The following is a 115509-nucleotide window of genomic DNA, read 5'->3' as shown; positions in this document are numbered from 1 at the left end:
TGCGCACCCGGGGGGAAGCGTGCACGCACGCACCCCGACACGCGTGTGCACGGGGACAGGCCCGTGCCCGCGGCCCCGGCGTTGTGCACCGGGCCCAACCCCGTGGGCACGGCACGATGCCTGCGACAGGCTCTGCGCCCACGTCGCTGCGCCCGGCCCGGCGACCGCTGCGCCCGCTGCGCCTCCCTCCCCGCCTGCAGCGGTCTCCGTGGCAACGCTGCCGATTTATCAATGGAGACGACTGCGGGAAAAACGCTCCCGGGGAGGCGGGGAGGGAGAGGAGGGGTTTGGCCGGGGACGCGGCGGGGGACAGACGGCCGCCGCGGGGGGCCGTGGGAGGCCGGCGGGCAGGAGGGGGCTGTGCGCGTTTGCAGGGCCCACGCACGGGCGCGCACGCCCGGAGGGTGCGGCGTGCACACACACACACACACACACACACACACGTGCAAGACGGCGCAGGCCCTGCGTGCGCTCGCTGCAGGAGGCTGTTTGCACAGACCGGACACCTGGTGCGGCCCCCCCCCCCCCCCCCCGGCGCCTGCCCGCGCCGAGCCCCGGCGCCCGGCCCCCTCCCGGCTCTGCCGGGGCCTCCCGGCTCCCAGCACCTGCCTGCGCCAGGGCGGCCAGGGGCGTTTGCTGGAGAGCCGCGGCCAGGCAAAGATAAAGGGTTCGCACCCGCCTGCGCAGCCAGGGCACCCGCCCTGCCCCGGCGTCCCGGAAACGGTGCAGCACCGGGCTGCAAACGGGGGGGTGTGGGGAGCCCAAATGGGCTGCAAACGGGGGGCTTGGGGTGCCCAAATGGGCTGCAAATGGGGGGGCTCAGGGAGCCCGACCCAGCTGCAAACGGGGGCTCGGGGAGCCCAGCTCTTCCACACGCACCTTCCCCCCCCCCGGTTGTCCCCGCTCCCCGCTGCCCCTCGCCCTGCTCAGCACCGGGGGCTGTCGGGGGGCTCCGTGCTGCACCCCAGGGTGCAGTTGGGGGATGGGGGAGAGCGTTTCTTGAGCCGCAGGCCCCATGGTGCAGCCAGGGAGCCGGGGTGCCGGGAGAGGGTCCTTTCGGGAGGCGAAGCCGCTCCCAGGGCTCCCCTGCCCTCTGCAGCAGCAGCACGCTGGGTCCTATCCCGGCTCCGGAGGGGGAAAGGGGCCAGGGCACAGGAATGGGGAGCGGGACGCCTGGCGAGGGGCGGCCGAGAGGGGTGACGGTGCTGCACGGGGCCAGGGCTCCGGCCGCCCCGGCGGGGAGGAAGCGCTGTCCGGTGACAAGCGCGCCGGGCGGTGAGTCAGGCCGCCGGGGTCTATTCCTGGTCCGCCGCTGACTCAGCGCGCGGCTCCGGGCGGGATGCGCCGAGCCGGCCCTGGCCCTGCCGTGGGGACGCGGCGCGGGGGAACGGCGCAGGGCAGCACCGCGGCACCGGCCGCCCCGAGCCGGGCTGGCGCGAGGGCAGGTTCGGCGGGGCGGGCGCTGGCGGCCACCTCCTGCAGCCGCCCCCCGAAGCGCGCCGGGGCTCAGCGCCTTCACGCGCGAGCACCCAGATAACCCCCGCAGGAGCGCCAGGCTCTCGGTGCCGAAGGCGCAGCCCGTGCACGCACGAGTGCCCCATCAGTGCCTGCGCGGGCCCGGTTAATTCGGGCGCAATCTGCTCATGCGTGAGCACGCTGTCAGCGCACAGTGGCTTCGCGCAGGAACGCGCCGTCCTTGGTGCCCGAGCACAGCACCAGCGCCCACGGGCACGTGGCTCCTGCATGGGGGTGCACGGAGCCCCCAACCGCGCCAGGCAACGCATGCACACGACTGCTTCGCTGTGCACATCGGGGCACCGGCACACGTGTCCCGCGAGCCCGAGCCGCGCTGGGAGAGAGGGTGCCGGGGGGGGCCGGCAGCCCGCACGGGGCAGCGCATGGGGCAGAAGCCGTCGCGCGCGACCCAGCCTCCCGCGCCGGGGCGCAACCCGCGGCGAGAGCACGGCCAGCAGCGGCGGTCGCCTGCAGCTCAGCCCTGGGAGGGGGGGAGGTGTTTACTTAAGGGTTTGTTCAGTTCTCTTTGTTTCCTTTTTCCTCAATACCCAAATCAGTGATCAGAAGTTTGTGTTAATTGGCAATAAATTAAATTAAGTAAAAACTCCCTGAGCCAAGGCGGTTCTGCCACCAACAGCTGGTGCCTCCGCGGTTCCCGCAAGCCTGGCGCCTGGGGTCCCCGCGGCCTGCAGCCCCTGCGGGCGCACGCGGGAGCGAGGCGCCCCGAGGCCCCGGGGATGGGCCCGCTGCCCACGCAGCGCCCCGGCAGGGCCGGGCCGGGCCGGGCCGGGCCCCGCCGCCGCTGCCAGGAAGGGCTGCAGCGAGGAGCCGGGGACGGCGGGTTCGCACCAGCTCAGCACTTTCGCAGCCCTCACGGCGTGCTTAGTCACACGCGGCTCAGCACACGCCTGCTCGCACACACACACACACGCGCGCGCGCACACGCGGCCACGGCCGGGCCCCCCGCCAAGCCACAGCACACGCACGGGCGAGCAGCAGGGAAAAGGAGGAGGAAAATCCCCCAGGCAGCAGGTGACCCTGTTTCCAGCCTCACCACCCACCGCTCCCAGCACCACCGAGCTGCAGAAGGGCCCGAAGAAAGCTCCTCTGGGCTGAGAACGGACAGAGTTCAGTGCAGAGATGGGATCTGCAAGTCAGGGGCTCTGACTGCATCTCGGTGAGTGCAAGAGCAGGACAAACAGCCGCCAGACAGGTCGGACTGTGCTGGGCGCAGCCGGCTGATGGCTCCCCGTGGAGCAGCCTGGCCCTCGCCTGGCTCCGGCGCTCCTGGTGTCTGAGCCAGGTGCCCCGTCCTGCCCCGTGGCCACCCCAGCCGGGCCCGGGCGCACGGAGAGGGCGAGGGCAGGCGTGGGGGACCCAGCGCCGCTCCCAGGCCCGCGTCCAGCTGAGTTCGGCTCCTCATCACCATCCTGCCGGACGCGGAGCCAGAAGCGGTGCCGGGCTGGGAAAGGCGCCCTGGGAGCCCAGCCGTGTTTTTCCCTCCCCGTCCACCAGCCCAGGAAAGATCGCGGCTGTGCCCGGAAACTTGCTGACTTGTGAAAAACAGAGGCTGGAAATAAAAGCTCATCCCGAGGCACGGGGAGAGCGTGCGCAGCCGGGCCGGCGGCCACCCGGGCGCGGGCTGCTGGCTGGTGCGGGCAGCCGCTGCACCGTCGTGCTCCGGCGCTTCATTAATCGCGGCTGGGATCAGCTATCCCGTCGCTGCCCGGGATCGATGCGGGGCCTCTAATTACCCGAGGCGGCAGCTTCCCCGCCGCAAAACGCCGGCCAGGGGCCGCTTCTTCCCTGCACCGCCTGCTCCCGCCGGGCGCTCCGGCCGCGGCGCTGGGCAGCCCGGCGATGCCGAGCACCTCCAGGGCCTTCTCCCCCGGCTCTGCAAAGCCGGGAGGGGTTTGGGCTGGGTTGCTGCCGGCAAAGCCAGGGGCCGGAGCAGGGCAGCCCGGCGGGAGGCAGGGGCCCGGCTGCCCGCGGCCGCGCCGGGCGCCCATGACGCAGAGCCGCTCTCGAGGCTTTTTCCCAGGGCCGCGCTACCTGGGCGCCGAGCCCGTGGGAGGATTTTCTGTTTTGCTCTCACACCTCCACTGCTTTTCCCCCGAGCAGCATCCAGCAAAGCCTCGCGCCTCTTCAGCGCCACTGCCGAGAAACCCGAAACGTCCCCGCGCTGGGGGGGGAAGGGGGGGGGGGAATGCGCGTCGGCGCAGTGACGCGAGAGCTGCCGTCGCCTCCCGGCTGGGCTGCGCAGGCCACCGCCAGCCGCGGCCCCAGCGCGCTGCCCACGCATGTGCACCCGTGTGCGTGCACAGCCAGGCGTGTGCATCTGTGTGCGTGCACGGCCAGGCCTGCACACCTGTGTGCGTGCATGACCATGTGTGTGCACTCGTGTGTGTGCATGGCCAGGCGTGTGCACCCGTGTGCGTGCACAGCCACATGCATGCACCCGTGTGTGCACGGCCACGTGTGTGCACCTGTGTGCGTGTGCACCCATGTGTGTGCATGGCCACATGTGCACCCGTGTGCATGCACAGCCACACATGTGCACCTGTGTGCGTGCACGGCCACACGTGCACCCATGTGCATGCATGGCCACGCGCGTGCACCCGTGTGCGTGCACGGCCACACATGCAGCGACACCTCTGCAGCTTCGGCTGCTCCCACGGTGGCCGCTGGCCGGTCTGGGGGCTCAAGGCCGGGGCCGAGGGGAGGCTGCCAGCGCGGCCCTGGGGAGCGTGATGGCAGCACGGCTTCGCACGCGCTCGCCTGTTTGTTTGTGTTACAGATGAGTCACTGGCAGCCCGTGGTGTGTGCGGGGCCGCGCGGCTCCCCCCAGCTCCCCCCCTGCCTGCCGCTGACTCACCCGGCTCCGGGGGGCTCGACGCTGGCCTGGCCCGCGCCACGACGGCAAAGGTGGCAGCACCCTGGGGAGCCAAGAGGTCGGCGAGGGGCAGAGTTAAGGGGATTTGCCCGAGCTCCCCTGGCACAAGCTGGGCAAGGTGCAGGGCAAGGCAGCAATCTGCAGCCGGCAGCGCGGGGGCTGCGGGCACCGTGGGACCGGGCGACCTGCGGGGCACGGGGCCAGTGGAGAGCTCAGCAGGAAAGGGCGCCGGAGGGCAGGGCCGGGTGGCGGCGAGTCATTGTGAAAGTAGTGCTGGCGCGCGGGGCCTGGGAACGGGCAGCCGCCCCGCGCCGTGCCGTGCCGTGCCGTGCCGCACCACCCCGTGCCGGGCAGCGCCTCCGCCTGCCGCCGCGCAGCGCCTGGGCCCAACTGGGGCTGGAAGCAGGAATGTGCCGGGTGCCCGGACGCCGGCTCTGGACAGGGTGCCGGAGCCGGCTGTGCTAGGGTGGCTGGGCACTGCTGGCCAGGCCCCATGGGTGCACACGGTCCGGAGAGCGTCCTGCGCCCAGCGCTGCACTCGGCTGCTGTGCACAGGCGAACTCGCGGCGAGGCTCCGCGCGGAGCTGGATGAGCCCAGCGCCTCCGGCAGTGCCCAGCCGCACAGGACGGCTCGAGCCCGCGGCATTCCGGCCGGGAGCGCAGGCCAGTGCCCAGCACCGCTGCCTGGAGGCAGCACGCCGCATTCACCGGGGCCATGCGCAGCCCGGCACCACCCGACCGCTCCCGGGAAACGTGCCCGAGCCTGAAGCCGGTGCCCGTGCCGCCTGAGTCACCGCGTGTGCGAGGCCACCGCGGCCGGCCAGTGTGTGGGTCCCGCTCCTCACGTGCACCTGCCCCGGCGCGGCCGACCCGAAGCCCCCGGGCACCCGCACCTCTGCCCCGCGGCCCGGGGGCCACGCTGCCCCCACGCACGCTGCCGGCCCCCGCTTTGCGCCAGCGGGCAGGGGGCTCCGCGCGGCTCGGTGCCGCGGCTCCACGTGGCTGCGCGGTGGCAGGGGAGGGCTGGCGCGCCGAGGGGGATGGGGAGCGGCAGGAATCCAGGACTGAGTCACCGCTTCCTCTGCTCGCCCGTGAGTCATTCCCCAGCAAAGCGGAGACGCAGGGGCCAGGCGTGCAGAGGCCGCCGCCGCGAAGGTGATGTGCGCACGGCTGCATGTGAGGGCAACCCCTCGGCATACGCGCGCGCCCCGCCGGATGCTCGCACGGGCCCCAGCCGGAGCGTGCGCACACGCGCTGCCCGGCCGCGCAGCCCGCAGCAGGGTGCACGCAGGGACAGGCGTGTTGGCTGCTCGTGTGTGGCCCCACACGCATGAAAAAGCCCCAGCACATGTGTGCATACGCACACGCCTGCTCCCGCCTTCCTGCGCCCTGAGCCCTTGCCAGACCCAAACTGCAAGGCAGCACCTGTGTGCAAAGCGCACGAACACGGAGCCGTGCAAGCAGCCACGCAGGGCCCCTCACGCCAGGGCGCCCTTACCTGGCACACGCGTGTACCTGACACCGGGCTCAAACCCGCCTGCGCGGGGCAGGACAGCAGCGCGCCAGGCCCCGAGACAACAAGCAGCAGCTTCTCCTGAACCCAACGACCTCGGCTCTTTGCTCCAGTGTCCTGGGAAGGAAGGAAGAGGCCATCAGGAAGCTCTGCCCGGCACCAGCTTGCCCCGTGCTCATGCTGCAGCCCCAAGCGTCCCGCCACCACAGCACCTGCACGGCCGGTGCCCTCCCGAGGACGTTGTGCCCTGGTGCACGTCCCTCCTCGCCACCCAGCTGGACCCTGGACCTGGCAGGCAAACAGTCAGAGCCGTGCATGAGCTATCAGCCTGCTGAGGGCTGCACACACGAAATCCAGACATGCACAAGCACGTATCTCCGTGGGTGCATACGTGTGCACACGTATGTGCATGATCTGCACCAATCTTTACGTACAGGAATGGGGGATATTGCTCTGCCGCCTGCGTGGGGGTGGGCAGGCAGATGCCTCCTCTCACACACATGCACACACACAAGCTTTTCACACCTCTCACACCCGCAGCTGCCAGGCTCCTCCCGGCGCTCACTGCCCTCCCTGTGGTGGAGCAGGGACCCGCACCAGCGCTTGCCCGTGGCCGGTTTCCCTGCAGGGGCTCGCCTGGCTCGCTCCCCGGGCAGCCCGCGGCGGTAGTCTCGGCTCGGTGCCTCCGGGGGCTGGGAGCGCCGCCGCCGCAGGCGTGTAACCGGGTGAACCCTTCGCGGCCAGGCCCTGCCTGATTGAAACCATCCAGGCCTGGCAAGCGCAGCGCAGGGCTCCTGCCACAGCCCTGGGTGGGGGCCACCGTCGCCGACGTGGCAGCCACCGCGGCTGGGGGGGCAGGGACAGCTGCTGGGCATCACCACCAGCCCTCGGGCACTGCCTCCCGCGCCTGTGCCAGGCTCGGCCCTGGCACCCGGACCCCCGTGCAGCCCCGCCGTGGGGCTGCTGAGCCTGCAGGGGGCTCGGGAGGAGCCGCCGGGCCCTGCACACGCTGGGGCGCCCCGGGGCCCTGCAGCCAGGCGGACGCGGGGGAGCCCCCGGGCGCACGGCCCCGCAGCCGGGTACTCGGCGGTGCTCGGCGCTGCAGGCGCAGCCGGGGGCAGCGGCGGGGGCGCGGGGGGGGCGCAGCCTCCTGCTCCCCGCGCTGCCAGCGCCGCGGGAGCCGGGGCGGTCGCCACGGCAACGGGCCTCCCTCGCGCCGCCGTGAATGAATGGGCCGGGCGCGCGCGCGGCGGGCGGCGGGATCCATGAATGAATGAGCGCACGGCGCCGAGCGGGCCCCGGGGGGCGGCGCGGAAAGCTCGGCGCGGATCATCGCGGAGCGGAGCGGAGCTCGGGGCCCGGCCGCACTGCACCGCCTGCCTGCGCGCCCCACGCGCAGCCACCCCGCTGCGTGTCCTCTGGCCCACCCACGCGTGTCCGCCCGTGCACCCCTGCCCTCGCTGCCCGCCCCCTCGGAGAGGTGTCGGGCACCCGGCGACGGGGGCGAAGGCCTCGTGCGTGCAAAGCTGCAATCCCGCTCCGATGCCCAGCGATCCGGGCCGAGGTTTGGCTCCGGCCCGTGCTGCGAAACGGAGCGGAGCGGGGGGCTCCCGTTCACCCGGCGGGCGGCAAAACCCGGCCCAGATTTCCAGGGTGGAGGGGACTTGCGAGTGCGGGCGCGGAGGGGGAGGAGGAGGACGGGACTCGACCCAGGGTCCCGGAGGCAGCAGGGCTGCGGTTGGCACCGCACCCGCACCGCGAGGGGTGTGCCCCATACACGGCCGCCCCTGGCCAGCCTCGCTGCAACGCCGGCCCCTTCCCTGGGCTGCTCCCCAAAAAGCCCTGTTGCAGGGGTGGTGCACTGGGGTGGATCCTCGCTCGCAGCCCTGCGTTGCGTGGGGTGGTCACCCTGCTCAAGCCCCTGCACCACGCAGGGCCCATCACGCCCCCCATCCACCCCAGCAGGAGCTCCCCGTTTCCCCATGGGATCCCTTTACGCCTGGGCTAGACGCCTCCAAGGCCAAAGCCCCCCCCCCCCCCCCCCAGCCCTGAAAGCGGCCCCTGCCCTGCCCCGAGCCAGCTCGGCCCCTCCGCCCCAATAACGCCCGGCGGTTCCCAGCAGACAGGATGGAGGGTGGGTGGCACCGCCTTATCTTCCCAGCAGGGCCCGGGTCAGCCCTGGCTGTCATCGGCCCCGGGACAGCCCGTTCCCAGCACAGGCCTCGAAGGAAACTGCATTGCAACACGAGGCTGGCTCCCGCGCGGGGAGGGGGCATTCCTGGGCTGCCTGGGGGCTGAGTCACCGTCTGGCTACGTCAGGGCCGCGGCCACGCACACGCGGGGACACACACAGCGATATGCCAAGGCCACACACGAGATGTGCACGTGCTGCAAAACACGCAGGGACACGCAGAAATACACACAACGTGGCCATGGCCACGCATGCAGAGACACGCACGTGCAGCGGCACATGCAGGGATGCACACAGCACCAGCATGGCCATGCACGCAGCGGCACACGCAGGCACGTGCTGCGATAGCGGCAGCACGGCTGCAGCCATGCGTGCAGAGACACGCAGCGACACATGCAGCCCTGCACAGACATGACCACGTGGAGACACGCTCACAGCCCATGTGTGCACACGTGCACACACACGCAGGGTGCCGCCGGGGGACGGGGACGTGCCCCTGGATCGCCTGGTGTGGCTGCCACAGAGCTGGGGACAGAGATCCTGCAGAGTGCAGGGACTGCACGGCCACCGCCACGGCCCTGCCGGCTGCAGGCTGGGACCCAGCAGATGCCTCCGCGCAGGCAGAGCCAGGCATCGGGGGGCACCGGCTTCGTGGGGCTGCCGCAAGCAGCACGGCCAGCAGCCCTCGCTTTGCTGCCGGGGTGGCCGTGCCGGCACAGGGCCCGTGCGGGCGCTCGGGGCGCCGCAGCCCCCAGGATGTGGGGAGGGCGCGGGAAGGACGGGCGGCCGTCGCCCTGCCGCCGGGGCTGCTCGGCTCGCGGGCTGCGTCACCGCGGCGCTGACGCATCGCTACCTGTGGGTCCCGCGTGCTATATATAGCCCGGCGCGCATGCCCCATCTGCTCGCCGAAAGCGGTGCTGGCAGCGCAGCGGGGGCCCTGCCGACCCCGAGGCGGCCCCGCGCCCCCCACATCCCCCGTGCCCCCAGGCCAGCAGGCCGAGCGGCGGCGAGGACGCAGGTGGCCCCGCGCCAGCCCCGTAAAGCGGCGAGGCTGCCGAGGCGGCCGGGGAGTGCGCAGCGCGGTGGCACCGTGCCTCCTGGCAGGGCCCCGCTGGCAGGGCCGCCGCGGACGTCACCCGGGATCCGCGTGGCCCTCGTAAACACGCTGACGCACCGCGCGCCCTCCGGCCTGCCGCCTCCCCGTGCCAGCCCTGCCGCGGCACGCCAGTGCCTGGGATGTTGCCCGGCCCGGGGACGCGGTGTGCCGTCCCCAATGTGCCGTCCCCAGGGCTGACCTGGCCACGGCAGGGCCCTGCACAGTGCACCCGGCAGGGAAGGGGCTGGAGGGGGCAGACCGTCTGCACCGGTGTCGCTGGGGGCATCCAGGCACCCGTGCTCAGCGCCCTCCCGCCAGCGCCCTGGCTCTGCCCGGTGCAGGGTGCGGTACGTCGAGGAGGGGGGAGCGCATGCCCAGGACTCCCGGGTCCCTCCTGCTCGCCTCTCGCCCGGCGGGGACCTGCCACTACCCTGCCACCTCCCACTGCCGCCGGCCCCGGGCTGGGCAGACGGGGACGGGGACGGGGGGGGGCGAGCCCGTGTCCCCCTGTTCTGCAACGCCCCTGCAGCGGACGTCTTCGGATGGTCCCTGAGCGCGGTGCATGGCGGCTTGGGGGTGCCTCTACTGGCCCCTTCCCGAGGGCGGGCGGCCGGACCTGGCTCCCTGCACGGCTCCTGCCTGCAGCTCCGGCCCCACGGCAGCCCGGCACGGGAGGCCACCGAGGAGGAGGAGGAGGAAGAGGAGGAGGAGGAGGGCTTGTGGCCGTCCCCCGGGACCAGCCGGGCAGGCTGCCCCGGCTCCGCGGCCCCCGTGATCTCACCGCCCAGGCACGCGGGTGGGCTGCGCCGGCCGGCCAGGCCATGGGGGCCGGGGCGGGCGAGGAGGGGACCCCACGGCCCCGGCGCGGCGGGGAGGGTGCGCACGCGACACCCACGCAGGCACAGCCATGCTCACGCACGCGTGCAGGCGCCCCCGTGGTGCAGTGCTCTGCCGCCTCGGCTTGCGCGGGTGCACGCAGCATGGCGAGCGGGGCGCGAGCCCTCGTCGCACACGCGTGTGCGGGCAGCGTCTCCCGCAGGCCCAAGCGCCCGTGCACGCCGCGCACCAGCATGCACCCGTGTGCATGTGCACCCTGGCTGCATGCACGCGCAGCCGATGCCCGCGTGCAGGGGCCCCCGGGCCGCACGGTTTGCACGCAGGCGGGGGCGCGGGGGCGGCTGGGGGCGGCGTGGGGCTGGGCTGCGACGGGACGGAGGCCGCCGGCCGCCCGGGGGGGTGGGGTGAGACATTCCTTGCGGCGCTTGTTGTTTTATCTGGTTCAAAGTCAGTTCCTGGAATGTTTTTAATTCCAGGATCCCGGCCCTGCGCCGGCAGCGCCCGCCCTGGCCAGCCCGTCGCCGCCGCCCCTCGTGCAGGAGCCGCGCGGCGCTGTGCCGGAGTGGGGCCACGTCCCCCGCGTGGGGAGCCACGGAGGGGGCCACGCGCGGCCCTGGCCCCTCGCAAGGCTTCTGCACCCGGGCTCGGAGCTGTCCGAGCGCCAGGGCCCTCCGGGACGCCCAGGGCCAGCGGGGCTGGGGGTGCCCACGGGTGGCGCAGCCCTCGCAGGTGCCGGGTGCCAGGCGGTGGGGCTGGGTCCACCCCCGCGGCGCGGCGGCTGCCTGCGCTCGCCGGCAGACGCCGTGTTCCCGGCTCCTGCCAGGGACACACCGGCAGCGCCATCGCCCACCCGGCGTCTGGCAGAGCCGCGCCAGCACCGTCTCGCCAGCAGCCAGCGCCGGGGCCGCGGGAGCCGGCCGGGGGAGGGGGGGGGCTGCTCCCCGGGCACATAATTGCCCCCCGTGCGGGGCAGGAAAGCAGAAAGCACCCGGGGGCTGCCGGCAGGGCCGCAGGTGCTGGCGCAGGCTGGAGCCGGGGCGGTGGAGGCAGGGGGTGAGCGTGTGCCCCGCTGCTGCACGCTCACCCGCATGCACCGCGGGGCCGTGCACAGCCGCACCGGCCCCCACCGTGTGCCCCGGCCCCCGCGAGCCCTCGCCCTGGCGCCTGCAGCAGAGCCTGGCGCGGCGGCAGCTGCCGTCAGCACCAAGCGGCCCCGGGGCCGTGTCGTGCCAGGCATCGAGGGTGCTGCGGGGCCACGGGTGTGCCGGGCCGGCCGGGGAAGCGGCGCGGGTTTCGCCCACCATGGGTGTTTCCGGACGCACCCTGCGGCGCGGGGGCCGGGCGAAGGCGCCGGGCCCGACCCGCGGCACCGCGAGGTGGGGGAGCCTCGCTGCACCGGAGCGTCCCGCCGCGGCACCCGCCCCCGGGTCAGGGTCACCCCGCGCGGCGCAGGGCTTTATGACTGAAGGCAAATATTTGCCCCGGCTGCACAGGCCCCGCCGGGGCGTCTGCCCTGCTCGCTGGGCTGGGGCGTCTCGGGGGCCCCCGCGCGCCCGGGGGAGCTGCCGCCGCGCGGCGCCCTGGTGCGAGCCCAGCTGGCACCCGCGTGCACGTACGGTTCTGCCGGGCCCGGCACACGCAGCCCCCGCGCAGCCCTCGCGCCTGGCCGTGCACACGGCGACCCCCCTACTCCCTGCCCCCGGCAGGCACCGCAGCAAAGGAGCCGTGCCGGCGCTGCGCCATCGCTCCGTACCGGCAGGACGGGGCTCAGCGCCCGCCCCAGCGCCAGGCGTGCCGGGGCCGGGCGGGGGCAGAGGGCAGCCCGGACGCCTGGGCTCGCCGCGGGGTTCGGGCACGGCCAGGAGGAGGGAGGCGGGATGCCCAGGGCCAGCGTCCAGCTCTGGGGAGGCCGCGAGGGCTCGGGGAGCGCCGGACGCCTGGGCTCGCTGGGAAGCGCCGTTCCCGGCGCGCCCTGCGCCCCGGGGACCCCCCCACTTTATCGCCAGCATCTGCCGGCCCCGGGCGCCGTGATGTCACCCCAGCGGCGCGGCGCGAGGCGGTGCCCCGTGTCCCGGCTTGCCTCCCGCCGCGCCGCAGACACCTCCTGCGGGCGCTCGCCCCGCGCCGGGCCATGCCGCGCCGTGCCGTGCCGTGCCGTGCCGCGCTGCACCGTGCTGTGGGGGGGGGGCCAGACTCGCCCCCAGCATCGCTGCACCCCGGCACAGGGCCCGCAGCACCCACCGGTGCCGCTGCTCCCCAATCACCTGGGACCCCCCAAGCCCCCGGTGAGCCGAGGCCACGGTGAGAGGGCCGGAATTAGGCTGCTCGGGGCCCTGTGGGCGAGAGGCCGTGGGAGCGGGGCTGTTCGCACAAGCGTGCGTGTGCACAGCAGTCCGCACACACGCGTGTGCACGCCAGCGAGCAGGCGGGAGCGTGCCCCCGTGGGCGTGCGTGGCGGCGGCGCGCGTGGGCGGGCGCGCGAGCAAGGCAGGCGTGAGCGTGCACACATGCATGTGTCCGTCCGTGCGTGCCGGGCCGGGCAGCGATTGCCTTAAAAGGCCTCTGCCATTTGCTCCCGGTGCGGCGATCGGCTCCTCTTCCCGTTGCCAAATTTGGCGCGAGCGGCGCGCGGGCCGGGGGTGTCGGGGGGGCGGCCCGGGGCTCGCTCTACCCGAAATGACGTCAAAGCAGGGAGCTGGCAGCGGGACGCCCGGTGCGGCGCATGTCACCGCAGGAACCTGAGCCACTTCCTCTCCCGGCCCCGGCTTCCTCCGGCGCTTGGCCCCGGGGCGCGCGGCCCCGGCCGGCCCTCCCCGGCCCCCCGCAGCCCCACGGCAGCCCAGCCGCCACGGGGCCACCTTCCTGCTTGGGAAGAGCCGTCGGCCCGGCCGGGAAATCCCATTCCCAGGGTCCCCTCGGGGCTGGGCACGGAGCAGCCCCTGGCTTCCTGCTCCCACGCACCGGGTGCGGGGACATGGCTGGCCGGGGACAGCGGGGTGCAGGGGTGTGCACATGGGGTGCAGGGGCACGGCTGATCTGGGTGCAGGGGGGCGTGCGTGGGGTGCAGGGGGATGTGCATGGGGTGCAGAGGGGTGTGCATGGGGTGCAGGGACGTGCATGGGGTGCAGGGACATGGCTGGCCAGGGACGTACCCAGGGTGCAGGGACATGCTGGACAGGGACACTGGCAGCCCCGGAGGGCCGTGGGTCGGGGGAGGCAGAGCTGCCCCTTCCCAACACGGGGTGCCCGTGTGGGGCGCAGGTGCACGGGGGGGGGGTCGTGGCCGGAAGAAGCGCTCCGGCCCGCGGCGGGGAGGAAGCGGCGCAGCGGCCGCCCCCGCAGCCTCCAGCCGCCCGAGCGTCCCGGGGCCGAGCCGCCTGCGTGGGGGCGAAGCGGCCGGTGCTGCCCTGGGCACCTGCCGCGCGACGGGGCCGGCTCCAGCCTGCGGCGTCCCCGAGCGCAGCACCCGCCACCGAGCCGAGCCGAGCCGAGCCGAGCCGAGCCGAGCCACGGCAGCCCCGGTCCCCGGCCCCCGGCCATGCGCTGGCCTTGGTTCGCCTGCCAACTCCAGCTGCAGCCGCCTAAATATTTAGACGGCTCGTCCAGCAGACTCAACACCCGCCCGTGCCCCCGTCCCCGTCCCCCCGCAGCGCCCCGGGCCCCCCCGGTGGGGCTCACGTGCCCGGTGGTGCCCGGCGCGGCGGTGCCGGGCGTGCGAAGGCCGCCGGACCGGTGCGCCCGGCCGCGCGAGCGGGCGGCAGCGTCAGCGCTCGCCACCCCCGGCTTCCTGCCCTCTGCCAGGAAGGAGCGCGGCCCCGCGCCGGGCTGCAGCGCCGCACGCGCGCCCCGGCACGCGCATCCCGCGCCCCGCGGGGCCCTTCCCTGCGGGAGCCGCCGGGGCCGGGGGAAGCCGGGGGGGGGGACGGCGCGTCCCCAGGGCCTTCCCCACCCCGGCACCTTCCCCGGGGCGGGGGAAAGCCGCAGGGAAACGAACCTGCCGCTTCCGCAGGTGGGGAAACCGAGGCAGGGCTGCGGCAGGAGGGAACCAGGCGCCGAGCGCCACCGGCCCCCGCGCCAGGGTCCGGGGCTGGCCTTGCCCGGCGGGAGGAGCAGCCCGCAGCCGCGACGCGGGAGGGCCGGTGTGGCGGGGAGGGCGCAGGCGCCGGCGGCCGGCCCGGCCGGTGCAACCGGCCCGGCTCCTCCGTGGGCCGCAGCAGAGCGCGTCGGCAGGGCTGCGGGATGGGGCCCGCGGGACCGGGCAGCGCCGGAGCGGGTTTGCCTGGTCGGGTGAGCGCCGCAGCCGCGCGGTGCAGGGGTCGGGCAGGTCCCCTGCATGTCCCCGCGGCCGGTGCCGGGGCAGGGTGGGGACGCCGCACCGGGTTCCCAGGCCGGTGGTTCCCAGAACCCGGCCCGGTTCCCCCTTCCTGGGAGGAAGGGGCAAATCCACCGCCTCACCCGCGGCGTGCTCGAGTTTCTCTTCCTCCTGCGCTGCCTCATGGGGCAGGGCGTGGAGACGCTGCGGGCGTGAATGCACACAGATGCGTGCGGGTGTGCACACACCCACGCGTCAACGCCTGTGCAGAGTCGGGCACACGCGTGTGCCTGGCTGTGTGTGTGTGTGCAGGGGGTGTGCATGCACGGCTGTGCGTGTGCATGTGTGCACAGACGTGCACGTGTGTGTGCAGGGCTGCGTGCACATGGGTGTGTGCACAGCAGTGCATGTGTGTGCAGGGTGTGAGCAGGGCTGTGCGTGTGCATGTGTGCGCAGCCATGCATGTGTGTGCAGGGTGTGAGCAGGGCTGTGCGTGTGTGCACAGCCGTGCATGCGTGTGTGCAGGGCTGCGTGCACATGGGTGTGTGCACAGCAGTGCATGTGTGTGTGCAGGGTGTGAGCAGGGCCGCGCGTGCATATGGGGTGGGAACGCCAACCATTTCTTGGCTTCACGCAGTCACAGGGGCCGCTGCCCTGCGAGGTGGCCGTCCTGCTCCGCGGGGCCGACAGCGGCCCCCCCAGCGATGCTCCCACGCACATGCACACGCCGTTCCCAGCCGGGGGCCAGGGACCGCAGGGGCCCGCGGGACGCCTGCACGAGGACGCGCCACGCGGGCCGGCACCGCTGCCCCCAGGACAAGGGGAAAACGTTTAAGGCCCCCCCCAGAAGCAAGAGCCCTCGCCCCCCTCGTGGAGGGGCAGGTGGGCAGGGGGCACAGCGAGGATGGGGAGGCTGCGGCGGGGGTGCGGGGAGCCCGGCCGCCCCCCCCCGCGACGACCACTCACGGCAACGGCAGGCGCGGTTGCATCCAGACTGCCCAAATTTATTTCAAAAATAAAAAATAAAATATTAAAGACCGAAAGCCTCGCTCTCCCCTCCCCGCCCCCCCCCTCCCCGGAACACACAAAAAAGACTTTTACAGACAAAAAACACATCACATGGGTTTTCTATTTGCACAGATCTCCTGACGAAAAAATCAAAGTCGGACAAGAAAAAGGATTTCTACGGCCTATGCAAGACTATGTCAGTATTGGCTCAGTCGGGTAATTAATGTCTATAAATATTAGCCCCACGGCTTGCAGACAGCCATGACCGAGTACTGGGTTTATTTATTCATTTTTTTTAATCTTTTTTTCCTCTTTTTTAAGTTAAAAAAAAAACAACAACAAAACAAAAAAAACTCCAACCGACCAACAGGCGGGCGGGAAAGAACTCAGCGATTCCCAAAGTTGGTCTCTACCGCGGAGGGGAGGACACCCCCTCTTTTCCCTCCGAAAACAAAAATAAAAATACCCCCCAACGAAGCCCCCCAACCACTTTCGCTGCCGCAGCGGGCGCGGGGCCCCCGGCGCGGCGCGGCCCCCTAAAGTGCACGCGGGGCCGGGCCGGGGCGCCGCCGCCCGGCAATGCTACATATAGAAGGGAAGGAAAAGGCAGGGCCCCCGAGCCTCGCCGCCGCGCCGGGGGCCGCCCGCCCGCCCCGGCCTCGTCTTCACAGCCAAAAAAGCAGCTTCGGCCCCGGCGCCGGGTCCCGCCGGGCCGGCCGGCGGCGGCGCCGTGGCCCCCGGCACCGGCGGGAGCAGCGGGTGCCGGGTCCGGTTCCCGCGCTGGGGCCGGTTCCCGCGCTGGGGCCGGTTCCCGCACCTCCCGCCCGGCTCCCCCCCTCCCCGGCTCCCCCGTAAGGGCGGCGCGGGGGGGGGAAAGGCTTCCCCGGGCGCCCCCGACGCCGGGCAGGGCCCAGGAGCACCCCGAGGGCGCAGGAGGCGGCAAACCTAGAGGAGATCTGGCCCATGGAAACAGAAATCATAACACCACCAGGCGAGGCGGCGGGAGCGGGGCCCCGCCGGAGGAGTCCGCGGCCCCGGGCGGCGCCGCCCGGGCGCAGCTCTATGCTACAACGAACTCGGATTTCATGTCCGCCTTGACCTCCGGCTTCCACACCGAGTCCTCGAAGTCCAGGTCCAGGCTGCCTTCGCTCGACACGCTGCTGTTGCTGTTGGTGCGGCTGGACTTGCGGTTGGGCAGCCAGTGGTAGGGGGCCCGGGCGTCCCGGCGCGCCTTCCGGCGCAGCCGCTTCTGCTGCATCAGCAGCTGCAGGCGCTCCACCTTGCAGCGCGTCGCCCGGTTCTCCGTCTGCCGCAGCCGGTCCCCTGCAACGGCAAAGGCGCCCGGTCACTCCCGGCCCCGAGACCCGCGCGCGCACGGACGCCCCAAAGTGCCCCCGCGGAGGGAGCACGGTGCAAACCCCCCCGAAGCGGGATGCCGCGGGAAAGGCCCGGCGCCTGGCTGCGGCCCCGGCTGCACCTCCCCGGTTTAACGGAGCGGCCCCGGCTGCGGCGCCTTGCCCAAACGCCCCGGCGAGGGGAGCGGGGCGCCCGGCCCTGGCCTCCCCCGCGGCACAGCACAGCACGGCACGGCACAGCCCCGCGCGCTCCCGCGGCGTGTGGGAGGACAAGCAAGCAGAGCGCTCCAGACGTGGGCTCCAGCGCCGGGGAAAGAGGAAAAAAGGGATGCCGCTCGGCAGCGAGCGCGGCTGGGAGAGGGGCTGCTGCGCGGCATGGGGGGGACAGGAGCGCGCGCCCCGCTCAGCTACACCTCCTGCCTCGGCTTCCCCCTTGCGTTTCGGGGGCAACCGAGACCCCTCCGACAGCCGGCACCAAGCGCCGCCGCACCATAAGAGCCCACGGGGCCCCGACGGTGCGAAACCCCCATCCGAAACTCGGCGCAGACCTCAGGGTGCCTGCACCCATCCAGCACCCTCTGCTCCCCGGATGCTGTGTCGGGGACCTGAGCTGGCCCCGGCATGGGAACCGGGGACAGAGCCACCCCCGGAGCACCTGTCCCCGAGCCGCGGTGCCGGGCTGGGACCGGCTGGAGGTTTCGGGGGTGTCTCCCCCCCCCCCGCTGGGAATTTCACCCCAGTGCAGAGAGGCCGGGGCGGCGCAGGGCGAGCCCGACCCGGAGCCCGGGAGGACTCGTCACAGCGAGGGGACGCAGGTTTCCCCCCACCAACGCAGCCCTGCGCCAGGCGCAGGTGGCCCGGGACAGCCCCTGCGCCGGGGTCAGCCGTGGCGACGCGCCGGGAGCCCCGGCCACGTCACCGAGCGCCGGCGGGAGCCGGGCACGGAGCCGCCTCCGGGGCCCGGCCGGAGGAAAGGAAGAGAGAAAAACGGAAAGGGGGAGAGACCCCCCCGGCCTCGGCCGGGCCCCGCGCTCCCCCCGGCAACGGCGGTTTCAGTTCTTTTCTCTAAGCAAATCGCGGCGGGGGGGGGTCGGGGCGGGCGCCTCCGGGCGCCTTCCGGCCACGGGGCGCGCAGGTGTGCGGAGCAACCGCCGGGGGGGCCGCGGGAGCCGCCCTCCGCGCCCCGGCGGGGTCCGGCCCCCCCCCCAGGCTGCACCCCGGTGGGGGGGGGGGGGGCGAGCGGGCAGGGGGCACGAGCTGGGGCTCCCCCCTCGCGAGCCGCCGCGGTCGCGCAGGCACAGCCCTGCCGAGGGGCCGCGCGCGGGGACACCGCAGCTGCCGGCCCCGGCCGCGTGCTGCAAGCGGAGCGCTTGGGCTATTTAAAAAGCAATGCTAAAAAAATAATAATAATAAAAATAAAAAAAAAAAACGGTGCGAAGGGGAGGAGGCGCCGGGCTGGGCCGGGGGCCGCGGGCCGGGGTCGCAGGACGGGGCCGGCGCCCCTGCCGAGCCCCGGGGCGCCCGCGGTGGGTGCGGGGCGCTCGCCACGGCTCAGCGCTCTCGCCCTGCCGGGAGACGCTTCCCGCAGCCAGCGTCGCGCTGTCTCCCAGGGCCGTGACGTATCTGGGGCAACGCCGCGGAGGCAGGGAGGCTCCCGCGCCCTGCGCTGCCGGCTCAGGCGGCAGGAACAGGAGAGGAGGAAGCAGGGGGTGGAGGAGGAGGAGGCAGAGAGAAAGGGGAGAGGGAAGGGGGGGGAGGAGAACAGGAGAGGAGGCGGCGGTGCAGAGCCCCGCACCCACGGGCAGCGGGCGGCTGCTCCTTCCAAGCGGGCGCAGCCCCGGGCACGCGGACACTGGCCGCGTGAGGCCGCGCACCGGCGCCCGGCTGCCCCAAACCGGGGCAAAAGCAGGCTGCTGGGGTCGCATCCTGCCTGGAGCACCCAGGGGTGCTGCGGCCCCGGGAGCCTCCCCTGCACCTGCGCGCGGCAGGTCGGGGTCCTGCAAGGCCAGGAGGGGGGCAGCGGGACGGGAAGCACGTGTCCCATGCCGGACACCCCGGGCGACGGGGCAGAGCTGGACTGGGGTGACGGCACGGGACGAGCGTGCACAGTCTCAGCCCTGCCCCACGGCAGCCTAGGGGCCGGCAGCCCCCCCGCACCCTCCCACCCCGGGGCCTCAGCGGGGCCCTTTGCCTGGGCCGGGTGTCACGGTGGGGAAGGGGTGGCGCGGGGGCAGTTCCCCCTCGGCGCTCTGCCCGCGGCTGTAAGAGCACCAGCTCCCGCGCGCTGCCGGGGGGCCGGGTGGCGAGCCAGACCCCCCCGGGGAGAAACCCGGTCCCGAGGGCAGGAGCGAGCCCTTCCCGCGCCCAGGAGACCTCGCAATCCCATGCGGCCCCGGAGCCGGCCACGCAATGCAACCCGGCCCCCTTGCCGACCCCGGGCGCCTGCTGCCGCGCCGGCCTGGCTATCACACCCAGACGGACACCTGTCAATCACGGAGGCCCTCTCGCAGCCACGGGGGGAGGCAGCTCTGCTGCAGCAGCCGGGGGGGGGGGCAAGGCCCTGCCCCGCTCCGACCCCCAGCTGGGGGCTCAGGCCACCCTGGACCCGCTCGCTGGGGCTGCCATGGGCAGGAGCCTGGCGTGGGCAGGAAGGAGCGGGGGGAGAGGGGGGAATCGGGCCTGCAGTCCGTCCTGCTCCAGCACACTCAGTTGTGCAAGCAAAAAAAAAAAGGAAGCAAATGGCCAGTCTTTAGAGGGGGGGGAAAAACCCCAAAACCCCCCCAAACCCAGGCTCAGTTTACTCTGCAGCAAATGGCGCTGTCTGAGCAGCCGGTTATCCGCAGGAGTTACCCCTTGGGCAAGGCGAGGGGGAGAGCGGAGGCGGCTCGCGGCTCGGCTGGGGGCTGCAGGCGCTGGGCGGCCCCGCGGGACCCGGGGGCCCTGGCAGCCTGCCCCGAGCCGGCGCTGGCCCCGAACCCCCGCAGACGAGCACGGAGCAAAGAGCGCGCCAGGAGCGGACGGGTCAAGGAAGCCAAACACAGGCGGCAAATCCCGAAGCCGCTCCCGGGTCCTGCCGTCCCCGGGGGCGGGAGGGCAGCGCGCGCGGCCGGACACCGCGCGCCCCGAGGCCCGGCCCACGTGAGCGGGCGGAGGCGGCCACGCTTACCGCTGGGCTTGCACATCCGGATCTGGCTTTGGCACTGGACGACGGAGTGCAGGGGCGGGGAGGCCGCGGCCGCCGGCAGGGTCTCTGAGGTAGTTTTGGTGGCGAGGTCTGGGGACGAGGGAGCCGAGGAGGAGGAGAACTGCGTCTGGCAGCGGAGCTGCGTCAGGGACTGCGGCATGCCCTGGTAGTGTCGCGTGGCACTGAGGAGGTCGTTCAGGATCTGCAGGATGGTGCCGATGTCCCGCCGCGGCCGCCCGCTGCTGTCCTGGCAGTTGGGGTGCAAAGTGCCTGTGGGAGGGGAGACGGGGGCGTGAGACGGGCAGCATCGGGCAAAGCCCCAGGCACCAGCGCCAGGCCCCGTCCTCGTCCCCGCGGCGAGGCCAGCACTGCCCAGAGGCACCTACCGGAGAAGGTCCCTGAGAAGACCCCAGGCGCGTGGTTGACGAAGCTCTCGATGACCGCGCCGGGCTTGCGGGATCGGGGCGTCGGGGCGGGACTGCTGCCCGGGGAGCTGTTGCTGCGCGTGCTGCAGTCCACCTGCGTGGAGGGAGAGACGCGGATCAGTCCCCGGACGCGGCACCCACGCGGGCTGCAGCACACCGGACACCCGAGCGGACCCACATCCCCCCAACGGCCAGGGTCGGGCTCGGGAGCCCCCAGCAGCCTCCCCTGGGCAGGGAGCCGGGGCCGGCGGGCATCCCCAGGCCGAGCCGTCCTGGCGCCCTGCGGACGGTCCCTATCCTGCCCCGCCGTGCCTCGGTCCTGGTGCTGCCCCCCGCCCCAGGCCTGGGCTTTGCAGGCAGGGAAGAGAAGAAAAGCCTGCGGGAGCTCTGGAAGCGGCCACCTTGCCGGGCTTGGGGACTCTCCTTGGAACGGGCAGGGTCTAAAGATCAGCGTGGCAACAGCCCGGCGATACCGCCACGTCCCCAAACGCCTCCGCGGGCGCTGGGGCTGTCTGCAGACCCGGCAGGGAGCACTGCCGTTTCACGTGCGGGATGTCGAGGCAGGGAGCAACGGCCCCGGGGAAGGACTGGGAAGAGCATGGCCGTGCTCCAGCCGCTCCGCTGCCGCCAAAGGGAAAGGACCCCCAGGAATCCGGCCCCCCCCCGTCCCACCTGCGGGAGCTCCCCGGGCCAGACTCACCTCCGAGCAGGAGGAGACGACGCTGCTGTTCACCGTTTGCGTGCTGGCCCCGTGCGACCGGAACATCCCGGCGGTGACGGGCGCGGGGTGGGGGGCGTTACAGTACACGGGGGCGGCGGGTGCGGCGGGCGCGGGGCTGGGCGCCGGGCTCTGCTGGCAGGCGGGCACCACGGGGATGCGGGCGAAGCTGGAGCCGGCGCCGCCGTGCAGCGTCCGGCAGTGGGGGCTGGCCGCGGCGCCCGCCTCGCCCCGGCTGGCGATGACGTGCCGGTGCTGGAGCTGCCCGCTGCTCTGCTGAGCCGCCAGCTGGAGCTGCACGAACATCATGTGGTCGCCAACCCGCAGGGCCAGGGTCAGCGGGGACCGTCCCGACAAGAAGTCGTTGACCTGCGGAGAGAAGGGCCGACATGAGCACCGGCCCCGCAGCAGCGCGGCACACGGAACCCCCGACGCCAAGGAAAGGGTCTGGCGGGGACACGGGACGCAGCAGCGCACCGGAGGGGCGACCCCTTCCCTGCAGCCCTTTGCCAGGGCCTCAGCCCCGCCGGCAGCCGGGGAGCCAGGCAGGCAGGCAGGCAGGCAGGCAAGCAAGCCAGGCCTCGTCCCCGCACGACCCCAGCCCGGTGCCAGCTCCGTCAGCTGACCGCGCCACGCGGTTATTTTCCTCCCCCCCCGCCCTCCCCGCCCTTCATCTTCCAGCACAAAACTGCCGGGCCCTCCCTGCCCGCCCAGCAATAAAGCCGCCGCGGCGCGGGCACTCCTGCCAGCGCCCGCCGGGCAGGGCAAGGCCGGGCAGGGGCCGGCAGCCGGGCGGCCGCCCGCCCCGGGAGACGTCTGCGCAGCTGCACCTCCCACCCGCACGGCCCGAGGCGGGCGCCCGTCCTCCCGCGGGGACGGGGGTGCAGGCGGCGCGACCCCAGCGCGGGGACGGGGGCACCTGCGCCACAGGGGTGACGGCGGGGCAGGGAGGAAGCAGGCGAGGACACGCCGGGGCCCCGGCACGATGGCTGGGGGGGGGGGTCCTGGGGCACGGGCAGGACAGGCAGCAGCAGGCAGCCCCTTCCCCCCCCCCCCAAACGTGCCCATGGGAGGGCTGGGCCAGTGCAGCGGCCGCGTGGGCAGGGTTCGCCCCTGCCCACGGCGGAGGCGTCCGGCGCAGGCAGGTGATGGAGCAGCTGCAGCACAGGAACGAGTGCGGGGCCCGGCCCCTGCCCCGGCGGAGGGGGCCCCACGCACCAGGCCAGGGCCAGCGCCGCCCCGGCCCCCCAGCACCTGCACCGGGAGGAGGGGGAGCTCGCCGTGGGGGCTGGCCCTGCCATGGGCCTCCCCCTGCCTGGGGCCGCTCGGCATTGGCCACGGGTCCCCAGCGGGGTGCAGGCAGCCGCGTGCCCCCCCCCCCGCGCCCCCCCCCCCCACGCACTGCTGGGGGGAGGCAGCCGCTCGCCCCCGCCAGCCCGGCTGCTGCGGCCGCGCGCACACGCACACACCCGCACGCACGCAGCGCTGTGGGCAGGACGCCGGGTCACAGCTAATGGGGATGACGATACCGCCACCCCCCCAAGCCGAGCTATTCTAGGGCACAGCAAGGACTGGCTTTCCCAGCCCGTCACGTGCAGCGCCCTGCGCGGCTCCCCGGCAGGCCTCGGGCAGACGTCACCCACCTGCACCCCCCACCAGCACCTTTGGGTCTCAGCCTTCCCCGGGAGGAGGAGAAGGCACCCGGGGGCAGCGCCGCAGCAGGACGGGGGCCCCAACCCCCCCCAAGAGCCTCTGCTCCAGCTGCACTCCCAAATCCCATGCACACCCAACGCCACCCCTCCCCGGCCAAGGGCAAACGCCTCTGCGGAGCGCGGCCCCCCGGCCGGCCCCGCGCCAGCCCCATCCCTGCCCCGGCACCCCCGCGCCCCATTCCAGTGGAGGCCGCTTCTGAGAAGCCGTGGGAAAAGCAGCTTTAAAAATACCAGCAGCAAAGCCCTGAGCATGTCAGGCGGAGGCTGCAGAGGAAGAGGTGGGCGTGAAGGAGACACGGCAGCTCTGGACACGGAGGTTACGGGGCGAGGGGGCGGGAGGGGACGGCGCGCGCACACACGTGCATGCACACGCCTGTGCGTGCACACGCGGCACCTGGCCACGGGCGAGCAGCACCCCCAGCCCCAGCCAGCAGGCGAGGGGAGCCCCCAGCCCACCCCCGCTCCTTGCCTCAGTTTCCCTGCCTGCAGCAGGCCGGGACAGACGCTGGCCCGGCCGGGTCTGCCCAGCAGCTCCGTCCTCCCCCTGGCCCTGCGGCCGCGGCTCCCCCTCCCCACCTCTTGGTCACGACTCCCCTTGCTCCAGCCACAGCAGCGTCACTTGAATCAAAGCCCCAGCCGTCACGACTCCCGCGCGGAGCCCTTGGCGCGCGCGCAGCGCTCACCCCCGCAGGCTGCGGCGCTGCCATGAGCGCCGGGTGCCAGAGCAGCGCCCGCCGGCTGCCCGCGCCGAGGCGCTGGCCCCGTGGCCGCACACCGCCCCCGGTGCCCTGGGGGGCCCTCCCAGCTCCGGTGCAGGCAATGCGGGGGGGAGCAGGGTGCAGGCACCTCTTGCCCCCAGCCGGGCACAGCCCCAGCCCCCGGGCAGCCTCCCCCCATCGAGCCCCTGCCTGGGGCACGGGATCGGCTCTCAGCCCCCCCGGCCCTGCTGCTATGGGGGTGCTGGGGGTGGAGAGGACCCGGGTGGGCAAGGGAGAGCCCCCCGGGCCCCCTGCCAGCCCCTGCTCCCCCCCTCCACAAAGCCAGGCAGCCGGGCTGCCCTCGCTCCCGGGTTTAACCCCTTCGCAGCCCGAGGGAGGCCCCAAGCCGCCAGTGCCCACCCATCCCCGGGAGCCCCGGCGGCTCCTGCCTCCTCGGGGGCCCCTGACATCAGCCGGCGCCCGAGGCCGCCTCGCCGCTCCAGCTGACTCACACCTGCCTCACGCGCCCTGCCTGACCCTCGGCAGCCTGAGAGGCGACCGGAGAGCCCCAAACCCACGCCGAGCCCTCGCCGCCGGCCACTTCCCAGCAGCACTAAAAATAATCCCTTCCTCCCCAAGCATGGGGCTGGGGTCGCTGGGCCACGCAGCGGCCAGCCACGGGCTGGGGACGGCCACAGCCCTGGGCCCCGCTGCCCCCCCGCACGGCCCCCGCGCAGCTGGGGCAGGTCTGTGCTTCGCCGCCCCCCAGGAGACGCGGCCCCCTGCCCAGCCCGGGGGCGCAGGCTGCGGCGCGGAGCCGGGCTCAGCCCCTGCGGGCGCCCCAGGCAGGGCGGCCAGGCCCAGCAGGAGCTCAACTCCGGGGCTCCCAAGCGCCCGCCCCCACGTCGCTGCCAACCCCCCCGGCAAAACCAGGCCGCTCCAATGCAAACACGTCCCACCCAGCCGCCTGCTTGGCCGCCCACGGCCGGCCCGGGGAGGACCCCGTCGCTCCCAGCCAGCTCTGCCGGGGAGGCTAGGGAGAGGGGACAGCCCTACTGAGAGGCCACGGCCCCCCGGAGCAGCTGGGGCTCCCAGGAGCCTGCCAAGCCCCACGGTCCTGGGAGAGGAACAGGCAGCCTTGTGCCGGGCTCCAGGCCCGCAGGGATGGGGCAAGTGTCTCCCGGCTGCTTCTCAGAAATGCCGATGACTCAGAGAACGCTGCATTCCCTGCTCGCTTCAGCGCCTGGCCCCGCGTAACCCCGGCCCCCAGCCCCAAACACCCCCAGGCTGGCGAGCGGCGCGGGGGGAGCGAGCCAGGCACCACGGCCCCTGGCGCCCAGGAGCTGCCTCCCCGCCCAGCGCTGGAGCCTGCCCCCAGCCCAGCATCACCGCCTCCCCCGCGCGGGGAGGCCCAGCACCCCCCAAAGACGCCGACAAGCTGCTCTGCTTCAGTTCCCGGCAGTTCGGGAGGGGAAAGGCCAGCCTGGACCAAGGAAGAGGGGGGGAGCAGGAAATAAGCCCCCCCAGCCCCAGCAGGCTTTCAAACAAGCTCTCCAGCCAGGCGCAGCTGCGGCCGACAGCTGGGATCCTGACGCCTGCTCCTGTGCTCGCCCAGACGCTCTCACTGCTGCTCGGGGTTTTTTCCATGCCAAGAAGGGCAGAGGGCCAGGGCCACTCGGCCACCATTGAGAAATCGCATTCCTCTGGCCGGAGCCCCCGGGCGAGCCGGGCCGCGGGAGCAGGTCCCCAGGAGGGGCAGGATGCGTCCCTGCCGGTGCCCCCAGCGCGGCTGCGCGCGGGCGGAGGCACCGGCCAAGGAAGAGCTGAGGCTGCAGGAAGACGCGAGCTGCCCGCTGCGCTGGGGCCGTGGGCACGGCTCCTGGAAAGCGGGGGCAGCGGCAGCCCGTGCCCAGCGGGCAGGAAGCGCCGCCGGCCCTTCCAGGAAGGCCCTGGGCGCCCAGTCGGGGTGCAGCGTCACCTCCTGCCCAGCAGCCGCTTCCTGAAGGCACCTGGGCTGCGGGGGGATGGCGCGGCGCCTCGGCCCCTCGCCACCCCCAGAGGAAGTCGGCGCAGATCTCCCTGCGCTGTCGGAGGATGCGTGACGCAGGCAGAGCCAAGCAAAGCATGAATGAGAGGAGTGGTTTCCTGCCCCCCCTCCGCCCCCCAGGTGCTGGCGGCTCCTCTCGCACAGCCCCGGCTTCCTGAATCACCGACCCGGCAGGAGCCTGCGGCAGGCAGGGAGGTGCAGAGCCCGCTTCCCCGGGCCCGCGCCGCCCACCCCGGCATGCCCAGGCCTCCGAGGCCTCCAGCCTCCCTGGCAGAGCCTCGAGGGGGAAATCCAGGCTGTGCGTTGTGCCCTCTGGCCCTGGCACCGGCCGGACCGCAGCCCTGTGCGGCTCTCGCGGGGGGATGCTGCACGGCCCCACCACAAAGCGCTGCAGGACCCCGAGGGTGGGCACAGCTCCACAGCCCAGCTGGGACAGAGGGCACCCGAGCAAACGGGGCTCCACGGGGAGACAGAGGCCTGGAGGCAGGGATGCTGGAGGCAGCTTCCAGCCAGGAGCAGAGGGCTCTAGGCCCCAGCTCGCCCTGTAGCAGCTCAGCCAACACCCAGTTAAACCAGCTGCCCGGAGTCAAGGTCGTGCTGGGCAGCCAAGGGCATTGCAGGTCAGCGGGGGTCCCCAGCACCCCCACGGGGGGCAGGCCCAGCTCTCACGGCCATCCCCAGGGAGGGCACTGCCCATGTCCTCACCGAGCCCCACAGTGCTCAGACCCCCCCACCTGCAGCCCCACACCAGGGCTCCCAGGTGCACCCGTGCAGCGCTGAGGGCCAGGCATGACCCTGGTGCTCAGCCCCTTTCTCAAAACTCAGCCAGGCAGGTTAAAAAAAACCCTCTTATAAATAAGCTCCAGCACTGGCTGGAAAGGAAGGAAAGAGTTTAACAGTAATAATAAAGAGACTAAAAACAAAGAAGCAGAGGCCTTCGCGGCTGGGGGTAAATTCCACCTTAGCTGCAGCCAGCTCGTGGCTGCGCGCGCACACGCGACCAGCTCAGCCAGCCATGGGAACGCTTCCTTCCAGCGCGCGGCGGGCGGAGGACCCCCCCGCCCATGACACCTCCCGCGTTTGAGGCCGGCCCCACCAGCCGCCAAGAAACTTCACAGTTATTCTAAACACAGCCTCCACCAGCACCACCCCCTTCCCGGCCCCCACCAACGCCCCCCTTCCTCCTCGCCACCCTGTGCTACGAGCTCAAGGCCATAGAGCAGCCGCTCCGAGAGCGCCAGAAAGCCTGGGCACATCCAATTTTTTTCCCAAGGACAGCTCCAAGGAGAGGAGGAAGAGCCCTCCTCGGCACCGGCTGGAGAAGCAAAGCTCTCCAGCCCAGAGACCTGCTCATTACACACCACCAGCCTCAGCCCCCGGCAAGGCAACACCGGGCTTCAGAACCTGCTTTTGCATCAGTGGGCTGGGGGGACGTGGGGGGCTGCTGCCCGGCTCCCCTGGGCCAGGCCCTCCAAATGTCAGGCTCCACCACCGACCTGCTGCGTGACCTTGAATGAGTCACTTCACCTCCCAGCGCCTCTGCCCTCCCCGGCTGCCTGGTTTGTTTGGGCTGTGCCTGCTGCAGCGTGGGACCTCCCTGCGCTCGGTGCTGTACAGGATGACGGTGCCTGCCCCAGGCACCACCCTCAGCGCTACCAAACCCTACTAAACGTGAAACCCAAAGGAGGCACCAAACACCAAAGCCATTTGGGAGGGGACGAGGAGTCAGATCACAGCAGTCCCTTCCCCCAAACCACCCCGCAGAGCGTTCTTTGTCTCTATCAATGCGCCAACATCATGCCTCTCACCTGAGTTTCAGTTAAGCTTTCCAGAGCTTGCATCACCGACTGTTCTGGCCTGGACGCCTGGGACTGGAAAAAAAAGGAGGGGGGGGATTAACATTACAAATGCAGAGAAGGAGGGGGCGTCTGTGCGGCAGAAGGGGAGGGATGACATGTCACTTCCACTATTTCTACACCAGCCCTGAGAAAGCAGTGAAATATTAAACCTGCTGCTGCGCCCAGCCCAAGGCTTCCCTCCTCCGAGGGGGCTGGGGCAGCGGGCGCCGCAGGGCCGCCAGCGCATCCTCGCCCTAGGCTTTAATAATAGATGGGCATGAGTGGGTGGGAGGGAGCAACAGAAAAAGGCCATTTACCATCAAGCCAGCCTCCACAGTGGGCACCAGTGTCAGCTTGCTTCCTTCCACGACCCCCAGGTCCTGCAGCTTTCCAGAACTGAGACGACTGTGGGGGAGAGCAGATGGACACCAGGAGAGGTCAGCACTTCCCTGGCACTCACCAGATAATAGGCACCGATATGGGGGGGGGGGGGGGGAGGGGTAGCATGGCCACGAGGCTGGCTGCTGCCAGGAGACCGAGCCCCCCCCCCCAAGCATCCCCCACCCCAAATGGGTCTGACACCCAGCAGCAAACGCCCCGCAGCCAGGTCAGCAGCTCGGCGGCCTCTGCTCCAGCTGGCCCTGGGTGCCAGGGCGAGCCCCGCTCGGCGGCCCCCACGCGCACCCTGCGCCTGGGGTCCTTCCCTCCGCGCACCGTGTAAACACGGCCTCCGCGGGGCAGGGGCGAGCGGCGCTGCAGCGCTCGGGCAGGCGGGCGCTGCCGGGGCCGGCGGCCAAGCGAGCGAGCAGGCCAGCGCCGGGCTTTGTGGCACACAAAACCTCCCTGAAGGACAGGCAGCCGCTCCGCCAGCCACATCCCTCCCCGCAAGAGGGGGCTGGGAGAGAAATTTTGACCAGCTTGGGGTGGGGGAGGCGGCACGGGGGGAATCTGACCCCCCCTTATTTTTGTAAGTCATGGCAGATGTAAGCGGTTTCTCCCACACACACTCACTCCCCCCATCCCTTCTCCAATTAGAAGCCGGGCGAGACTATTCAAGTTACTCAATCCTGTGTCCAAGGCTGGCGAGCACAATGTGAACGAGAGCTCGGTTCAGCGCCCGGAGCTGCCGGCTCTATTTTGGCTCCTCTTTGGAGGAGGCTGGGGGAGGGGGCTAAGCCCGCCCGCCCGCCCCCTCCGCAGCCCCGGCTCCGCTCGGCCTCCCCCCGCAGCAAACCCGGCTCTGGCAGACAAAGGAGGAGCCCCCCGCCCCTGCGGCGCCCCAGCGCGGCCCCCTTCCCCGCCCGGCCGGGCGCAGGGGGGCCGGGCACCGGCCGGGGGGCAGCGGCGGCCGCCCAAGTTCAGCCCAGAACAAAGGGCAGGGCCCGGCGCGGCGGGGCCGAGCAGAGCCGCCAGCGGGGCGCCGCCACCTCCCGGCGCCCACGAAGGGGCCCCGGGGGCTCCCCCGGGCCGAGGCGAGCGGCGGCGGCGGCGGCCGAGCGGCGGGGTCAGCAGCCGAGGCGCTGCCCGGCGGCGGGCGGCTGGCACGGCGGCGACGCGCAGCCCTGGCCCGCAGCCCGCCCGGCCGAAACAGCCCCCCCGGCCGCAGGAGCCGGCTTCCTCTCGGCGAGGGCGCAGCGGGACTGGGAGAGAAATGGGGCCGCACAGAGGGAAGTGGAGGGAGGCAGGCGGCAGCCTTTGTGCGGCCTCGGGGAGCCCCGTCCGAGGGCAGCCCCCTCCCCCCTCAGCCACGTTGCTCGGGGGGGTGTGAGGGGGAACCCCCCCCCCCGGTAGGGCCCCTCGCGGGGCAGGGAGCGTGGGGGGAGCACCGTGTCCTACCTTTCTTTGTGCAAGAGAGCCAGCCTCTCCTTAGGCACTTTGAGCCGCTGAGACAGCCTCCTCTTCAGCCCTTCCACCGTCTCCTCCACGGGGACGGAGAGCTCATAGCGGGTGCCCGTGGTGGTGTTGATGTAGAGGTTCATGGAGGGCTCGTTCTGCAGCACCTCGCAGGCTGGCGCTCCCCGGCTGCAGCTCCTGGCGCTGGGCTGCTGGTCCATTCGCCGACCTGCGGGAGGAGGGAGCAGCGGTTGGTGCCGGCGGCGGGGAGGGAGAGGGAGGCGAAATAAAATAAAAATAAAAGGAAGTGGAAGGCAGCAGACAAAGGAAGGAGCAGCCCCCCGTTCTGCTGTACACACGCACTCACACACACAAGGGCTGGAGAGGACTGGGCTTCCTCTCCCTCGCTCCGGTTAAATATCCACGAGTAACTCCGGATCCGCTCTGCTCCTCCAAGTCTTCCTTGCAAGGTCTTAAAGGAGATTTAGGTGGGAGGGAAGAACAAGGGGGGAGCAATCCTTCCTACAGGAGAGCTGAGTTTGCACCGACTTGATCCCTCCGGCAATTAAAAAAAATAAAATAAAATAAAAATCTCCCCTTTTCCTCCTCCTTTTCCTCCGGCTCCTCTCGAGGACGTGGGAGACGCGGTCCAAGGGGAGGAGGGGACTGCGTGCGTGTGTGGAAGGGGAGTTAAATGGAAGCGGCGCTGCCTCCTTCCTTTCTTCCTTTCTCTTTTTTTGTTGGGTTTCTTTTTTTGTGCGTTGTTTTTCAGGGCGGGGGGTGGGGTGCGGAGCCCGGGAGGCAGCGGCGAGGGGGCGGGGGAAGGGGCAGAAGGCGCTTTTCTTTCCCCTTTTCTTTCCCCCCCTTTTCTTTGGGGGGCCGAACCCGCCTAACCGGCAGCGTCTGCCGCCGCCGCCGCCGCCGCCGCCGCTCCGAGCTCTGGCGTGAAAGTAACAAAAAGGGGGGGGGAGGGAGGAAAAAAGTTACAATGTATCAACGTTCCAAGGGGGCGGAGCTTCCTCCCCTCATTCACTTCTTACTCCTCCGGCCGCCCCCAGCCAATCGGCGCGCGCCGAACGCGGAGACATCCGCGGCCGCAGCCAATGGCGGCCGAGCAGCGGCTCCCCACGTGGCCAGGCGGCTCCGCCGGGCCCGGCGGGAGGGCGGCCCGGCCGGATTCCTCCCCGCCCACGCGGCCCCGCGGAGCCGCCCCCTCCGCGCCCTCGCCCCGCGCCGCGGAGCCATTCATAATCTCGGAGCCGCACAACAAAGGGCTCCCTATGGAAGCGGGGCCCCGCGCCCCGGGGAGGGGGCCAGGCCCCGGGAGGGGGCCGGCGGGCCGGGCACCGGATTCGCCCCCCCCCCCCCCCCCCCCAGCGCGGGTGAAGGCGGCGAACGGCAGCGCTGAGCGCCCCGGTGGGGCGCGGGGCAGCCGCGGCGAGCGGCCCCCGCGGAGGAGAGCTTTTGTCCCGGGGTGGAAGGGGCGCTCGCGGGGATGTGGGGTGAGAAAGAACACCCGAACGGCAGCGAGAAGAGCCCGCCGGGGGCCACGGAGGGGTTAACGCGGGGCCCGGGCACGCGGGCGGCCCGGGAAGGCGCGGAGGGGGCGGCCGAGAGGCCCCCGCATTGTTGGCGGCCTCGGTGGGAGGGGACTGCCCGCGGGCCGGGGGGGCCGGGCGCCCCGCGGGACACCGCGTCCTGCGAGCCGGAGTGACGCGAGGTCATCGCGAGCGAGCGGAACCGGGGAGGAAAGACGACGGGGGGGACACGCACAGTCACTCGCACACGGTCTCACTCACGCACGGTCACACCCTCGCACCCGATCACACTCACACCCCATTTCCTCCCGGTGACGCCGTTACAGCTATGGGGAACTGCCTCACCGCGGGGCCGAGCCGCCCGCGGCCCCCCCCGGGCGCGCTCCTGCCGGCCCGGGGCCCCGGCGCGGCGGCCCCGCGGGGTGCGGGCGGCCCCGGCGGGGGTCACCGCGGCCCGGGGGGGCCCGGCCCGGCAGCTCAGCGGGGGGGGGCGGCTATGAGTCAGCAAAGCGCCGGCGCCCTCTGCCGGCCGCGGCGCGCCTCCTCCGCCCGGGGGCCGCGGCGGGGGGGCCTTCCCGGGACACCGGGGACCCGGCCGCGGGGCGCCCGGGGCCGCCTCCCGCTCGGCCCGGCCGCGGGGGCCGCCGGCCGCAGCTCTCCAGCCCGGGGCAGCTCCTCGCCCCTCGGCGCGCTGCGGGCGAGCGGCCACCCCCCTCCCGGGACGGGGTGCGGGGACAGCGCGGGGCGACCCCCCGGGGCAGGCCCGACTCGGGGTCCCCGGGCGCCGGAGTGGGGCGAACTGGCCGCGCTCCCCGTGCCCTGAAGGCAGGAAAAGCCGCGAGTAAGCGAGGTTAAAGAGAGGCCAGGCGGGTGGGATGGATTCTCGGAATACCGCCGGCCGGGGGGGCCCTGCCTGTCCGCCCGCCCACCCCCACCGGGAACCGCCGGTCCCGGGGCAGTGGAGCCGCCCTGCTCGCTCTGGAGCCGCTCCGGCAAAGCCAAGTGATCGCAGCCCCGGTCCGCACCCCCCCTTCCTCCCCCCCGATGGCCCGGGCTCCCCGGGTTGCCTCTCCCGGGCTCCCCGACAGCCCGGTCCCCCCGACGGCCCGTGCCGCCCGCCGCCAGCCCCGGCCCCACTCACCGAGCCCGGAGCGCTGCCCCGCGGTTCCCCGGCGCGGCTGGAGTCCAGCTGCCTCCGGCGGCAGGAAGGCAAAAAGAAGCCCCAAAACTTCCCGGGGGGCGGGGCGGTAGCGGAGGGTCGGGCCGGGGCCCGGGGTCCGGCGGAGCGGCGCGGCGCGGCGCGGTGCCCCCTCCCAGGCGCTGGAGCCGGTCCGAGCGCAGCCCTGACGCGGAGCTGCCGGGGAGGTGCCCCAAGTTTTATCCCGCACCGCCCGGGGTGGAGCCTGCCGGGGGCAGGGACCGGCCCCAGCACCGGCCCCAGCACCGGCCCCAGCACCGGCCCCGGCGGGACCCGCAGGTGGCGGGGCCGCACCTGCTCCGGGGAGGGGGGTCCCGGCCCCTTCCCCCCGGGTCCCGGCTCCCTGCCCCCCTCCGGGGGCTCGAGCTCCCACGGGGTCCCGGCTCTGCCACCCGGGGTGCCGATCCCTGCCCCCCGGTCCCCGCTCTGCCCCCCGGTGCTCACATGCGCTGGCCCGCGGGCTGGCTGTGCTCGGCGCTGCACACGCTGCTGCTGCTGCTGCATCCCCTGCCTGCAAGGGGGGACCTCCGCCTCCCTACAGGCGGTGGGGAGGGGAGAGCGCAGGGCACCTGTCCCCAGTCGAGGTCCCTCTGTCACCGGGGTTAAGGTCAGTCAGAATGGATGGGGTGAGCTCTCCTGGGGAGCTGAGCGTCCAAGTGGCTCCCAGTGGAGACTCTCTGATGCCTAATAACAAGGTTGGGCAGTCCCCTCCCCCCAGGGCTTCCTTCTGTCCAACCAGCTACTTTACAGCTACTGTCAGGAGAGATTCAAGATTCAGCCCCACGGAGGTTTTGTGACGCTGGAGGGACCAGGGGTGAAGGGGACTGTTGTTACCACTGGTGTCGGCGGGAGGGTGATGCCCCATTGTCCCAGAGTGGGAAGCCAGCAGCCACTTTTACCCTGGCAGCAGAGATCCCCGGGGACAGGGTTTGCCAGCCCGGGAACCAGCCCTTCCTGGGGGGCTGGAGGCAGCCCGCTGGCAAGGCGGCTGGGGGGGGATGCTGCGCTTGACCTCAGCCTGACTCGCCGATTTTCTCCCTCGCAGACGATGCCCTGGCACGCTCCGAAGCGGCCAGAGGGCAGGTGCTGGTGGCGGCTGGGCCTGCAGCAGGGAGGGGGCTGGGCGTCCCTGTCCCCACAAGGCAGCAGCGAAGGCGGCCTCGGGCGAGCCCAGCCCTGCAGCGCTGGCGCCTCTTCAGCACCGAGCCCCCCCGGCGCAGCCCCTCCGCAGGGCTCTGCCCAGGATCGCTCCCCGGCCGCGCTGCGTTTGCACCAGACCCGCGCTGGGGCGAGGGCGTGAGGCCCCAGCCCCGTGCCAAGAGCAGAGCCGGGCTGCAGGGGAGGGAGCCTCCGCGGCGCCGCACCACGGCCCCCCGCCCCCGTCCCCCTGCAGGCTCTCGGGTGGGGGGAGACGAGCTCCGGCGGCTCCGCTCCGGCTCCTGCCATTGTTGTCCCTGGGAGAGGGGCCGGGGAAGGGACGCGCCATTGTTCTCCCCGGAGCCGTGCGCTCGGCCCCCTGAGCCAGCCCTGCTGGGCCGCGTCCCCAGCCTGCCGCGTGGGGTGAAGCCCCCCAGCCTCGCAAGGAGAGGGGGCAAGGCTGGGCCCTGCCAAGCCTGGACTTTACAGCAGCAGGGGCTTCACCCCAGATCTGCCTCTCGCGGTCCTGCAGCGGGGCGCTGCGAGCGGATGGCCGAGGGACGCCACGGCCAAGGGATGCCACAGCCGAGGGACGTCATGGCTGAGGGACGTCATGGCTGCGGGGCAGCTGCTCCAGTGCCGGCTGAGCCTGGCTCGCTCAGGTCGGCAGGGAAAGCGCGCCGTGCCCCAAGGGCAGGGGCATCCCCTCCCCACCGGCCACCGCTGTTCCCTCGCAGCCTCGGGGAGCCCCAGTCCCTGTTTCCCACCCTGCCGGGAGCCTGCAGCGGCTCCATCTCATTTCTTAAAGGAAGCTCATCTTCCCTGGGCATCCCATGACCCCAGGAGCCGGTGCCTTAGGAAGCATGTGCGTTTTTAAGCATGGTTGAAGGTATCTTGAGCCTCCAGAGATAAAAGCGGGGAGATCCCAGGACTCCCAGCAGCCTCGATTTTGTGTGTTTAGTTTATTGTGTTGCCCTGGGAATAAATCGTTCAAGATTGTAGTCAGACTTGGGCATAATTGCCGTGTGGCATCGGAGGCTCCCGCTGTCTCCAGAGGGAGCGTTCTCCAAACCCCGCACGGCTGAGCAGCTTTGGGAGAAACGATCTGACGAGCAAATACCTACACAAATCCCGCTGCAGGCCACACGCAGCCTCCCGCAATCCGCTTAGCTAACCTGGGCCCTGCGGATTAGTCCCCTGGGCGCATGCCGGCCACGAAGCGAGCGGCTCACATGGAGCCGGCCCGGGTGCCGCGGGACTGCAGCGCAGGGGAGCTGCTGACCCTGGGGTCCCACGAGGCCACTTCCCCGGGGTCCTGGGCGCTGCGCACCTCCCGGAGGGAAGGACTAATCCAGGGCCGGGCCGGGGTGACGGTACCGCCGTGGCACTGCTGTGCCCGATCTGCGCCTGATCTGAGCTGGTAGCCCTGAACCTTTTGGGGGCCAGTTCTTGGAAGTCCTGTCCCTCGAAGGAAGGGAATTCCCAGGCCTCCGTTCTTTGGGGAAATCCCCCACCAGCCCCAGGCAGCAGCTTCTTTCTTTTCTTTTTTTCTTTTTGGACTGAATTCCTGGCTGATTTCACAGCTTTGGCAACCGGGGATTTTATCACAAGTCTCTGCATTCCCCTCGCAGTCGCGGGGTCATGGGACTAGGGCAGAGCTGCAGCCTTGTTGAGACAGAGGACGAGGAAAGGGGGGAAAGGAAAAAAGGAAGGTTCTTGCTCATGCGGCTGCAGAACAAAGCAGGACTCAAGCTCACCGGGCCCCCGGTGGCTGTGCAGCGCCGGCGGGATGGGGACCCCGCTCTCCGTGCAGGGCTCTTCTCCGCGATCCTACGGTTTCTCCACCGAACCTGTGGCCCGGGGAGGGGTGCGGCCACGTTCCCGTGGGGAGCAGAGCTGGCGTGGCTCCGAGTGGGCCGGTGCCCGCGGGCAGGGCCCGGGCGGCGGGGCCCAGCTGCGCGGTGCACGCGGGCCGGCGCGGCAGGCCCGGCCAGGGGCCCGGTTGCGAAGCTGCCGGCAGCGAGTGGGAGCGTTCCCACGGGCGCCGGGCCAGCGGCAGGGCTTGTGCGGGGCACACCCCGGCAGCAGGGCGCAGCCGAGCCGCTTCGCCCCGGCCCGCCTGGGTCCGGCCCGCCAGGCACCGCACGGGGGGGGTGCGGGGCCGCTGCCGGGGGTCCCCGCTGCCCCCGGAGCCCCTTGGGGCAGCCCAGGGCTGAGCCGCTCTGCCTTAGTCACTGCGGCGAGCGGTGACTCACGCCGCCCCGCGCGCTCAGGTGAGCCATCGCTCGCTGCGCTGAGTAAGGAGCCGGCAATCCCCACCCTCCCCGCACCAATTTGGGGGACGAAGGCACCGTGGCCGGAGCCCCCCACCCGCCAGGCAGGGCCAGCTGGGGCGGCTGCCTCGTGGCGGGGCGGCGGGGTGTCCTTGGGCAGGACAACGGTGCCTGTGTCGGTGACGCTGGCGGGGCTGTAAACACCCAGGCGTGTCCTTAGAAACACACAAGTGGCTCCGTGTGTTTGCCGGCTCGCGGGGACGTGTCCTGGTGGCCCTTGCCAGCGCGTCCAGGCGGCCCAGCGTGGCCTCTGCTCACCCGCGGCGCCCCGGCCCCAGGGCGCCCCGTGCCTGCGAGCGGCGCCGGCAGCCCGTGAGCCCGCTGGAGGCACCTGCCCAGCAGCAGCAGCAGCAAACCCGGTGCAGGGGAGCCCCCGAGCACGGCACGGGGCTGCACAGCTCCTGCCTTGCGAAGGGGTCTCCGTCCTGAGCCCCCCCGTGTGCCCCGTCCCAGCCCCTCGGTGCCCAGCGCTGCTGCTGCCCCTCTGCCCCGATCCAGCCCTGCCGGCTAAGCGGGACAGCCCCTGGCACGGCTCGGCCCCGGGACCCCTCCTCGGGGCTCTGCCCCCCGCAATGCCAAGCGCAGGCAGAGGCTGCTCCCATCGCACCGCCGTGATGCCGACGGGCCGGCTCCTCCGGCGAGCCGAGGCCACGCGGCCTGGCCCGGGCGCTGGGAAGGATGGCGAATGCCTCTGGATATAGCAGCGGCGGCGGGCCCAGGTGCGGGGCCATACTTGGCAGTGCCGGCCGCGCTCCCCACGGCCCGCGTGAGGCCAGGGCTATTCTCAGCTCCCTGAGCTCACGGCGCCCTTTGGGACGCTGAGCTCTCCGTCCCCGCTGACGCAGGGCGAGCGGCTCCTGTCACCGCGCTCAGCTGCCTCGCCGCCAGCCCCTGACGCGCGACCGGCTCCTCCGCGCCCAGCACCACCCCCTTGGCCCGGGCGGCAGTGGAGATTTGACTCCTTTCCCGGGCGAAACACATGGGGAAGTTGGCTCCCGGTGCCCGGCTGCGCTCGGGGCCAGGCTCAGGGCAGCCGGCTCACTCCGGCCCGGCTCAGGTGTCCCGCGGGCGAGCGGCCCTGCGAGGGCAGCAGCGGCCGGCGGCAGCGGCACGGCGGGCACCCAGGGCGGCGGAGCAGGGCTCGCGGTGTCCGGCCGCCCCACGCCTCCCTCCCAGCCCCGTCCCAGCCCGCCGCGCCTCCGCCGGCCCCCGCCTTCGGGCCACCCCGTTTCTCTGGCCGGCGTTGCGTGGCTGTTTCTCGGACATTTGTCTGTTTTCTTTACATCACCGGCTCCGGGAGTCAGATGACAACTCAGCTTGTTTTTGTTGTTGTTGTTATTATTATTGTTATTATAATAATAATTATTATAAAAGCTTGGGCAAGTTGCCAGCCCTGGGTGTACAGTGAACCTGGCTCAGGGGATGAACCCAGGCTCATAAAACAGAGGGAAAGTAAAACCCACCCGACCCATCCCCTGGCTCCCGCTGCGGCGGCCGGCTCGGGCGTTTCACGGCCCAGCCCGGGCGAGAGCAGAGCGACCGCTGCCCGCGGCAGACTTACGTGCCGGGCGACGTGCTGCGCCCCCACGCCGGGCCTCGCCCGCTGGCCCCGCAGCCGGCTGCCCTCCACCCCTGGGCTTTCCCTCCTCGTCCCTGAACCGGCCGTGTCCGCGCCTCGCCCTGGCCGTGCCTGCCAGGATCACAGGGACGCCCGCGCCTGGGGCAGGGGGCCGCCCGGGGGAGCGGAGGGTGCCCCGGACGTGGCATCCCCGGGGGTGAGACGGAGGGTTTCCGTTCCCGGCAGGGTTTCCCGGGAGAGCCGAGCGCAGCCGGCAGTGCCACCGCTGCAGCATCCCGGACCCCAGCCCACTCCTGCCCACTGCTGCCCCCGGGGACTACATCTCCCAAAATGCACCGTGGGCACCCAGCAGTGGGTGGGGCCAGTGCAGTTCGCAATGCATTGTGGGGGCTGTAGTCCAGCTGCCCAGTCCCCCCCCTGCGGGGTGCACGCAGTTTTGGGGGGCAGCATCCCCAGGGGCGCTCCCCACCTCCTGCCGGCTCGGTGTGCCCGTCCCGGAGGTCCCTCCATGGGGCACATCTGGGGGTCACGGGGCAGCGCCATCCCTTCGGGAGAGGAGCACGGGACAGGACGGGCAGCGAGCCCCGGCACCGGCGGGCGAGGGGCAGAGCCGGGGCCGCTGCCTGCGACGGCGTCACGGCGGGAGGCTTGGCAGGATCGGGCCCCTCCCGTCCCCGCCGAGGGCCGGGGGCGACGCGGAGCAGCGCGCGGCGGCGCGTCCCGCCTCGGTGCCCCGACGTGCTGACACACGCGCGCACACTCAGCGCTGCGGCATCCCCACCCCCTCGCGCCTGCCCACTGCTCCACTTGGCCCCGCGTCAAGAATGCGGGAACCTCTCCCGCGCGAGGGGCACGGCGCCAGCCGCCGGGACGGGGGCCCCCCTGGCCTGCCCGCCCCTGCCGCTGCCCCATGGCAGCGCCCCGAGAGGAGCTGGGGCCAGCGGGGGCCGGGCAGCCCCCTGCGCCCGTGGGGCTCGGCCGCCCCCGGCACAACGCGGGGCGGCGCGGGCACACGGAGACAGGAGCGCTCGTGCATGCTCGCACCCAGCCCTGCTCGCCAGCACCCTGCCCCCTCGGCCGGGGCCGGCACGAGACCGAAACGGGCAGGAACCGGAGAGGAGGAAAACAAGCCCCGAGGGCGGGTTGTGCCGCAGGAAGCCCCGACCCAACGGCGGGAGGAGGCGCTTCCTCGGGGCCTCGTCCTGCGCACGCATGTGCACCCCGCTCCGGCAGCGCCTCCCCGTGCGCTGCGCGCTCCCGCGCACATGCACGCGCGCCCTGCACGCGGGCATCTGCGCCCCCGCGCACACGCGCTCCGGGCGCTCACGCTCACGCCCACGCGTGCTCACCGGGCTGCAGGCGCCCGCAGCCGGCGTGTGTGCGCACGGCACCCCCCCCCCCCCCCCCCGCCACGCGGCAGCCCTCGCTCCCCGGCCGGGACCAGATGCCCGCTCGGGCCCGTTCGCACGCATCCCGTTACCGGCACAGGCAGCCCCTTGCTTCCCGGCCGGCCGCGCTCCCCCCGCGCTGCGGTTCCTGTTTACGGCCAGGAGCTGCCTGTCAGGTCCTTCCTCCGCCCGGCGCGCGCAGGGTGGGGGCACCGCCGTGACTCACGCCGCCCCAGCCCGGCCGTGTGGACACCGCTGCTGCCGGTTCGCCCTGCGCCTGACCCCGCTCGCAGCCCCGGCGCCCGCCGGCTCCTGGCGTCCCGGTGCAGCCAGGGGCGGCCAGGCTGGTCCTGGGCCGGCAGCTGGCACGGCGTCACCCCCATGGATGTGCTGCAGCCTGCGGGGCCGCAGCCAGGAGCGGCAGGACATCCCGGCGGGGAGGCGAGCTGACCCCGCACACCATGGCTATGGGCACGAGGACGGGGGAACAGGCCAGGTCCGCAGTGCCCAGGCGGAGGGCGAAGCTGGCACCGGTGCAGGCGTGAGGCGCCCCGGACCTGCGCCCTGGGCTGCCGGCACAGGCGCCCAGCAGCTCCACGGGGCGTCCCAGCACCCAAGGCTTTACCCAAGGCCGCCGGGCTGGCATTGCGTCCTCCCTCCTGCGCGACCTTCCCCAGGCGCTGGGCACGTGCCTACCCTAGCACGGGCCGCACACGCTGTGCCCATGTCCCAGCTCGGGGGAGTCGAGGCCAGTGGAGGAAGTGACGTTCCAAGGTCACGGGGTGAGTCAGTGCCGGCGCTAAGAATAGACGGAGGAATCCAGCCCTGGGCTTCACCCACCGGGCCGCATTCCCCAGCGCCTAGACGTGCTCCTGGGAGTTCGCCTTGGCTCATCACCTGCATTTTACTCGTGGGGAAACTGAGGCACCGATCGGGGAAGTGACTCACCCCGTACTGTGGCCTTTTAAATGCCCTGCTCTGATTAGATAATGGGCGGATGGATCACAGAGACCCGAACCACCCCTAATTAAACCTTTGTCTCACCACAGCACCTACAGCCCCGCGTGGAGACCTTGCCCGCGCGGGGCCCAGCGCCAAGGGAGCCCTGCCCCAGACCCGCCAGCTCCCAGCCGTGAGGGCCCAGGCGTGCAAGGCAGGACGGCGGCGCGGCGGCTGATGCCGTCCCAGCCCCGGAGCGGGGGAGCGGGGGCTGCGACGGAGCCTTTCCAAGCCCCGCTGCCCGGCGCCAGGCACCTCTCCCCCCCCGGAGCTGCTCCAGCAAGCCCCTCCGGTGAGCACGGGGCCGGCAGCACCAGGCCCAGCTGGCGGGCAGGAAACGGAGCTCCTTGCCTTCATTAGCAGCAATTACAGAAGAGACACGTGTGGGGCCGGATCACGAGCCGCCTGCAGCGGGCACGGGCACGGAAGCACCGCGCTGGGGCTCTCACCCCCGCACGCTCGCTCCTTCTCTTTTTCCTTTTTCTTCTCCCTAGCGCAGGGCGTAATCAATGCCCCGAACTCGCCCCCGGGGGGGGGGTATTTACTGCAGCGAGGTTCAAAGGGAGCCTGGGGCAGTCCCCTAGCTGAGGCGGCACCTCCGGCGAGGCCGGCCGGGAGAGAGCTCCCAACGAGCCCTCGTGCCGCAGGGCTCAGCGCCGCGCGGCGTCGGGTCACGAAGCAGCGAGGTCTCTGCAGGCGGGTGCGTTCGGGTCAGACCGGCTGCGCCAGCCCCCGAGCTACCCGGGCTGAGCAGAGCCCTCCGGGGGGAGCGGGCGCCGCTGGGGGCTCTCCGGGCGCCGTGGTGCCTTCCCCACCGTGCGGGAGCGGCGGCGCAGCCGGCCGGCCCCGTTCCCGGGCGGGCGCTGGCGGCGGGGCCGACCCGGCGGGGCCCCGGCTGGCCTCGGGTGCGCTCGGTAGGATTAGGTTTTGAGGGGAAATGTGATATCGCAGCGATAGGTTAGGCTGCTGGAGATTAGATCATGTGTGGTTTTGGGAGCATCAGCAGCGCGGGGTTCTTGTGTAACCTCCGCAGCGCCTTCCTCCCGCCGGCCCTGCGCCAGGCAGCCCCTGGCCTCCCGCCGGCCCGGCACGGCCCCGGCACGGCCCCGGCCCCGGCACGGCCCCTCTCCTCGCCGCTGAACCAAAGCAGCAGAGAAATCGCGCCCGGTTCGACTCAAACCAAGAGAGACTTCAGGGCCTGCTTGTGCTTGGCGCTTGGTGGATGTTTGGCGAAACAAGAGCCAAACAAAAGCAAAAGAGAAACTTGCTGCAAAACAACGCCGGAGACCTCCTTGGAGCAGAGACCCAGCGTCGCCTTTTGTTTTCAGATGATCCTGACAGCCTTCAAAGCAAGGAGCGTTCAGCTCCCATTTTAAATGCGATGGATTTCCAAAGGAAATCGATGAAGCCCGCACCTCCAGCCACAGCCGCTCGGTGAATTTGAGCTGCATTTACAAAGTTTCCAGTTGCCACTTCCCCTCCTCATAAACCCACCCTGCAATTTGGGGTGAATTTCCCAATTTCCCGGCTGTAGCACGGGGGACAATATTGCCTGGAGAGCAGAAACGCCGAGCTGGTGCGGAGCGGCCGTGGGCCGAGCTCAGGATAGGGTGAACGCTGCTGTCCCTGCGCCCCGTCCGGGTGCCCCGGGGTGGCGGGTTTTAAGGGCAGCCCGCGCCTGCTCAGCCGCATCTCTGCTGGCCTGCGGTGCCTTGCCAAGGGTGGCCCCGCTCGTGCTCGTGCTCGTGCCCCCCACGGCGGCGGGTCTGGGAGGCTGCCGCGGCTCGGCATGGCTCGGCACGGCACCCGGAGCAGCGCGCAGCCAGCCCTCGCTCCCAGATGGGGAGCTGGGGGTGAGCAGCCCGGGCTCGCCGGCCGGGAGAGCGGGGGGGAAGGACGCAGGCGCCCAGGCTCCCGGCAGCGAGCAGCACGCACCTGCGCTCGGCCCCGGCGGGGGCCCCCGCCGGCACCCGCCCTGCCCTGCCGGCTCCGCTCGCTGCGGGAGTCGCCGGCTTTCTCACGCCCTGCCGGCGGCCCGCGTGATCCGGCAGGGCCGTTTCGCGGCCCGCCCCGGCAGCAGGCCGTGCCCTTGGGGTGCCCGGGCCGGCTGGCGCCTCGCGGCTGGGTGCTGACAGCGGCCGGGGCTCGGTGCCCCGCTCAGGGCCGGGGCCAGACAGGACATGGGGCCGGAGGGGGGGAGCCACAAAGGGGAGAGCGAGGCCGGGAACATCCCGCAGCGGCACGAACACCCCGATCCCGGCACAGCCGGAAAGCAGCAGCCCCACCGGGGGCGAGTGGGGCCGGCAGCCCCCGCGGTGCCCCGCTGCCTCCCAGCAACCCGGGGCACATCCGGGGGGCGAAGGGGGCTGCAGCAGCAACCGCCCGCGGCGCCCTGGGGCCAAGGCAGCGGGTGCGAGGCGCAGCTGGGACAGGGCCAGCTCCCAGCCCCTCGCGTCCCCCCGCCACGCCGGGCGCTCCCCGGTGCCCAGCTCCTGCCAGGCCCTGGGGGGGCCTTGCCTGCAGCGGCCTGTCTGCTGGGAGCGGGGACGCGAAGGAGCTGGTTCGGCCGGGCGCGGGTGGGAGCACGGTCCGCGCAGCCCACGCAGGTGTGGCCGCGCCGGCTGGAGGCAGGGAAGCTCCGCGCCCGGCTGGCCCCGTCTTGCTGGGTGGCAGCAGCCTCCCTCCCTCCCTGCCTCCCTGCCTCCCTCCCCGCCTGCCTGCCGCTCTCCACCCCGGGGCAGGCGCACCCTGTCATTACGCCCCGCAGCAGCTGCCGGCGCTGCCCGGCCGGGGAAGGGAGGGGGCGGCGGGGCAGGAGCAGGGGCAGGAGCAGGAGCAGGAGCAGGAGCAGGAGCAAGGGCAGAGCCGGCCTGGCACCGGGTGCCGACGGGGGCCGGGCACCGCGTGGCGGTGGGGATGGCGAGCAGAGCTGGCAGGGCCAGGAGGGGCAGGGAGGAGGGCGGCAAGGGGCATGCGGAGCCCCCCCTGCGCCAGACCCCGTGGCGGCCGGGCCCCCCATGCCCGGCGCTGGCCCGAGGGGGGAGCAGACGGGTCGGGTCGGGCTCAGCAGCTGCCCGGGCCGGGCCGCCGGGGCCGCGGGCGAGGGCCGGGCGCACAATGACCCCATTCAGGTCCTGCAGCACCCAAGGTGGCGGTGGCAGAAGTGACTCCAGTGTCACGCCAGGCCTCAATCCCTGCTATTTACACGCGGCGAGAGGGGGCCGTTCCCGCACACAGGCGGCCTTTGAGGCAGCGGGGATGAAAGCGCTGCGATCCCCTCCTCCCGCCCGCGTCGCAGGGGCATTCCTGAGGGCAGCCTTCCCCGTCCCCCCCCTGCTCCCCCGTCTTCCCTTCCCCAGCCCGGGCCCCAGCGCGGCGCCAGCCCCGCCAGGAAAAGCCCCGCCGCCGGCAGACAGCTGCAGCCGCTTCCTCCCGGCGAGGAAGGGGGAAGCTGGCTGGGGCAGGCGGGGGGCGCGGGGAGCCCCCGGCCGCCGCGGGGCCCGGGGGCCAGGGAAACAAAGCGGAGGAGGGAGGACGGAGCGCCGGCGCAGGCAGGAGAGAGGGGAGGGGGTGGGCTGAGCGCTAGGACTCCTGGGTCCTCGCCGCCTGCAACCAGCTCCGCAAGGCTGGATGCCGGAGCCGTCGGCGGGCTCCGGCCGGGAACTCCTTGGGAACCTCCCAGCTTTACCAAGGGCGAAGTCCCGGCACATCAAAGGCAGGCGGGGGCAGCAGGAACCGGAGCAGGAGCCTTTGGTGGCTGCCAGCGCGGCTCCCTGCCCTGCCAGCGCCCAGCTCGCCGCCGGCCGCGCAGGGGTGCCCGGCCCACGACGCGGGGCCCGGGCGGGCGAGCTCCCACGCGGGCCGGCACCCGGGGGCCCCCGCACCGGTGCACCTGGGCCTGCCGGTGGCCCCCCCCCGGCGTGGCACCCGGCCCGTCGCTGTGGCAACCGCCGGCAGCTCCGGGTGTATTTTCTTAACCGGGGCCGCCGTGGGAACCTGGCCGGGCGCCACCTCATTCCGCTCGGGCTTTCTGGGCCGCCTTTGTAGCCGGCGTCGAGCCCAGCTGGCAACCATTTCCTCCTGGGCCTCCCCCTGCCCTCCCGCGGGTCACGGCTCCGGGCAGGGGGGGCAGCCAGGCCCTTTGCTCGGCCCCCCGGGGCCGGCTGCCCCTGTGCCCCTCGGCGAGCGGCCTCCCACGCGCCCCACGGCGCTGGGCCGAGCTCCAAGCCCGGAGCGAGGGCTGTTCCCGCAGCCCCCGGGGCCGCAGAGCCCTGCCGAGGCACCTGGGACCCCCCGGGCAACGTGCCGCCCCCAGTGCCCCACACCTGGCCCCGGCAGCTCCCCGCGGGGTGGCAAAGCACCCCACGGCCGGCAAGGGGACGCCGTCGGCGCCCTGAAGCGATGGCCCCAGCAGCCTCTCGTGCAGGCGAGGGGAGGAAGGCATCCCCGACCCGCGCGGAGCAGCGCTGCGGCCGTGGCAGGGCTTGGGACGCCCGCGTTCCCGTCCCCGCTCTCCCTCAGCTGGCAAGGCTGCAAGTGACTTTCCCCATCCGTGCCTCAGTTTCCCCAAGAGAGAACCTGCCCCAGGCCAAGGGTTTGCAACGCTCGCCAGCACAGCGCTCCGAGGCTGTTGGCCCGAAAGCTACATGACAAGCACCGTCGTGCTGGCTACAACATCCGCCCTCTGCAACGCCCGTCGGCACTCGCTCCTGCACCCAAATTTGGGGGGGTGGGGGGAGGAGGCTGGGGAGACTCGCAGGGAGACGGGTGACGTCTCCCCGCGGCTCCACCGCCATCTGCCGGCAAACCACCCGAGCACCGGGCCGGGCAGAGGAGCCCGCGCCCCGGCGCCCCAGGTGCCCCCGCTCGCCCGGCCGGGCGCGAGGAGCCGGCGGGGATTTTCCCCGAGCCTTGCCACACTCCCACCGCGGGGACAGGGCCGCGTGCGTGGGAGGTCGGTGGAAGAGGAGCGTTTTCCAGTACTGGAAACCAAGAGGAAAAAGGTTGCAGGACGGAACGATTAACGCAGAGCGGGTTAATCATTACAGCAGCGCTCCCCCCGGAGAAGGAAGTTGCGCGGATACAGCCTTCGAGCCACCCAAGGGCAACGTGGCCCAAGGACGCGGCCGGGCCGGCGCTGCCAGCACCTCCGCTGACCTTCCCCGGCACGCTGCGCCCGGGCAGCCCCGGGGCCGGCGGCAAGGGGCCGCCGCTCTGCCCTTCGGGAACCTGGGGAGGGTCTCGGCCGGGGCCCAGCCTGCGGCCAGGGCAGCGCTGCGCCGGGGTGCCACGGAGCCTGGGCTGGGAGAGGCAGGGTGGTGCCTCACCCCAAGGAGGCTCCCTGAGCGCTGCCTCCGCCGCCGGCTCCCTGCTCAGCACCCTTTTCCCTGCGGGAAGCCCCCGGGCTCCTAGCAGGGCCCCCGCGCGCACCCCAGCAGGGATTTGGGACGGTCCCCGCAGCCGGCGCCTCGGCGTTGCAACGTGGGCACCGAGGACGCGGGGCAAAACCAGGGCGGCTGTGAGAGGCCAGGCGTGATCCAAAGCACCGCGGGTTTGGGCAGGGAAAGGGGCGGCCCTGCCAGATGAGTCAATCCAGCCGGGAGCCAGGGGAATCTTGGGGCTGTGGTGGGGTTTGGGTTTTTTTTTTTTTTCCCCTGCATGGAGACGAAAGCTCAAACCTTTCCCCTGCATTTGGGATTTGGGTGGGACTGTGGAAACACCATGTGGCCAAGCATGGGAAGGGGAGGCCAGCGCTCGGAGACTCGGCCCAGCAGGGCCCAGCCCCTCTCGGAAATCATCCCCCAGGAGAAGAGACGCCACTGGGGCCGGCAGCGACGCCGGCAGAAACGGTGATGCCTCACTTTCCGAGCGTTCCCGGCCCGGCTCCCCACCCTCCATCTGGCAGCAGAAGATGCAAGTCATGAGCGAAAGCCCTTCGTGGAAAGGAAGGACGAAGGCGACGCGCTCCGCTCCGGCTCCCCCGCCCCGCGCTGCTCACGCCATTTTCCAGGCAGCCCTTCCCTGCTGCACATTAACGTTTCCCTCTCACGCCCACCCCGCCCCGGGGCGGTTGAAAGCCGGAGACAAACAGATCCCAGGCACCCTGTAATAACACCACCTCGCTCTGCTCCGATGCTTTCCCAGCCGCGCTGCCCCGCGGCCCTAGCAACCGGCACGGCCCCCCGCTCGCGCAAAGGGGGGGAGCCGAAGCACAGGGCGAGCCGAGGGCGAGAGCAGCCGGCGCAGCGGCCGCAGCAGGGGCAGGACCCCCGCCGCGGGGCCCCCTCGGCTGTGCCGCCCCTCGGACGCCCGGGAAGCGGCAGGGAAAGGCCCCTCGGCCGGGGCTGCGGTCCCCGAGGCCGCGGTCCCCGAGGCCGAGCGCCGGCGCTCCTGGATCAAGGGCTCTCGAGCACCTTGCCGGGACCCACGGCAGCCAGGACAGCCCGGCGGCCTCCCCACCATTTCCAAAGCAGAGAACGCTGCCCCGAGCCCTGCCCGGCCGGGCACAAAGGAAAGGGGAGGATTCACCTGCCGAACCGCATCCGCGGCTGCATGCACAGTCCACATCAAGCCTGCAGCCCTCGCTCCCCCCTCTGCCCGCAGCGAGGCCCCCAGCTCCCCAGGTCCCCGCGCGGTCCCGTCTCCACGGCACCTAGCCCCATCACAGCATCACACGGGAGCCGCCAGCAGGGAAGAGATTCGCCTCCCATTTAAATGCAGCCACACGTCTCATGCGCCAAGCAGAGAGTCAGAGACCATTTTCATGGCATCCAGCGGGACGTGACTGATCGTGGCTCCCAGCGTGGGCAGAGGGAGCCGAGAGCTCAGCTCGGCGAGCTGGGGGAGGAGGATAACGCTGCTCTGTACGTAACCATCCTGATAATTAGCGGTGATGGGAAAGGACGGGGCAGGTTAGAGAGGCTGAGCCCGGGCCATGGGAAAAGAAACCCCGATAGGGAAGGCGGTGAGCATGCCCGGCTACAAGAGGAAGCAGGAAGAGCGGTGGGAATGTCCCCGCACGCTGTCCCGTGCCCGCGGGGCCGGGCGAGCAGGGCTGCAGCGCTGCGCTCGAGGCAGTGGCGCAGGCGGCCGGGGTGCAGGGGGTCCGCGCCGAGCGCTGCTCCGTTCTGCGCCTCGTGCCTGACGATTGCCCCCTCCCGGGGGCAGCTGCTCGCCTGCCCCGCAGCAGGGAGCGCAAAGGAAAGGGGAGGGCAGGCGAAAGGGGCTTTAGGCACAAGCCTTTGCCCCATACCCACGTGGCCTGACGGCCCCCGCCCAGGCGAAAGGAAGCCTCACGGGGCGCAGCTGGAGCCCAGACATCTCCCCGGTGTCTCGGCCGTCTCCCAGGCCAGCAGAACCCACCCCACGGACGCAGAGGTGCCCTCGGCGCTCGGCCCCAAACGCAGCCCTCGGAGACGACGCGACCCAGCAGGCGTCCCCTTGCGGAGGGCGCAGCGAGGGGCACCCTGCGAGGGGAGCTCGGCCAGGGCACGGACCGCGCCGCCCCCTCCCTCCCCGCATCCCCCCCCGCTTTGCCCTTCCTCGCTGGCGGGAGGCAGTGGGAAGAGCTGGTGAGAGGACGCTGACGGAGACACTTTTTTCCCATCCTAAAAATAGCAGCTGGCCGTTTCCCCAGCTTCCCGGCCTCGCCAACGCTCTTCCATTAGATGAAAAAAATAAGCCACCTTCCGTCGGAAAGAGAGAGGCTGCATGTGTCGAGAGAGGCACACGCAAGCCACAAATAGAAACTGGGGACAGAGAGGAGAGAGAGAGAGAGAGAGAACGGAAGAGGGAGCGAAGCCGTTCCGTCCCCAGTTATTCCCGAGACGTTTTAATTAGCACTCGCTCTGACTTTGAGGCTTTGCTTATGCACAGCGTAACGTATGACCTTTAAGAAAAAAAAAGAAAAAAAGAGAGAGAGGGGAAGGGAAGAAAAACGCACTGGAGCAGCTCAGAAACTGGGAAGTCGGCTGAGCTTCAAATAGGCTCAGCGTCAGGCGTTTAGAGTCTTTTAATAAGCTACAGAGTGAGAAATTTAACACCACAGGCACTATTTTTGATCATTTGTGGAGGGGGGGGGAGAGAAAGACAGAGAGAGAGAGAGAGAAGGGGGAGGAGGTGGCGGTGAGAAGAAGAGGAGGCAGCCAAGATTACATCCTGGGTGGCAGCGCTGAAAATAACCATGCCCCACTCTGCCTGCAGAGCCGCGCAGAGCCGCGCTCGCAGCCTGCCGGGGGAGACGCAAACCTGCTGCCCGCTGACCTTCGCTGGAGCAGCTGCCCACACAGGCCACAAGCAAAACCGACTCGTGTTCCCAGGCAAGCGCTGGAAGGCTGCAGGGAAAAGGGGATTAGAGCAAAGGAAGAGGGACTCCAGCCCTGTGCACCCAGAGGCCAGCGGCTGCTGCGCTGTGCCGTGCCGTGCCTCAGCCTCCCCCAGCTGGCAAGTATGCGCTGGGAGAGTTTGCACAGCTAGAGGGAACCTGAAATCCCTCCCTGGGAGGCGTAAGGAGGACAGTACTGAGCTAAGAGCCTAGCAACAGATGGTGCCGTTGGCAAGACACACATCCTCAGGCGTCTGGCACAGACAGGATCAGATTCGGCCCCTCGCTCGAACCCACTCCTTCCCAGCGGTGCTGCCATTTCACGAGGCACGCGGCGACCCGCAGGTTTGCTGCGGAGACGCGCAGAGCGCCTCCCACTTCCTCCTAGCTGGAGGGCTAGAGATGACCCCAGGCCAGCCTCGTTAGAGGGCTGCTCGCGAGCTAACGCTGGGGGCAAGGAACCAGCAACGTCAATGGAGCAAAAGCACCAACCGTCCCCAAAACACATCAATTCAGGAAAGACTCCCACCAATAAGGAGTCTCCTTCCCTCGCTACACCGAGATATCTCCAAGGAGCAGGGGGAGGTTTCTCCCTGCTCTGCATGCCGTGCATGCAGTGGGAATACAGTAACAGCTCACAGCAGCAGGGAAATGGGTCAAAGTCTGGGCAGCTGCTGTCCAGCTTCAGGAAGTACCACAAAGAAAGATCAGAGCTAATGTGAATTCCTGCAGCAAAGGAGCCACAAGGCTAAGCAAAAGCTTGTGATAAACAGGGTGGGGGAGGCTCTCCAGAAGAGTCAGAACAGGAAGCCTTTGCTACGGACCTGCGCTGCCCCGTCGGCACCTCCTCCTGTGCTGCAGTAATCCTGCTGTCCAGGTGCATTATTTGAGGTGGAGGTGGCTGATAGCAACGGGAGGGGGTTATAAAACCTCTTTGATAAGCCTTGGTCACATCTCCCTTGGGAATTCCCAGTAGAACCACAGACCAGTGCTGGAGTTACGCACCCCCCTCAGAGCAACTGCACCCTGCCAGACCCCAAAGTGGGGGCAGGAACCTGCCCCCAGGCAGCTAACCACCAGCACAGCACAAGCTGCAATTTGCTGCCTCAGAAGAAGGTCACGTGCTACAAGACAGGATTGCATTTCCTTTTAATTGATCAGAGCATTTTCTCCGCCTCCATTTGTCCCGCACCATCTGTACAAACGGGGGAAGCCAGGACAAGTAGGACAGTCTGGGGTTTCTTTACATCGACAGTGGGATTCCTGCAACACACAGAAGCGGAGTCGGTTTTAACGCGAGGCGGGCTAGGAAGAACAGCGGATACCGATCTGAGGGCTTGGTCCTCACTAAGGTTGTTAAACTGCCGCTTAGCGAGTAAACAAGAGCCATCGGCCCTCTCAGATCTGACCTACACGGGCCAAAGAGCAAAGGGACCAGAGATCAGGGAGATAACGGGGGAGCCGCTGCCCTGCTGTACCTGCTCCAGGGAGAGGCCATCTGTGAGGCTTCCAGTGACTCACCTGTCAGGCTCAGCACACGTTGACTGCCGCAGAGCAAGACTCCCAACTGCCAGCACGTGGGAAAAAAAAGGGATGAGGCACAATCTTAGCAGGGCAGAGGGAAAATGGGCCATGAGGTAAGCAGCCTTGCCTTCCCTCCCCGGAGACAGAAGCTGTTTGTTTTTAATAGAAGGGAGTATACGTGGAACAGAGGCCACACACCACTTGTCTTGCCTCCGGGGCCCCAGGCATCCAGCCTTCCCCTGGCGTGGCCAGGCCCAGGCTGTGTGTCCCAACGGGGACCTGGAGGCAGCAACGAGGCCTGCGAGTCTCTTGCCCCACTAGTGACTCCGCGTTCACAGCCGCGTCCTGGCACCCCGCTGCTAACCCAGAGGCACCCGTGGCGGCCGGGCGCAGCGGCGCGGTGCCGGTCCGTGCTGCCATCTAGCGGCTCCGGGGCGGCTCCGGGCAGGGCCCCCCACAAGCCCCCCAGAGCTGACAGCTGAACACAGAGGGGACAGCCCTACCGTCCCCATTCCCTAAAACCCCGGCACAAACCTTTAGCCCAGCCCTGGGGCGGCCCGACTACTCTGAGAGGAAGCTCCCTGCAGGCAGCATAGTGCAGGGACTCAGCTCCAGAGCAGATCTGGAAATCTCGGTCAAGATATATACAGGAGACACGTACCCTAATTACTCCAGGGCTTTCACAAGAGCTTCATTGGCTTCTACTTTAATCTGGGCTTCTGCTTTAGCTGCTTCATCGGATGCTGCAGCCATCTCCGAAACAGCCTTCTCCAGATTTGATTTTGCAGTCTGAACACGAGAGCACAAGGAATGCGTCACTGAGAGACCACCAAAGGGTGACTTGTCCTACAGCCCTTGAGTCACTCCCCTCCCACCCCTGCCTTCACTGCAGCAGTCCGCCCCGCGCACAGGGCCCCACACGGGGCTGCAGAGGCCTGTTTACAAGCCTGTGCTGGCAACAGGCACCTTATCAACAGGCCCCGCTGCGGAAAAGCTGGTCCCAAGACTAAGGGGGTGGGGAGGGGCAAGATCAGCATCTGTCCAAGAGCTGAGATGTGGCCCGGAGAAGGGTTAACGACTCCACGGTTTCCTTTCCCCACAGCCTGAAGAGGAGCTCTGAGCCTTTGATCCTGATCAGTGGGTGATGGGAAGCTCAGGGTGAAGGCACAGCCCTTGGTCTTGGCATGCTTTCCGCAGCCACAGGAAGCTCCTGAGACAACCACCCCACATAAGAGAAGCAGGGAGCAAATTCCCCTGCGTGAGGCAGCCTGGCTGCCAGCGCCCGCCCAAGAAAGGCCGGGCGCAGCCCAGCCCACGGGGACCGGGGGTACTCACAGCCAGATCCAGCATGTCCATCGTCACCGCCTCCTCTGCCAGCACCTGCACGGTGGAGTCCGCGTGCACTGTGACGGAGCCGCTGCTCACTGCAAAGGCACAACGGCAGGACTAAGTCAGACGGTGCAGGCAGGGCTGCCGCGTCCCCCTCGTTTGGGGGCCGACGCGCAGGACGGCTCCGGCCAGGCAGCCGCAGCAGCAGGTGCCCTCCTGTCTCCTGTACCTTTGGGATTGACCCACTTTCCTGCCTCCCTGCAAAAACGAGTGCAAAGGAAGGACTGCAGTCCGCTCCCGCGGCCATGGGCGCCTCCACCAAGAGGCTGCTCCGCGCATCTCAGGCCAACCGTTGCTAACTGGATCCCAGGAAGCTCCAAGATCCCTTGGCCAAAGCAAATCCTCAGAGTCCTCCCATAACATTTACCAAGTCCCACAGACCCCTCACGAGTGCTGTGGCAGCGTTAGCCTCGCTTTACCAAAAGGAAAGCTAAAGCAGAGGAAACTCAGACACGCAGCAGCAGCCTCTGAGCAGGATCAAGGAAACCTGATCCCCAGACTTCTGCCTCATATGCTGAGCCACCATCTTCCAGAGCAACTCCCCAGCACCCTGGCCTCCAGGCCAACCACGGCAGCCTCCAGCAGCCACTAGAAGGCTGGGAAAGCAGAAATTCCTGGAACTCCACCAGGGCACACCTTGATCGGCAGAGTCTCCCTTATGAAAGCCCTGAGAACAATCCCCCTACGCACACTTTCCTCCTTCCACGGCTCCGTCTGCTTTACTTACCAAAATATTTGGTGGCCGTGCCATCCTCAGCATAGACTGTCACGACTCCAGGTTTGAGGACCTGCAGGGTGGGGACGTGAGAGGCCAGGATACCAAAGGAGCCAGTCAGCGTGGGCACGTCTACCTGCTTCACGTTGGCTCCGTTGTAAAACACCTGGTTGGGGAGGGCAGAGCAGATGGAAACAATCTGTTACCATGAACAGAGGGGTGGCAGCAAGGGAAAGGATGAAGGTCGCTCCCGTGACTCTCGAGAGCTGAGAAACGCGGCGTGCAGCCTGCTCCCACCCCAGAGGGTGTGAAGGGCTGAGGTAAGCGCCCTGCTCCGAGCAGCTGGCAGGCCACAAGGTGATGGGTTTAACACGCGGCAAGGTGTGACCAGTACAGCCTGAACCTTCCACAGGGCGGGACCCGGGCTCTGGAGGAGGGGGCCTGGCAAACGGACTGGAAAAGCGCTCCAAGCCTTCGGAGAGGTGTGGTGGTGGCGGCAGGGAGGCAGCAGGCGGAGACGCAAAGTCAGGAGTGGGCGAGAGGCAAAGGGTGCAGCTCAGAGAAGCCTGAGAAGAGCGTAGGGAGACCTTGACGCGAACCGTCACCACTCTGACATAAGCCGGCGATGCAGCCTCCATGCAGGCATCCCACACAGCTCTGCCAGCGCGGTGCGAGTCCTGCCTTGCAACACCACGGCTGCTGCGCGTACCGAGCGCTCTGCCAGCGCAGCCGTGCCCTCAAAGAGCAACAAGTCCAGCTCCGCCGGCCTCTTCCCCCAGCAGCCCCGGGCATTTCAGGAGCTGTGCGGGACACCACAGAGCAGCGCCTCGGTCACCACCCCGCTGCGCACAGCGCCGCCAGAACAGCCACATCGGCTCCAAGAAAAGGGCCGGGGCTGGAAGAGCAAGAACGTCACCACGCGGGCCACGGCAGAGCTGCAGGGCGAGGCAGCCGCGGGGCCCGAGGGGCTGAGCGCTGCACCGGCGGGCAGGGGAGGGAGGGAGGGAGGCGCAGCGCGATGGGCGCCCGAGGGTCCCTGCTGTCGCCGCAGCACGGCCTGGGGCAAGGGCAGCAGGCGAGGGAAGGGGGCCAGGCGGGGCGGCGGGAGGGCCGGGGTAGCAGCGCCAGCCCGGCGGGAGCAGCAGGGCGGACGAGACCGTAACCCCGTAACCCCGTAACCCGCGGTGCTGCTCCCGACCTGCTTCGTCCGTCGATCCCAAGGGCGCGAAGCCGCAGCCCTTCCTGACCCCCGTCCCACCGCTGCCCCGGGGCCTTCCCGGGCCTCTCGGCGCTGCTCCCGGCCCGGCCCCGGGCACGGCGGGCTGCCACCGGGCTGCCTGCCTGGGCGGGAGCCCCCCCGCAGCCCCCCGGGCCTTGCGGCACGCAGCAGCCCGCCAGCAGCGCTCGGGCCCGGGCGGCTGCCGCGAGGGGCCCCGCGGGGCCGGGCCGCGCCGCGGTACGAGGCACCTTCCCCCCCACCCCGCCCCCGGCGGCGCGGCGCGGCGCTACCTGCGTGGGCGAGGCGAAGGTGAAGGCCATCTGCGCGGGGCCGGCGGCGGCGGCGGCGGGCTCGGCGTAGGCGCGGGCGCGGGGCCGCAGCAGGGGCAGGCCGCGGGGCCCGAGGCCCAGGAGGCGGCGGGCGGAGAACATGGCGGCGCGGGGAGCGGGGCCGGGGCGACGCCAAGGGCGAGCGGGACCGGGCGCGGGGCACGCCGGGAAGCCACCGGGACTACAACTCCCAGCGTGCGCCGCGGCGCCGCCCACGGACCTCCCCGGGGGGCGGTGCCCGCCGGACTACAAACCCCAGTGTGCGCCGGGGCGGGGCCGGAAGTAGCGTAATATATCGGAACGGGCGCGCCGCGCCGCGCGCGGGGGCAGCTGGGAGTTGTAGTCCCCCGCCCCTTGTTTATTGTAGGGTCGCCTTGTTCCCCAAGGGCCGGGCCTGGGGGAGCTGTAGAAACCTGGGGGGGGGGGGGGCGTTTGAGCCCGCGCCCTGCGCCCGGCAGGGTCTGTGCCTGATCGTGCCCATCCCCAGGGCGTCTGGTCTGGGGCTGCCCAGCGCCACTGACCCCTGCTGCCCTGCTCCACCAGCCCCCAACCCCTGGCAGCCCCACACTGACCCCTCCCCCCCCCCAAAACGGCCCCCTCTCCCACAGGACGCCACTGCTTGGCCCTGCGGGACACCCGCGCTGCAGGGGACGGCGTTCCCCATCCCGGCGCCTGCAGCGCAGCTGGGGGCAGAGCTGCTGGGCCTTGCCCCACGGCCCTGCCCCACAGCCCTGTGCCGTGGGGCACGTGGCCTCAGGGATGCGCGTCCGGATGGCGTGGCCCCAGGTGGGCTCTGCCCCGGTGCGCTCGTGGTGGCGGCACCCGTCCCTCCCGGACATACCACATCTTACCGGCTCTGGCTCTCCTGGGCGCTGGCACCCAGGGCAGGAGGGGCGGTGGGGCAGGAGGAGGTCATGGGGGAGCAGGAGGGCGTGGGGCAGGGCTGCAGGGGCAATGGGGACCAGGGCTGTGGGGTGCTGGAGCCGGGGATGTGGGGCAGGGCTGCAGGGGGCTGTGTCCACACTGTGGGGCAGGCACACAGGGGCCTTACCCGGGGTGTGGGGCAGACGTGCAGGGCTGCGAGGCAGAAACACCGGGTGCTGCTGTGCTGTGGGGCAGGCACGTGGGGCAGGGATGGGGGGGCCATGCTGCGCTGTGGGGCAGGAACGCGGGGGCTGTGGGGCAGTGCCATGCCGTGGGGCAGGCACGTGGGGCTGCGGGGCAGGAACACGGGGGCCGTGGGGCAGGAACACGGGGGCCGTGCGGGGCCGTGGGGCAGCGCCGGCCCCCACGTCACGCCGCGCCGCGCGGGGGCGGCTCCGGTTCATTCATAAATCGCGGGGCCGCCCGGGCGCAGCGAGCGCAGCGGCGCGATGGAGCCCCGGCGCCGGCAGCGGCTCTAGGTGAGTGTCCGGCCCCCGCCTCGCGACAGCGCCTATCGCGACAGTCCGGGGGGCGGGGCCGCTGCCGGGACCCGCCGCGCCCCCGGCCCGGCCCCACAGCCCCGTCGGCGGGGGCCCCGCCGGCCCCGGGGCTGCCCCACGCGTCCCCCCCGCTCTGCGTCCCTGCCTGCATCCCTGCCCCACATCCCCCTGCAGCCCTGCCCCACATCCCCCTGCTCTGCAGCCCCGCCTGCATCCCTGCCCCACATCCCCCTGCTCTGCAGCCCTGCCCCACATCCCCCTGCAGCCCTGCCCCACACATCCCCCCTGCTCTGTGTCCCTGTCCCACATCCCCCTGCAGCCCTGCCCCATGCATTCCCCCTGCTCTGTGTCCCTGCCTGCAGCCCTGCCCCACATCCCCCTGCAGCCCTGCCCCACATCCCCCTGAAGCCCTGCCCCACGCATCCCCCCTGCTCTGTGTCCCTGCCTGCATCCCTGCCCCACATCCCCCTGCCTGTGTGCCCAGCTGCATCCCTGCCCCACATTGCCTCTGCTCTGTCCCCTCCCTGCATCCCTGCCTCCCACATCCCTCCATGTCTGCATCCTCTCCTGCATCCCTGCCCCTCATCCCTGCCCCACATCCTGCTCCTGCTCCAAGCCCCCCTCCTGCCCCACATCCCCGCCTGCACCCCCCCTGCACCCTGCCCCACGTCCCCGGCTCCATCCCAGCCCCACATCGCCCCTTGCCCAGGCCGGACAGGGGGATGGGGCGTTTCTGGGGAGCCGCAGCCGCGCCGGCAGCAGGGACCGAGCTGCTAACGCAGCCCGGGCACAGCTGGAGCCGCGAGGCGCCTGCACGCTGCCACCCTCGCGTTTGGGGCACGAAGCCCCCCCCCGGGCCCCCGCACACCCCCAGGCCCCCGCGGTGCCCACCCGCACGACCGCGTCCACGATGCCCCATGCACCGGCTCCCACCGCCTCCGCCGTGGGCAGCCCTGGAGGTGCCGCGGCCGAGCCCCGAGCACCGGCGGGCGCCGGGGACCAGCGCAGGACCCTGGTGCCGCCACCCCGCGCCGCAGCCTGCCGCCAGGCCAGGTCCCCGTCGCCGTCCCCCGAGGCGCCAGCCCGGGGACCGTCTCCTCCGAGCCGGTGTCCAGACAATGGCCGGCCTGTTCCCGCCGGGTCGTCATGGAGACTGAATTCCTCCATGATGGGGAAACAGGCCCGACATTCTTCCCCACGTCCCCGTCTCCCCCTTCCTCGCCCTCCCGGGCACCGGGGGCACCGGGTGCCCCGCCGGGGTCCCCACCCGGGCGCTGCAGGCAGGGAGCCGCGGCCCCTGCACCGGGAGCCCCAGACCCCGGTGCCCCACGCCAGACCCACGTCCGGGCAGGAGGAGGGATCCCCGTCTCCCTCCCCACGTGCCCGGGGCCGTGGTGGGGACCGGGGCGACGCGCTCGGCTCCCTGTGCTGCCCCGGTCCCTGCGCGGCTCCGGGACTCCCCATGGCCCGTGCAGAGTCGGGGTCGCTGCCCAGCCGGTCCCCGACTCCCGGAGCGTCACCAGCGGGGTGCAAGCCCCGAGCATGGCCGGGGCTGGCCCTCGTCCCCGTGCCGGGTGGCCTGCTGTCCCCGACATGGTTAAAGTCCTCCCTCGCTGTCCCCACAAGCTGTTCCTTTCCCGACCTGCCACGGGCTCCATTCATATTTTTTCCCTGACCTGATTTCGAGCGGTTTCCCAGCCGTCACGGCACTGTGCCCCCCCCTGCCCACAGCCCCGCTGGGGGAGTCCAGGGCTTGCTGCGATGGCTGCTGCTCGACGGCAGCATCGCCCACCCCAGCCCCGCTGCCGAGGGGGCAGCTTCGAGCCTCCTGCGGCCCCCAGCCCCTCCGGCAGCCTGGGGACACACGGACAGGGGCACACGGACCTGCGGCACTGGGGTCCACGGGGGAGAACCCCCCCGGGGCTCTGCTGTGCGGGGCAGGAGGAAGAGGAGGCTTCAGCCTGGTTTCCCAAGCCTGCAGGGTTTGTGCCAGGGCGGCGGGTGCGGAGGTGCCCGTCTGCCTGTCTGTCTGTCCCCCGGCCCCGGCAGCTCTCGCCCCGGGGGAGCTCAGCCCTTCTCCAAGGCCCCCGGGCCCCGGAGGCGCTCGGCCCCAGCCCCGCTCGGCCCCTCGCAGCCCTGTCCCCTCCCTCGGGGCCGGGGCACCGGCTCTGGGTCTGGTGACAGCCCGATGACGGAGCCGCTCTCCGGCTGACTCAGAGGCGCCGTCACCCAGCGCTCCGGCGACACCCACGCCAGCTCCTTCCACGCCGCGTGCGGGGAAGCCATCTGCCTCGCCGCCGCCGGCAGTGCTCCCCTCCGCGGCGCGGCGCCCGCCGGAGCCCCGGCCCCAGGGTGGCCGAGCGCGGGCAGCGGCCGGGGCGCCTCCGCGAGACCCCCGGGCCCGGGGTGCTGGAGCTTGTCCTGGCCCGTGGGGGTGCAGGGTTTGGCTGCGTGCGGGGAGCTGGGACGGTGCCCCCGGAGCACCGCCGGCATCCGGTGCCGTGCCGCCCCGTGCCCCCCGGCACCCCTCCACCGGGCTGCGGCCAGCCTGGCTTCTCCCGGCGCCCCCGGGGTTTGGCTCCGTCGGGGCTGCCGGCTGCCGGCGTGGGGCTCCGCGGGCAGAGGGGCGCGGGGAGGGGTCTGTGGGGCCCAGGGGTTAGGGCCGGGGCGGGAGCTGGGTCTGGCGGGGGGGCAGGGGGGCTGCCGGGGTGCGCAGGGTCTCCGGGGAGGGGGCAGTGGGGCTGAGAGGGGAACGGTCCTACGACCCCCCGCGCCTCCTGCCACCCCTCTGGAGCCCAGCTCCCCTCCGTCCCCCCGAGCCCACCTTCCCTCCATCCCTCCTCCATCCCCCATCTCACCTTCCCTCCATCCCTCCTCCACTCCCCAAACCCACCTTCCCTCCATCCCTCCTCCACCCCCATCTCACCTTCCCTCCATCCCTCCTCCATCCCCCAAACCCACCTTCCCTCCATCCCTCCTCCATCCCCATCTCACCTTCCCTCCATCCCTCCTCCACCCCCCAGCCCACGTTCCCTCCATCCCTCCCTCCCTCCTGACCACACCCTCCGTCCCTCCCTCCCTCCATCCCACCATGCCTCCATCCTTCCCTCCCTCCCTCCCTCCCTCCCTCCTGACCACACCCTCCCTCCATCCCTCATCCCGGTCCCTCCGGCAGCTCCGCACCGCGGTGCCGGCAGGGCCCGGGGCCCCCAGGAGCCGCCGCCGCCGCCGCCGCCGCCGCGGCCCCGCCGCCCTTTGTGCGCCGCCGCCGCGGGACGCGCCCGGACGGACGGACCATGAGCGATGACCCGACGCCCTGGGACAACGCGACCGAGAGCAGCACGGTGAGCGGCGCCGCCCGGCCCGGCCGCGACCCCCGCGTCCAGGCCCGCGACGGCGCCGGGGCGTCGGGGACGGGGACGGAGGCCGCGCTTGGGACACGGCTGCGGGATGGGGATGGGGATGGGGATGGGGTGCCTGGCCGGGATGTGGCTGTGGCGATGGGGATGGGGATGGAGTCTGTGCATGGATGCGGCCGTGGTGACAGGGATGGGGATGGGAATGACGTCCGTGCCCAGGATGTGCTGCGGGGATGGGGATGGGGTCTGTGCCTGGGAGGTGGCCGTGGGGACGGGATGGGGTCTGTGCCTGGGAGGTGGCTGTGGGGACGGCAGTGGGGTCCCTGCCCAGGCCACGGCCATGGGGGCGGGGATGGGGTCCGTGCCCGGGATGTGGGGATGGGGATGGGGATGGGGATGGGGGCGGCACCAGCCTCCCAGCCCCGCTGGCATCCGGCCCCGCTCGGCCGGCCCGGTGGCAGGCGGCACCTCTCTGCGCCCTGCTCATCCCCCCGCAGAGGCGCCTGGGCTGGGGACCCAAAGCGCCCTGGGTGCCACCCCGGGCTGCCGGATCGGCCCGTCTGCCGCAGCCGGGGGTGGCGGCACCGTCCCCCATCTGCCATCCCCCACACAGGGGCAGAGCCCCGGGGCCGAGGCCGCGGCAAGGCCGGGGTCCCGCTGCCGCTCGCGGCGGGGGCCGCCGCCGGCGCTGCCTCCCCCGGGCTGCGGTTGCCTTGGTGAAGGCGAGTCCCCGGGGAGCCGGCAGCAGGCCCGGGGGCGGCGGGGGAGAGCAGCCGCCCTGGGGGAGCAGCGCACGCAGCCGCAGCCGCGGCGCGGGGCGCAGGAGGAGGCGCTGCCCCGAAGGGCCCCGGCGAGGCAGGGTGCAGGTGGGCCGGGGTGCCGGGGACATCCCACCCCGTGCAGCCGCCCTCCCTGCTCCCGCCGGTGCCGGAGCGTGTCCGGCCCCCAGGCAGCAAACAGGGGAAACTGAGGCACGGCGCCGTGGGCATCGGGGGGGGTTTGGCGGAGGGGGCAGCACGGGGCCCCAGACACCTGGGCTCTGCGGGAGGGTCTGGCAGGGGAGGGGGACGGTGGGGCGCTGCGGGCCCGGGCGTCCCCGCCGCGCTCAGCCGCGCCGTCGCCCCGCGCAGGCGGTGCCCAGCGAGGTGTCCCCCCAGGATGGCTACGTGCTGCTCCTCGCCCTGCTCTCCATCTTCATCGGGGGCACCCTGGTCCTGCTCTCCGGCATCCTGATCATCTGCCGCCGGTGCTGCGAAGCCGACCGCCGGCACTCCAGGTAGGACGGGGGCTCGCCGGCCCCCGGGGGCGCGCGGCCCCACGGCATGGGGGGGGCTGCTAACCCTCCTGCCCGCTCCGCAGAGCCAGCGATGACCCCGAGAAAACCAACACCACCTACCTGGACGACTCGCAGCCAGCCCAGGGTGAGCACCGCGGCCGGGGGCTGCCGGGGCACCGCTGCCCTCCCCTTCCCCGTCGGCACCGCCAGCCCCGCGCCGCCCCCGGGCAGGGGGAGGCAGGTCCCGGCCCCTCTGCCAGTGCAGCCCCTCCAGGGAGGGGGTAGCAGTGGTGGCACCAGGGCAGGGGCAGCTGGATCCCCCCTGTTTCCTCCATCATCAGCCCCGGCTGCAAGAGCGGGACTGCGGGCTTGGAGCAGGGATGCCCGGGCTGGTAGCAACACCTTGGGCGCTGCGAGTTTGCCTGGGCTCAGCTCAGGGATGCAGCAGGTGCCATGGGGGGGGGCTTGGCTGGCCCCGCCGCTGACCCCCCTCGCTCCCTGCAGACATCACCATCAAGGCGGAGGACCCCGACTGCCTGTCGTCCTCCAGCTACCGGGATGCGGAGGGCGAGCGGTTCCTGTCCTCCAGCTCCTCCACTGCCCGCCGCGTCTCCTTCAACGAGGCGGCGCTCTTCGACCAGGGCAAGAAGACCCAGGAGAAGGGGAGGAGGTGAAGGGGCCGCGCGGGGCCGGGCGGGAGACGCCGGGGCACAGGGAGGGGGGGGCCGGGAGCACCCCCGTAACCCCCCATGCCCGGCAGGTACACGCTGACCGAGGGCGACTTCCACCACCTGAAGAACGCCCGCCTGACCCACCTGCACCTCCCGCCGCCCGCCCTCAAGATCGTCACCATCCATGAGTGCGAGTCCAGCGAGAACAGCCTGGCCATGACCCCCCGCCTGCCCCCCGCCAAGCCCGGCCTCGCCATCTTCCAGGTGAGGGACAGACCCCCCCCCCGGGCTGGGATCCCGCGGTGCTGCCGGGACAGGGGGGCCCATGCGCTACCGGACCCAGGGACGGGGGTCCCGTGGCAGCGCCGGGGACAGGGGGTCACGGGGTGCGATGGGACGTGGGGACAGAGGTCTCGGGGCCCAGCAGGAGCTGTGTGTGGGGGGGGTCCCGGGACCCGGCCCTCGTGCAAAGCCCCCGCCAGCGCGCGGCGCCTGCCTTGCAGCCCCCCGCGGGAGCCCTGCCGCAGCCGGCGCTGCCCAGCCATGCCGTGTGCCCCAGCTCGGCGCTGCCCGGGGACACCTACAACTCCACCGTGGACACCAGCTTCACGGAGGCCAGCCCGGCCGCCTCCTCCGACTCCGGGGAGGGCCCCTCGGTGAGTGCCGGGGCGGGGGGCTGCGGGGCTGGGGATGCTGGAGCCTGCGCCGACCCGACCGGCCCCGGTGCGACCGTGCAGGGACGGCCCCGTGCACCCGGGGGGGGGGGGGTGCTGCTGGGCCGCCTGCTCCATGCTGGGGCTCTCGGGAGGGAGGGGGGCGTCCGGCTGGAAACGGGCTCTGCACACACACACGCACCCCCCCCCCCCCAGTCCTAGTCCTCTGCCCCCAGGGGACATTTGTGCATCCGCTGCAGCAGGACCAAGGAGCTGAGCGGGGGCCGGGGGGGGGATGCGCTGCCTCGCTGCGCCCCCCCCGCGCCGCACCGGCTCTCACGGCTCCCTCCCGCCCCCCCTAGTTCGCAGCAGCCTCCAGGAGCGGGAAAGCGGCCGGCGTGGGCGGCGCAGGCACCGGCGATGCCGCCCCGGCCGCCGCGCCGGGCACCGTGCTGCAGTTCTTCACCCGCCTGCGCCGCCACGCCAGCCTGGACGGGGCCAGCCCCTACTTCAGGATCAAGAAGTGGAAGCTGGAGAGCAACCAGCGGGCGTCGAGCCTGGACACCAGAGGTGGGAGCCGCGGGGACGGGGCTCGGCGCGGCGGGGCGCGCGCCCTGGGGATGCAGCCGCCCGCCCGCCGGGGCGCCGCCGTCCCCCGACCCTGCCCTCCGCCCGCGCCAGGGTCGCCCAAGCGGCGCCAGTTCCAGCGGCAGCGGGCGGCCAGCGAGAGCATGGACCAGGAGGACCGGGACCCTCACCAGACCGACATCATCCAGTACATCGCCCACACGGACGATGTGGCCTTCCACCCCGCGGCCGGCCCCTTCCTGCCCTCCCCAGCCAGCCCCCCACCCTCTCTCGGCAGGTATTTTTCAGTAGATAGAGGGGATGGGGCCGGGCGCGGGGAGGCGCCGAGGGATCCCGCACCGGCCCCTGCGCCGGGGGCTGCCGCCCTTTCGGGGTGGCCGGAGCAGGAGGTGATGGGGACGGGGGCTTGGGCAGGGCGGCGGGGGCACGAAGGCGTCGCTGCAAAGCCTGGGAGCGCCGGTGCCGGTGCCTCTCCCTCTCCCCCCGCCCCGGAGCTCCGCGGGGCCGTGCATGCCAGGAGCGGGGCTCGGCCCGGCCGTGACACCGGGATGCTGCCCGCAGGCTAGAGCCGGGCGAGGGGGGCGCGGGCGGCCCCGGCGAGGCCGGCGGCGCCGAGCAGCCCAGCGCCTACCACGACATCTGGAGCCTGCGGGCCTCCCTGGAGCTGTACGCCTCCTCCGAGCGGAGCAACGACCAGGACTCGGTGCGCAGCGACGGCGGCGACAGCGTCTCCTCTGCCGGCGGCCTGCCCCCCTGCCCGTCCTCCTCCCTGGATGAGGCCGAAGGCCCCGAGGAAAAACCCTGGGGCCGGCCCAAGCCGGAGGGCCCCGACTCGGAGCCGGGCACGCGCAAACTGCTGCAGATGGACAGCGGCTACGCCTCCATCGAGGCGCCCAGCCGGGCGGGCGACGAGGGGCACCCCAAGGACCAGACGGCCTCGGAGAAGCGCATTTGCTTCACCAGCGCCGGGCGGAAAGGCACCATCTTCGAGAGCTTCGAGGGCCGGGAGCCGGAGGAGGAGGAGGAGGAGGAAGAGGAGGAGGAGGAGGAGGAGGAGGAAGAGGAGGGTAGCGAGCCCCGGGGCGCGGCGGGCGGGGGGCCCCCGCCGCCGCCCCACAGCCCCCTGGCCTGGTCCCCCTACGGGCAGATGTTCCCCGGGCGGGAGGCGCTGCCGCGGCGGGACTACAGCATCGACGAGAAGACGGACGCGCTGTTCAACGCCTTCGTGCGCCACGACCCCCAGTTCGACGACTCGCCGCTGCGGGGCAAGCACCGCTCCCGCACCCACCTGCGCAAGCAGTGGCAGCACGCCAAGCAGTACAGCGACCCCGGCGTGCGGTACCCGGCGCTGGAGCGGCACCGCACGCCCCTGCGCCGCGGCGACAGCGCCAACTACCCGCTGGACGCCCGCTTCCACAGCCCCCTGCCCCGCATCGTCAGCGCCAGCGACGAGGAGGCCGGGGAGGCCGGGGACGGGGCCGCCGGCGCCCCGGCCCTGCCCGACCCCGACATCCAGGTGATCGTGGAGGAGCCCGGCGAGGCGGCGCCCGAGCCCCGGGCCGGCCCCGAGAGCCCCGGGGACGACTGCTCCGGCGCCGGCCGGTGCCTGGGGCTGGGCTCCGGCGCCGAGCTCATGGACAAGATCGCCGGCGGCCTCGAGGAGCGGCTCTACGGGCACTTGCGGAAATCGGGAGAGAGCGCGGAGCGCGTGGTGGTCGTGGCGGCCAGCGACGCCCCCCCCGACCGCAGCCCCGTCTAGGCCCCGCGCCGGGGGGGGGCAGAGACCCCGGCACAGCGGGGCTCGGCCCCCACCAGGGTTCAGGGCTCCTGCCGCCGGCGCTGGGACCAGCCTGACGCCCGGCCCGGGCCGCCGGGCGCGCGGGGAGCACAGGGCGTCTCGGGAAGGGCGGCGCCCCCGGCACGGAGGGCGCGTGGGGCAGGGGCAGGGGCCCCTGGCCGAAACCAACCCCACGGAAGGGGTCCGGTAGCGTGGGGTGGCCGAGCCCCCTTGCTCCCGGGAGCGAGGGACAGAGAGGTGCCAAAGGGCCCCCCGGGCTCGCCGGCCCCGGAGGGGGCGCAGGGCTGCCGGGGACCCCGGCGGGGACCCTGCCCCGGGGCCCGGCGGCCGGAGAGGCGGAGCAGAGCGTTTGCCAAAGCCAGTTGCGACGACAGGGCCAGGAGGTTAGTTACGAGGGACTTTGCTAATAAACCCCCAAATCTAGCTGAGGCCTAACCCTTACCTCACAGTAGAGCTGTGTAGCAGATACGCTCTCCCCTCGCTCTCTCCGATTTTTTACAAGCAATAATGCCGCTCTCTCCGCCTGGCCGGGGGCATCCGCGCAGGGAAGGGACCGGGGCCGGGCGTCGCGCCGGCTGGCTAGGGGAGGCCGCGGTGCTGCCCTCGCAGGGAGCAGGACGCGGCAGTAATTTGGGGAGGGGGTAATTGCCTCCTAGGGCAAAGTCATCCCTGCCCAGCCCTGCGGGGAGCTGAACGGGAAGCGGGTGGACGGGGGCCGCGGTGCCCGGGCAGGGAGGATGCTCGAGGGCCCCGCGGGTCCCTCCCGGGGCACAGGCGCACCACGGGCTGCGCTGGGCTCTGCAGCCCACCGCTCCGAGGGCTCGGGGAGCAGGACCAGCCCTGGGGCCCCCCCCTAATTCAGAGGGGATGGAGGCGGCTCTTCGCCAGCCCCTGGCGCTGCCCTCGCGCCCCAGGCGCGCAGGGATGTGGGACGAGAGGCGAGCGCGGGTCGGGCAGGCGCGTGCATGCAATCCGCGAGCCCCGAGGTGCTCCTCGCCTTGCCCCTGCCCTCCCCGAAAGCTCAGCGCGGGGCTTGGTGCGTTCGGTGGATATTTATTGATTTTTACAGAGGTGGATGCTGCTGCTCCGGGGAGGGGGTTAGCTTTTTGTTGGGTTTTTATTCATGTTCCAAAGGATGGGTGAAAAAAAGAAAAAAAGCCCAAGATTTATTACCTGGGAGACTTGGCAGTGGGAACGGGCACGAGGGGCAGGCAGGGCACGGCCGAGGGCCCCCCTCCACGCCACAGACCTGCCCCGCGCCCCCTCCATGGTGACCCTATTGCATGTGAGTAAAGAGGCCAGGTCGCTCCTTCCCCTCTGCAAAGTCTCTGGCCAAAGCACTAACTCGAACTACAACTCAGCCTTTTTATGTCTATAAACGAAGGAGATAAAAACAAACAAACAAAGAAAACAAAACAAAACCTGTGACTTTTCTGAGTTTGGTTCTCGCCTTCCCCCCCCGATTCCCCTGCCTGGGCACCCTGGGGTTGGGGGGCACCAGCCTTTCCTTCCTCCCCGAGAGATGCGAGGTCAGGGCACGCAGGTAAGGAGAGCGCAGGGAGCCTGCTGCTGCCCCCCGGGCATCGCCCCCGCAGCTGCTCAAAAAAGAGCACGTTTTGGCTGGCCGCTGACCCACGTCCCCTCACGGGGAGCGCAGCCCCAGTCAGACAGGCTGGCCCAAGACCCACGTTGCTCCCCCCTTGCCCTCTTGTTGCAGGAGGAAGGACATGAAACCCACCTCTCCGTTTTCACTTTATTTTTTTTCTTAAAAAAAAAGAAAAAAAAAAGACTATGAACGCACCCATTCCCTTTTCTGAGCCCTTTTACAGCATGCAGGTTTAATAGAGTTTTGCTTTGTCTTAATACCTGTTTTTTTTTTTTTTTTCCTCATCGGGTTTATTTTAAACACATCACGATGTGTAGGAATCTCTAAATATACCGCAAATATAAACAAAAAAAAGAGGAAAATATATAATATATAACAGTAGTCTAAAACATAAAGTGCACGGCAATGGCTTTGCACGACTTCTACACAGCCAGGGTGAGCATGGCAGGACCCCCGGCAGGGAGAGGGGCGCTGATCCCACCGCGCCCCGACCCTGCTCATCCCACCCTTCCGATCGCAAAATTAAAAACAGAATCAGTGTCTTGATTGGCAAAGAGTGATTAGGGGAGGAGGGGCAGCATCTTCGCAGCTGGAGATTTCTTCTTCCAAGGTGGTAAGTAGGGTCTCGCCACCATCAGCTTCTGATTCCTGGCGCTGTCCGTAGCGAGGGGGCAGCAGGGGAGGTGGGGGCATTTTCCTTGGTTGGTTTCCTTTGTTTTCTTTTTGGATTGCAAGCATAGTCCACTCCCAGGAGAGACACAGAGATGGGGCGAGGATGTGGGATGCAGGCTGGCCCGGGCCCTGGGGCACGCTGTTTTTTGGGAGAACACACAGAAGCAGAACGTTAGGCAGGGCCGAAACTGGGGTCCAAGGCCCAGCTCTGCCCCTGGCCGCTGACGCGACCACGGGCAAATCACACCCCTGCCCCAGGGCTCAGACTCCCACTGGTGCCTCGCAAACAGAAAGCAAGAGGGGGGGCCGGGAGCCTGCTCTGGCCACAGGAGGGGGGCGCCGGCATAGCACCCAGCCCAGCCGTTTGGCCAGGTGCCCCGGACCCGCCACTTCTCCTCGGATTTTTGTTTCCCAGCTTGAAGAGGCAGTCAAGGAGCTTCATTCATGACAAGGAGGAGCCGGGACTGCTTTTTTGTTTCCAAATGCTTTAAAGCACTGACGAAAGGGAAGGGCACTGCTAGGAGCAGGCAATTTCTATCCTGGCAGTCCCCGTAATTCATGCTGGAGCGCTGGGAGATGGAAGGCAATGACCTAACCAGGCTCTGGCAGCCTGCATAGACCTTCTCCTTCCCAGAGACTGCTGGCTGGCAGCAGTGCAGGGGGGACGAGCCCCCACGCTGGGGTAACGGAGCAGGAAGGAAGGGGCGAGAGGAACGGCAGCTCCCCGGGGAGACCTGCAGCCGAGGCATTCGCTCGCCGATACAGTAACTCCCCGTGCAGGTGACTCATTCCCAGCCATGAATTAAAGATTAAAGCTGCCACACGGGCCGAGCGCGCGGGCCTGACAGCTGCAGGGGGAGGAACAGGCTTTTATTCCTGGCTTTTTTCACACCACAAAGCTGGTCGTGATCCAAACAGATAACAGAGCCTCAGCCCCACAGAGCGCCTGTGACGAGCGCAAGAGTGAGGACGGGGGTGGATGAGTGCTGAACATGAGTCATTGCTGGCTCACTTATGAATGAGGGGTGGGAAGAAGGGGACAGGGCTGCAGAGCCGAAGAAAGAGCCGGAAAAGCGGGGGGGGGGGGGGGGGGGGGGAAGCAGGGAGGGCTCGCAGCTTCCCCAAATGCCCGAGACAGGGATGGGAAGGGGTCTGTGCGGGTCACCGGCCGGCACAGTCCCACAGCCAACGCTACCGCCCCACTTGAGGGAGGGGCGGCCCCCCGTGCTCAGTGTCCTGCTGCAGCCCAGCTCCTCGGCACGCTGGAGGCTTTGCGAAAAGCCGTCCCTACAAGCCAGGAAGGTCGTGGTGAGGCCGGTAGCGTCAGGCTGCAGAGCACGGGGGAAGGGGGGGCACTCTGGTGCCAAGGAAAGGGGTTGTCACGACACGACCTGGTCACAGTCCAGGAGGGAGGGAGGGTTTACGGCAGCAGCAGCTCTTGCCTGCCACGGCAGCATCTTGCAGGGAGAAGAGGGTAGAGCAGAGCAGAGCGACGCAGGCAGCAGGGCAGGGCAGGAGGAGGGAGCACGCGAGGGTCCCCCTGGCACAGCCCGGGCTGGCTCTGCAGCTCCCAGACGCCGCAGGGCATCTGGGCTCTGGATGCCGGGGGGGCTCTCAGAGGGCTGCTCAGGACACAGACCTCCCTCTCCCCTCTCCTCAGCTGGGGCACACGGACCTACAAAAACACCTTTTCCCAGCCCTTTTCTGCTGCCCATGGTTGGGGCAGGATCAAAAGCCCTCCCCCCTTTTCCCGAGCAAGTACCCAAGGATGTGCCCACCACCGGCGGGCACTCGGCCCCCCGTACCTGTGACGAGCACGAGCGCTCCCGCCTCACTGCTGCTTGCAGGTGGAGAGTTTGCGGATCTTGCTGCTGGCAGAGCAGGCCTTGCGGGAGGGGTTGGAAGAGGCGCTTGCCCGCCGCTCTGCCTTCGATTTGGTGCTCAGCTGTCCCGTCTCCGTTCCGTTCATGCACACGGCCTTGGGCAGCCCTTTGCTGCGGCTCTGCCCGTTCTGCCCTGCCTCCTCCTCAGGCACCTGTCCTGCAAGGGAAGCGAGATGGTGAGGCAGAGCGCAGGCAGCAGCCCTCGCCGAGGAAGCGGAGCAGCGGCCTTGCTCCAGAGCATCACTTCAACTGAAGATCAGCTCTTTCAATCACTCAAAACGCACGTGGCTTCCGAGGAGAACTACAGCAAGTTTATGTGCCTCCTAGGACCACAGGCGACACAGTCCAAACGGCAGCTCCATGAAGCAGGGAGCTCGAGACCGTATCTCCCTCCCTCCTAGTTCCCGCAGGTGGGAACAAGGACTGACTTTGCCCACGTTTCTCTCAGGCACACAGGGGCTGGTGGTTTCTAGCACACATTCAGTGCAAGCAAAAAACCAAAGAAAAGCCCTGAGGCAAGGAGCGAGCAGTGGGGGCCCAGCAGGCCCAGGCCTCCGAGGCTGGTGGCGACTGTGCGTGTGCTTCCTCTCCCCGCGGGCTGGGAGCGCATTGCGCGTGGCCTGCACTGGCGCACGCAGGTCCCAGGCGCCTGCAGTTAAGCTACCACCTTGCAGCGTGAGCACAGGGAAGCGTGCAGCCCTTTCCAGGACCCCGAGCGCTGCCGAGCAGGATGCTCCGAAGGCACACGGCGCTCCAGCCTTCGTTGGCACTAACGGTATTCAGGAGCACGTGAAGTCAATGGAGCTGAAACTTGAGGCAGCAGTTTGGTCTCTGGCCAGAGCTACACAGCTGGGCAGCAGCAGAGCCAAGTCACTCCTCCTCCACAGTTTCTCTTTTCGCCTCCTCCCTCCCTTCTTTTGCTACCTCCCCTGGAGGAGGGCGCAAGTCAGCCCAAACTACCTACCTGCAGGGCACCTAGGGGCTTAAGACGTGCTCGTAAAACAAATAACCAGCATTTACAACGCACTGGAAGATCTGCTTCGCTCGTGGAAGTGCAGCCAGTCCGGGGGGGGTGCGCAGCCACTGTTTAAACAGTGACGCAAGAGGAACACGGATGCCACTGTCCCCTAAAGGGCACAGCCAGACGGGAGAGGGGCCTACGCTGCATCCACTTTAGAAAAGGTCATCTCCCTCCTCTAAGGGCTTGCTCTGAATGACTCAGCACAGCAGATAAGAGCTGTTTCCAGAGGCATCTGTCTGCCACCAGGGCCCGATTCAGGATCGGGTCACATCCATTCAGCCAGGAGCGTTCAGAGGGGAGGGACAACCGTGCCCTGCTCCCACAGCCCGGACAGCCCTGGCCCTGGGAGGGGGGACACCATCGCACACGTAATGCGGTGCGTCCCCCGAGCAGACGCAGGGCCACGCAGAGGATTCGTCAGATTCCCAGCTCTCCCCCCCACCGGATCCAACCAAGGCAATTTCCTTCCAGAAGGAACGTCACGCTCCAGGGCCCTTCAGTTATGACTCAGAGGTTTGAGTGGAAGCGAAGGCTGTAAGACGATTATGTATAATTTTCTTTAAAGGATGCTCAATCCTCTCCCCGCCAAGGCCGAACGGCGCGTCATCTCTCTATATTTGCGCCAACTATCACCCCACCGCTGCTGAGTTCGGGGCAGGAGGGGGACACACGCAGGGACGGGGCGGTGGGAGAGCAGCTTCTCCTTTGGAGGAAAGCGGCGAGGGCCTACGCTGACCCCTGCTCTCTCCGGCGCCTCCGCACATTCCTCCGGGGCATCCCTGCTGCTGCAGCGCTATGCAGGTTACAGCTCATTCTGCTCCCTCCCTCCGTCCGTCCGTCTCTGTCTGGCTTTTACAGAGACTCCCGCGACTAAGCACAGCAAGTCCTCCCCTGTGGGTGGAAGAGTCATTTGGGAAACAAAAGCAGCAGATTAACCACTTCCAAAGCCAGCCTGGCCTGGAGCAGGCTGCGAGCACCAGAGAACCCGGGGTGTATACCAAAGGTTCATGTTCTTCCTCTAAAAAGCAAGCTTAGCTCAAGAGCTGGGCCTAAGCAGGAATCAACTGGAGAAGTTACCCTGCTGATTGATCTGCAGATCAAAGCAGCCAGTTCTTTAAACTGGTCAGCTGTGCCCCTGGCTTTCAGGAACACCTTCCCTGTGCTGTGGTTTGGGCACAAGAGCACCCCAGAGCAGGGCCTCCGGACCAGAACAGCACAGCTGGGGCCAGAGAGGTGAGGTACTGCTGGTGTACAAGAGGCTTGGGAAGCACCGCCACACAGGGGTCCAAAGGCCGTGAGAGCGGGAGGTTAGAACTGCTCTGACTGTCGTGGGGTGATTTTGGGTTACAAGTGCAATTGATCCCAGGCAGAAAAGGCTGCTGGTGGGCAGCTGCCCCTTGCATCCCTCCCAGGTGGCTCAACTAAGTGTTGAAAAAGCTCCCAGTTACTGGCTTGCTGGAGCTTACCTGAGCGTTTCTGCCTTGCCACTGCAAAAGAGAAGGATGAATTTGCCAGGGGTGTCTACCAGCTTTGTACACCCAGGCCTCTTGCCCCCTTGCTGGACACCCACTGTTCTCCTCAGGCTGGAGCCACCAACCTTGCACCTCCTGAGAAATGTAGAGCTGAGTCCTCACGTAGCTCATCACAAAGGATGGAGGCACCTCCATCCATGCCACGGCGAAAGGACGTGTTACCAGGGTCCTTCCTGAACATGACTGGTAATTGCGTAGCTCAAGAGCATGAAGCAGAAATAACCACACTCAGCAGCCCAGCCAGTTACAGACTGGCTGTCAGTCTGATCGGTTTTCAGCTTCTGATCCCTTAAGAGAGGGTGACTTGCTAGAAAAAGCTGAAGCATCTGACCTCTGAAAGCCCCTCCAGAGGAGGGGGACACACTGGCCCCTCGGAGTTCCTCTAGGAATTAGGCTTTCCCCAGTCACTCATGAGCATCGTGGCTCACTACGGTCAAGCTGCTGCCCAGGACAACCGCATCCCGGCCACGCTTCCCCACTCAGAATTCAGGGTTTTATTTTACTTCTTCCTACGTTCTAATTACATGCTTGCAGAGCCTCGAATAGCCCCATTCAGAGCAAAGCTGAACACTTATCCTTCCCCTCCCTCAGCTGAACTCAGGCCAAATCAATTAACATTTTTGACTGGGGAGGGGAAAAAACCCCTAACCAGCTCATTCGTCTTTTGTGTGACTATTCCTCCCCCTCCCACCCTCCTGCAAAAGAACAATCCCAGGAATCTATTATGGATACTAAGGCGGGAGGGTGAATTGCAAGCTAATTTTACCTCCTTCACCAATGACAGTTGCTGACGTGCAAATTAATGAAAATAAAAATTCAACATGGGATGAAATCTTGGCAACTGTCTGCCCACGCGGAAGCCAGTGACCCAGTGCCGTGTCTGTTTGAACAACTATATCCTACCTTACCATTACCAGCTGAACAGTGCTAAAAATAAGATGAATAAAAGAAGGGCTGAGAGGCATTGAGTATGCGTGTGTTCGTCCTTGCCACCTCTCATTTCTTAATGGCTCCATCCAGCTCATTCAGGCACAAAAAAGGTTTCAAAATAAAATCGTGAAGAGCTTCTGAGCCGCTGTTTGTCAGGTAAACACGCACACATGATCTGCGGCTAGAAACGCAGCTTTTCAAGTGCTAGGCATTACTTTAAGACTCTAGTCTTGTCTTTATTTTCTAGCCTCAGACTGAATGCTAAAGGAGTGAAACAACAAAACCACCAAGCTATACAGCCATTTGCCTCTGCAGGAGGCAGGGGCTACAGCTGAAGAAGGGTTTAACGGTATGGTATGGGCGAACAGCAGAGCACAGCCTTCTAAATCTGAAATGCAGCACAAAGGCAACAAGCAAGATGCTTAAATCCATTTACTGCATACGCTCCCTCTCCAAGTAAGAAGGCAGCCACTTCTGGAAAGAATGGTTTGTCACGTGCTCAGTGTCTCGGTATTCTCTCCTCAGCACTTCCGTCAGATGAGATGTTTAACACAGATTGAACCAGGGGCATGTAACATTTAAGGCTCTCTATGGAGCCACATAAATCTTTAAATAACTCTTTAAAAATAAAAGCACATTCTCAAAGCCCCTTCTTTCTCTGAAGAACGCAAGATTTAATGAGGTTCCCTCTTTCCCTCACTAATCGAACACCCACTCCTGCCTGTGAGTCACTGGTACTCATGCTCTCGCTGCCCAATGGAACTACAACTGAATTGATCAGTCATTTACAAGTTTTTTTTTTTTTTTTAAGTTTTATTTTAATACAACATCACTCGGTTAGAAGTGTAACTCACACAGAGCTGAGCAAGTTCAGAAGGATCCTGCAGGAAGACTGGGGAAAGAAAGATTAAGTTTATCCTCTTTGCAAGCTGCCCCCTTGCCTTTGCAAATGTCAAACAAACGTGATAGGGCACAGCCTATACCCACGCTAGGCTCCCTCTTCACCTCCCACTGCTCACATAAACCTGCTATGAGGGAGTCTTGCAGTTCTGGTGAGCAGATTTCTGCCCGTCACAAACATTTAACTTGTCAGAGCGCACCTCTATATCCCACCTCACCAGCCCTTATCGTCCTTGCTTTTGTTAACAGCCTTATTTTAAGGTATCTTGCCAAGTCCTATGAACAGCTTCATCACTGCCTGATCAAGAGTTGTAGGATAAAGTGGAGAGAATGATCCAACACAGCAGACCAGTTCTCAGTCAACCAGTGCTTAAGCCTGAATCAAATCTGTTCTTGCCAAGTTTGTGGGTAATCTGGGCTGTGCTTTTTGCTCTTTCTAGGGCGAGCCAAGCCATAGGTGATATGTCTGATGGGAGAGGAATTAGTCCCATGCTGATCAAACACAGCCCTTGATTTGAGAACAAAGCCATACACGTTCACATGCAAAGGTCTACCTAATCCAGCGCCCTGCCTGACAGCAGTCAGTGATGGGTGCTCAGGAAAGCAGCACAGGAACATCCAGCAGAGAACCACCCTTCTCCTGCTCCAGATGGTCAGTTCTTGGGGGCTTCCTGAGCTGTAGGCTACATCCGGACTATTGTGTTTGATGGCGGATGAATCCACCACTCATGGACTTGTCCAGTTCAGTCTATCATCTCCACAAAAGCAGAACACCCAAGTGCTAAATAATTAAGGGGACATTTAGGTTGTCTGGAAACAATGCTTTATTTTACTAGTCGCCTGAGCAATATTATACAGCAACTCGTGAAGTAACTGAAAGGTTAAAAGAACATCACCATTCAAGTCTTAATTAAAAGAAAAATCACGTTCAGTCTGCCCACGCAGGCTAATTGTAATATGGGAAGTGCTGGTCTATGGGGCTACTATTAAACTTCAGGTCTCTAATCCCTCTGAAACAGCACAAATTATGCATGAGAACTTCACACATCTTCCAGTAATTTGCCTGTCACTTTCTGAAGTGACAGCTCTTATTTGGGTTTAAATACTGCTGTTTGCATTAGAAGTGTATAATAGCTGATATTACTGCTCTGGAGACAATCTCCCACTATAACAGTCACCTGCCTGTGCGTGGGGGGAACATCCACCTCAGCTGGCAGATCAACACTGCCGCTAGCTACTGCTAGAAGAGCACCTCGCACCAGCGCAAGCACGTGCACGCCCAGGGAAATGACGCTGCCCACGGGATGCAGCCCCTGCTACCTATGGCGGTAGGAGGCCCAAGAGCTGATACCAACATTTGAAGAGCAGGAAGATGTTCTCTTCACTCACTGCTCACGTGGGCACACAGTCCACTCCGTGCAGAGGGCTCAACACCAATTCTCACTTGACTGGAAAAAGGATCCCACACACCCTGCTATTCTTCTTCAAAGAAACTGCAGAGCAGGGTGTTTTTCCCTAAACGCAAAGGTAACATGCAACAGCCAGCTGCAGCGCCACAGGCCAGAGACCCTCACCAGCAAGCAGAACAGACATAATCTCCCTCCTGGGCCTGCTGGACACATGATCACTCGTTAAAGTTGGAAGTCTGCCTAAGTTTTCATCTTTTATCACACTGAAGTGCATAAATCAGGCAGCAGGCTAATCACTAGTAGAAAGAGTCAAAAAGAAACCAAACATTTTAACTAGAGTGAGAACAGTCAGGAACACATCTTCTGGGTGAAATCATTCTGTGTGGCAGGACCGCAGGAATGGGCTGGATTACACAGGCAGAGTAACCCACCCTAAAAGGGATGAGTTAGAGATTGGCAATAGTTTGAGCTACTTGACAAGTGTCACAAGCTGTGCTTCTTCCTCGGCAGCATGCTGGACCCCTACAACTAGGCTTTGCTTAAAAATACAAAGCCCAAAAAAATAAAGAAAGATTCCCTTGCAGAACAGAATTATCTGCTTTTGAAATAATACAACTGTCTTGGCAATAGGAAGCATCTTGAAGCTTGGGGAAAGCAAGGAGATGATTCTGCACTCTCCAGCCTCTGCCATTAGCTCAGGCCACAGGAAGCACAAGAGGGCAGTGGCTCTCAAACCTAGGCTAAGTTTGCCACTCCTCTTCTGTGCTCATGGCTGATGGGAGCACAGCTTCCTCTCCAAACAGCTCGGCTGGTCTGCTCAGTGCTCTAAGCCCTGCCTCAGCTTCCTCCTCTGCAGCTGGGAACGTACAGGAAAGCAACAGAGCACGGTTAGAGTCATGCATATGCTTATTCTCCAGACTGATGCCAAAGAAGCAATAACAGACTGTCCTGTGGGTTCTTGGGTTTGGCTGCTAGGTAGTCAAACACTATGTGCAAGAGATCTACTCTTACAAATCTCCTCATACAGCACAGTTTCAGAGGAGTTTAAACCATGTATTTAAAAACCTCAATTTAAAAGATGCTATAAGCACTAGAGTAGAAGCAGGATAAAGTCTGGGCTCCCATTCCCACCAGAACTCTCACTTGGTCCTTCAAGGGATGCTATAGGCACACACAGACCAGCCACACCTTCCTTCTGCCTCTTGAAACCAGTTCAGAAAGGAAACATAGCATTAGAAAGGGATAAAAGTTATGCTAGTTATAGATTTTAAACCTGGCAGCCTCATGATTACACTGAAACTCCACTGCCTTTGATGGACCCTGCAGTTCCCTGACACTTCTGCAGAATCATATCTTGGGTGCTTACACGAGCTGTTCTTGTCAGGAACATTTGCAGAGGAAGACTACCCTCGGACAGCATGGAAGGCATCTGGCAAGTTCTCTTTCCTGCTCCTGTGCTTAGATAAGCCCTAGCAATCAAGTATTTGCTTCAATGAGTCTATCACATTTTTAAAAGGAATTCTCCTTTTAAAAAGCCTCCATGAGGCTATGAGGAAAAGCTCTGGCCCTGGTCAAAAAAAAAAAAGTCTGTGGGACATAAGAAGACAGCAAAGAAGAGCGAGCTCTGCAGGTCACCCAGCTGGCACTGGGACATCAGTTCTATTAGAAAAGGTTATGAATTACCCGACTGTCACCAGTGAATCAGCACTTGGAATAATCTATTTCATTTGATGAGGCTCCCTTCATCTTGGCAGGCTCCACCTCCGACCCACCTACATATCCGTTTGGCTGAACATTTGTACAGACTCCTTGTTGGGGACTGTTACCCGAGGATGCCACACAGCATGGAGCTAAGACTCTGCTGGCTTAGTTGGCTTGACTCGCTCAAAGCAGTCTCTCCCCACTTCTGTCCCTTGAAAAGAGCTACCTGGAAGGCCAATCTTGGTTCAAGTTGTTGCTCAAGGGAATTTTGGACATCAGGTACAACTCAAGGCTAGTATCTGCCTGACACTTTATTCTTCTATGATGATCACGGTCAGTCAGGAAGCAGTTTAAGAAAACTTTCCATCTAACGAGGAAACCACGAGCAAGACAAGATCTTCAGGTAAAACATTTTGCACAGGTGAAACCAGACCTTGCCCATACTCAGACCCACAGAATCCCACCTGGCTATCAGTAAAGAAGAAACTAAAGCTAGTTTGGTGAGTCCTGCACTACAGACATTAGGGCTTTCCCCTTATCAACTGGGAAAGCTCAGTCCCAGATACTTCAAATCACACTGTGGTAAGGTATATCAGTAACCCTACAAATAGTACTTAAAACCTTCCCTCCAAAAAAACCCCTGCAAAACAACAACAACAACAAAACTAGGGTAGAACACACTGAAGACTTCAGAGCAATTAATAAACTTATGATGTGTGGATTTAGGAAATGGGAGTATAGACAGGGAGACAAAAAACACTGCCTCAGTTGGCTAGTACCACTGCTAGCAATGACTGCAAAGACGACCAGTCTTTGTCCTTATGTCTTCCCAAGGACATGCCCTTCAGTCCTCTCCTCACAAGTTAACGTGGCTTATAGATACAGAGAGGCCAGAAAAAACACACACCCACACAACTGATTTTCACCACTTTGCAAAAAATGCATGGTTAAATCCACATACCTATCCTTCCACCCCAAATTCTGTACTTACCGGTTGGCTTACTTTAAAAACAATTGGAAAACCCAAATAAAGAAAGAAGCAATTCTGTAAGAAGTAGCTACAAAGACTGGAGCAGAAAAAATAAGTCTCAACCAAAGTGCAAGGCTATAAGCACCCTTCTTCCCCAGATGTGCCATCTACTCTGAACACTGAGTCATTTTAGGGCTGTGATCCAAAATAACTCAGAGATAGTATAGTAAAACTGGCCAAAAGAATTAAGTGTGCTGAACAACAGAATCCAGCAGGAAAAAAGCTATTACTGGATGCAAGGAAGGAAATTGGCATGTGGGTAACACAGGAAGGGGCATCCTGTTTGATCAAATAAAGAACCAAGACATCCGGAGCATCATGGCTCACTCAAACACTGTGCGTCACTCACACCACTTAATAATCAATAGTCTCCTCAACTGCTGAAAGGATTTGCTCAAATCACACAGCCTTTCCTAAAAACTTTAAGCAGGCATGAAGGAAAGACAAAACAAAATAAATGCTCCCTTGCCCTGTCTATCCCAGCATCCTTCTCTCCTACCTGGTACTGTGAAGTCCTGAGTGTAGATGATATCATCTTCAATGTCATACAAGTCATCATCTTCTTCCTCGTTGTAGCCATGCAGATCTTCCAGATAAGGCACCGCCGTCATACTCCTCCACCTGTCCTTTGTCTCCGGGCTGGGAGGTATGGGGACCAGAGCCTCTGCCTGAGCATGTTTCTTACGAAACCAACTGCAAAGAGTCCAAGAGCAGAGTTTCATCAGTACAGCTTCACTTTTAGAAGGTATAAGGAAATCCTTGTTAGTATGAGATGGTTCCCATTCCACCCCAACATTCAAAGCTACATGGAGCTTTCATTTGTAGAAAATTTCCTAGACAGTTTTATGCCACTGCAGGTTTTTATTGTATAATAACCTACGGAGGCAAATTTCAAGAAAGGCAAGCCTCGGTCTTGCTGACTATACCGCAGGGACACTAACAGCTCTGCAAGCCACTCCTCAAGGTTTTCCAACTAGTGGGTGCTTTGCCATTTAAGAAACTCTAACGGGTCCGCCCAGCTGTTGGCATACTGGTTTCTACTGCAAGACACCCTCGAGCGTGTGCCATCCACACAAGCATGGCTCAGGATCTGGAAACAGAGCGCTGGAACATTTTACCCATCACCAATTCAAGCCCAAACCAGAGAGACAAAGAAAAACTACTGTTCCCTACCTCTAGGTCATAACATATTAGCAGAGCTGCCACAGCTCCTTCAGTTGTATCGTCAAAGCAAACAGAAAAGGAGAAAATTCTGCTTCTACCCTAAAGTTGAGGATAATGCAGCATGAGAAGACAGAAGAAAACCTGGAGAATGCAAGTCTAAGGAGAATGGTATCTACCCCCAAACTCTTTTGAAAAGGCAGTTCTCAGCAAGATGACAGCAAAGATGCTTTATACTTTATCTTTTTATCCCACCTCTGCCTCAAGGGACTTCTATTACCATTAAAACCAGTATCCATAGCACTGCCATCTGCCCAGTAAAGGAGCTCAGTACTGAAAGCTTTTCTTAATTAGATCAAGAATCCAACAGGCTCATATCATGTCAGTATCTCGGGAGCCAGATGGGCGGCCATTCACATTTTTATTGTGCTTTCATATCTGGGTTCCAACACGAGCCTGTCCCTGGGACATTTATTAGTGCTGGATGCTGGCACTGAAACAGTTTCCCAGATGTACTGCTGGAGCCTCTGCACCCCTGGCAACCCTCTCTTGAATGCAGGTGCAACATTCCTCCAGGACCCAGATACCTGACATGCCTTTCCATCCCACACACCTTCCCCTCACCATAACAAGGCCTAGCTTCCCCTGCAACACATCCTGATCTCCCACCAGCAGGGAGAATCAGCTGCCTATAGCTAAAGAATTAAAAGCTCAGGCTTTGGCCATCCAATTGCTCCCTCCCCTCCTAGAGGAACTGTGCTGTGCTAGCCTTTGCGTCTGCCCTGCTGAGCAGCCGACTGTCCTTGCTACCAGGGGGGCTGTTGCGCAGAAGCACTTCATCATCAGGCTGTTTCTTATGTCTTGCCCTGGAGGGTCATCCCAAATGAAGGAAGGGGACAGAAAGTATCAAAGCTCTCACAGCCAGGACCATCTTCTGAATAGCAGCCTGATATTGGCACAGATACTAAAACCCTACTTCTATGCTGTGGATTGGATGTCAGTTAAGCCACATTAAGACATATTCTTCCCGGTCTTTGCATAGTAACAAAGGAAGCAAACCTCACCAGACCAACTGCACTATTTACTAACGTGAGTGCAACACTAAGTGGGTGCCACTTACGTGCATGAAGGGACATTCAGACTCTTTCACTGCAGCAGTTAGCCTAGGAAGTCTAAGGCTTTTCCCTCTCCTGAATTTTATTTCAGACCACAAAAGGGTGCAGCTTTAGGAATCAGCTTAAGGTCTCTGAAAACCCACCTCAAAAGCAGAGTGAGAAGATCTAAAAATATGACCTCACTGCACATTTACTTCTTGACCTATCTCCAACTGCTGCCCTAAATAAGCCTGATATGAGACGAATGTTCCCCCCCTCAATAGTTCACAGGGACATCAAGTAACTTCTAGCTAGTAACCACAGAGGAGAGGTTGAAGCCAGTCACCAGAGAGCTCTTATAAACCTGAGCCATCTGTTTTTTATCACTCTAGCTCCAAATTCATTTTAGGAAGTAAGGGTTGGATGCACCTCCTGCACAGAAGAGTTATAATTATCATTTTGTTCTAGTCTTGCATTGCTTTGACAGTAGGCCTAAAAAAAAAGTGGCATTCTAATAAAACTATCCAGTAAAAGCAAGGAGTTAGGAGCTAAATGAAAAATGTAACTAGGAGGAGTCAACCCTTATTCAGAAGCCCTGCTTCACAATTAGCAAATATGATTTCAAAGTAAAATGGGTTAGCTTCAAGTCTGTCTGGGAAGACTCTTTGCTTGCCTTTCCCCAGTCTGAAGTGGGCTTTGAAAAAAGGTGTTCCTCCCTACCACACACACATGGAAAAAAGCTATTGTTCATACCCTTTCAGTTAAAAAAAAAAAGTTGCATTTCTATGCCAGCCCTTGTTCAATGGCAGACTTATATTTCTTGTCTCCTTTTTGAAGGGTTTCAGGTGGACAGTTGGTGGCATCTATGCTTTTGGTACGACAGCTCAGTTTTGTAAGTGCTAAGCAGTGGTAACTCTCCCAGAAGACAGTCTGAAGCTGGTCCTTAGAGGAGCAGTGGCAGCTGTGGAGTTTCCCACATGGACTGCAAAGTCAGTGCTCCAACCCATGGCATTTGAGCTCCACAACCATGCAGCAGCACTGCAATAGTTCATTCCAGTACTAACTGCACTGGATGCTAACCTTCCTGCTTTGGGAAGTTACACTGGCTGGTCAGGTTGTCACTGAGGTTCTCTAGGAGGGATGCGCTGAAATGTGAACACCTCCAGAGAAGCTAAAGGGGACTTGGAGACTTGTGGGTAGGCATAGGTTCTATGATCATACAAAGGCTTGAGAAACCCACACTCCTCAAAATTCAGATCTCTTGCATGGGAATGACAATAGCCTTCCTGCTGTCTCACACTAAATTCTCAGCAAGATCTGAGAACACATCCTCAGGGCGTTTTCTCTGGAGTGACTAAGTTTTTAAGTCCATCTACTGCTCTGTGAGGAAGCCAGCATCTTGCCACTTGCAGCAAGGAAGAGTCAGTGATGTGAAGTGGTCCCTACATCCTAAAATTTTAAACAGGAAATTTATTTTGGTTAATCATAGAGCATGTCAATGTCATGCAAGGAATCGTGTTCAGCCCCTTCCATGCTTATAGTCTGAATGGATAGACAACATCTCAAAGAGCTATAAGGTTAGCATGTTCCACTTATGCATTGATGCAGGTCTACTGGTATTTCTTCCGTGGCCCTACCATGGCAATACTGGAAGCCATGGTGAAAGAAACATATTTTAGGAAGTGATAGGAAACTGAATGCAGATCTAATTTGTCAAGTATGGCCTCTAGCCCATGAAGATGGCAATACAAAAGTCAAATAAGAGGTCATCCTAGCTACTAGACTAGCAGGAAGTCAGCATGTCCAACGTAACTAGATTTTGGCCAATAGTTTTAGCAAATCCTGCTGATTGCTTCCTCAAACTGGTTCTTTAGCAGCTAAGATGTGCATGGCACACAACACTTAATTTGATCATTTGATTTCCTTTCCTTGAGAGACTGCTTTCATCAGGGAAATGACTGTCAAGACAGCAAATTCAGCCTAGGCTCATCTAGCTTGGCAGGATTATCTAGCACAGGAATAGAAGACCCAACACAGCCACCAGCTATTTTTGCCAGGGGCACTGGAGCTAGATGGAACTAAACTAAATACTAGGAACTTCAGGAGAATGAAATACATGAGATAAATAAGATCAGAACAACTGCCATTAAAAACCACATTTTAAAGGAAAACAGACTAGAAGCTCTAGTAACTAGTGTTTTTATTTTGCTGTATTTTAGCTCAGCCTTGTTCTTTCCTTCTGTCCTACTTACCAAGAGAGTAAAAATAGATTTTATTAACAGCTGAAACCTGAATCACTATACTCTAGTCATAGATGATTCCATCCTCTGGGAGGTGATTTCAAATACTTGCATATGCATATATGGTAATGAGGATGTAGAGTGAGAAGAGAAATTCATTGAAGTTCTAAGAAAAAATCAAAGACCTCTTGGAAGGAGCCTCAAGCAATTCTGTATGGAGTAGCAGAGTATTTCCTGGCAAGCATTTCTCCAGCAGGGACAGGGATTCTGCTTTCTACACTGGTGCTGGAGACATTATTAATGAAGAAAAGATTTGCTGTTCAGCTGAGGACCACTGGCTCCATCAAATGCCCTAAATCAGCTCAAGATGCTACTGGATACTGGCTATGCTAAAAAGCAGCTACTCTCCCACAGTGTAACTATTCCACTGGACAGTGATGTAGAGAAGATGAATGTCCCTCCCTCACCTTGCCTTTATCACCGACATTAAAGCACAGGCTGGACTGGAATACTTCTAACAAAGCACCCTATTTGACCATTTATTCACAAACAATTTCACTGCTGATTTCCGAGCAAACTGCATTGGAACAGCAAACATAGCAATTTACTTGGTACTAACAGACTGGTTCTTTAGCAGCTAAGGGGGAGAAAAGGTTTCCGCAGATCTCAGAAGTGCCACTTGCACAGAACACAGCCTCTGGAAGAGGTAGATTCCTCTGTGGTCTGTGAAGCATTTCTTTGCCACTCCCAGCAATTTGAAACAGACTGAAGGGAACAATAGCAGGGGAAAGAGTATTTCCTACTACTCTGCAAGCTTGTTGAGAATGCTGTGAAGCACAGAAGCTCTAGGCAGCAGTAGCAGGAGCATTAATAGTTAAACTGCCAGTTAAGAAGCAGCATCCAGAAGGGTTGCCATAACCTACAGGGAGTTAAAACAGCAAGGGTCAAGGACTGAATGACAAAAGTGAATCTAGGCAGACCAGGGCCTAATGAGCCTGTCTGGTTTGCAGCTTCTAAGCTCAAACATTACATTAGAAGTCATCACTCTGCTCTTTTCAAGTTCTGGTATAAGTGAGGTTAAAATAAGAATCAGTAAGCACAGCTGCAGCTTCCAAATACTTATGGCTAATTCACTTCCCATTCTAGGTCACAAATATTTCAGTTTGCTTGTTTTGGATATGAATGATTTTCTCTGAAACCAGATGCCAAGTTGCAGGTCTCCATCCTGCCAGAAAGGATAGATTATGAATGATTTTCCACCTCTCATCACATCATGTAAGGGGCTTCAAGCTTACTGGAAGGGCACAATCACCACATCAACGACTAGCAGCATTCTAATTTCATTCAGCTGTTCTCAGGCAGACAGATGTGGAAGGCACACAACAGTATGCCTGGGAAAGACAACACATGCTAGTAATAAATGCATAGAGCAGTCATTGCTCCAACTCCTATAAGAACCTGAATGTGTCTTGATGTTAAGTCAGGTTCATCAAAAACTAGAAATAATTAAGAAAAAGACAGTTTTCCCCTAGCTGATGCTAGACCCAGAGGTCACAGTTCAGACTCCCACACAAGAGAAGTGCGGTGTTCTGTGCACAGATGGAGGTACTGAATCCTTTAACACACCATACATAGTTGCATTATGAAATTAATTTGCAAAACGTGGGTAGAAGAACTAAAGATTCCTTCCCATGGGCCTACCACAGAGAAATAAGCAAAACCCAGGTGCCTAAACAAGAAAGGAAAGGAGGAGAGTTTGTGCTTTCCCCTCTGTCATCTTGCACTGAGGAGAGATTCTTGCACGACACCATGACACCACTGATACAGGAGAGATGGGAAAAGCCTATCAGTACACATGCTCCAGCAGCAGTGAAGGGAAACCCCTCTCATTCCCAGGAATCCAGGCACACAAGTCAACAAGCATGCACAGCACCTGCAAAGGAATCTACAGGGGCAACACAAAGGTAGATTCCAAGTGCTTCAGTGCACAGGATCTGAACACGGAAAAGCATCCAGTTGTCACCCTCTGAATCTCTTAGGTGAGCATGAGCATCTGGGAAGCTGGCACTGCACCCTCCAGGAGGTCAGGAGGAGGCACTAGCCTAGAAGGCTAATTTGCACCTCCACCAATAAAAGGTGGAAGTGTCTCCCCTTTCTTGCTATGAACTCTTGGAACCGTATCTATGACTGAACAAATTAAGTGTGACACTTCTGGAGAAAGAAGGCAAGATGGTTGCCTTGGAAACAAGGGACAGAGGTAGAATTCTGCATCCACTTCATCACTTCAGCTTCAAGTGCTGCAGCAGGGTCAGTGAATTAGTTACAAAATGCAGTTTACGAGCATTAAGCCCTTCAGCAAAAGCACAAGGTAGAGAGGAGACAGTGAATAACCTGTAGGGAAAGGTTGCTGAGTCCCCAGCTCTTGGCAGCACCTCTCTACTGTCCCCAAAACCAGGAGTACAAAATATTCGGGCAAATGACCGAGAAGTGTTGGCTTCTCAGTGAGCATCCTCCTATGCAGCTCCTCCTGGGAAGAGCAGCTTTCAAGGCTCTTTCATTATAATTCAGGAGTCAGCTTCTAGCAGTTCATAACTTCTCTTCGATGACAGGCTGAGAGTTTTAATTCGTTCCATTTCAATTTACAACTAGTAAGTCTGCACTGCACAAACTGACTAGGCTTGAAAAGCCTTTGAAAGCAAAGAATGGGCTAAGCAAAGTTAGCTTGGTCCTGCTGAATTATAACAAAATGCAGAAACATGGAATTGATGCCAGAGTTTAGCTGTACAGATGAAGAAAAGAGGAGGGCAGCTGGCAGACATAAAACTAAGCAGACTTCCTACAGAATTCTTCAAATGAGGCTGCTGCTATATGGGGGAAGGGGGGAAATAAAGAATTTGGAGTAGCTGACAGAAGTATAGAGGAAGGAATGGCAGAATCAAATAGCCGAGGAATAACTACGCACTCTGCCATACCAGGCCTTCTCTGTCTCCAGCAGCTCTGTTGCTCACTGGAGCAATACTCAGTACTTCCTCACTGTTTTACCTGATCTGCTGATTAAGTCTTTTATGCTTGCTGCCACTACCAGAGCAAGAAATATCATTTTATGGAAGATGAAACAAGAGCCGTTTATCCAACATGCGTGCAGCAGAGCTGGGAATGGATCCTGAGCTCCAGGCTCCACAGCTGGGTAACACCTGCTTATTGATGCTTCCCTTGGTAGGGCATTGCCCTTCACCACAGGACGGGAATGCAACCCCTTCTCGCAGCACTGACACAAGCCTTGTTCTAGCGCTGTTTGGCTCCAGGACGAAGAGCGCTGCCCAAGACTGTTCCCACTGATTTCTCAGTGCACTTTGAGAACCATGAGCTCCCATATGAGCAAATCACCAGTAACATCAGCTCAAAAACATACAGAAACTTCTAGCAGTATGGAAGGGCACCAGGTAATTCTGGTTTGAGCCAGGTTCTATATCCATCTCAGCAGGGCAACCTGGGGAAATCACTTGATATTTCTATAGTCTAGTATCCATGTCTCAACACAGGGAGGAGGGCGGAGAAACCTTAAATCATTAATAACTACCCCCCACCCCCATTAATCTAAGGAGTCTAGAAATCAAGTCTCTTACTAAAACACTCCCAAAAAAGCCCTCTAACAATATCTGGATGGCTACCTGCTGTCCCTTTAACTGCTTTGTTCAGTTTTAAATAAATCAGAGTCAGGGTAAGAGTTAAGGACAAAGCTTCTCTTCTATTTAAAGAAAAGCCAAGAGAATTGAACACTGGGTTCTTTAGCACAATGCTCCTCCACAAGGAGGAGACGGACAGACCTATCCAGAGCCCGAGGCTGCAAGCTCTGCTGTGCTTGATGTAATTATTAGGATGCCGCAGCAGGAGGAAGGAGGCAATTACTAATAGGGGAGAAAAGCCTGTTAAGAAGCACTGGCTAAGCTCACAGAAAACTAATAAGAGACTAAGCCTTGGAAACACTTCTGTACTGGCAGGTAGAGTCTCTCTTCAACCCTTTTCTTGGTGCTTTGATGTTAAAAGCCACACCACTAGCAGCCATGCCCAATTAGAAAGAAAGTTGTGGCTATATAGCATGGGATATTTGTGACTGCCCTCCATGCTAGAAGCATGCTCTAGTTTTTCCTGCTCTCTAACTGCATGCAGAGTCTCTAGAGAAACCTCTCTGCTTCCAGCTGGGCAAAGCTGACGCAAAAGCTCATTGCCACATGCGAGAAGTAAAAAAAAAAAAATCAAGTATATACAGAATTGGATAACTAGCTCAAATACCTAGCAGATAGTGACACTTAAGAAACACCCGCACTGCCTGAAGCTTAGGGGTAATTCATTGCTGTGTCTGGACCCACAGTATGGATAGGAAATTAAGTGCTTTTAGTATTTTCTTGATACCTACCAATCCGCTCTATAGGCTAACTCCTGCCATGCTTCTTTACAGTGCTTACTGACAAAGCACTAGTTTGACTGTGTATAAGCTGATCACCACCCTACTCCTAGCTGTAACAAACAGGAGAACTAGTCATTTACTGAGAAGTACAACAAAAGCATACAGTGCTTTGCTGTCTGACTTGGAGCACTCTAGTCCTCAGTGGTAGATGGGAAAACAGTCAATAACAGCAGGAGCCATTGTCCCAAAGATCAGCTCTCTACAGTGTTTTAAATGCCGTGCAGCATTTAAGAGGCCAGCCCCAAAGCAGTCTCTTTCATGAAACACTATTACTGGGAAGCGTGTGCGTGGGGAAAAGGCGCTCTTGTAAAGCAAGTGCCTGCTCCTATCACCTCCCAGACCCAGTGAAACAACCAATGCACAGTGTTTGGCTACTATTAAAAGAGTCAGCATGGCTGCTTAACTAATTAACCAGGCAGCTAAGACCTGTGCTGCCCCGGCTTTGATGTTAGTTGGGGTAGGTTGAAGTTGCATCTCTGCAGAATGGCAGTGCAGTTCAAGCCTGTCTGGTTTTGTTCTGTGGCTCCTGCAGATGCCATAACATCTACCAGGGATCATCATCTGGCAGCACATGGCTACCACTGCCTTTTTTTTTTTTAAACAAAGACAAGACAAGAAAATAGTGCTCTTGCTGCCTGCAGGCAGCACAAGCAAAGCAGGCCCATCACCTTACAGGATCAGAGCCTTGGGTTTTTTTTTTTTTTTTTTGTTTTTGTTTTGTTTTGTTTTTTTTACAGGGTTCCCAAAAGCTTTCTGGGCAAGCTTGTAGGCAGGACCTCTGCCGAGCAGCTGCAGTCCAGCAGGCAGCTCTGCGTGTCCTCAGAAGCACTTCCTATTCAAATAGGAGATAAGCTAATGCAGCCTCCGCGCTGAAGCATCCTTATAATGCTTTTTGTTCTTGTACTTTTATCCGCCCAGGAAATCTCTGCTCAGAGGCAGCATGTTCAAACAGATCCTCAAAAAAAAAAAAAAAAAAAATCCTCAGAGATAACGGGGCCTTTCCCCCTCTGACAATGGCAAGGATAAAGGGGGAGGATGTGGGGGAGGGAGCAGTATGACATTAAAGAGATGAAGAAAAATTTTCTCATTGTCCTAGAAGACTTCTCCACATACTGATCCCACATGGAGCAAATACCAAGGGATTTCTCTCAGACTGTCCAGAAAGAAAAACCCTAAACTAAAAAAAAAAAAAAAAAAAAAAGACACACTAAAAAAAAAATCCTACTTCAATAACTCAGCCTTAAAGGAACCTCTGTTCCTCTGCTCCATTAGTACTAGCTGGCCCCTGAAACAAAGTTATCCCAAACCCTTAATTATCAAGAACCAGTCACACCAGAAACATATTTTCAACACATTCATTATTTACCGGTTAGCAATTCAAATGCTTTAACCGGATGCTCTAATAGGAGGAAAAAAAAGCCAAGTAGAGGCTGCCAGAGCTCCAGCAGAGCTGGAGGAAGGGTATCTAGTGACTTCCATGTGTCTGCTGTCAAAAAGAAAAATGAGTGAGAGCAATAGCACAGGTACATTAGCATAAGAAGCAGAAAGAGAATGACTAATAGGAAGAAGCTGAACACTCACTTGTGCTGCCTTATCTGCTGTATTGAAAATCTCTTGGCTGGGTCGTATTCAAGCATCCCTGAAAAGAAGGAAAAAAAAAAAGTCCAGGTGTGATCACAGATGCTCTCAGCCAAGTTGAAGACAGGAAGCATAAAGCTCTGCCCTGCCCCCCTCCCCTCCAACAGCACTGGGGGTGTCCAGCCCTTCTGGCAGCCTCAGGAGCCTTTACCTCCAGGAAGAGTCTGCTGCATCGGCCAACAGGACAGAAAGTCCAGCACAAAATCCCAACTGCACTGCTGACCATCTGAGCAGATTTGAACAAGTCTGTTCCTCAGTTTCCCCACCTGCCAAGTGGATATGATGCTTCCTTCCTTCACACTGCAGGGACAGAGGCTTGTACAGCCCTGGGTCATCAACTCAAGCATGTCTCCAGGCAAAGAACAGCAAGATTTCTCTCATTTCACAGATAACGCTATTCAACTTTCTCCATGCAGGAGTCAAAGCCTTGGGCATGGCATATGTCCAGCTGCTCAGCATCCCAGAAACTCCTTTCTAGTGACATTCTCTTTAGAAAGTACAACTGGAGAACTAAAAAAAATTAATCCTAGTGCCCACCTTTTTGCCCTAGAATTTTGAATTCTGGCATCAGCTGCTAAGAAAACTGGGGTTGGGGGGGGAAGAGAGAAAAAAGAAAGAAAGAAAGAAAAAAAAAAAAAAAAAGAGTGGCTTATCTATATTCTCTCACCAGACTATCTTGGAGAGAGGAAGGTGGATTGCTTAAAAAAGAAAAACAGATGAGATGCTCACTCTGCTTCACTGGCTTTAAAAATCTTCACAACTCAGATAAACTAGGACATCTTGCCCTATTCTTCAGAAACTAGCCAATGGGACCTAACAAGTCTTATTTAGCAGCATCCAAGATATCCTCCAATGAAATGTCCAAGAACGTATTCATCTACTGAATGTTAACAGAGTCTGGATGCTGTACACTACAAGAAGTTTTGCTTTTACTGGATGATAACCCCCTGCTGTTGAAGCACTAACGATGTTGAGTCTTGCAGAGGCAGCATGAAGAGCAAGGATTTGGAAAGAGGTGAGAGGGTGAGAGAACAGGAAGACACCGTCTCCAGCAACCAGAAGAGAAGGCAGGCAAGGGAGCAGAACACAACTGTCAAATAGGATTAAAAGAAAGTCAGGACAAGGAATAACCAGTGCAGAATGCTTGGGAGAGCCAGTGTAAGGACACAGTGAAAAGACAAGGACAGAAAATATCTTTGTATGGACTCTTGGGAATAGAGGGCTGGAAAAGAGACACTGTAGTTCAATTAAGAAGTTGCAAGGGCCTGGCAGATGAGTTTATGCAGTACTGTTGAACAAAGTTATTAGAAGAAATAAAACCGCAACAGCTTATATGATAGCAAAAGCAGATCCAGAATATCTTCCTTGTCAGGTCAGTTTGTATTACATTAACAGTAATGATCCAGGGACTACTGTAAAAACAGAAAGCCTCTGCTGTGTGTCCCTCCAGACACATGTACGCCAGATTCAGTTGCTCCAAACATGTGCACACTTAGGAAAAGAGCTTATGAGAGTAGGGTTTTTTTGTCCTTAAAGCCAATTACATTTTTTCAGCCAATAGGCTAAAACTGACCCCAAAAAAACTTTGTATCACTGAATGTTTAGCAAGGAGGCAGATGTACACAACCTGCTCCTAAAAATAAGAAGCTGAGTCTCAGTTCCGAGTTTGAGAGCAGTCAAACACCTTATAAGGCACTCTTGGCTCCCAAAGCCGCCACTTCTGGAGAGGATGTGAAAAGGTTAGGAAAATGCACAGTGAAAGCTTGATCTACTGCTTCACAGTAAGTTAATGGGATTTTAGAAAATTCACAAATGGGCAACCAATCCCATTGCCATATTTGACATGTCTAAGAAGAGTTAAAGTTTATAGAACATGGGCAAGAAAAGGTACAAGGTGGAAGGACTAAATTTATTTTCCCCCTCAGAAACCAAAATATAGTTTATCACAGCAATTTTAAAAGGTATATGGGGTGACCACTGATCCACAGGAACATTATATCACTGTGAAGTAAGTTAAAAAACACATCGGAAGTCTCCTCCAGGTTAGAGAAGCTCATGTGCATCACAAATATCTGGCCACAGGACCTCAAGCCACTAGAGTTGGCAGAGTTCAAGGCTTTAGATAGAATATATCAGAAATTTATACTTGCCTTGCTGACACCTTAAAAAAACCCACCACATGGCTATGCTGGAGTTATCTGACTGAGCTACAGACACAGCTTGCTACTCAAGAGCTCAAACTCTACCTTGTAGGGACATTTTCCCCCATGAACAGCCTAAAGCCATACAACCAAACAGCCAGAAGCCCAGGGTGCAGCTCCAGACAGAAACTGGGAGTGTATGGCAGGAGGTGATTAATTCTAGTGACAGTGCTAAAAGCTAAACAGCTCAGCTGCTAAGTCTGCTACTGAGGAACATCACTGAAGCATATTTTGAGATGGTCTTACAGTAAAGGTGAGAGATGGGGAAGATTTTGAACCACCTTGAGCAGAGAAGGGATTTGATCCTGAGCCTCCCTGGCCTGCAAAGTGCTGCAACACTCCGCATTACAACGTCTAGGTGCTCTGGTAGGTCTAATCCAACTCATTTACCCACCTTAGCCATTGCTATTGCAGAGGGCAACAATGCTAGAGAAAGCCCTTGTCTTGATGAGTACTATGAAGTGAACTCACTGTTTTACCTACAGTCAAAAAATGTATTAGCTTGATACTGAACATAGCCTTTATCAGGGGACTTCTGCCACAATGAAGCTCCTTGCAATGTATGTTCCTCATTTCTTCTATATTCCAACATGTCTGTAAGAGCCTCTTCCCCATCTTACAGAAAAGGAATTGGAAAATAGCATGGGAAAGTGGTTCCAAAAAAATCCCACACTTAAATGTTCTATTAGTAAGATTATTAAACAGCAACTTCACAACCCCCCCCCCTTTTTTTTTCTTTAATAGAAACAGTACTACAGCAGAGAGCTTTTACATTAAGTCTAGGTAATATCTTATTAATGCAACTGGAAACAGGTAGGTCAGGAAAGCACCCCTGCATTAGACTTTGTTTAAGATCACATTTCAGGAAGGTGCTTTTGGAATCCAGCTTGTTATCAATCTCAGGATGAACTTTTGCAAACCCAAGCAGACAAAACTGCACAAACTCTTCGTAAAAGGGACTGTCTGGAGGCTTTTGTTCTTTCAGTTTGTGTGCACACACCTGGGATTAATTTTGCTAGGGTGTTGCAGAACAGGAGTTGGAGCACTCTCATAAACAGCTTGTATTGGCCAAAAGAAAAATAAACACGCATCCATTCAAATACTATCTGAGGAATGACAGGGCTAACAGATTCAAGATATTTACCAGATGAAACAGTATGAGCAGAGGATAAGGTTCTAAGGCAAGTTATTAAGAGGGGAACAACAGCACCAGTTACAAATAGCTACGGTGCAGCAGAGACCTGCATTGTTCTCAGACAGACAATTAAAAGGGCACAGAGAAGGTAACTAAGCAAAAAGAAGATTTACTTTCAGCAATGGGATTATGTTTTGGGCAATGCTTGCAAGAAAATGGGAAATCCAGTCACTGAAAATGTACATTCATGTATTCAGCTGTATGACTCATTCATGGCAGTTCTGTGGCTGAAGTCCTGTACTGAAAAGAGATTTCATAAAGACAAAACATCATGTACTATCCACCAGTCAAGTCATCTAAGAGTGTCTGCCCACAGTAACCACACATACTCTCTACCATTTACGGTAAAGATTTCCATGCAGTTTATCTGGGAGTAGAGATGAGACACACTGCAACAGTGAGATTCTTCAGAAGGATGCCTAACTCACAAACCTCTACTCCCATGGTATTTCAGAAGGATTCACTGTGCCCATACATGGGATATTATACCCGTTACTGTACTTTGGCAGTCTCAACCTCCTTTCAAATTATGTCAAGTGGCAACTGGGAAAATGGAAACCACAAATCTGCCTTGAGCTCCCATCACAGACTCCAGCCCACGTGCTTTTATAGTCCTGAACAAGCATAGTCTATCATATGTATGGTAGAATATCTAATTTTTAGCACACAGGACAACCTTAGGTATGGCTTTACAAGAGGCAGGAAGAAATCTCTTAACTACAAGAGCTGAATGAATTCAACCTGTATTTCATGTCAGAGTCTCCAACTCCAGAGAGCACTGAAAACAACTGATATAAAGCAAAGTAAGCCCAATCTGTAAAACGAAGCAGGAAGCTCTCCTTCTCCTTCATCCTCTACAAGCATAGCCAAGTATTCTGACTGGAAACCTCCCTCTGCAGGAGAATCTGAATCTCTGATCAAACACAACTCAGAAGACTTCCTGGGTTGTAGACACCAGTCTGCTGACTAATGGCTCTGGGGCCTCCCTGCCACTACAGCATTAAAGCATCCCACTGTCATCAGGGTACACACACCCTCACCATCCCCATAATGAAAGGTCACAGCACTTATACACAATGAGAAAACAAAACACTGAGAAATTAAGCAACTTGTCCCAGGTCACAAAATAAGTCTGCACCAGAGCCTGGAAATAAATCCAGATGTCCAACACAGACTTCAGACTCAAAACTTTCTCTTTCAGTGGAAGTGCATCAAAAAAGAAGGAGGAAGAAAAGCTGACCTTGTGCATTTTTCTTGTCCAGAAATAAACTGCATATGAGTTGATAAGTCACACAGATGGTGACAGCAGAACCTTAAGGCTATTTGTAAATGCTTTCATTCTGACACATCTTTACTGGCTGTACACACAGCAGCCAGAGCAGTACTCTAGCCTTATTTCCATCACTGAAGAGTATAAATAAAGCTTCATCCCTGATTAGGGATGCAAAAAGAGGAGCAGCATCTCAACTAATCTGCTGAAATACATCATAATGCAAGTCTCTATAAAGTTAAATAACATAGAATCTTTGGGTCCTCTAAATTCTGCTTCCTCTGGAAAGAGGGACAAAGAAGTAAAAGCAAGCTCAAGGGGAAAAAGTATGAAAAACAGCTTAAAAAGTAGTCAAAAGGAGAACAGAAAGCTTTAAAAAGTGTATTCTAGGTTTGCTTCACAGCTGAACTGGCACTATGGTCAACACAGCACTTATAGCCAGAGAGGAAACAAGCACTTCACAATGTACTGAATCCTTCCTTACACTAAAAACAGAACAAATGCTTGCAGCACTGAAGAGTGCTGTAAGAGTCTTAAAAGCAATGCAAAGGCAAAACAAAGTCTCCAGTGAGACAGAGCTGAGGATATCTATGTTGCTCATATAAAAGCATCAGACAACCATTGACAATATCTGGTCTTCAGGCTTTTGATTCAATTGCAACCAGCCACAGAAGTAGCAGGCACCTACCAGGAAATGCAGATGTTCTGGAGGAAAAAACAGGAAGGAAATAAAACATTCAGGTTTTTGTCACCATAGCTACCTAGTATCACCCTCGTCTTCAACCTATACCTTGCTATCAGCTGGTCTGTGGAGGCACTTAGGCCTCCACAGAGTTAAGCGGGTTGGGGAAATCCCAATCTAGAATTTAATCGCCCCAGGTCCACTGGGTACTCTAACCTCTAGAAAGAGGGAAGGGTGCCAAACCAAACAAGGAGAATGTCAGGATTTTTTTGCCAGCTTTTAGCATGTAGCTGATAAAAGTAACAAGAGGAGGGGTGAGAGAATGTTCTCAGATGGGACTGAGGGAACGGGAGAAGAGTAAAAGGAGTCCTCAGGACCTCTCACTGCCCTGGGAGAAACAGTCAGTTTGATAGACACAGACACCTCCCGCCAAGCAAGCTCCTCTGCACTTCCAAACGCATCCTGACTTGCATCTCTGTAGCGTCCAAACATAGAAGGGATGAAGACAGACAGCAGCTAAGACGAAGGAAGTCAGACAGGCTGGAAAAGGTAGCTTTGGGCATAAGGAGGACTCAGGTGCAGGACTCCTGTTTAAAATGAGGCAGAAGGAGAAGCAGAAAATTCTGACTCCAGGTCTCATCCAGGGACGAGAAAAGAACTAAAGGGAGCTATTCTTCTAATGAAGCATAAGGTTTGAAGCTATCAATATCCCGAGGACAAGAAAAGAAAAACAATTGCTACACATTTCCCTGGGGGTCAACAGTAAGTGCAGTAGAGAGGCTTATCACAAACCTCAAATGATTTCTGCTGGATGCTTTAGGAGACTGGCTGCCAGTCTAGATGGACCACTGGATTTACTCCATTTGGGCAGTTCCCAAGCTCATACGGAAAAGGCTGTGTTTTGAGTCAGCATTTGCAAACCAAACACCACACGTAGATTAGAACAGCGTTCCCTGGGGCATGCGAATGTGACATGACACACACATCAGTCAGAAGCGCTGGGCCTAAGCAGCGGCCACATTAGCCTCAGCAGAGCAGCCAAGATACCAGCCGTGCCCGAGCGCAGTTCGTAGCTATGCCTTACGTAATGTTTTCTGAAAGCTGTTAAAAATAGTTAGTGCTTTTTGAAACATATAGAAATAAGTTCTTTCTTAACCGGGATGGAGCCAGATAAGCTAAAATGCTCTCAGATGTCCGGGAAGGTGCGGGGGTCCGCCACCTCCTCGGAGGCGGGGGCCGGGGGAGCCCCCGCAGCGCAGCGCAGCGCCGGGCCGGCAGCGGCAGACAGACTCCGGACAGACAGCACCACCTGCCGCCGCAGCCCGGGGACACAGCCAAGCGCCGCGAGGACCCGCGTCGCCGGCGCGGCGCCCGCGCCCTGCCCGCAGCAGGGGCGAAGGCAACGCGGGGCAAGAAACCCACCCCAGGCTGCAGCTCCGGCTCCCTGCAGCCACCCACGCAGAAGCCGGGCACCGCAGGCCAACGCGGTCTTCCCCGCGCAGTTACAACAGCTGCAATCTGTAGCATAAACTATAGCTATAAAAATGCTTCAAAGCCATTAACGTTTTGAGTAGCCACAAAGTGCAACAGCACCTTAACCATGTAGGAGGACACAGCACAGCAAGACAATCCTCCGGTTTAGCAATAACACCCGAGCATCGTGAGCAGGCCCAATGACATTGCTGACAGAGGAAGCTGACTCAGTTTCCTTACAGAGCTCCAAAGCCCTTCACCCACACTTTTACCTCCTAACTACTTCTAGTAGAACTACTTGTAGTAGAACCACCAGAAAAACAAACTTGAAACAAGACAAAAGCCTCATTTCGTATTTGTAGTCTGTGATCTTTCTCAAACAGCTGAAGACAAAAGTACCCAAGCCCATGCTGAGGCCTGGGGAGCATCAGAGCAGCCTGGCTGCCTCACTGCTGATGAGTTGGTAGAAGCTCTGGTCTCAGGTCAAGATCTCCCAGGTGCTAGGACCACATCACATCTGTGACCATACAGGCATCCCCAAGTTAGCTGCTATACAGAACATAACTACAGCCCCAACTATTAAAATTTAAAACACAAGCAGAGATATATTCAACACCAAACCTCAAGCTATTGCAACAAGTGACTGAGACAAAAAGACAAAAAAACCCCACCCAAACAAACAAAAAAACCTCTCCTACCTAGCAAGTGCTATTCTTGTTTCTACCACCGACCTGCTGTGTAAAACGGGCACGAGGCACTTTGTTTCAATCTCCTTGCAACAATAAATTGGGGCTGGGGGGTGGAAAAGGGGCAGACCGAGGCAAATAAGTTTTGACCAGAGACCAATGAGGAATGACAGCAGAACCTGAGTACTCACTATTTTGCATTAGAGAAGGCTTGGGTAAAGACTTTAATCCTGAGTGTTCTCACTTGCAAGACTCACATCAATGCTATGATGTTGTTTTAAATTTAACCTCTTTGAGTTTTGCCTTTAGGTTTAAAAACTTCAGAGAAGAAACAATGCAAGAAATGATTCTATAAAGAGTAGCAACTGCAACCCATCAAGTGTATCTCAGGAAAATATCACATCAGAGAGCCTTCAAAGTCTTATCATAAGCTTCATAAGCCTCTTTCCCTTTCTAATAGGATCCCATACCTTCACAGAAGGAAGGTCTTTCCCAGTGCTGTGCAAACCGAGCATTTGTTGCATCTATAGATTTTACTCAATCTTTTATTTGAAGTCAGTTGGAAGACTCACCTCTCAGTAAGTCTGAGAGTGGAGGACCACAATCCTCTGGAATTGTGTAGTCACCTTTCCCGATGTTTTCAAATAACTTATAGATATTATCCCCTTCAAAGGGGTAAAGACCCGTTGTAATGTTGTATCTGTAAAGGCAGAAGGAGAAGCTGTATGAGGAAAAAGCGCACAACACAGGTGCTCAATTCTTAAAGCGATGAGGTAAACCAAAGGAAACCAAGAGGAAACGCAAAGATGAGAATTAGACTGTGTCCAGAATGCCTCTTAACTTAGTCTTCCTTTATCACAGCCTCTTCAGTCACATGTGTGTTAAAACCACCAAGGCATTTCCCTGACAGGCTGGGACAGAAGAAACTTAAAAACAAATACTGGAGATACTCAGCTACTGTAACAATGGAAACCATAAAGTGCTTGTATCCTGGACACCGAGAAGTAGCTGGCATAGACTTATTCACAGGGAGTTAGGACCACTTTCTTTGGAATACTGAGCACTCACTTTGAGGAATATCCACCCATCAGGGAGGGTGGAAGGGGGGGGACACACCAAAACAGAGTCAGACAAACACACACACACACACACCAGCAGCACAAGTTTGAACTATTTGGGGGCTTATAATTTCTTACTGCGATTCCTGGATGCTGCATAGACACTTACAGTGTGACCCCTGCCGACCAGATGTCTACTTTAAAGCCTGAAAAGGTATCAAGGCCATTGGCAATTTCTGGTGGCTGGAATGCTGGCGACCCTTGGCTCGTTCTGCATGTGTCATCCTCTGCAAACGGATGCAATGCCTGCAACAGAAGAGACTGATTACTTTCAAACTCAAGGCACAAAAGTTATAACTGCTAGAAAAGATTCACCTGAGAAACAAAAGGGAGAAAACTCTGCTACTGAACATCCACCTATAAAGCATGAGAATATGCCACCGTAACAACTGCATGCCATCAGTGATGCTTCCCTGCGCCACTCCTAGCTACGATAGCCTTATAACTCTCATTATATGAGCACTATGTAGTTAAGTATAATTTCACCACAGTTTTGGGTCTTGAGGTGTCTAAGATAAATATCTTTCTCTATGCGCTTCCGGGGGGGGGGGAGGGGGGAGTTTTGTGCTGTTTTCAACAATAAGATAAAAATGTTTTGCTGAATATTCATAGGTTGCAATTGGCAAAGTCATCCTAGAGTCATAGCAAGCTTAAAAGAAAACAAAAGCCTAGTATAAACACACCATAGATCAATTATCACAAAGGTGACCTAATTCTAAAGTGCCATACTTCCCACATTCTTGACACTGTTGCAATTTTCACATACCTCTGCTACGCCTAAATCAGATATTTTTAGTGTCCCATTGGTTGTTAGCAGGAGGTTCCCCGGTTTTATATCCTTGTGGACAATCCCTTGGCTGTGCAAATATTCTAAGCCATCTATAAGCTGACAAAAGTACCTGCAAAGAAAAAGAAATCAAGCACTTCCAGAAACTAAGACTCTCAATGAACTACCAATAATACATGAGAGCACTGTTATTGCATACAGTTTGGAAATACATGAACCTTTAGGGCTGAGGAACTTGAGACTGAACCGTGGTGTGTATGTAGTAAGCAGTACTTAATAAGTTTCTGGCAAAGTAGTCAGAAGTTACCTGCTAGAGCTCTGCACTGGTGTGATAACCACTTGGGACTCTAGGCTCTTCTACACCAAAGAACTCTTTGCAAATCTGCATATTTTGTAAGCTCAGAGAACTAAGCTGGCACAGATCTGATAGCTCATGCAGACCGTTGCTTTAGTCTAGGCTAAATAAAACTAGTAAAAGATGCACTTCCAGTGGCATAGCTTGCTCTGCTAGGGGGTGAAAGTTTTCCTCAGCCTGTAGGAAGGAGTGTTTTGCTGGTACAGCTTACTGGCTGGGCAAAGTTAACATGGACACGGTCAAAGGCTATGGACAGGTCATTACTATAGTGTAACAAGCATTATTTATCGACAGTCTGACAATAATTGAGCATGCGCATGCTTTATCTCATGGTAGCCAGAAAGACTATTTGACTTAATGTACATGTATTTCACTTAGACACCCTGTATTCAAGAACATACAAATGTGTAGTTACTACAGATCTGCTGGTTAGCACTGATTTGTTAAACATAACCTTTGTGTATCTCTATCCAGAATACTAAGGTTCCTTTAGTTGCACAGTGGAAGGGTCTACGGATCAGCCTGTCTACCGCCTAAACAAGCTAACAGATCATGCTAAATATTACTGATCCTTAATCCCACCCAAAGACCTTTAATCTCTTTTCTGATACTGAACTGTATAGCTTGCCTCCATTTAGACAGGGCAAGTCCTCCAGAGATTCTTCCACTGCACCCATCTTTACCGCAGCTCTGCTGTTCAGCTAAGAGGTTAAGAAGGGTCCCTGTGTGTCTCATGCACCAAAACAAAAGTGACAAAGACAACTGCATAGAAAGATGCTTTTGTTTTCCAGAATCCCTGATGGCTCTTCTTGCCACCACTCCATTAGTTTCATTTTTTCTGTGGATGGTAAATGATGTAGTTTTTATACAAAGCAAGTTTTACTTTAAAGCACAGACAGCAGATTAAGTGACAGAGTAGAACATACTCCTGAATTCAATAGAGGTAGCAGTGCTGAGAGAGACTGATGCAGTTTAAGAAACAAAACTGCACTTACCCGTGAGCCTGAAAAACTGGAAACCTCTTTTCTGGGACACTGTCCAGCATTTCCTGCATCCCACACACACAGTACTCCATCACCATATACGTGAAGGCAGAGTTAAGGAAGCTTCCAGGTTAGACACTTTTCAGGTACATCCTCCATGAAGACTGCTGCCCTGTTTCGGTGCAACTGGAGAGCTGCTGCACAGGCAGTTCTGTTACCTGCTATACACACATTATTGAGAAGCAGAACCTGAGCTGTGCTGCACCTTCTGAGGAAGAATAGGAAGGGGTCAAAGAACCCAAAAGAAAACAGTTTTCCTGCTTTATCACCAGCAGTAACTCAGCTGTCAGAGCTGAAGCAGGATGTGACCTCAATAGAAATCAAGTTTGAGAGCGTACGTCTCACAAGCATGACAAAAATGTGACAATGCTCTGGAAGGGACCAGAAAAGTTAGGAAACCACTGGCAAAAAAGCTTTGGATTGCATGGGACTTCCTGAAATCCTCCCTTGTCAGTCACTGAACCTTTGATTAGCTCTGCACATCTTCCATGACCCTATGCTCTAAGGCAGAACACCTCCCTTTCCCATGTCACAGCAATAGCGTCCATCGCTTTTTCGGCAGTAAGATTTTGTAATGGGGACAATGTCACCCTGTATATCAGTAGATGAAGCAAAACTAGCAGAAAGAGCTCCCAAATTTCATTCCTACCATTTTTAACTCCTGAAGAAACATGAGAACTACTTACATCGCAGTGATACGGAAGACAGCAACTCTGCTACTACCTTTAGGAGACTGATGCTAACAGTAGGCTAGTTCCTAGGAAGCAAAATTCAGCTCTCATTCCTTCTTACAAAGGACAACCGATTTTGGTTTCATTAGCTGCCAGACTGTTTTTCCACCTCTTCTTTTGTAGCTGATCAATCTGTTTGATTAGCCAGATTAGAGTATAGGCTGGAAGATTTTACCAGGCAGATCTATTAAATACAACCCAAGAACACTGAAGCTCTCAAATCTCCTGATCAATAGGGTTTGGCTCCCATGCGCAGTTGTACATACTGGTAACAGACGCTGTCAAGAGAAGGTACCAGCTGGGATGCTGCTTCCCTCCCCTATAGCCACTCAACTTCCATCTGGCATTGCTTCCTGCAAGGCATCAATACAAGCGTTTGCATGACCACAGAGTAAAACAGATATGGGAACTGACCTAAGGGAAAAGCTAACATGAAAAGGAAAGTCACTTTTCAGCCGGATCTCTTCCCAAACCTGTTTAGTTTACTATGCAGCTGCACAAGTGCTTGTACCACCACATCCTAGAACATGATGCACAGGCATAATGGTGCCAATGAGAAGCTGGAGTAAGGTTAAGCAAGAACATGATCACAGATAAATTCTCCCTACCCCAGTGAAAGCAGATTTCTCCAATGACTGCCACTTATGTGCACAGAACAAGCAGTTATAGGAAAAAACTTAAGTTTTCTCAGAGTGTGGAAGCAGGTGATGACAAAAATAGCAGAGTCAACATATCCTCACAAGCGGAAAGTACTGGTAAAACAATCAGTTCTTTTTCAAACACCACTGTTCAGGATAGTAAAACAAGGAATATCTTTCCTTGCTTACAGGAGTCAAAACACATTTCTGCATGACCATTTTATGTTGTCATCACCTGTTACCAACACACGAGGTCTCTCTTGGGCTCTTTTTCCCCCCCTCACTTCTCCTTTAGCATCCCAGTTTTTTACTAATTAAATAGTATCTTTCTACAGACTGCAATTGAATTACAGTCCCCTTGGTCTGTTCAGGCTACAAAATATAAGTGAAAGTTGTGATGCTTTTTTAATACTAATGATTATGTGGCAGAGTATTTAATCTAATTAAAGCACACAATTAAGTTACCCATTTTCTGAAGTACTGCAAGTAGAACACTGTATATAGAAGCCATTGTCAAAAATAAAAGCAACCATTTAACATGTACTGTAACAACAGATCAACTGAGTAACTTCACAGACTGGTTCAAGTGAAAATGCACTTCCTCTGAGTGTGGCAGACATTAGAAACCATCCAGCTCCTCACTTCTTCATTTCACCTGCAAGTTAAGGCATATAAAGCTCATTGGTTAGTGCCTATGCATGCTTGGGGGACACAGTACAAGGTGCAATTCCATTTTGAAGTCTGAAAGATGCACTGAGATCACAAGCCACAGCTTAGTTTTAAAACTTGTGCAGCCCAGCTTTTTCAAACTAAACTGTTCATCTCATGGGAGCAGCAGGCTTCCAATCTCTCATGACTATTACAAGCTTTAGGTCACTTAAAGAACTATCACAAGGGACCTTCACACAAACAACAAAAAACATGGGAGGCTGGGATACACTTAGGAGTTTGCCCTATCTTGTTAAAGATAACTAGCAGCAAAGCATACTAACTGCCTACAGAAAAGGCAGCACGGCAGTGGTAGGCAGCCCCTCCAAACAGAAGGGAGAAAGAGTTGCCAGAGATCCGTATGCTGGAGAACAAGTGGATTTTTTTTTTTTTTTTTTGAGGGAAAGGAAAGAAAAAAAACCCACCTAAACCATTGCCAAAGGCCTCAAAGGAAAAACATTACAAGAAGAATAGATTTCACATAGCAAAAACAAAGGAACCATCTTTAAGAAAATAAAGCACTAATATATACCAGTAGGACAGGAGGTTAGAAACTACAGCTCCACAGCTCTATTTTCATATCCAAGTTGCTGAAGATCACACAATAAAACATAGTATTTGAGGGTCAGTTCTCCCCTCCTCTAGTCCTGCATCTATAACCTAGGGACAATATTTCATTTCCTAACAGGGAAGTCAGGAAACTTAAGAAAATGTACTTGCGTGGAAAGTATTCCAGACACGCGGAATGTTTGTTAATAAGAGTGAAAGTAATTTGAAGCTTAAGAAACATTCAAAAGGGCCTTAACTACAACAAAAGCAGCACTCTAATGATTCAGCACTATAGCAGAAAACAAGAATTCAAACCTTTGTATTGACAACTGTGCAAAAATAAAAGGATATATTTTCTGCTTTTCTTCATTATATAACACATCTACCAATTGGATGACATTTTTGTGCCGTAATCGTCGCAGGAGCTGAATTTCCCTGCAGGAAAAGAAAGGGAGAAATTTACATTTAAAAAGTCTATTTCCTTACTATGGAATGAAAATAATGTTTTCCTAAATTCAGTTGGATTTTAAAGACATTTCAGACTGCACTAGTCCCAGCTGCTTCACCTAAGATTACCTACAAATTCTGGTTGACAGAAGGCCTTGTGATCATTTGAGTTCACTAGCCCAAGATTAGACCCTGAAAATACTTACTGGTCACTGACTAGGAAAAAAGACAAATACCCTTTCAGTTAGTACTGCACAGCCACTCAGTCTTCTTTAGACAAGAATTTGAGTTCATTGGTAAACAAAAGGTGGACAGTTGTGCTCAGAGAGCAATTTACCTTTGTGCAGCAAACCCATTTGGGTGCTAGATATAATCCTACCACAATAGCCAGAGCAGGGTTGAGATTAAAGCACCGACAATGGAGCCTAGTCCTAGGAAATGTACAGCTAGAAACAGATGATTGTGTGTGTATTCTGGTTTCTTTTATATCTAAAAAATACTACAATCACATATTAAGACCTGGATCCAAGTCCCCCGTGACTCCGGGCTTTACAAAAGCATGGATACCCCACACCCGTCTTCCTTCAAAATCACCTCATAGCATCTTATATTAAAACAAACAAGCTAAAAAACAACACTTCCATCCAAATACTTATGACTCCACATTCTCTTTAAACCCCCAAATAAACTACACCTTGTGTTTCCAGCAATCAGATGGCACATGAAATTAGTCCTAACAATCTCCTGTGCCAACATTGTGGTTCTATCCAACACACATTCGGTTATTTGTGAATACAAAATCTTATTTCGCCCTCCCAGGTAAATTTTATTCCCATTTTACCTATAAAAATCTACGTAGTGCTCCCCTTTAGATATTTGATGGGTCAACAAGAGGTTGCTGATAACCGGACACCCTCATACAAAGTGAAGAAGAACAAGACAAAGGCAAACTGAAATGGGAAGCAGTATACCATGCTGATTCAACCCACAGAGGAAACAACTCATCATAAATTCCTGCTGGACACCTTCATACACCATGCTGTTTGTGAAAAGAGAAAGCAGCCTGGGGACACATCATGCGCTGCAAACTCCCTACCTTCACAAGCATTTGACTTGCAAGGGCCTGGTGCAGGGGCTTACAGTGCTCTGCAGTCCTCTGCTCACATCCTTCCCTATGGCCTTAGCAATTGCCTCACTATTCCTAGTTAAAACTATTGCTGACTAAAAGGAAATTTCTTTCTTCCACAAGAGAACCATAATCAGAACTGAAACACCATCCTGTCAACAGTTCAGGCAAGTCACAAGGCTTATCCCTATTTGCTCTGCATGTAGAAGATGCAGCTTTATCAGCTCCCCTCCAATTAAAGCTTTTTACCAAAGAAGGTTGGGCTGTGGGGAGCTTAATTCACAGTCAGTCCCTTTAGTTATACATCTAGTGCATCTCTAGGGGTTTATCTACCATAATAACTAGGACAGTCACTTCCAAGACAAACTTTTTATGTTTGTACTTTGTACTTCTTTATATGTCAGTGTCATCTGTAGTTACAGGAGCTGAAATAAGTTTGCTTGGGCTATTAGTCTTCACGCTTCAGGGTATGTGTTTATCAGCAGCACGAGCAGAACAACCCCCACAGATGTCACAGTATAACGCAGCACTGTGCGGTTAGGTGCACTCCTCTTGCTGTCACAGACTGCTACGAGTCACCTCCTCCCCTCCCCAGCCAAAAGAAGAAAAAAAAAGTCTATACCTTACCATCAACTCCTCCTGACAGTTTGGTTGTATTGTGAAAAATCACCTCCACATGAAGAGAGGTCACATTTAAACGCAAGTATAAAAACATCAGAACCTGACTAACCTACTGGGGACAAGAACAAAGGAAACTAACGGCATAGTACAAGGACAAAATCAACATGAAATTCACCCGAAGAGAGGCCATTCCACAGAACCTGATCTCCCAGAAAACACAAAATAAACAATGGGAAAGGTACCTTACTGACAACAAAACAGAGAAGGCAGCCAGGTCGCCCAGTAGCACTACATCTTACGTGATGCATTCAACCAGCAGCCATAAAAGGGAAGATAGTCAACACGCAGAGAGGCTGCCAAAGGAGCAGTGAATCGCCAGCTTTCCTGACCCGAGAAGCCCTGCACCAAAATCTTCCTATGGCCAGAAGATGCACATGACAGATGTCAGAGAGCCGAGGGGATGGAAGAGCTCCAAGAGAAGCTCACAGGGGAAAGAGGACAACAGCTTCCCAGAGGTCCCATCACTCCCTTGATGAGCAGGCCTTGGCTGGGTACCAGAACAACCCCAAACTCTGCTTCAGCAGCCCCTCCGGCTCACCTCTCCCCCACTCCTGGACGTGAACTATCCAGAGATCTCCCGCAACAACATAACCCTGCTCCCAGCACTTGACACAGCCCCAGCACACAAGCCTCACTTGAGCTGATGCAAAGCCACAGAGGTTAACAGCTATAGGCTGCGCACCCCTGAACACCAAATAAAATGATATGACAAACTACTCAGTGTTGTGGTTCCAGGCCGTGGAAATGGCCAGTCTATTAGTCCATTACTGTCGCAGCATTAAAACCAATGATGCAAAAATAAGTACAGACAAATCATCTTGAAGAAAAAACAAATTCCTCATATGCAATAGCCAATATTTAGGCAGTTTTAGTGGCCTATATTAATACTAGAGCTAGATCCAAATTGATCTAGAAATTCACATGGCTTTAAGAATCAGTCGCAAGACAAACTAGTGTCATCTCAAGATGTGACAGTAATTCCTAATTTCAGTTAAATCATACAAAACAGACTGTTTCAATTCAAACCTACCTTCAAGAATCACACACATGAGTACACAAAAGCCTAAACAGTGAAAATGAGGAGTGAAGGAAGACACAGTTCATTTAGTTTGCTTGCTAATGATGTGTTAGGAACACAGGAAGGAAAGGAAAAACACCGACTGATTATAGTTACTTCATCCATTACACAGGCTGCCCTCAGTTACAGGTTAAAGGAAGCAACATACAACACCAATTAAATGCTGCACTCCCTCTGCATACAGTGCCTAGCACAAGGGCGCCTGTTAGGACGTGTAGACAACACTAATAAAGTTGCCTGGTTTCTTCCTATGCAGCATGCTAGACTTCATTTTTATACCCTTCCACATAAATGACTTTAATTAAAGCTAACAAATGGGACTGCTGAGAGAGGCACCGATCTTGTCCTTGGTAGGAGAGGACACTGAACTATTTCCAAACGTTTGCATTGCAATGTCACAAAAATCTTACTTTGATTATCAGGTTCCAGAGTTAGATGCTGCATGTGTAACTCAAGTAACTTGAATTAGATGCTCTGTGTGTACACGCACACGCGCATGTGCGTGTGTGTACACACATACACCCACACAACACATCTTGCTAGATTTTAAACACAGGCAAAATCTCCAGATAGAGGTGGTTGTTCCTGAAACAGCAGAAGTTTAAGCTGAGAAGAAAGTATAGGTTCAGGTGTGTGGTGTGTGATGCACCACACAAAGTCGATTTCCTGCTACTCTACCTCCCTCCCTCCCCCTGTTTCCACCCTTCCAGACCTCCACGTGCTCGCAACACATACAGACCTCCGAGCAAGCATGCTGTGATTTAGAGATGAAACCAAAAGACAACTGAACCTGGTGCAGGGGAAGAGTTCTACAAAAGACAACAACTGCAGCTCCGAGCTCAGTTTCCCTTTTCTCCATCACTGCTCCCTCCTGTTCCTACAACCAGAATCCAATTACCAATAAGGAAAAGGCAGATCAGACAAGGCCCCGTAGGGTGAGGCAGGAACAGGGCCGTCTGGCAGGCACACACTAGTAACTGGCCAGCTGGAACAGGCTATCAGGTGTACCTCTGCTCAGCTGATTATCTTGGTCTATGAATTCTTCACATATATCTTCCAAGGGAGGCTTGGTTTCCAGGAGGGTTCAGAAATGAAGTGTCCAAAGAAAGAATGACAACATTTAGTCTAAAGAATGTGTGGAAAAAAGGAGTTCCAGTTAATTCCATTTCTTCCAAACTTTAATCTTAACTTTAATCTGACTGAAGTATTAAGAGATCTGAACTGCATCCTCTGTTTGTGGAAAATAAATAAGGTAAAATGAGTGAAGAGACACTTCACCTGCCTTCCCTATGAAAATGCAGCCTTACTATGTCTTCTCATACCCCTCACTTTGATTTTTGCCTCTTGGGATTTTGTACTTTTCCTCAAGCTACCACATTTCAGCATCTTTTACATTAAACTTAGCCTGTAAAATTCTCCTAGATGCCAGTGGTAAAGTAGAGAAACAGGAGGATCAGGATAGTCAGGTTAGGGTGGTTCTGTTCACATTTGGAAGATTCTTTGCTTTGCTTTGTTCCTTTGCTACTCAATTCTGGGCTCACATTAAGCTATATATAAACTCTTCTATTAGCTTCTCTTGCCCTTTGGTAAATTGCTTTAAAAAGCATGGTTAAAATTCAAGTTAGGACTCCTGGAATCAGTATTACAAGGAATTAAAAACACAGCTTCAGAAGCATAAGCCTCTGCTCAAACACATGACGCACTGAGCTTAGAAAGCCACTTTCTCCTCTCTTTCACAATTAGCCAGTCTCTAATAATGAGCTGTGGCCAGTACAAAGGTTTGTTGATGCATCATAGCTGATTAAAAAAAATTTTGCATTCCTGCATCTTATGAGCATTTCGAAAGAGCAGTTACAGGTTTGTTAAGATCTCCTTTCCTGAGCAGTACTATTAGTTATTTTGCTACCAAAGTTTAGTCCAGGAACTCTTCCTTCATCACTATATGTCTTAAAAAAAAAAAAAAAAAAGATAGCTAAATAGAAACCTAGGATAACAAGACAAAGCTCAGAAGAGTGTTTAGTTTAAATGGCAGACAGATTTGCAAAGTGATGCAGCAGCTCTAATTATAGTAATGACCAAAAGGCTGAAGTGGATTAAATTAGCATAGAAACTGCACCCAGCATTAGTGTAGGTCTAAGAAGTTTCCGCATAATGAAGGGAGACAGGTTGAGTTGTTAGAAAGAACCAGTGAGAGAGGCAGTGAACACACATTTATTTAAAAGACTGCTTTGCTGTGAAGGCAAAAAAAGCTGCCAATACTAGGAACACATTTTAAAAACCTGATCCCAACAGTTCATTCCCTTGTAATACTGCTTCAGAGCACAAATATTAACTCCTTTCACCTTTATCAGGCTAATAAATATTTCATGTTTCTGCAATGATTTTTATCCAAAAGGACATTGTGAACCACCAATCTAAAATGCCACTGAAGTGCACCCACCTCTGGGGCAGAGGCCAACAGCCCATTTCCCAGAGGAAAGATTATTTCTATTTTTAGCTACTCTTGCATTCTAAAATGACTAAGGAATGAAGACAGCCAGACCACAACCACCTCCAATTCCATTTCAGTTTTCAAACTGAAACTTATAAACGAACATAAGGGCACATCTTTGTCAGCAGGTGCCTAAATTTACTTTCTTTTTTTTAAATTAACAACAACAATCTACCCCAGCCCACTGCTTTCCTTGCAATGTGCCTATAAAATATTGTCTGAAATAGCAGCACTGGGTGTGTGTGGGGGAAACGACACTTACAATCCAGCAGCCAAGGCCTACATTCTGCAACCTTTCTGGTGGATCAAGGCAAGACGGCTTCCTGCATTTTGCCTTTCTCATACTAGTCCAGTGAATCTGTTCTGACTTTTAAGATGCCTTCTGAGTTGCTCCAGCCTTGCCTCCTTGTTTGCTACCTCCAGAATTTAAATATGAAATTTAAATTGCAACAATTGCTTTTGAGATCAGACTTCTCTCCAACACTCAGGGAAAGGGGGAACCGCAAACACTCGGGAAGCCTCATCTAATGGAGAGCAAGGGCATTTTGGCCCCTTCACTGTACTGCATGCAATTTCACAGCTATAGACAACATTGTTAGCCCATCTTTTAGTTAGGCCCCTTCACTTCACCCAGTGAAGTGGCTAAGCTATGTTCTCTCTGCGATATGACAATCACTTCCATACGCATCCTACTATCACTGCCATTATCTGGCGAGAATAGTTTGCATTATGGAATTTTGTTCTTAGTTCTCCAGACTAGAAAACCCTAAGGCTGCGAAATGACTGTTCACCACATTATAGTGAAGATCGCTTCATGCCCATTGGTGAACCAGCTCTGCTCACTGGCTGCCTTGACTAGGCAGACTGCAGGAATACAGGGGTAGTTCCAAAGTATAATTGGTTTGGAGAGAGAAAGGGAAGGAGAAGAAAGAAGAGGTCTGCAAGCATTTGCAAAGATGAAATTTGCTAGGTAACCAACACATAATTTTAAAGAGAAGGGTTAGTCTGCTGTAGACCCCTTATTGATTAAGCAGAGAGAAAAGATACTGGCATAGCAGTGTCACTTACAGCTGATGGCCTAGCCCAATTAGTCTGTTTCTCGAAAACTTTCAGAAAATGTTTAAGTCTGCAGTAAAAGTCTTGAGCCCAGGGAAGGCTTATCCTCACCCACCCCATTACCCACTTTCTTATTCTTCAGCACATAACTGGAGCCCCCCTCAACCTCTCTAGATCCAGCACATGGCACAGAGGAACCAGACACAAGGATCTGGCAAACTTCCGCTGCAGAGCTGGTGCCACAGCAAAGGGCTAGGAGATGCGCACTGAGAACAGCACCATATGCCACTTCTGGCACATGCCATAAATTCACTAACACCATTCTAGCTAATTGCTACAAAAGGACTCAAGAATAATTCAACCGATCTGTACACAAATGAACTGCTACATTATGTATTTCTCTAGATTGATTCTTTAATCTTGTATAGGCAAATAAAATTTTAATTACATGTTAGTATGCCCGATATGCCACAAAGCAGATTAACTTATTCAAGGTCTAGTTTGTGAACAGTTTCTCCTCCCCCCATTTGTTTATTTTACCTCAGAACTTGCCATCCGTTTGCAAGGATGTGATATGTCATTTTTATCCATGTGAGAACCTGCACCACTTCCCTCTTGCCATGAGTACAAGTAGTATTTCAGATAAATAAGAGATTGAGCGCTTCACTATTCCTACCTTTGACACCAGTTTCCCAGAAATGAAGAGTCTGAACTGTGCCACTCACTATAAATCTTTCAGTGATGCTGAACTGTTCCCCCTTGCCCTAGGTAAGGCACCCTGTCCTAATACCAAATTCTTACAAGGTACGGAGCAAGCACCACAGGGTCATTTCCTTCACAAAGGCTACGGAGCAGCAGTCATCTAGTGTTAAGTCTGTGCAAGTGGTTGTCAGTGCCTGAAATGATCACCTACATCATATGAAGAATTTTCCCTCCGACTAAAGTGCTCTGCTCTTAAGTGTCAGCGAGGAGAACATCACCCTGAGAAGCAATAGAATTTTAAGTCCTTGTAGATACTGATGTTAACAACTCTTCTGGGTTCCTGTATTGTTTTGCCAAATGAGTTACAAACAAAGGAGCATCAAGACTTCTTCTTAAGCTCAAGAGTTTTTCCATTCTGCAGCTCACTACCCTTGTTTTTGGATTGTGTTATTTATACTGCATTTTTATTTGCCTGCTTTGGCTATATTTAATATTTGCATAGGAAGGATCTGATGACATGATTATTCAGTAAACAAGGAGCCCAGCCTGAGAAGCGACACTAACAATGTATCACTGTCTGCAATAGCTGAGGTTCAGAGTTCTGCAGTTACAGGTACACTTATCCATCAGCAAGTACCGACGAGGCCCTGCTCCGTGACCAGTTTGCAGCAGCAGGGCCCCCAGGAGCAGCTGTCAGTCTTTTCAGGCCCCTGGAACATACTGCAGATCATTGCTGATGCACTGGGTGAAGGGAGAGGGAGAAAGACCATGAGGAGAGACACTATGAGCAGTGAAGATGTGAGAAGTGCAGTGGGAAGTTTGAATTATTGGCTCCACTTTGAAGATGGCAGCTCCACACAAAGCAGTTCTGATGAGAGAGAGGGGGGACAACCTAAGTTTTACACACTTGAATGTGTACCTGGTATGGGGGGGGGCATAATTCTGTGTTCACAAATCCAGTGCCAATATCCATCTTTCCAAGTTTTAGTATCCAATGGTTCCTTCTCCAGCAGCTACCCAAAATTATGATGGTAGCATTATTCCATCTCCACCACGTCCCCACCACCTCTCCTTCCCTTAATGCCAGTGTGTCAAGATCAATACAGAAAGAAACATCCATTGTGGTCAACACTTAAGGAAATAAGTGTATTCAGAAGCCCCTGAGGGGTTAAAGGCTGCAGGAACAAAGTGTACTCTCAGCCACTACTAAACAAAGCGATTCAATCCCTGACAGCTCTCACCTTCCCAGAAGCTTAAAACATTGGAAACAGTCTAGCAAGCGAGCACACCTTCACAGGCAGGCACCTACTCCAGAACTGCACTTTCACTTGTGTGCCTCAGGGACTCCTACGGGAGGTTAAGACCCCAGTATTACCTTTTCTCTTTACTAATTCCAGGACTCCATACACGCTGCATTCTTAACACAGCTGTCGGCTATTACAAGCCCTGTATCCACTACAGTACCACTACCTGAGCTCTTTTACAGATTAGTTTCCAGCATTTCACCACTGAATCTAAGCAAGTATCCAGCTTGACAAAGAAAGTAGCACACTCACTCAGGTGACATACTGCAGAGTTTTGAGTTAGGAGTGAGGGACAGGAAATCAAATGAGTCAGCTTAAGACTGTCTTCATCCAAAATGTGCCTCTCCATGGCTTACAAGTCTCTCCTTCAGCAGAGCTGTCCATGCTTTGATTTGCAAGACTCCGATTTGTAGACCAAGTAGCAAACTGCCAAATTACAGGCCTACTACCCATTTTAAACCTCATAGGAATTCTAATGAGCATGATATTCAAATCTAAGTAATCACTGAACATGGTAAGTACAGTACAGGACACCTGGGATATGCACAGAAAATTCCAAACACTTAATTAAAAATGTGAGGCTATTAGTACTCAGTTTTAATAAAACTGTGCTGCTAGAGACAAATAGCCTTCCAAATTTTCTTTCATCTTTTTGGCAATCCTACTAAACTCACTTTTTGTATCAACTGGAAGCAATAATTAGCCACAGCACTGTCTGGTTGAACAAACCACCCCAACCCTTCTCTGAAGGAACTGAAGACATCTGAAGACATAGGGAGATTCCCTATATTGATTCAGAGAAACCTCTGTCTTGCACAGAAGAGTTCAACCCTCAACATCTTCACCAGGTTTTACAGATCCCTTGAGAGTTCATTTTTCAGGAGCAGAACTGGAGCATTTGGGGATAGAAGACAATCATTCACTTTTCTAAAGTAGAATTCTCAAATATTCCAGTCAATTTCTAAATTTCGAGGTCCACAAAACTCTGCTACTGCACAAGGAGACAGGGTTGAGGCAACCCACATATACATTCAGGAGGAGACTGCAGTCTTGAAGATTAGTAAGAAGTAACAAAAATTGCACAATCAGAGCTCCCTGAGCTGCAGTATCAGCCCCACATACCCAAGGTCCCCAACACATGGAAAAGACCTGTAAAATCCTCCACAGCTGATTATTTTGCTTTCCCTTTTTGCCATTAATCCCTGTATATTACTTGCTCATGTAATTACCCAAAGGTCAGAGGTCTAGGAACTGTTTTCTAGGGAGTTTCTTTGATGATGCACTATCAACGGAAGCTTCATCTTCACCACAACAGCAGCAGTACTGAGGCATCCGGTGATAACAGCAAAGGCACAAACCTATTTTTATATAATTTGATCATATCTCTGTCAAATCAAGTTGCAATACAGGAAAAAGCTTCAGACACAAGAAGTCAAGACTGGAGATCAGACTTTAGTATAAAGAGGCACTGTCTTTTCAGTCAAGAGAAACCACACAATAAGGTATTTTGAGACTGAAACATTAAAGGGTTACTTCCATGAGATAAGTACACTTAAACGAAGAAAACTGAAAACACAACCAGTGCTAATTGCTCAGACCCTCCACCAATACACTTCTAACATGTTCGTGGCACTATATGCAGAAATCACCCCCAGAGCAAAGACTAAGAGTTAAGATGGTATGCAGTGATTCTACAGCAGAAAACAGATCCATTAGAGATTCATAAGATCATTACTCCTGACCATTTCATTTACAGCAAATGGAAATGTCTATCTGTCTCCTGCTTTGGAGAAGACTTCTACTTGCACATACCACTGGGGTCATTAGAAGGGAGAGGGAGAATTAAGCGGTGGTCTGGTTCTGATGGCAGATGAAAGAAGAGATTTTAGTCTCAAAGGACACCAACTGAATTTGGGATGTTTACAAAGTCGAAACAATTAGTCACAATCATCTCACACGTACTGAGCAGCAGACATCCTTGTACAGATAAGGACACAAAAAAATGGGAGCTTAAAGAAAGATTCACAGCTTGACCTGACCATCTTTGTTGTCTTTCTCTATCACCTCCCCTCCCCTGCCCAAAGGAATGGCACAAGAAGCAATACTGCAAAGAACAGCACCGGGGTCAAACTGTGCACACTTCTGATCACAGGTTGATCTCAAAAACAAAACAGCCTTCAGGATTAGCAGCTCACCATCTTCTTGGCCTTACAGAATCAAATCTATAGTTGTTTTGAATGACCTTTTGAAAACTGATTTCTGATTTTTACACTCTTGGAATCTACTCTTCTCTGAAAAAAGTCAGTGCCTTTTCACATCACCGAAATCACAGCAGACTTGCACCTCCCAGCCCCCCCCCCTTTTTTTGGTAAGGTCAGAACTATACACTCAAATGTATTTGACTACTGCTTTTAACCAGAATTAAACAGCCAACGCTAAGATGCAACAGCTTGAATTCTTCCCTTTATCGCTCATTCTCCATCACACATACAGTTGTGTCTCAGCTTTATCTAGAAAAAAAAAAATCATATTGCTAGGGATAAGAAGGGAATTCAGTCTCTGTGGCCCACTCTGTTCTTCAGCTCATGGACTGGGGGAAGTTGAAGGCAGCAGCAAGAAGTGATACAGTAAGACCAGTCACAGTAGTGAATTTTGAGAGGGAACATCTACTCACTGAATTGAGAGCTAAACACTTCAACTAAAGATAAACCAAGCTGAAGGGGCAAATCCACAGATTACAAGCTGTGTCCCATATTCAACCCCTGAAATAACATACTGTTTTCCATATGATAAATGAAGTTATTAATAGAATACACCAGAAAGGACAATAACACCACAACTCCATGGTAACTGATGTCCCTTCCAGTTACTTAGAAGCTAATCAGTGGTTCCATGGAACACACAATTTCACGGGTTTCGGGTATGAAACTAATCACATACCCACAGAAATAAGGAGAAGCAGGATTGGAAGTAGGGCTCACTAACACAGGAACTACATTGTATTTACTCATTACTTCAGGTATTAACAACTTTCAAGTGACAAAATAGAACCTAATGGTGAGCTTTAGTTCAGAAAGTGATCTTCTTGCTGTTCTACTATATGTGAAGAGCTTGCTGGGTATAAACCCTTTAGCAAAGCTGCTCAAATCTAGTTGTAGAAAGTGAAATTTTAATGGAGTCTGGGCAAGCAATATGACCGCAGTCAAAAAACGTCAGAACAGTACTCCGTTCCAGTGCTACCTGGAAATAAAGCCTTACTGTGGTCACACTGGTATTTGCATACACGACAGTTTGTGTTCCCCTCTCCTCTCCCTGCCTACTGCCCAGTCACACTATACAGGTTTGATTATATATCCTGCTACATCAGGTTCACTTAAAGCGGAGACAACTTTTATTGCATATAGCAGTTTTGCCAAAGGGTTTTGACTAGGTCAGAGTTTCATTGTACCAGGGTACCATACAAACACATGACATTTTGCCAAATAAATAAACAAACAAATCCACCACTGAGCAAGCAGATAAAGCAAACAAGCGTGTGGACAACAAAAGAGACAAGGTGACAAAAACAGGAACTTGAACTAAACCAAACCCTTGTTAGAAGGCCACATCTCCAATCCACCTCAGACGGTGTTTGGAAGCAGGTGCTGCTAAATCAGAAGAATATCCGTAGCAAGATGAGGTATTGCTTGGCTAGTCTGCTTTAATAACTAAAGTCAGTGAAACCAAAGGCATTCACAGAAAGGTTAGGTACATGAATAAGATTTCTGAAGAGTTCACTTCAGGGCATAGGACCATTACCATAGTTTCAATACCAGGAAACTGTCAGGCAAGTTCTTTTTCACTGAGAGGGGGAGGATTTTAAAAATGTAAAATTCCAGTACAGTGGAAACAGCCTTCCCCTTGTTTGGCGAAGGGCTTGATGTAACCCGGGGAGGGGAGTGATGAAAAGGGGCACTCCTGCTTCTACTAGAAAAACAAGAAACATTTTATTACACATTAACCAGCAGTTTACTCTTATTCTGAACTTGAGCCAGCAAAGGAGAGAACTGCCACGAAGACTTGTTACTATTCTGTAGCTAAGTGTGTCCACTGAAGGTTAGAAGGGAAATTTAAACAGCTAGCTGTCAGAAGTGCCAGTACAGGATGTGAAATATCTTGCAGCTGAGCTCGGAAACTCAAACCAAACTGAGAAACAGAAACAAGACTCTACTAGGTCAGGGCTCTACACTCAGCACGCCACAGCAAAAGACGTAACACAAGAGTCTTCTAAACATCTCGTAAGTTTTCCCTCCCACTACGAGATAAACTGTTGCAAATAATTTGTTTTGGCTGCAGAAGGCTCCCCTTCACACCAGATAAACAACTCTATCTCGCAGGGCTGTAACAAACAGCTTGCTGTGGAAAACACAGCTGGCTGTTAGGTCCTCACATGTAGAGCACAAACCCAAGAAAAGGGAAAGTTTCAGATAATAACAACTCCTACAAATGAAGCATAACACCAGGTTTCTCCCCACAGCATATTTTAATTAGTTACTTGTGCACTGACTAATCAGTATGTAACTGGCACTTGAAATACCTTCCAAGCACAAATCTTGAGTCACTGAAAAGAGGAGCTTGACAACCCTTGTCCCCATTTTACAGCTGGAGAAATCAACTGAAAAGAGCCTTGAATTATTTCCCAAACTCATTAGTCAGATGTGAAACCAAGAATAAAACCCAAGACTTCCTATGCCCATTGGGTGCATAATACATTGGATCATGCATTCCAGGCACTTATTTCATGGGTGGTAGTAATAATTACCACCCTAAAGAGCTTAAGAACCACACACACTTGTATGGATACACAATAATAGAGAGCAACAATACAAAGTGTATTTCTGCACTCTCAGCTATACCACCCCTCATCTTCCTTAGTTTACAATGCATTTGTGACATGAAATCTTAGAAATAGAGATTCTCTCTTACGTTATAATAATACTAAGAAAGGGCGTGTGTTACACAATTTTTTTTGTTCGGGTGGACAGATCTGCTTCCCATGCCCTTGAGAATAAGTTTCCTCTCACTGTTCCCCACCATCGGGCAGCATTTAGAAGAAGCGCTCTTCACCTTACAGTTGGCTGTGTTTCAGTGGTAAAGAGATTCCCGAATACATATGGTTTAGAAAGTACTTCCAGAACACAAAGCTATGCCGTTATTTTAAATGATACGGAACATCAGTTGGAAAATAAAGATAAAATTTAACCCCTGGATTCCCAGCCACTGGAAATATTTACTTACTTTTTCACATTTGCCTCCCCGTTGGGAATTCTGCGTAGCTTCTTCTTCTTCAGTATTTTGACAGCTCTCCTACAGAGGGTTTCAGAGTCCAACATCTCCTTGACTTTGCCATAAGACCCTTCTCCAAGTAAGTCTCCCATCAGGTATTTGCCAATGAGCTTGGCCCTTTTTCGCCGTGGCTGGTAGATGACCTCCGTGGAGTCGATGCGATGGATAAAAGTGTCCATCCCCACAGACATCAGCTCACTCTCTGCAAACATACCCAGCTGCTGTGGCTCCTGCATATCCATCCTGGATTAAGTTCCTTAACCTGTTTTCCTTAAGCGCTCAGGGTTTTAATCCTGTTTGTTAGTTTCCAACACTCCCTTTTACTCCTTCTTGAAAAAAAATATCCAGAAGATTGTACAAACATGAATAAAAAAACAAAACAAAAAATAACTATGAGCTGCTTCCAGCTCAGTTGGATGCTAAAAGATCCAGGCCTGGCTCCAGTAACACAATGTCTTTTAAAAAGAATATATCTTTGACCAGATACACTCAGTTTGGGATTTGCTTCACTTCTGACCTGGTCCCACCACTAGGGTTCTTTCAAGTCAGCTTGGCCTTTAACTTGGCCCAGTTTGATTCTTAAGTGCTAGGTCATCCTCTGGGACTTTAGGCCACCACATAAAAACAGACAACAGCCAAGTCTCTTTCATGACTTTCCATTACTAGCAGATCATAGTGACCAACTCCAAACTGTGAATTGCAGGGGAAGCGTTTCTGCCCTGCTGCCCTCACCTTCCAGGTACAAGTATTGAAGATTTTTTTTTCAGCCGTTTGGAAGCTGGAACCAAGTTTCTTTGAAGGAGTTTTCAGAATCAATTCTAATTTCTTCGCTTTTCACGCCTACAAAAGTTTGAGGCCTTCGGTGCCTATCAAGATCTCCCAGGGGCATCCTTCAACCACTTGGATTCCGCCTGACACATGATGTGTCACCACCACTGGTCCAGGTGTCAGCTGGTGTCAGACAACGCAAAAACCTACTAGAGCTTTACTGACCCACCTTAAAACAGGAACAACCAGGAGGAAGTAATTCTCTCCGTCCAGTACCCACAACACCCCATTCCCTGTCCAACAAAGGAAGGTCAATGAGGAGATGCTAACCTTGCCTGGGCTTTTCTCCCCCTCTACAAGCCCCTTCCACAGGTGTCAGCCGGGGGGAGAAGGGGGGGGGGAAATGGAAAACGAGCAATACTGTACCCACCCCTCGGGAAGGGGGGAGAAAGGGGATAAACCACTCAAAGTGCAACCAAGCCACCACGGGCAGGCCGGGAGGGAGGGAGGGAGGGAGGAGACCCCGGGGGGGGGGGTGACCTTTGGCTCCTGCCAGGCCGCAGCCAAACCCCCCCCACCGCAGCAAGGGGGCAGCAGGGGGAGCCCTCCCGGGAAGGGCCCGTCCCCTGCGGGCCGGGGGCGAGCCCCGGAGGCAGCCTCAGCCGCTCGCCTCAGCCCCGGGCCTCCGCGCCCCGCCGCCGCCTCGCGGGAGGGGGGCGGGGGGGCCGGCAGCCGCGGCCAGGCCTCGGTGCCGGGCCGGGCCCCGGCGCCGCGCTCCCCCCGCGCCTCAGGGGGGTCCCGGCGGCCGCTGCCCGCCGCTCTGCCACCGCGGCCCTGCCCTGGGGCCCGCGCCCGCCGCCCCGCCCGCGCGCCCGCCGCCGCCCCCCGTTACCGCCGCCGCCGCCGCCGCAGCGCGCACGCCGCCGCCATTTTGTTTACCTCCCGCCCCCGCCCCGGCCCCGGCCCCCGCCGCGCTCCCGCCGCTGCCCTCCCCCCTCCCTCCGGGGTCTCGCGCCTCCCTGGAGACCGACGTGCCCTCCCATTGGCCGCGCCGCCGGCCCCGCCCCCGCGCGCTCGCCCGCTGGTTGGCTGCGACGGCGCCGCGGGGAGGGGGGCGGAGCCGGCCGGGAAGCTTTCTCTTCCGGTTGGCCCGTGGCGTTTCCAGCCCGCCCACCCACTCCGGCGGGTGGCGAGG

At 60.0% G+C, this 115509-nt stretch overlaps 4 protein-coding genes across 11 annotated transcripts; 1 reads left to right on the top strand and 3 right to left on the bottom strand.

Moving 5' to 3' along the window:
* Window positions 1-15352: 15352 nt before the first annotated feature.
* Window positions 15353-32043, bottom strand: MIDN (midnolin). Of its 4 annotated transcripts, none has more exons than XM_067312672.1 (8): window positions 31855-32043; window positions 29179-29404; window positions 27660-27747; window positions 27313-27375; window positions 21030-21416; window positions 20291-20423; window positions 19887-20174; window positions 15353-16688 (listed from the first exon to the last, which is right to left on the bottom strand). In XM_067312672.1, exons 2-8 carry the CDS (start codon window positions 29394-29396, stop codon window positions 16426-16428), a joined length of 1440 nt encoding a protein of 479 aa, XP_067168773.1. In that variant the 5' UTR covers window positions 29397-29404; window positions 31855-32043; the 3' UTR covers window positions 15353-16425. The 4 variants fall into 4 exon arrangements, with proteins under 4 accessions (XP_067168773.1, XP_067168774.1, XP_067168772.1 ...); XM_067312673.1 differs by lacking the exon at window positions 31855-32043 and adding an exon at window positions 29539-30092; XM_067312671.1 differs by lacking the exon at window positions 31855-32043 and adding an exon at window positions 29543-30092.
* A 16759-nt stretch (window positions 32044-48802) lies between these two features.
* Window positions 48803-52983, bottom strand: ATP5F1D (ATP synthase F1 subunit delta). Of its 2 annotated transcripts, XR_010886599.1 has the most exons (6): window positions 52808-52983; window positions 51311-51464; window positions 50530-50618; window positions 49856-49983; window positions 49192-49237; window positions 48803-48933 (listed from the first exon to the last, which is right to left on the bottom strand). XR_010886599.1 is itself a non-coding variant. In XM_067312976.1 (5 exons), exons 1-4 carry the CDS (start codon window positions 52946-52948, stop codon window positions 49861-49863), a joined length of 507 nt encoding a protein of 168 aa, XP_067169077.1. In that variant the 5' UTR covers window positions 52949-52980; the 3' UTR covers window positions 48803-48933; window positions 49856-49860. The 2 variants fall into 2 exon arrangements, 1 of the variants encoding a protein (XP_067169077.1); XM_067312976.1 differs by lacking the exon at window positions 49192-49237 and having other exon boundaries at window positions 52808-52980.
* Window positions 52984-57492: 4509 nt separating this feature from the next.
* Window positions 57493-64521, top strand: CBARP (CACN subunit beta associated regulatory protein). The gene is made up of 9 exons (XM_067313038.1): window positions 57493-57614; window positions 58760-58905; window positions 58989-59050; window positions 59410-59575; window positions 59666-59840; window positions 60080-60232; window positions 60592-60799; window positions 60911-61094; window positions 61379-64521. The coding sequence occupies exons 1-9, from the start codon at window positions 57567-57569 to the stop codon at window positions 62574-62576; spliced, it is 2340 nt and encodes a 779-aa protein (XP_067169139.1). The 5' UTR covers window positions 57493-57566; the 3' UTR covers window positions 62577-64521.
* Window positions 64425-115017, bottom strand: STK11 (serine/threonine kinase 11). Of its 4 annotated transcripts, XM_067313039.1 has the most exons (10): window positions 113499-115009; window positions 99688-99771; window positions 96663-96752; window positions 95292-95424; window positions 94635-94771; window positions 93980-94107; window positions 85844-85901; window positions 75799-75992; window positions 66699-66933; window positions 64425-65032 (listed from the first exon to the last, which is right to left on the bottom strand). In XM_067313039.1, the coding sequence occupies exons 1-9, from the start codon at window positions 113786-113788 to the stop codon at window positions 66725-66727; spliced, it is 1323 nt and encodes a 440-aa protein (XP_067169140.1). In that variant the 5' UTR covers window positions 113789-115009; the 3' UTR covers window positions 64425-65032; window positions 66699-66724. The 4 variants fall into 4 exon arrangements, with proteins under 4 accessions (XP_067169140.1, XP_067169141.1, XP_067169142.1 ...); XM_067313042.1 differs by lacking the exon at window positions 64425-65032 and having other exon boundaries at window positions 66840-66928; window positions 113499-115017; XM_067313040.1 differs by lacking the exons at window positions 96663-96752; window positions 99688-99771 and having other exon boundaries at window positions 113499-115012.
* Window positions 115018-115509: the final 492 nt, after the last annotated feature.

This window comes from Apteryx mantelli, chromosome 30 (genome assembly GCF_036417845.1).
Source record: "Apteryx mantelli isolate bAptMan1 chromosome 30, bAptMan1.hap1, whole genome shotgun sequence".
Classification (NCBI taxonomy): domain Eukaryota; kingdom Metazoa; phylum Chordata; class Aves; order Apterygiformes; family Apterygidae; genus Apteryx; species Apteryx mantelli.
The sequence above is the reverse complement of the archived record's forward strand: the minus strand, read 5'-3'. Positions and strand labels throughout refer to the sequence as shown.

Bases quoted from the DNA above. Each gene is read 5' to 3' on its own strand.
- MIDN (XM_067312672.1), bottom strand. From the start codon at position 29,396: ATGGACCAGCAGCCCAGCGCCAGGAGCTGCAGCCGGGGAGCGCCAGCC. The intron at 21,417-27,312 runs GTGAGAGGCATG...TTCTCTCCGCAG, and splicing joins AAAGCTTAACTGAAACTCAG to GTCAACGACTTCTTGTCGGG. The intron at 20,175-20,290 runs GTAGGTGCCTCT...CCCCTCCCACAG, and splicing joins CTTCTCAGGGACCTTCTCCG to GCACTTTGCACCCCAACTGC.
- ATP5F1D (XM_067312976.1), bottom strand. From the start codon at position 52,948: ATGTTCTCCGCCCGCCGCCTCCTGGGCCTCGGGCCCCGCGGCCTGCCC. The intron at 50,619-51,310 runs GTAAGTAAAGCA...GTGCCTTTGCAG, and splicing joins CACGGCCACCAAATATTTTG to TGAGCAGCGGCTCCGTCACA. The intron at 49,984-50,529 runs GTGAGTACCCCC...TCTCGTGTTCAG, and splicing joins TGGACATGCTGGATCTGGCT to ACTGCAAAATCAAATCTGGA.
- CBARP (XM_067313038.1), top strand. From the start codon at position 57,567: ATGAGCGATGACCCGACGCCCTGGGACAACGCGACCGAGAGCAGCACG. The intron at 59,051-59,409 runs GTGAGCACCGCG...CGCTCCCTGCAG, and splicing joins CGACTCGCAGCCAGCCCAGG to ACATCACCATCAAGGCGGAG. The intron at 59,576-59,665 runs GTGAAGGGGCCG...CATGCCCGGCAG, and splicing joins ACCCAGGAGAAGGGGAGGAG to GTACACGCTGACCGAGGGCG.
- STK11 (XM_067313039.1), bottom strand. From the start codon at position 113,788: ATGGATATGCAGGAGCCACAGCAGCTGGGTATGTTTGCAGAGAGTGAG. The intron at 99,772-113,498 runs GTAAGTAAATAT...CTTTTCCTGCAG, and splicing joins GGGGAGGCAAATGTGAAAAA to GGAAATTCAGCTCCTGCGAC. The intron at 75,993-85,843 runs GTGAGTGTTCAG...GACTCTTTGCAG, and splicing joins CAGCAGATAAGGCAGCACAA to TTGGTTTCGTAAGAAACATG.